The 144179-nt window shown below is 40.1% G+C and overlaps 1 protein-coding gene and 1 pseudogene across 1 annotated transcript; both read right to left on the reverse strand.

Annotated features, from left to right (window-relative positions):
* Positions 1–40375: 40375 nt before the first annotated feature.
* Positions 40376–81469, reverse strand: LOC130844454 (cGMP-specific 3',5'-cyclic phosphodiesterase-like). The gene is given in 4 exon segments (XM_057720698.1): positions 40376–40937; positions 41734–41789; positions 59311–59899; positions 81348–81469. Coding segments are annotated over 4 exon segments (1329 nt in total).
* A 37684-nt stretch (positions 81470–119153) lies between these two features.
* Positions 119154–130395, reverse strand: LOC130844455 (NUT family member 2G-like; annotated as a pseudogene).
* Between the last annotated feature and the right edge of the window lie 13784 nt (positions 130396–144179).

Below are 144179 nucleotides of genomic sequence, written 5' to 3' on the forward strand. Positions count from 1 at the left end.
TGAATGATGAACTAAGAGAGGCTTCAGCTTCATATATCACTGGAAGCATTGCCACCAAACAGAGTTAGCCTATCCTTTGCTGCTGTATAGCCCGGCATCAGCTTTTCCTCCTTACTGATGTAACTGTGGTCTGGATTCTCTTCCAGGACAGACGTCTCTCATCCACATCAAAAACCTACTCAGGTAAATATGTGCCTTCATCAATAATTTCTCAAAGCATTTCAGGAAATTCTTGGGCAACTACAGTATCTGCACTTGCTGCCTCACCACCTACTTTTACATTGGGAAGTTTGGCTGTAGCCTTGAACCAATGAAACCAGCCATGGCTGGCATCAAAAGATGCGCCCTCTGATTCTTCGCCGTGTTTCTTCTTCGAGTCTTCATAAAGCCTTTTAGCTTTCTCTTGAATGAGCATTAAGCTGAGCTGGACTCGATGCTGATGCTGAACCTGCATCCACACAGTGAGAAGTGTCTCCATCTCCTCCATCACTTTTCCACACTTCTTTGGTATTATTGCCGACATCATCGGCACAGCAGACTTCACATGTTCCATGATCTTGTCTTTGTTCTTTGGAATTGTGCCGCTAGTCGAACGATTCATGTTATAAAAATGAGCGACGTCTACCATCTTTTCATCTCACTCCACTCAATTTTTTTCACTTTTGTTTCCATTGTTATGTATTGGCGCTTCTTAGCAGTACCAGCTACATCACCATCGCTTTTACACTTGCTTCTGGACATCCTGGGCTTGAAATAAAGATACTGTACTACTGTACTCTATATAGTACTGTATGGTAAGGTACACAAAAGTACAACCACTTGTAGAGGATGCCCGCACCTGAAAATGTACGCCAGACACGTGAACTAACGTACGTGATTGGACGTGTGAACGCATGTTTGCATCTTTGAAAGTTCGCACTTGAAGGTTTGTATGTAGGGGACTTACTGTACCTAGCCTTTGGAGGAATTGGGACAAGGGGATATTGGTCTGGAGTGTAAGAGCCCAATAAAGGAAGTCATTGGGGATGTGGGCTCTGGATTGTTTGGTTTACATTTGAAAGGTGCATGCAAGGGAGAGGTTTTTTTTGGTTTTTGTTTTTGGTTTCCTAAGAATTGGCTAACACTGGGAGGGGCAGTTCTTTCAAGCTAGCAAGGTGTCAGATGTCAAAGCATCAGAATGCAAAAAAGAAAGACGTGATTAATACAGTCATATAATGATGCAAGTGTGCAGTCCAGGAGTTGTGACCACCTAGTCTATAGCTCTGATCTACTAACTAGAGACCAGAAAATCCTAAGTTGTTATAAATAAAGTAGGCCCAAAACACTGAAAAACTGCCTAGGGAACCATTTATAAGGCATGAAATAGACCTAGCCTTGAAGCACTGGGACTGACTCTGATATTCCCAATATTCGTGCTGATGAAGCTCTGTGCTACTGATATAAAAGTCTTTCTTTAGGCTGGTAGCTTCAGGGGGCTAGATAGGGGGCAGCTGAAGAACATGAAATGAGAATGACAAGGGCAGGAAAAGAGCTTTAAAAATGTTTATTCAAGGGGAGCCATCAAACTAAAAATATAGGAGCTATGAAGACAGTAAAAAACTAACCATTCAGAAGATGAATTCATTCCAGATAAAAATGAAAAAAATGAGCAGTCTTAAAATGACTTTGTCTGTTTAAAATGCTGTCTTAGTCTGCTCAGGCTGCCATAATGTAATACCAAAGACTGGGTGGCTTAAACAACAGAAATTTATTTTCTCACAGTTCTGGAGGCTGGGAAGTCCAAGATCAAGGTGCTCGCAAGGTCTGCTTCTGGTGAGGGCTCTCTTCCTAGCTTGCAGAGGGCTACCTTCTCACTTTGTCCTCATATGTCGAGAGGGAGGGGGTGTGGAATCTGATGTCTCCTCTTTCATAGGGACACCAGTTCCAGTGTATCAGATTACCACCCTTCTGACTTCATTTAACCTTAATCATCTTCTTAAAGGCTCTATCTCTAATACAGTCACATAGGGGATTAGGGTTTCAACATATAAAATTGGGGAGGGGACACAATTCAGTTCAAATATGCCTTTAGCCACTCCAAATTCATGTCTTTATCATGTGCAAAATACGTTCATTCTGTCCCAACAACCCCCAAAGCCTTAACTCATTCTAGCATCAACTCTTAAGTCTAAAGTTCACAGTCTAATCTAAATATCATCTAAATGAGATATGGATGAGACTCAAGGTACAGTTTGTCCTGAAACAAAAATTCCTCTCCAGCTGTAAACCTGTGATACCAGACAGTTTATGTGCTTGTGAACTACAGTGGTGGGACAGGCATAGACATTCCCCACTCCAGAAGAAAGAAATGGGAAAGAGGGATGGGGTGACAGGTCCTGGGCAAGTCCAAAACCTAGTAGGCAAATTCCACTAGATTTTAAGGCTTGGGAATAATCCTCTTTGGCTCCATGCCCCACCTTCTGGACCCACTGGGGTGGCAGTCCTGTGGCTCTCTGCTGGGTGGGGGTCTCATCTCCAAGCCTTCAGTTGGAGGTTGGCTGGCCTGTTGAAACCAAGGTGATGGCCCTACCCTTCGAAGCTGAAGAGGCAGCGCCAATGATCTCTGAATGGCCTTTGGAGTAATGCTTCCCTTTTCTTAAAGAATAGTGTACATTTGCACCCAAATAGCTCTGCGGTCCTGTCTTGTAGAATCTAAGGTTGACAGCCTTCTTTCATTTCATCCTGTCTCAGTCTCCTTGACTGGCAGTGTTTCTGCTAGTAGAGTCCCATCTCTATCCCTTGTTTTTGCTGAGGTAGCTGAATAAATTTGTGATTCTAATCCCTGCTAATCTTCCTTTCAAATGGTTGTTTAGCCATACCCTCAGTGTTTTCTTCAGTACAAGCTTTCTCATTTTTTATAAAATGGGTAGACTGAGAATTTTTTAAGTCTTCAAGTTATGGTTCCTTTTTGCTTAACAATTCTTTCTTTAGTTCATCTCCCTCTTCTTGCATTTTACTGTAAGCAGTCAGGAGGAACCACACTGCTCCTTTAACGTTTTTGCTGAGCAAACTCCTCAGCTAAATACCCATTTTTTTAGATTTTATTTTATTTAAAGAAATTATTTTTAATTTATGTTTTATTTTTGTGTTGGATCTTTGTTGCTGTGAAAGGACTTTCTCTACTTGTAGCAAGCAGGGGCTACTCTTCATTGTGGTGCTGGGGCTCCTCAGTGTGGTGGCTTCTCTTGTTGCAGAGTATGGGCTCTAGGCATGCAGGCTTCAGTAGCTGCAGCACGTGGGCTCAGTAGTTGTGGTGCATGGGCTTAGTTGCTCCACAGCATGTGAGATCTTCCTGTCCCAGGGCTCAAACCCATGTCCCCTGCATTGGCAGGTGGATTCTTAACCACTGCAGCACCAGGGAAGTCCCTAAATTTTATTTTTTAATTGAAGCATAGTTGATATATAATATTATAGAAGTTACAGGTATGTGATTTAGTGATTCACAATTTGTAAAGATTATATTCCATTTATAATTATAAAATATTTACCATATTTCCCGTGTTGTACAATATGTTCTTGTAGCTTATTTTATACCTAATAGCTTGTACCTATTAATTCCCTCATGTCCTGTCCCTACTTGTAACCACTAGTTTGTTCTCTGTATCTGTGAGTTTCTTTTTTGTTTTATTCACTAGTCTGTTGTATTTTTTTAGATTCCACATGTAAGTGATACCATGTAGTATTTGTCTTTGTTGACTTATTTCACTTAGCATAATGCCCCCCAAGTCCATCCATGTTGCTGCAAATGGCAAAATTTCATTCTTTTTTATGGCTGAGTAGTATTCCATTGTATATATGTACATTCCGTTCATCTGTTGATGGGCACTTAAGGTGCTTGCATGTCTTGACAATTGTGATTAATGCTGCTATGGACATTGGGGTGCATGTATCTTTTCAAATTAGTTTTTGGTCTTTTCAGATATATACTCAGAAATGAAATTGTTGGGTCATGTGGTAGTTCTGTTTTTGGAGGTTTTGAGAAACTTCCATACTGTTTTCCACAGTATGAATGGATGCACAGAGTGAGAAGTTAGAAGTTTTTAACAAAGAGAAAATATAAAGAATAACCAGCCAGAGAGGAAGAATACAATAACTGAAATGAAAAATACACTAGAAGAAATCAACAGTAGACTAAATGATACAGAGGAATGGATCAGTGATCTGGAAGACAGAGTAGTGGAAATCCTGCCACTGAACTAAATACTCATTTTTACTGCTTGCAAGTTCTGTTTTCCACAAAACACTAGAAGACCAGATCAGCCAAATTTTTTGCCCTTTATAACATGGTTATTTTTTTCTTACAGTTTCCAGTAACATGTTCATTTCCATCTGAGACGTCACCAGAATGACCTTTACCATCTATGTTTCTACTAACATTCTGTTCATGATTATTTATGTATTCTTGAAGAAGATACAGACTGTCTCTAGATTCTAGCAAGGGTTCAGAAAGAAAAGAGGAGAGTTTGAGAATACATAAATAATCATGAACAGAATGTTAGTAGAAATATGGACGTTAAAGATCTTTCTGGTGAGGTTCAGAAGGCAACTGCTTTCACAGCAATTCAGGCTTTTCCTAATATGTATCTCAAAAACTCTAGCCTCTACTCACTACCCAGTTGCAAAGCCCCTTCCACATTTTTAGTTATTTACTACAGAAGCATCCTACTTCTTGGTACCAGGATCAGAGAGGAAAAGGAAGGAATGACCTCTGTTTAAAAAGATAAAATCATATATGTGAATAGGAAAAAGATCCAATTAGTAACCCCAGAAACTATATCAGCATTAAAAAAGTCATAAAACTGAAAGTATAAACTCTGGAATGAACAAAGTTAAAGACTTAATAAACTGGAAGAGAGAACTAAGAATTATACCCAGGATGCAGCATAAAGAAAAAAATTGAAAAAGTTGTTGAGATATGGTGTTCTTCAAGAATCCTTGTTTCGTAAAATTTTAATGGGATTCTAGCAAAATAGAGGAATATTATAGCAGCAAATTCAAAGAGATAATGCCTGAGAAATTTTAATGTGTATAAATAAAAATCAATAGGGAAAACACTAGTCTACAGTTTACCAATCCAAGAAAAGTTAGGAAAGGAGGAGAAATGAAGCCGTGAGAAATTGCTGATGAACGTAAACCATGGAATAAAATGGTGAGTGTAACTCCAAATACATTATAGTGACAGTAAATGTAAATGGAGTACATGATTCTGATTAAATTAAAAATCAAATTATTAGCTTGCATATAAAAAGATCAGTTATATGCTCTTTATAGGAGACACTGACACACACATACACACATTGCCACACCCATGCATACCTACTACCCTAAAACAGAACATTTAAAAAGAAAAAAAGGAAAAGAGATATGCCAGGCTATATGGACCAAAAAAGAGCTGGTATAACAGTATCGCTCAAAATACAAGATGAAGCAAAAGCATTAACATGAATAAAGAATATGTATGAAAAGAGTATAAAAATTATAAATTTATGTATACTTAACGCAGACAAGCTGTAAAACACACACACACACACACAAAACCTACAGAAACTCAGAATTACAAAATAAAGTTGACAAACTCATTATCATAATGGCAGAATTTAACACCTCTCAGAAACTACTTATTTGGAGAATATATAACAGAGGATTTGAATAACACATATAGCATGATTTTGAACGTATATGTCTCTGTATCCAAAAGAGAACCCAACAGAGAATGCATTCAACATTTTAAATGTATAAAATTTACTATATACTTTCAGTCATAAAGAATCACAGTGATTCACATATCATCTGATCACTATGTAATTAAATTAGAAATGAAGTATTATAAATAGTAATGGAAACCCTGAAAAAATAAAAAGCCTAAACAATGAATGGATTAAAAAATAATTCACAAAGAAATTATAAAATGTATTAACTGAATGATTAAAAAAACTAAATTACTAAAAAAATAAAAATAAAAAATTTATGAGATGTAGCTAAAGCAGTACCTAGAAGTTATGAATAGTCTTAAATGTATTTATTATAAGTAAATGAGCTAGCATTTAATCTAAGAATCTAGATGAAGAAATCAAAAGAAGAGTAAGAAGGTTGAAGCAATGAAATTATAAAAACAACACATTAATCTAGGAAAAACATTAATGGAGATAATTTTAAAAATCTATTCCTTTGAAAGCTAGTAAACTAGTCAAGTCTCTAGAAAGTTTGAGCAAGATAGATATATTGGGTTGGTCCAAAAGTAACATCTCATGGGAAAACCTGAATGAAGTTTTTGGCCAGTCCAATACGTACGTAGATTAATGCGTGATTCTTATCATGGAATACTACTTTACAGCAACTAGACTGAGTGAATCGGGCCTGCATGTATCAGTATACAGAAATCACAAAAACATATGTTAAGGAAAAGAATAAAGTTGCTGAATGATAAAAATTTATGTTTTATTTATTCATTGGATAAAGTTTTATGTTATATATAAAAATGTATATATGTGTGTGTGTGTGTGTGCGCGCGTGCATTAGTGTGTTGTGGGTATTTATGTAACAAAATTACCTATTAACATTCTATTTCTTAAAAAAATGGAAGCATACGGCAAAATGTTAGCATTTAAAAACCTTTTAAGCAATAAAATAATATACATATGCTTGAAGTCTCTTTTTCACCTTTCCTATATCCCATTCTCTTCCTTTCATCCACAGAGGTATCCGTTATCCTGAAGTCAGTATCGTTTTGTTTTATTTTACTTTTCCAACTCGTTTTATACCTCTGCATTTCGGAAAAACTCCCACTGTCACAAAGTAGTTTCTCTTTTCCCATTTTAGGAAACTATAACTACTCCTTTGAGAATTTTGTTTTCTAGTAGTTTCTTTTACATGACAAAGGAATGATTTCATTCTTTGGAAAGACTTAGCCAACCAAATGAATACTGACATTTAGACCCAAGGCCAAAAAGAAATCAGTGTCTTCCTAGCACCAGTTATGCTGTGGACATGTAAAGCATAGAAGTGGAAAATACAGTCACCATTCACTACAGATCTTTAGAGTACCTACTGGCTCATTTGGCTAGCATGGGAGGAATGATGGAGAAATATGAAAGGCATTGCCCAATCCTTTCTGAAAAAAGATGGCTTTTTGTACAAATATATACTCCATCCCCCCAAGTCTTACATGTTGCTTTTGTGGAATAAAAGTTGAATATATGTATTATACATATTATATATATTTTTTCCATTCAATATATCATAGTAATTAATTACCATAAAGAGGATTAGTTTTCTCATAAAGGTAGCCTATGAATAGCTTTGTTTCTGAAATAAAATAAGATTTTCATCCTCAGTATCTTTGCTGTACTTTTGAAAATGTTTCATCTTAATTACATCATTAAATGCAGGTTGATTGATGATTATACAGATCTTACCAGCTGGTAAAGACCAATATCAGAAAGTCTTAATTGCCTTTTGTACATTCTGGATCAGACAACTGGGTCCTTTTATAGTTTATCAGTTCCTAAATTTTCTAAAATTTAATAAATTGACTTTCTCAATGATACATTATACTTGAGCATCCTGAGGGGGAAAAACATTTATTGACCATTTCCACATGGCAAGAATCTCCTCTATGAGTTACAATTGACAAATTAGTTATTTTCAGCTTTTCTTTACCTCCTATTATTTCTTCTTTTCAAATTTGAGGGACTTTTGTATATCTTTATTGGCTCAAAAACTCACAGTTGCACTGCCCAACTATGTTTTTTGCCCCTTTTATTATGGAATTGTTGCTATTTAAAAGAAATTTCACACAAGCATGTAATTATTCCCAAATACATCACACCAATATCCCATTTTTTGCAAGATGAATAAAACTAGTATATCCCAGAACCTGTGAATAGTAGACTGTGAAGATATGACTATATCTAAAACACTTTAGTCAAACTGATGTCTTATTGCCACCCACTGAAATTCCATTTGTGCTGTGTTCTACCTCTTCAGGTTTAAAATTTGCAGTCATTACCAATCTATGTAAAATTTCTATATTCTTAGAAAAGCTCACAAATTCAGACTTTTTTTTAGTACACATTTAGCCAGGCGTTAAAAGTAATATAAAACTAACACAAGGTATAACCATTTACCACAGGAATTTGGATTTGTTGAGCTATGTATAAACATACCAGCATAATTCCTGATGTTGCAAAGCAGCATATGAGCCAATGTCTAATGAAATCAAATGCTCGTGCATTATTAAAAAAAAAACAATTAATTTGAGCTGGAATGGTCAAGGACAGCTTTGTGAAATTTCTAGGAGAGTAGAACCCAAGTGGCTACCTAGTCTGTGGATATGTAGAGACCAAGGGTAGTTGATAATTGTACGTAGAAACATGAGTGTATCTTGTTCGGGAAACAGTGGAGTGTCTGACCTAGCTAAAGAAAAGGTTCTACACTGGGAAATAGTGAAGAGAAAACTGATTACTGGAGCAGGTTGCATTGTGGAGGATCTTCTATGACCTAAGAAGATAAATGTAGAGCAAAGTTTATTAATATATTCATTTATTAATTCATTCATTAATAGGGTTCCTCCCAAAGGATCTCCCAGGTCAAATAAATGTGGAAAATACTGTGTTTTCTGTACTGTGGGTCTTCTCTAAGACATTAATATGTTAATGGGCATTTTGATTTCTGAAAAGAAAATACAGCATTTCCCAAACCTATGTGATCATGGAACCCCTTCTAGGAAAACAATGCGTGGATCAAGTATTCAACATGTATTGGTACTAATCTCAGTCTACAAACTGATATATGTAAGATATGTACTGTTCTATACTTTTAAATAACTCATATTTCTAGTTTAATCTTTTGTTCCCAGATTGGCAGAAATTCAAGATCGGTTTTCTCCATGAGTGTGTCCATGTGCTGGAGTCTTCTAGTGCCAAGGAGTTAGGAGGTTATGGAGTGGGGAGACGACATGTAACTTATCCTCTGTGTCATCTGTGTATGCTGGGCATCTGCTGAGATGTCCTAATTCCTATCTGGTCCCAGGGAATTGGTCTGTACAACTGTTGCTGAGACGTGTCATTCAATTCCAGTGGCTTTGTTCCTTCCATACCATTCTCAGATTGATGGGAATAACTTCACTGATGTGTTCCATGTTGAGGTACAAGAAATTCTGCATGAATGTACAACACCCCATCTTTCTTAGACATGTCATTTAGTTGTTCTGTGAGGGCTTCCTGATTCCTCTTGGTTTCTGTTCAGGAAATGGGTCACATGTTCCATACATCGAATGGTTTTGGGCTTTTCCCATGAGGTTTCCACCTAAATCTTTACTCTGTGCCATGAATTGTTTTGTTTTGTTTGAAATAAATTTTCAAAACTGATAAGCAACAAAGAGCTCTTTTCCCCTCATATTCTTCTGTAACTTTTGTTCCCTGAGGAAATGATCTAGCTGTCTCTTAAGACAGCTTAAGACAGGGAGAAGGGTAGAGGCAAGAAATATCTGAGGAAAAAAAATCAATTATTGTTTCAGAGATATTTTCTACCACACTTCCTAACACCCCTTGGGAAGTGCTGTTCTGAAGAACGGAGGGTTGAAAGTGGATGAATAAAGGGAGGTGTGTGGTAGTAATGCTGTCGAGTTATGATTTTCATGTCTGGTAGATTACAGGAATAGCCCTCAGTAAATAATGAATAACTCATTGTCTTTGTGGTCTTTTGTGGAGTCCTCTCCTACACTGACTCTTGAAAAGCCTCTCGTGCTGTTGGGAACTCTTCTTCCACCATGTGAAGAAGACTGGCTAGCTTGTTGAAGACAATGGGGGTCGACCCAGAGCCAACAGCAACCAGCAGACATGTAAGTCAGCTCCAGGTGAGCTGCCAGCTGACTGCAGGGTGCGTAAGTGATCTTAGTTGAGACCCAGACTGCCAGATGAGCCACCACCAGTGTTAATATGAATCATAAGCAAATAAAATGGTTGTCTAACCCACTTTTATTAATATAAAAATGTACAGTAAAATACAAAAAACATAATATGGTAGGAATAGAAGATAGAGGAGATATTTTGTGGGAAGATTTTCTCAAATATGCATACATGGGATCAAGACAAAGAAAACTCAAATGGGATGAGCTGCGACCTTGTAAGGTCTTAACTTTCATTCAGTGATCTACAGTGTTTTCTTGGTTTAAGGTGCCTCATGTATATCCTTCTGCCAGGAAATTCATTTATTTCTGGACAGGATCTGAGGATTTAATCCAGACTGAACAAAATCATGCACATGTTTCGTGAAAAGAGTTCTCAAAGAGATATTTCTTTTAAGCTCTTTATTGGAATATACTTGCTTTACCTTGTTGTGCCAGTTTTTGCTGTACAACAAAGTGAATCAACTGTATTTATACACATGCTCCCATATCCCCTCCCTCCCGTGACTCCTTCCCAACCCTTCCTATCCCAGCCCTCTAAGTTGTCACCCATCATCCAGTTGATCTCCCTGTGCTATGCAGCAGCTTTCCCCTAGCTATCTATTTTACATTTGGTAGTGTATATATGTCAATGCTACTCTCTCACTTCGTCCCAACTTCCCCTTCACCCCCCACCCCGTGTCCTCAAATCCGTTCTCTACATCTGCATCTTTATTCTTTCCCTGTCACTGGGTTCATCAGTACCATTTTTTTAGATTCCGTATATATGAGTTAGCATACAGTATTTGTTTTTCTCTTTCTGGCTTACTTCGCTCTGTATGACAGACTCTAGGTCCATCCACCTCACTACAAATAAATCAGTTTCATTCCTTTTTATGGCTGAGTAATATTTCATTGTATATGTGTGCCACATCTTCTTTATCCATTCATCTGTTGGTGGGCATTTAGGTTGCTTCCATGTCCTGACTATTGTAAATAGTGCTGCAGTGAACACTGTGGTACATGTTTCTTTTTGGATTATGGTTTTCTCAGGGTATATGCCCAAGAGTGGGATTGCTGGCTCATATGGTAGTTCTATTTTTAGTTTTTTAAGGAACCTCCATACTGTTCTCCATAGTGGCTGTACCAACTTACATTCCCACCAACAGTGCAGGAGGGTTCCCTTTTCTCTGTATCCTCTCCATCATTTGCTGTTTTTAGATTTTGTGATGATGGCCATTCTGACCGGTGTGAGGTGATACCTCATTGTGGTTTTGACTTGCATTCCTCTGATGATGAGTGATGTTGAGCATCTTTTCATGTGTTCGTTAGCCATCTGCATGTCTTCTTTGGAGAAATATCTATTTAGGTTTCCTGCCCATTTTTGGATTGGGTTATTTGCTTTTTTTGATATTGAGCTGCATGAGCTGCTGGTATATTTTGGAGATTAATCCTTTGTCCGTTGCTTTGCTGGCAAATATTTTCTCCCATTCTGAGCGCTGTCTTCTTGTCTTGTGTTTGTTTTTAGTTTTTGTTTTTTTGGCGCATGGCCTTAGTTACTCTGCAGCGTGTGGTATCTTCCTGGGGCAGGGATTGAACCCGTGTCCCCTGTGTTGGCAGGCGGATTCTTAACCACTGCGCCACCTAAGAAATCCCTTCTTGTCTTGTTTATGGTTTCTTTTGCTGTGCAAATGGTACCTAAGTTTCATTAGGTCCGATTTGTTTATTTTTTATTTTATTTCCATTATTCTAGGAGGTGGATCAAAAAGGATCTTGCTTTGATTTATGTCATAGAGTGTTCTGCCTGTGTTTTCCTCTAAGAGTTTTATAGTGTCTGGCCTTACATTTAGGTCGTTAATCCATTTTGAGTTTATTTTTGTGTATGGTGTTAGGAAGTGTTCTAATTTCCTTCTTTTACATGTAGCTGTCCAATTTTCCCAGCTCCACTTATTGAAGAGGCTGTCTTTTCTCCATTGTATATTCTTGCCTCCTTTGGTGCTCATATGTGCGTGGGTTTATCTGTGGGCTCTCTATTCTGTTCATTGATCTATGTTTCTATTTTTGTGCCAGTACCATACTGTCTTGATCACTGTAGCCTTTAGTACCGTTTGAAGTCAGGGAGCCTGATTCCTCTGGCTCCATCTTTCCTTCTCAAGATTGCTTTGACTATTTGGGGGCAAGACTGAACCAGGAAGAAATAGAATATATGAACAGACCAATGACAAGCACTGAAATTGAGATGGTGATTAAAAATCTCCCAAGAAACAAAAGTCCAGGGCCAGATGGCTTCACAGGTGAATTCTATCAAACATTTAGAGAAGAGCTAACACCTATGCTTCTCAAACTCTTCCAGAATATGGTAGAAGGAGGAACACTCCCAAACTCATTCTACGAGGCCACCATCGCCCTGATACCAAAACCAGAAAAAGATGTCACCCAAAAAAGAAAATTTCAGGCCAATATCACTGATGAATATAGATGTAAAAATCCTCAAAAAAATACGAGCAAACAGAATCCAAGAGCACATTAAAAAGATCATATACCCTGAATGCAAGTATTCCATGAATACCCTGGAATGCAAGGATTCTTCACTATACGCAAATCAATCAATGTGATACATGTTCACAAACTGAGGGATAAAAACCATATGATCATCTCAATAGATGCAGAAAAAGCCTTTAATAAAATTCAAATGAGGTATTATAGGAAATACACAAAAAGGAAGGGTCAGGTGTGATTATGGGGAATTCTAATCTTCAGTGACTTTGAAAATTGTAGACAGGTCGCTAAAGAGAGGAAAAGGAAGGGTCAAGTGTGATTATGGAGATTATAACCTTCGGGGACTTAGAAAATTGTAGACACGTCGCTGGGTGGACCCATGCTAGGCGGGGTCTTGGCATCATCCTGCAGTTGTGCCTTTTTGTAAATCACTATCTCTCTCACTGGCTTGGATTCAAGAGGTTGTTCTGTTGTCACTGATGAAATGAAAAACAAACAGTTATCTAAGGATAAGCATCTTCTCAGATACTAGGCTCATCTCAATGCCTGATTAAATGGCTTTTCCTAACGGTTTCCTGAAAGCAGTGAGGTAAATGTCATAAAACCAAGAAATGTGAAAAATATGAAGGAACTCATGACACATGTCCTCAGGTTCTGAATCTAAATGCTGCCGCATAAAATGGACTGCTATCAGTTAGCTGTGATTAGCTAGGCTCAGTTAGAACTAGCTCTGATCTCACGGAAACTTCTACTGGCCCCATTAATTGCTTTTTTACAAATTTATTTTACATCCATTGTTGTATTTAATCTTTTCAATAATCCTAAGATTTAGACATTATTTTTATTCACATTTTAGAGACGAAGAAACTGAAACTGAGCTAGAATAACTGGCTGAAGTTAACGCAGCTGGTAAGTAGAGGCACATGAGGTTATAGTCTGGAAAGGCTGTTTGACGTGAAGTCAAGTCCTTTTTCTCTCAGTGATGCTGGTTCTTTTCAACCTATTTCAAAGACACGGGGTACCTGTGGTACGTCAGGAACCACTGACCAGAAAAAGGAGAGAGAGGGGAATAAACCAAGCAGTGCTCTGGGCCTCTCACTCTGGTTTCAACCAGAGCACATGTGATACATATATCAGTCCCATTTAAAGTTTTGTTTGAAAAACCAAATGCTGTATTATACCGTGATGTCTCCTAATGCTGTGCTTGCAACTTCTTGCAGTTAGATCTGTCTCATCCTTTCTTTGCTCTCACAACAGTGTGAAACCTCACCTGACCTGGAGCACATGGAAATCGTTGCCCTTGGGATGTGCTTTAGGCTCCAGGACAGCACAGTCTAAGGATCTGCCGTGACCCCTGGCAGCCTTGCTGTCTTTCTCATCAAGGCCAGTTAAATTATTCACAGTACCTGCAGCCTTCTCACGGCTATCAGTGATATCACTACTATCACAACTCATTGGGCTCTCTTCAAAGAGGGAAGTGATATCTTCTCCAAATATCTTGAGGCAGTTTTCAATGAGAAATTGTACAAAAGAAATCTGTTACACAAAAGGGCAAAAAACAAGGTATTATTTTACCTATGGCATAGTGGTAAATCACACTTCATATATGAATCTTGGCTCTAACAAAAAAGCAAAATAATCCTGAGAGAAATTCAGACTTGATTAAAAAAAAATATATATATATATATATACACACACACATACATATTTATAAACCAGTTTTCTCTAAGAAATAACCAATACTTTCAAGAGGACTTTGGGCACAGATTTTAAAATTCTTTCAATCAGTGGGCTAAAGTTATAATTTGTGGGCTAGTTTAAATAGCGAACATTTTTGTAATGATGGTTACGTCTTTAATACTAGGATAATTTTCAAGTAACCCACATAGAATGTTTGGGGCCAAGGTGTATATTCTCTTATTAAATTTTATTTATTTTTATTTAAAAATTTTTCCAGTTTTATTGAGATATAATTTATATATAACATCTTATTAAAATTTATAAAGTATCCAATACAGAAAAACTTGTGTGGTTTACTTCAGTTAAGAAATATCTGAAATATGGGAAGCAGAGATTTCAGTGGTTTTTTGTGAAAGAAGGAAGCAGCTGGAGAGAAAACATGTCTGCTTGTCTAACTGCATTGCCTTGCCTCATGCTTGCTCTGGGTAAGCTTGGGGGAAGAGCTGTGATCCTATTAGGCATGTTGTGGCTCTGTTAGGATGTTCTGAAATCTTTTACTAGTTTCTTCATCCTGTAGTGGAGGTGAAATAGTAGCCAAGTATTTTTCTGAATGAGCCAGCGGGAGGCCAGCATGTGTGGAGCCACAGGTGCTCACGTTGCCCGAGCCACCTAGGATGTGCCAGCAGTGACCGGAGCCGCAAGGTGTTGGCATCACTATGTAATGATGAAACCATGGCTTGGAAACTTTGCCCAAGTTTACACATCCTTCAGTGATTAGGCTGAGAGTTGAACCTTCGCTCTTAGACTTCAAAGCCCAGATTCTTTTCTATCATATCATCCTACTCTCATCTTTCTATTGTTTGGGACTCCTAGATGGAAAAGGAGAAGTGACTCAACTGCTCTCAGCTTCCCGCTTAATAGCCCACCTTCCCATATCCCACCAGAGAAGGACTCTGCCACTCCAGGGGAGTGTAATTAAAATGTGCACTTTAAAAAACTGGTCCATCAGAGTTAATACCACAAACTTCAGGTTCAAAGCGGGGACTCCTTCCCATAAGGCATAAAAATGAGAGATCTTATTACCTTTTTTCTGAAGTCGTTTTCTAATGCTGAGCTGCCAGAATGAGGTGGGCAAAGAATGCTTGGGGCTATACACACTGATAAATTGTGAGCTGTCATCTGATTGGATGAGGAATTCTGCTCAATGTTGCATAACACTCCAAAAAGGTATTGCAAGAGAACTACATTAGCTCTTGGCAGCTGGCCTAAAAGACTAAAGGCAGAAGAATGCATTTCTAAATAAAACAAGTCATTTTGCTTAGGAAGTGGAAATACAAAGACAGAAAATAGAGGACTTCTTCGTATACTATGTACACATTCCACTCTCACAGAGTTGCAGGCATGAATGCATACAAAAATGTTTCATTGAATTTAATTCCTGATCCAGATAAGAACTCCTCTGGTTAGTTATGTGTTTGACAAAGTTAAAATCATATACCCCTGGCAGACTGGTCCTTTAGCATCTCTTTTTAGACCAGTGGATTTCATCTCCAGCAGTTTCATGTATTTAGAAGGTATAAAATGGTCAAGGATTCCATATTAATAAGATTAGGAGAAAAACACGAATTCAATATCAGCAGTAAGGCATGTGTCTATTTTTTATACTGGCTGCCGTGGTTAGGATCAAGTGGAACCCTTTGACATTGGTCATTATTTTAGTGGACAAAGCTGTAAACTATAAGCTAATATTTTCCTGAGAGTATGTTGGTTGCATTTTTGAGGTGTGAACAGGGTTGAGTAATTATTGCATCATTACCTCTGGGCTGCAGCTATTTTCTCCTCCTCGTTCCCCTGGTCAATAACACCAAGACATTTATCATAGAGACTGGCCGAAAATATACTTCCTTGGATATTTCGAAGAAAATCCTTACATGGATAAATATATATATATATTAATCTTAAGTTAAATATGTTGGAGAAATTACAGAGAAAACATTTAGTTGAAAAATTGAGTTCAATGCCCATTTCCTTCACAACTACACAAACTGTGATCCACACAGAGCTTGGCTCTGATTCTCCATAGACTTGCACATCCAGAAGCATTGCTTGGATTTTCTGCAACTGAAATTAGAAGCATAAAAGTAGAGTCTGGGCTGTAGAGAGAGTGAAGCTAAAGCCCCTTCTATCACCTGGAACTTACTCTTTGTGTACATGTTAGCACAGTAGTACAAACTGACAAGGTCTGGTGATAGCTCATCCTAAATCGTATTAGTTTTTTGAAAAGAAATGCACATACCCATTTTGCTTGTTTACTTTAGACACAGTGCTTGCTCTTAATTCAAGCAAGAGAAGTTCTGAAACAAAAAAATAACCAAAAAACACACTCCCACATGCTCTTGCATCTTAAGAGAGAACTGGGCTTTCTGACTTGAGGTATGTGTGCTCCTTGGGAAAAAACTACTCTAATAATAGTTTCAGTCTTCCTTTTTTTTATAACTATATAAAAGTTTGTTCTGCAGACTTCTAAGCAGCAGGTGTTGAAATATATCAAAATCCCCAGTGGGTAACTACATGTTACCTCTTACACCTCCTTGAATGGAACACATCCTCCTAAAAAAAGGAAATTAAAAATTTAGATATATAGCAGCTTCAGGCCTCTGAGTATCAGGCTAGTGATATGCAAATGTAAGTTTCCCAAGTGGAGGCCTGGAAAATTTGTCCCTTTAGAGGGCTGAGGAACAAGTCTTAATATCATAGAATTGGGCCCATTAAAATTTATGAAGTTGTAATCTTCTGTGCAAGACTGAGGGGAAATTATTGCATTGCCTTGCTAGTTTCAAAGGCACACCTTGCTTCCACTGATCTTAATATATAGCCCGACTTCTCTTAGTAGTAGTTTGTCCAGGAAGTGCTTCTAGGCAACTATCATGATTATAATCCAGTAACTGTCCACTTGTTCTGATACTTATTGAGCTACTCTTTGTGCCAGACACTCTGCTGAGTACTGGGGATAGAGCAGTGAAGACAATGGACAAAGTCTCAGTTCTCTCAAACCTTCACTGTGTTATTGGTATACAATACCCACTCACGGTCTTTAAGTTCTTCACTGTTTCCTATGGAGTGACCCCAGTGTCTTTGGAGAGAAGCAGCACTCCAGCTTTGGCTGGTTCTGGGAGTCTGGGAGGGTGCAGCAGGGCCTTTGCCTCATGTGTACCAAACTGCATGCACTTGGAGTGTGTGTCTCCTCTCTTTCCTGGACCCTGTGCTGCAGAGTCCACTGGTGGGGCTGAGTGTCATTAAGCCAGAACATGACCCATGCAGAATATGCCAAGGGTATCTGCTGTTGGACCTCTGTTTACAGAAAGTTTAATGGCAAGCTCGGTGCGGGACGCATGATTACATTCATTTCTGATTGAGGCCAACTCTCTGGTTAGTTTGACACGTGGTATCATCAAGGTCAAGGTTGCAAAGTCTGATCCTCCACCAAGGTCCGTCAACTTTAGGAAGAGAAAACTTTGGGAATGTCTAAGAACCGTACCCATGAGTAGCCACCCTCTTGCTAGTCTGTGCTTATAACACGGAAATAGGTAAGGGCCTACTAACTCTTGCTAGAAAATCAAGTCAATTCCATGTGTGTACCTTACAGAGGGCAACACTTAGCTTGCTGTTTGCCTACCTAGTGTGTATTATTATGGTGCGAGTGTAGTAGCGGTCAACTCTAAGTCATTTCTAAACTGTCGCTCTTTATCATATAATCGAATTATGACCGAACAGTAATAGGGGACAGGGAAAGACCACATGTTACTGAGTTCCAAAGATAATTTTAATAACCTGTTTACTACATTAACATATTTTTGTTCAGAGCTACTAACAAGTAGAATGTAACTAGACACTTGTAATTCAGCTGTATCATTTCAAACTCAATCTATTTTTGTATGAATCTATTGAATTTTCAGAATTCCAAACTGATTTTGACTGCTGCACCCACTTTAAAAGTCAGATTTATAGGAAAAGGCACGTGGGTAGGAGCTGGTTACCATGTAACTATAACCGCAGGTGGTGGGTTAAACATAACAAGTATTAACAAAGGATGCCAAAGGTGGTACAAGGAGGAAAAAGGAGGAACAAAGGGTGGAGTCATCCCTACACTAACTTTAAAGTAAAAGGCATTGAGAGACAGGGGAAGGAAGATGAAATGGTCAGCGATTTCAGTGGCCTCACTGAGCATTTTTTGATTTATGGTAAGGCAAATGTTTACTTACTGTGGTAAACTTCTGTAACTGTTTCCAAAAGCTTAATATGAATTTTCTTTAATATGAACTTTGCCTTCATTAGTGGCAAGGAAGTCATTACAAGCAGGAGGCTTGTTTTGGTAAACACTCTGTGTGTATAAGTGTGTGTTTTGAAATTTATTATTTTTATTCTTTTGCATAGAGTGTTCAGGAGTAAATGGGGGAGGGTGTTGTGTGATGAAAAAGGAAAGTATATGTAACATGTGGGGCTTTTAACACACAAAGTAGCTTCCTCCAATTCTGACTTGGTGAAGTTTTCTTTTTTTTAAGAACTTTTATTGAGATATAGTTAACATACAATAAACTGCATATATTTAGAGTGTACAATTTGGTATTTTTTTTCTTAGTAATGTATATATGGCAGTCCCAATCTCCCAGTTCATTCCCCCCCAACCCTCCCCACTTGGTGTCCATATGTTTGTTCTCTACATCTGTGTCTCTATTTTTGCCTTGCAAACCGGTTGATTTGTACCATTTTTCTATATTCCGCATATATATGTTAATATACGATATTTGTTTTTTCTTTCTGACTCATTTCACTCTGTATGACAGTCTCTAGGTCCATCCATGTCTCTACAAATGTCCCCGTTTTGTTGCTTTTTACAGCTGCGTAATATTCCATTGTATCTATGTACCACATCTTTTTTTTTATATTCAAATTGTTGTTTTATTTTTTATTTATTTATTTTTTTTATTATTTTTTTGGGGGTACACCAGGTTTAATCATCTGTTTTTATACACATATACCCGTATTCCCTCCCTTCCTTGACTCCCTGTACCACATCTTTTTTATCCATTCATCTGTTGATGGACATTTAGGTTGCTTCCATGTCCTGGCTATTGAAAATAGTGCTGCAGTGAACATTGGAGTGCATGTGTCTTTTTGAATTATGGTGCCCTCTGGGTATATGCCCAGTAGTGGGATTGCTGGGTCATATGGAACTCTATTTTTAGTTTAGCAAGGAACCTCCCAACTGTTCTCCATAGTGGCTGTATCAATTTACATTCCCACCAACAGTTCAAGAGCATTCCCTTCTCTCCACACCCTCTCCACCATCTACTGTTTTTAGATTTTCTGATGATCCCCATTCTAACCGGTGAGGTGAGTGAAGTGTTTTTATATTACGCCTGTTAGGGTTCTTGGGCAGTCATGATGCAGGACCAGTCATATAGCTTCAGAGTTACTCTGTGTGGATAATGCTAGAAATTTCCCTACCTTGAAGACGGATGCTGCCACAAGAACGGATTCCTCATCCAAGTTCACTTTGTCCCCAGAGTTTATCTTCTCCTTTAGGGCTCTGCATGATTTTATACCGCCTGGTTTACTGAAGATGCCTTCTGTGAGTGGCCCTTTTTGATTGATAAAGTAAAGTATATCCTATAGAGAAAAAAAAAGAAAACTGTGCAGCATTTCATATCTACAAGCTCAGAGCACAAGCTTGCCCCCTTTTTGACAGAGCTGAGGTGTATGAGGGTACAGTGCTAGAGCTGCAAGGACTGGAGTCAATTTGAAAGTTTTTTTCAGTGTCTCTAAATATATTTTCTACCCAACAATCCATTTTACATTCATACACTGAAACATTTTACACACTTGCTTAATCAGATTTTCCTTTTTAGTAAATTTACACTGTCAAACTTCTCTGCTTTGAGGTGTTAGTAGAATCATCCTCTCCTCCTCCACTGTTCCTTTCTCAGTATTACCTAATATAGATGCTCCTTCCTAAGTGTAGAAATCTTTTTCCATACTCATTTCCCATTTGTTTTTTCTTTTTTCCGTGACTGTACACCCCATTTCTACTTCCGGTATTTCCTCCCCTCTCTTAAAACAGGCTCAAAACCCTTCTCCTCCTTCTCTGATCACATTCCCTTCCCATCAGTCTTTCATTTCCTTTTGCTGTGTCTTCAGGTCCTGTACTTACAGGGTAGAGAGATAACAGATGTTGGAGTCAGGTAATCCAAGCACTCTGAACTCTGTTATGCTACTCATCTGCTGTGTGACTATGGGCACAGCACATACTTTATTGAGGCTTTTTTATTTTTCATTTATGAAGTGGGGATGGTAATTATCATAGTTAGCCCCAAATTTGCTGTGAAAGGTGCAAGGACTGGGGTAGGAGCTAGCATGTACCTATTAATAGCGTGATAAATTTCTTCATAGATAGCGTAAGAATCCCTGCATCTAGGACAGTGCTTGGAGGGATAGTGGACCGTGAACAGATGTTAACACTGACAATTCAATACACTACTTTGAGATAACAGAGGCCAAACTCTGTGACTTTCATTTGACACATTCTGTCAGGATTAAATGATTCATATTTGCCAGAGGATATCTTTATGCTTAAGCATGTGAATTACAAATGAAATCTCTGTGAGATGTTTTGAGTGGTAAGGTGGAGTAGACTCAGCTGAAGGAGACTTGAGACTTGTATGGAGTTCAAGGAAGGAGATGAGACTATAAGGATGAGGTGGGTTTTCAGAGATTCATATGCACAGAGCCCGTTACAGTTGATCTGACCAGGTGCAGGTGGGTCTTTGCTGAAACCAGTGGAATGGCCAAGAACATCTTTTCCTTGTTGTATTTGCCTTATGACTCTGCGGTACCTAAATCAGATCCTATTCTTTGAAATAGTGTTAACAAAACTTCTCAGTCAGAGCCAGGGGCTGTCTAATGACGTCTCCATTTGAGGGTGGATTTGGATGAGAACACTTGATCTCTCAGAGCTCCCCTCCTCAGGAGGGCTGCAGAAGCCCAAAATGAGACCTACTCGGATTGGGGTGGGCAGGCTGTCATCATCACACACATCCTCCAGAGAAACTCCGAAGAGCGGTTTTGGTTTTGTGGGCGGTGGGGCTGGGCCCTGGCTGTCCCGGCGAGTCCTGAAGCTCCGCCAGAAGGCCCAGTTTTTGGCAGAACTCTTCTTGACTGTCTTTTGGCCTGCATCTAAGGAAGAAGTGAGATTATTACGAATAGCAGTGTAGTTTATTTAACCTGATTTCCACGGTTTACATTTTACAGCATATTCATTGCAGTGGCCGGAAGAGAGAAAAACTGAGTCATTTGTTGTACAGAATTTCCCACATTCTGAAATTGGCTACTTGCATCCTTGTGGTGTTAATGTGTTCTTCTTCAACGTATCCTGCAACCCAGTATTTAAACTTAGAGGCTTGATTAGACTCAGGACTGATTCTCCCAGTGACAGTGTTCCCCAGACAGTGCTATCTACTGCCTCTTAACTGTGTCCTGAGGCACGTAACCTGTATTATACAAATTTCCTGATGTTAAGTGTTATCAGTGGATTCAGGTGTCAGATCTCATTTTAAAAGCTAAAAAGATTTGGTATTCAAATCAAGCAGAGTTTGGTAATCATTTACTTTTGTAGTAGGTTTCTTCCCACTCTTAGATTTCCTGTTTGGCTGAGTACCCAACCATGGTCAACTTTCTCCCGTCAAGAGGATCTGCCTGTCATGACACATCCTGCCTGACCCCACTTCTCAGCCAGCTTCTGGACCTCTCTTCTGGGTGGCCACAACCCTCTGGCAGCTCTATAGATGACTTTCTGCAGTCAGGGTCCTTGGGAAGTAGTCATTAAATGCTGGCTATATGGTAAGATGCCAGGTGGCCATCTTCCTGTAACACCCTACCAGCTACCCAGGCCCCTGTCAAAGGAAAGCTGAAGACAGGCTTTTAAAGAAAAAGTGATCATCAATGAAAAGCTGAGTTCAAAATTTCTACTGCCTAACTATGAGTATTTTCTGGATATTTGCTTAAGTAACCTGTTTAACATTTACTTAAAAAACCTGCTTAAATAACCAACTAAAAAAGTCAACAGAGGTGCCAAGTTGTAGGAAAATAAACAGATGAGCAACATTTTACCAAATATCCTTAAATGCCCATCCACTTGGCTTTCCTGAGACATAGTGAGTGCATCACCATGTCCACTCATGTGGACGGAACACTTCTGGTTCTGGATGAGAGAACCAGAAGGCTCCTGTTCTGCCAGCTAGTTGGATAAGTTACTTTAAACTCTTTGAGCTTTGGTTTGCTCAAATTTAACATAAATGATGCTACCTACACTTCATTGAACTACATAATGTAATGTACTACTCAACACAAGACATGGCTCATAGCAGCCTTAGCAGAGGTAATTTCCCCCCCCTCAGAGAGCCTTAGGCAGCCTAGACATCAGTCTCCTCCCTGCAAAGCAGACCCCACTCCCATTCTTCAGTTGAGTTTGCAGCCTGCAGATGTGCAGTCATGAACGAATGCCACCAGTCCACCTTAGGCTCTTCCTGCCCTGGCATGTATACCTCCATCATTTTAAAAGGAGAGAATGAAGAAAGCAAATACATTCTTAAATCCAGGAGGAGATTTTTCTACCTTAACATGTACAGAAGTTTAAGATACATGTTTAGATAGGTTGAGTTGTTTTATGCAACCTGGTTTCCCTATTCTTAACCTGACTGTATTATTTTTAAAGCTATCCAAATGTACTCATGTATTACAACTGTATTCATTCACTGTTCAGCTTTAATAAGAATACTCCTAAGAAGAGTGCTCTATCCCTTGCTATAAAGCTATATATCCAGCTACTCTATGAGCATAGACAGAAAGCAAAATAGACATTGAGTCCTATACTTTCTCAAAGATACTTTCAGGCTTAGTTGGACCTCTCATAATGTACATTAAAGTTCATGTTGCCTCTGTGACCAATCAAAATATATGCTATAGCCATGAAAAATATGGAGACTAGTAAACAAGCTAACCTTACAACCTCATCTTTCTTACACAGTCTTGACAAGATGTAGTTTAGTGTTTCCTGATGCTCAGATTAGGGTTTGAATATTAAAAAAATATATAATTTTTGAAACTTTTTGCTTACAGAATAACAATCATAACAATAAAAATACTTTAAGTAGGAATTCTATTCTGGCCCCAGTACTTCCCAGATTAATTAAGAACATTTTATTCAGAGAAAGAAATATCAGTGGGACAATATTGGAATGGTAGGGGGAGAAAATTGCAAGAGGGAAGATTTTTAAAAACCCCAGCCATAAACGTTCAGTTCCAATCGCAACCTGGGTCTGAAGCAAACATGGAAATGAGACTGCTGTGGGGGTAGAATTAAGAGTTCAATTCTAACCAGAACCCCCAGAGCCACTTCAGCCTAAGTCCAGAATAGATTTGAAGTCTTTTCTAAGCCATACAGTCATCTAACCACCTCCTGTGAAGGCACGAGATGCTAGACACAACATGGGGAACATGTGTTCCCAGGCCATAAGAAGCTCATACTCTAATAAGACATACAGATGTGTACAGATGTAATTATATGTAGGCAGTGCTCTGGGGATACAGAGAAGGGAGATGTGTACCTGGAGGAATTAAAAAAAAAAAACAAAACCAAAAAACCAAAAGCCAAAACCTTCCTGGAAGTGAGTTGGATCTTGATTTCAGACCTTTGGTGTTTCTCTGAGCTTGATTCTGTGGGTATTGGGGCCTGCCTATACGGTTCCCTTAACCCCACATGGAGAATTGGCTGTATGTCATGAGTTTGTTTACAGCAGGAGAGACAAGAGCCAAGGGAAGACACTTACAGGAAAGGAAGGGGCTCACCTTTCCCCTGCTGATTCCTGGCTTGGTTCCTGGCTGTGTGCTTGGGTTTCAGGATAAACCGGCCTTGGATCTCTTGGGACTCCTGCTGCAGTGGGAAGGCCTCCTGGAGGGCAGAAGGAGAGGTGGAGTCCTCCGATCCCCGCTGCAGGAGCACAGTAGCTGGAAGATGGCTCATTTTAATTCCATAGGGATGTTCATGCCCTATGTGCAGAAAAATCTACATATAGATTCAGGCTGATATGATGGGTACAGTCAGACCTACCTTACCGTGAGCAAGTGCCCCACACTGGTGTGGCTGCTGTTCTTCTGGGGCTTCTGGGTAGAGAAGGCTGTAATTTCTGAGTAGGATGTGCACTGTCATGGGGGACACCCTGCAAAAAGCAGGTGCCCAAGCAAATGAGTTTAAATAGTAAAGAGAAGAATGTTTTGAGACACCTTGCTTGGTTTGGAATGTATATATCCATCCCTGCATTGCACAATGTTGACTTTTGTTGTGTTTCCATCTGAGAATATTGAAGGCCTTCTAGTTTCTGCCTTGACACTCACTAGATTGTACATCTCAGGCAAGCCTTACGTTCTTCCTTTGAAATGCTCACCCTCACATAGACTGATAAGGAGCAAAGTAAATATATGAATAAACATTGGTGCTTAATATTTTTAAAATGATTGGACTATATACGTTAAGAATTGCTATGATCACTGTTCTCTCACACATGTCAGTTTAACACACAGATTTTTCATTTCCTTTTGTCAGTTCAACAGCCAGAGCTATTCCAGAGCAGCGGGGTGGTTTGCCTTTATGTTTCCTTCCCATTGCTGCCTTCCCTCCGTGGGGGGGGTTCCGGCGAGGCAGTGATCAGAGGCAAGGCTGCGTGGTGGTGGAAACCCGGAAGCAAAGTGCAAACCAGTGTTTACAGAGTGGAAAACCGCACCAGAAATCCTCAGGAGTTGCCTGCCAAGTGATTTGTTTTGCTCTTTCATGCTTTACATTGCTTCCTCTCCATAGAATGCCCAAAGACCCTGTGTTGTGACGTGGATTTCATTTTTTAAGAATAGAAGGAAAGTTCCTTTTCCTTTGTTTCTGATTTATTATTGAATGTAACTTGGGGAGCTCTTGCTTTTGCTTTTCATCTAACATAAGTGCAATGTCAGCATTCTGTTCAGAGCAAGAATCACAGTGACTTCCATCCTTTAAAGCAAAAGAAGCTTCCATGACAGCAATAAAATACAACCAAATCACCAGGATAACCAGGAGCTAATCCGTAACTGTGAGTTGAGAGCAGGTTAGGAAATGCATTCAGGGTGACTGCTGAGGTAGCATCATGAAGGCAAGGTTCTTAGGAGTCCTTAGAGCCAGCCACGGTGCGTGAAGCTGTTCTAAGCCTAAAGATTGTCATTTACATGGTTTTGTTTAAATGAATGCATTTCATTAAAATAAATATATTTAAGTATTCGATTTTTTTCACCTTATTGCTGGTGGACTTTTACAAAAATGTCAACATTAAAAAAGAAAAACACATGAAATAGGTGAGGGGAGTTTGTCCTCAGCTTGGTGCTTGGTGACTCCATGTATTTCTGAGACTGGGAATATACATATCACAGAAAAAGCTCAGTTGATTAGATTTTCTAGATCACTTGAAAACGTTCTTCAGGTCACTTGAAAGAGTAAAAGCCTCACAGGATTATTGAACAGATTAAAAAAAGAAAAAAGAGGGAATGCTCTAAGATTTCTAGCAGAAATCATTGTCACCGTTACTGTATTGCAAGTTCTGCTACAGGTTTTGTCCTTTCCTTTGTTTTATTCCCTCCTTTTTTCACTGACCACACTGAACAGACTTGCTGATCTAAGAAAAGCAAGTCTTTCCTAGCTTTAGAAAAGCTAGATTATTTTTAGCTATTATTATATTATTATTATTTCTAACTATTATATAATAACTATTGTAGGAAAGATGGAATCTATGTATCAAAAACCTCAAGAGCAATGCTGGTAAACAGCTTGAGAAACAGCAAAGTACAGGTGGTTTAGTCAGTGAAGACTTGAAGAATCTGAGTGTGATTATCTCATTCTCTTTATGATGCTGAGAAAAGTTTTGGGCACAGAGCAGATTATTAAATAAATGTACTCGGGTACAGAGGCATGGCTGGATTTTAGAAGAGTCTCACAAAATAGAGACTGCTTAGTAGTTAGGAAATGGATCAGAGGACTTCAAGACTGGAATATGAAAAGTATAGGGAAGGTGGGAAGGAGTCGCAGGAGGGAGAGGATATGGGGATATATGTATAAATACAGCTGATTCACTTTGTTGTACAGCAAAAACTGGCACAACAGTGTGAAGCAATTATATTCCAATAAAGAGCTTAAGAAAAGAAAAGTAATGTATGAGAAAAAGAAATTCCAGTTTGTGTTGCTTTCATACCTAAGTAAGTAAGTACGTGGGGAGGTAAATCAATGTTTTCAAGACAAGTCTGTTTGTCAAGTGAAAAAAGTAAAGAAGAAAAATTCCCATTTCTCTCCCCAGCTAGACCGTAAGTTGCTGAATGAAGAGATGTTAGTGCTCAGGATAGAGTAAGTGCTTGGAATTAGTTAATAAATGTATGAATAAATATTGCATGAGATTTTCATTTTTAAGGGTATTTAAGTTCAAGACTGATCAGCTATTACTTTGAGACTTTAGAGTTACAGTTTTGAACCCAATCAACCCCATCTTAGGTTTTCCCTGACACTTACCGATGAGTGGGTATGAGGCCTCTTTCTTACCAGAACGGGCCCACAGCTGGTAATCTTTCTCAGAGCCCTTGGAGACAAAAAGAACTGTGTGTCACAGCAAATCTTCCCAGTAGGTACTTGAAGAACCCATTTCCTTAGCACTTTTATACTTCCAAAGAGAAAGAATTTGGGCCAGTATAAATGCTATGTGGTGCATGGGGGTGGCTACAATTTTTGAGTTAACAATGCTGATTTCAGTATCTCCTGTCTCTTTCGCAGCCTCCAGTGGACCTTCTGAGATTCTTGTCCTTTTTGGTAAAGGGTGGGGATCTATGGTACCACAGTGCAATTAGCCCCTCACTTTGTGGGCGGCCCATGGCATAAAAAAAATCGCAGTAATGCCCCTTCGCTGTGGAGGAGAAGTCTAATCTCAGGAGTCCTGCTTTCTGCTGTCTCTAGATTCCTTGGAGAATGTTGGCTTTTGGCTTCGAATATCCCAGCCCAGACAAGCATGTTGTCCAGAGAGCCACACACTCTGCCATGACCATTCCTGAGCAAAGTACAACTTGAAAGGCATCATAAGCTCAGCAACCATGAGCAAAAGGAGACAGATGCCCAAGAGGCTTTGAGTAGATGGCAGAATCAAGTCAGCCCACTGGCTCTGATGTAGATGAGTGCCATTCAAGGGAGAGAAGGGACAAGGACTGTAGCCTAGAGAGTGTCAGATGCAGAAAACAATCACTGCCTAGGAATATTGGATATCCCATTTGAAACAAGCCTAAATTATAAAAAATGCTGAATTAAAGAGTCCTCCAGGAGAGGATAAAGCAAAAAAATGTTTGAAATAGAGTTGCTGGTGATAGGTACTATGCTTGCCCTTGACTTCTGATTAAAAACCATGGCCTTGCCATGAAGGAGGCAAGGTCCCAGGTAGTGGAAGCAGTCACACACACACACACACACACACACACACAGAGCTAAACCTGCTCAAAATTGTATTGCAAATAAGAAGTGAAAGCTAATAAAAAATCTTTTCTTTTAAGGTAAAGATTGAAAAAACTGTGTTGGAATCCCTTAAATCAGGCATACACATATAATAACAAATAACCCCAATTCTTCATTAAAATAGAAATTTTTTCTTGTCTAGTGAGATTGATCACTTTAAGCAAAGGAAAATTACAAAAATGAAATAAAATGAGCTCTAACATTAATCAGTCTCCCCAGCCTTATCCCTAAAACCACTCTCTTGTAAGATTTAATTCTTATTCAGGACATACGTATCAAATAGGTTAGAAATCAATGCAGAGGGGTACTTCACCCAGTGCATATAAATTCAATTTTATTTATAATGTATTATTAAATTCCATTTTTACAGAATCAACGCTTTCTTATATCAAATTCTGGCTGCCCTGAGTTTTTAAGGGGCTTTATTACACCACTGAGTCAGACAAAACTTAAATACAAACATTTTAATTATGTCATTTCACAATAGCAAGACATTTTCGCATTTATGTATATATATATAAATATATATTCATATTTGTATATATAAATTTTATATAAGGAGCCGTGCTTTACAAGTGCTTTTTTCAATTCTATCCATCTGAATGTCCCTCTCCCTCTCTTTTCCCCTATGCACCCTCATCCCCATAGCCATCTCTTTCACCAAAAAATTCTTACAAGCCATAACAGTCCTATCAAAACATAAAGGAGAGGGAGTCGCGGGAGGGAGGGAATATGGGGATATGTGTATAAATACAGCTGGTTGACTTTGGTGTACCTCAAAAACTGGTACAAGAGTGTAAAGCAATTATATTCCAATAAAGAGCTTTAACAAATAAAATAATCAAAATATCAAAAAAAAAAAAAAAAAGGAACAGACACTTGAAAGCAAAACAAGATGAAAGTGATGTGTACACAGATGCCCCCAGATCCATGGTCTTACTCAGAACTTATCTTCTTTACCAGTTCACAGGTGGCATTAGCCATCTAGTTCTCAGGACCTGCATCAAGGGGATGTAGTGTCTAGCCAGGTGGTCTTTATGTCAAATTTACAACAAAACATATCATTTAGGATTTCTGATGCTGAGATTGAGTCCTCAGGTGGCAATCAGGATAAATAGGGATGGGACTAGAGGAATCAGGAATGAAGATACAGAAAGAACAGTCCTAGAGAGGAGGAGATGTTTAGAATCTTATAATATTTTATTGTCTATATATATAATATAGACAATAAAACGCACATGTTTTCATTAGCACTCTAAAATTATAGCCCGATTTCATTATGCTGTGACTTTCAACTCACACAAAATTTAAAATGAGAATACAAGAATAACATGCATAGGCTAATAATATAGCTTTGCTGCCTTCAACTTCTAAATTTAGGGGACAAAATATGACTTACATATCTGTAATAATCAGCTGTCTTATGATGGTAGGTACATTACACACACACACACACACACACGAATCTCAAAAATCAAAGTTGGTTTTTAACTAAAAATAACTTTCAGGTACTTACAGTTATTCCTAGCTTTGAAAGTGACATGTTGATAACATCATTCACTGTGTCTGAATTTGTTACTGTTATAGTTACAGACTGCAAGAAGCAAGAAAAATTGCTATAAATAAGTTTTAAACAGGTGAGTAAATAACTATTGTCAAATTATTATCCATATTCTAAAGGCAAAGCTTGTTTTCAGGTAATGACAATGTAAAGCGCATGTAGAACACAAACCCCTAATTATAGTTGATTTCCATTTCTTTATATAACATGAAGCTAGCTAGGAGAAAGCATTTCAGTAAAACAGATATTTCTCTTAAAGGATTTGTGGCACACAAAATATAGAAGCTTAAGTAAGAAAGAGAAAGACAGAATTCTGAGAGGGCACATGGGCTGGTCTTCAGCACCTTAAGGCTGTGTCTATAATAGAGGAAGGATAGTTTAAAAAGAAGGATCTGGACCCTCTTCTCTCTTCCTGAGTTGTGTTTTTATAGTATGGTTTTATTGCTTTGCAATTACATAGTAAAGTAAATTAGTAAAATTAGAATAAGAGCTGGCTGTAAAATATATTTCTAAAAAAACTACTATTTATTGAGTACTTTCTCTGTGTCAGGTATCATGGTTACTAAGATTTTCATGATTGAAATCTGTTGAGGACTTCCCTGGTGGCACAGTGGTTAAGAATCCAGCTGACAATGCAGGGGACGCAGGTTCAATCCCTGGTCAGGGAAGATCCCTCATTCCGAGGAGCAACCAAGCCCGTGTGCCACAACTACTGAGGCTGCGCTCTCGAGCCCGAAAGTGACAACTGCTCCACCCGTGTGCCACAGCTACTGAAGCCTGCACGCCTAGAGCCTGTGCTCTGCAGCAAGAGAAGCCACCGCAATGAGAAGCCTGCGCACTGCAATGAAGAGTAGTCTCCTCTCGCTGCAACTAGAGAACGCCCTCGTGCACAGCAACAAAGACCCAATGCAGCCAAAAATAAATAAATTAATTAATTAATTAAAAAAAGAAATCTGTTGAGTCAATTAAATAAAATCAATGAATCTAGGAAATGAGATTGAAAATTTTAAAGATTCCAGTTCCATTCCAAACTCTGCCAGTGAATAGGGTATTTATAATAGCTCTACCACACATCACATTAAGACACTGCTCCAAAAAAATAGGAAGACAATTTATAGAAAATTAATATGAGGTAATAATGATTAAAATTTTGCAAACTTGGTGAAAGACATAAATGTACAAATTCAAGAAGTTCAGAAAATGCTAAACAGGCAGATTCAAAAAAGACCATGCTTTGAAACTTCATCGCCACGCTGCTAAAAATGAAAAATAAAGAAAAAAATCTTGAAAGCAGCCAAAGAAAAATGACAAATCACATACAGGGGATTAATGTTTGAGCACAGAATACTCATCAGAAAACACAGAGACTAAAAGACAATGGAACATCTTTAAAGTGCTGAAAGGAAAACATTTGCAAACAAAATTCTATAGCCAGCAAAAATAGCCTTCAAGAGTTAAGGTGAGATAGACTTTTTAAAAAGTCTTTATTGACTTTATTACGATATTGCTTCTGTCTTATGTTTTTTGTTTTTTTTTGACCCTGAGGCACGTGGGATCTTATCTCCCTGACCAGGGATTGAACCTGCACCCCTTGCATTGGAAGGCAACGTCTTAACCACTTGGCTGCCAGGGAAGTCTCCCAAAGTAAAGACATTTTTAGATAAAAGAAACTAAGAAAATCTGTTAGCACCAGATCTGTACAAGAAAAGCTAAGGACAGTTTCCTCAGGATGAAATGAGGTAGTACCAGAGGGAAACTTGGATCTTCAGGAATGAAAAACATCAGAAATGTTTATTTTGTGTAAATTATATATAAAGTTGATTTTTTAAAATTTCAAGGTGATTTTCTGTGAAAAATTCTGAGTGTAACCCGCTGCCACAAATCAAAGCTGGCAGAGATAAAGAGTGGGCTTTGCTACAGGAGAACTCTCTAGTCTCATCTCCCTCAACCATTGCATTTATCTGGTGCTCAGAAACAGATCAGAATATTTGCATGGCTTTTGCTGTTGGCCAGGAAATAACTGTCTTAAACTACCTCTTCTTCTGTCTGCAAATACTATTTTGTGTGATCTAGAGCTACTGTAAACTAGAGCAGAACAGAATGTCATAAAAAATACCCAGACTATCTTGTCACTGTAAATGTTTTGGCTACTACAGTACACGTTCAGAAATTAAATTATATACAGATAACTGGGGCTAATGGTGTGACTTTTTTTTTTCTCCAACAGCGTAAAGAAAATCAGGTAGAAATATGCTGGTAATTTCAGAGTGTCATCCCTTTCAGCTCAATTCGATCCTGACATTCTTCAGAATGAAAGACCTTTCAGAAGACTTCTGCATTTGACATGACTAAAAGCAACACCATCCCCTTGATCCTGTACTGGAAAGGGGACAGCACTGAGGTCAGCTGACAAAATGGGAACATGAATGGTTGATTAAAGTATTACATCAATGTTAAATTTAGTAAAGGTCATAACTGTGTGGTGGTTATATGAGAGAAGATCCTCATTCTTAGGAGATACCTCAGTATTTAAGCATAAAGGGCCATGGTGTATGTATGACCCTCAAAAATAGTTAGACACATACACCTACAGAGAGAGAGAGAGGGAGGGAGAAATGATAAAGCAAATGGAACAAAGTGTTCATAAATAGATGAATCTAGGTCAAGGGTATGTGGAGTATTCTTTGCACTATTTTTATTTTTGTAGCTTTTTTGTAAGTTTGCAATTATTCCAAATAAAAACATCACAGGAAAAAAAAAAAAAAACTGTGGAAACAATCCAAACCACAATGTATGTAAGTAGCAACAATTAGAAGAAAAAATGTTTAATTTCAATAGGAAATACCTGCTTATGAAAATTACTTTATTACAGGGAACCACTAAAGTCGTTATTAGAAGAATCCAGAGAAATATTATGGACACTTAACGGTCAGTATTCTTTCCATGCTTAAACAGTGTAGCTATCGTGGATTCCTCTTGCTTCATATTGCCTAGGATTCACTTTTTATGAGGGAGAGTCAAAAATTATCCGCACTCCGGTTATATTAAAACTTCTGTTGGCTGTACTGTCTTATCAGCGCTTTCTGTTCAAGGCTACTGTCTCCCCAGTCACTGGTGTGGAGGTGTGAACGTGTTACATCAGTTCATTTGTAACTGCAGTGCAAGCAAAAATGGATGCCCCACTTGTGATCTGCACAAAAGAAGAGCAGCGTGCAGTGATTTGTTTTTTGTGCTCTGAGGGTGTACCCGGTGCCGATATTTATCGAAGACTTTGTGCGCAGTATGGAGAAAGTGTTTTGTTGTGACGAAGTGTGTATGAATGGATAGAGGAGTTCAAGGAAGGTCACACAAGTGTTAGCCATCAAGAAGGAGCCAGATTCACTTCTGATGAAGAAGTGAAGACAGCAGTGCATTTGAACATTTTTAATGAGGGAATACGAAAGCTTGTTGACAGATGGACAAAGTGTGTTGAAAAGTGAGGAGATTACATCGAAAAATGATGTATTTGTCTTTTCTGAAAGTTAAATTCTACAGCCAGAGTGCAGATCATTTCTGACTCACCCTTGTGTGTGTGTGTGTGTGTGTGTGTGTGTGTGTAGACACACATTTTTATAGGAAAATACATGTTCCCACAGAGTACTTTCTAAATACTCCCTCTCTCTTTCCACTCTCTTTCATTCTCCCTCCCTCCCACCCATCCCATCTCTCTCTCTCTCTCTTGCTCTCTCCTGTATATGTCTATCAGTTTCATTTTGCTAAGCCAAGAACTTGGAATTTCATGTTTGATCTTAAAAACACTTACACAGGCACAGTTCTTGATGTCCTCAGTGAAGATTTTGAGGGGAATGCTTTTTGGCTGGTCCTTCTCTTTGGCTAACTTGATGTACCTAATAAAATTCAGTAATAACCCAAAACAGAGTAGACAAATTAGCTATTAGCTTATTTTCAAATCAATCTGTGTTGCTAACATTTTAAATAGTCTTTTTTATTCTCAAAGCATATAGATAGACTCAACAAAATCAAATTAGGGGTTGGAAGAAAATATGCAAAAATGTTTCAGGAAAATAAGATATGACCCAGAAAATAACAGGTCTCCTTTGTCATGTGAGATGTGGGCAGCAGATCCAGTCCTCAAAGCTTTCCTGCCTAGATTGGCAGGCCCAGTGCCTTCCTGGGTTCAAGGGTAGGAAGTAGCAGTTGCTTTGAGAATCATTCAGTACAGTCAGTAACCTGCACTTATGGAAATTTAATATATGTTTTGAGAATAATGGTAGCTCCGGCCATCAGGATGGAGAAAAGGGAAAGATGAGAGTGATAATCAGAACTTCCTCAAAAATAAGCAGAACATACATGTAAATGAGAGAACAGTATTTGCAGTAGGAGCCATGATAAATCTACACAAGAGGGTAGTCTAACAATTCCTACCAAAGAGAGGGAGAAAAGTTTGGGGGCACTGCCTTGAAGAGATTTGTATTCTTCTATCATGGATTAAAGATTTAAGATACGTATACAAAATACCTTTGAAGGAAAGAGTGCCATTTTTCCTTTAGTTTGGAAGAACTGTAATATTAAAAAATGGGAGAAAAAATTACATGAAATACTTACACTAACATATTAAGACTTGTACTAACATATCAAGTGCCATTCCAGATAAAAATATCAGCAGCCAGTTGTTAACCGATGTGTATGCATGTGTAAGTTGTACCTTCCTCATAACTGGGCTTTTGATGGATGGACTCTGCTCTTTTTCAAGCAGTATTACAGCGATCGCAAGTAGATCTTAAGAGAAATTGGTTTGGAATCTAAACACTTGATTGCAGCTGTGTGATGCAAGCTGTGTCATCACGGGCAAGTCGCTTAACCACTCTGAGCTTCAGTTTTCAGAACTGAAGAAGGGTTAATTATACCTCAGAGTGTTCTTGCAGCTGGAAGTGCGATTCAGGTATAAAGAACATTATTATTCAGATTACATCATACTTAGGAACTGGCATTTGGATGGAACTGTCTTGTCCCAGAAACAAGAGTATCTTTTTAGGGAAAAAACCCTACAGTATTTTATTCCTTTATGTGTATAGCGTATAGCAGATTGTAATACATTAAATTAGTTTCTAGAAAACACGTTTTTCAGTACTGTGATCCTCTGATCGAGATCAATCTACCTACTGCTAAGTTATTAAAGAGTAGTAGTTTGTCTGCTAAACTTTGTGCAGCATTTACTATCCAAAGCTGAAAATGTTTTAAGTCTCATTCATGTGTGGACTTATCACTTACTAGCTTTTATTTATTGTAGTAAATTTCACATAACATAAAATTGACCATGAGTGACCTTCAGTACATTAACAGTATTGTGCAACCCTCACCACTATCTGGTTCTGGAGCATTTTCGTCACCCAAAAGCAAACCCAGTGTCCATTAAGCAGTCACTCCCCATCCCCCCACCCTCAGGCCCTGTACCACATTTTGTTTATACATTCATCAGCTGATAAACACTTAGGCTTGTTTATTTGGCTATTGTGGATAATGCTTCTGTGAGCATGTGTGTATAAATTTTTGTGTGGATGTGTGTTTTCATTTCCTTTGGGTATATACCCAGAATATATATGTTCTCCAGGGGCTGCCACATTTTATTTTCCTGTCCGCAACGCTGCTCCTGCCCCCTCCATCACCATTTCAGGACGTGTTTTAATCAGGAAGTGGAAATGCCCACTTATCTCCGCAACCGACATGTGTACATGACACAGCTTCTAATTACTCATGGCAGTCTGCGGGAGAGCAAAACAGCCAATGGCAAAAGCGCTAGGTGCCAGGCATTGTCATACATGCCGTATATGTTCTTACACAGATTTTTAGCCAGTATGACACGTGTGAACCTGCCTTTCGCATTCCCCCCTCACTAGAAAACAAGAATCTTGGACCCTCCCTTATCATAATCTTTGAATATTCCCAGTTGAAACTGCTTCCTTTCACTTGCAACATGGAAAAGATGTTAAGCCATAGGAGCTGATAATCTTTCGAGAAGTAAGTCATGGAAAGTAGACATGTAGAAAATGACACAAATCATGTTTCTTCCCAAAAAGCTTTGAAAACGTTCCTGAAGTCAACAGCTGCATTCTAGAATAGAGTATAAATTAACAACTTGGCAACATTTTCGTTGTCCCGTCTTTGTGATGGTGCCAGAGATTTTGGTGGAGTGGGGCGGGGGGGACAAGAAAGAGGAGTGTTGAGTGCCTGTGATGAACACTCAGTGTGCATAAGAATGAGACTTGAGGTGTGGTTGTTCCCGAAGGGCAGGCATAAGTGTTGCGTGACCCCTGGGAACCCAGCAGTGTCGACCTAGGATGTCCACATTCCCCATCCTCACTCCAGCCTAAGGATGCATCTTGGAAAACTGACCTGTACTCCATGAAATCATACCTTTGTTTTAGACTGTCACCCCTCTGCAGACACCAAATAAGATAACCTGTACACAGCAATTTAGGCGACCTAGTATTTGATGAAATGATGAATGTTATGTGTCTAATTAAATCCTGTTTTTAAGGGAATTAATTTGGGAATATAAAGTCAGTTTTTCAAATGTAATTGTACTTGCTCAAGAAAGATATTCTAGTGATTTAAAGACACAGATACTCCCTTGAGATTAGGGGGCAGGAAGTTGGAGCGGGTTCCTAGGGTCTTGCTCTCATGCTCCTCCTTCCCGATACACGAACACCATGAACACATGAAGATGCAACTTCCCAAGCTCACATGGCCCATTGAAAAACCGCTGGTCAAAACCAAAGGAAGTTATTCCAGTAGTTCCCACTATTTATGATCAATATGCACGTATTTGCACATAAAAACCGTTTTTGGGGAAAGTACAAGGCATACAGGTGTCATGGGCTATCAAAAGGTGAGTCACTGGCGTGATATACGATCAGATTTAAGTGTTTTCCTTTTTTAACCCTTACAAATACAGGACCAAGCTGTAGGTCTTACCTGAAGGTGGCCACAAAGTTCACCGTGGGCCAGCCTAGGACAAAGGACTTCCTGGCACCAATGTTGGCTTCACCAACTTTGTCTGTACAGTTGGCAGTCCACATGGTGCTCAGTGGTATTTCATTTTTTACCTTAAAGTTCTTTTTATACCTGGAAAGAACCAAACAACACTTCTGTTAGTCTGTTTCTTAAATGTAATGGGAGAAGCTGTGTTCATGCTAAGGATGCTAGTTCTCACTGCTCCAGGGCAAAGCATGTCTCCTTCATCTCTGTTACTCTGTGTGCACAGCATAGCGAGTAGTTTGATAGACCTTTTCAAAGTGTGTGCTGAGCAGAGGCTGGTCCAGGAAGGCCCTGAAAACACTTCCTCGATGGCAGGAAATAGGCATTTTCTGAATGTTGAGTGTTGAGTATGGACCATCGTTTATATTTTAGAGCTTTTTTTAGAGAACCATTAACTCATTCTTATATTTGTTATTTATGACACTATATATTATATATGTATCTTTGTAATTATAATTTATTATACATTCACGTCTTGCCTACTTCAAAAAGTATTGAGGGGCTGAACAAAGATGCATGGTACATGGTTTGTAAAAATAATTATACAGTCTTTTTCCTAGCAGAGACAGGCAAAATAAAAGCTGGGATTAGAGAGATTTAAAATACATTTTCAACCTTAATTTTTAAAAAGATTTTTTAGTATAGGTTATTTTAAGTTTCCTTTCTTAAGATTTTGTTCATACAATTTTCTCTTTGATTATAGCTAAAACTGAAAAACTGTTAGCATACAGGCTGAACCCCAACTGAAAAATCAGTCAGTCAATCTCAGACCAGTGGCTAGGGTGTCTCATGTGTAAGTGATAGACATACTTCCCATTTATCTCTGGGGAGTCAGAAGGTGATTGTCACCAGTGAAACTGCTTTCTGACAGTTTCTGCTGATTCTCTTTTGACTTCTGATATGGAAACTACCATATCTTTTGGTTAATTCACAAATTTAACACTTAGGTGGGCCTAGGATTTAGATCTTTACAAGTCCTATGAAAGATGCCTAGGGGACTTGGGCACACTGCTCTGGAACTCCCCACTAGCCAGAACCACATGTAGAAACACTAAAGGTAGAATGAGATCAAAGACGCCGCATGTGCAGAAATCCCTGTGACTCTACTGATTCATGGAACAGTTAAAGCTACAACTCTTCAGTGGGATTTATGAAATGAAAATAATTTTGCAGGAAGCCCACTTGAAGGATAATCTAGATTCAGTGGGCACTATGAATATATATATATATATATATATATATATATATATATATATATATATATATATATGGAAACATACCTTATAATTCAAGGTGGCTTTTTTCTACACTTAATTTCAACAGTTTTACCCTATGTCTGTGCATTTTAAGATTTCTATGAAACACAATTATCAGATAAAATTCTTTTTCTACATAGTAATTCTAAAGACATTATGAAGCTAAAAATATATGGCCAATGGGGAAGATAGACACATATCTGCTGGATTTTATAGATTTTTTTTTTCTGATGTAGATATCCATGTGTATTGACACCCAAAGTACTGTGCAGAAACTTCCCAATACACTGACCTTGCAAAAGTCATTTCAGTAATTCTCTTCTTAGTGAAATGAAGTGCCAAAATTATCCACTCCCTTGAAACCAAACCTAGGAGTTATCCAAAAGTCCAGAGCATGGTTTCCACTCTCCTATAACATTGAGCACTTACCATATGCCAAGCACTGTTGTAAATATTTTATAAACACTATTTCCTTTAATTGTCAAACAACCACACCAGGCACTCTTTTTTAGCCCCATTTTACAGAGGAGGAAACTCACAGAGAGGTTAAGTGAATTGCCAAAAGCAGCAGAAACAGGGTTTGAACTCAGACAACCTGACTCATGAGCCTGTGCTCGTAACCACTTGGCCTCCATGGGTGTTGACCTGTAGGTCCCTGAAGAAGCCTCCTCCTCTTGCCTGTCCTCAGCCCCACCTCTTCCCACAGAGCCACCAGGCCTTCTGATGGGATTGTTCTTTTATTTGTGGAGTGAGATAATATATCTCATGATATTATACCAACAGAGCTAGATGCTAGCTTGGAAATGTTTAAACTGTATCACAACAAAGCTTTATACTACAGTGATTCTCCTAGGGTCTCATTGTGTTTCTTCACACTCAGTCACAACTCAGTGAGATTTTCTCAGTAGAAGTCAGAAAGAACAAAGCTAATGTAAACTAACTCGAGAAGAAGGGAGAGGAGGGCTGCAGTTTTCATTTCTATCGTGTGTCCCTTACTATGGATACCCCTCTCCTTTCCTTTACCTCAACCTTTATACCAGGGAGTAAGCCCCAATGGTTTGTGGAATTTATAGGAGTCTAGGGAGATTTCTCTTTACACAGGGGTGTCCCCTTAGATGCTTAGGAGAAGGGATTGTGGTGTATTCTGTAAGTATCTGTCATTTCACTGGTAAATTAATAGTAATCGTCATCTTTTGACCTAAATAAAATTCATTTTTCATTGTTTCTGTATTCTTCAATAACTAAACATGAGGATAGTGATGTCTAAAGACAGTGTGAGCTACGTACAGTCCCTTCCCATTTGTAAATTCTTCATGGACCTCTACTAGTATTAATATCTTAGTATTTACAAAGCAGATCCTGTTCTAAACAACAGAGGTAATAATTTTATTTGAAAAATAACTTATTAAGCATTCTAATGAATATCAAAAGTGATATTGAAGGTTTCATCTGAGTTTAATTCTTGAGAACAGAATTTTCTAGTGTATGTAGTATGAAAAAGAAAGGACAAAAACCTCAAAACAATTTTCACTGAATATTAACATCCCACACAACTGGAGAAATATAATTTCTTTGTGAAGAAATAAACATTTTAATCCCCCTTATTATTACATACAAGCTAAATTTTACTTATTCTGACCAACTACATAGGTAGCAATCAGCTGTTTATTCCATTTGTGTTGATTTCTGTAGCATCAGTCTAAAGATGAGTGAGTTTTCACCTGAAGTCTGAAGGTGAGCTGAGGTAAAAGGAAACTTCATTCATTCCCTCCACCCCTTCTTACGGCAAGTGGAAAAACTGGGTGCTAAACTCAGATTATTAATTGGAACAGACTGATTCAGGGCATAACACGGTCCTCCATCTAAAAAGATGAGGCACGACAGGGAAGAAGTACGTTTGTTATCACAGAAGGCTATTTCTTGTTTGTTGTTTCTTTCTGGAATAAAAAAAAACAATTTTTCTTTCATGTTAATAATGATCATGACTATACCTAAATGTATTATGGGAATGATCTTGTAGGTAGTTTTCTAAAAATTGTGGAGAAAATTTGTGCAAGGTTGGCGGCACTCAGTCCTGCTAGTTATTGCAATGGAAGAATTGTGTTCCCCCCGCTCCCTGCCAACACCTTCACACCCTGACGCCCTCACTGCCAACACGACTATATTTGGAGATGGAGCTTTTAGGATGTAATTAAGGCTTATGAGGTCATAAGGCTAAGATTCTAATCCAGTAGGGTTGGTGGGCTTGTTAGAGGAGGGAGAGAGCTTTCTTCCACTCTCCCCGCATCCATGCACTGAGGAAATGCCATGTGAACACACAGTGAGAGGACAGCCATCTGCAAGCCAGGAAGAGAGCTCTCATTAGAACTTCCCTACGCTGGTGCCTGATCTTGGACCTCCAGCCTCCAGAACTATCAGAAAATAAGTTTCTGTTGTTTAAGCCACCAAGTCTATGGTATTCGTTGCATTTGTATTCAGGGTTGAGAGCAGAGTGCACCCAGTTGGTTCTGTCTCCAACATGTATTCCAGATCTGTCTGGCCTCATTTTTCATTTTCACTGTCAACCCCACGATGGAGCCTTTGTTCCTGTTCATCAGGACTGTTGCCTCCTCTAACTAGTCTCCCTGCTTCCACTCTTGCTTACCCAAAAGTCCATCATCTTCCAATAGTTAGAAAATTCTGCTAAAAATATATACTAGATATGGCTCCTATCCTAGTTAAACGCCCTTCAGCATAGTATTTCAACCCCTTCCAGGCCTGTGGAGACCCTCTGTGACCTGACTACCATATCACATCTAATGTCACGCCCCCTGCTTTAGGCTCCAGTCACACTGGCCTTCCCTGAACTCCTCCCTCCAGGGGACTGAGCCGCACCCACTTGGGCCTAGACGCCTAGGAGACTCATGCACCTTGGCTGGGGATGGTGGCTGCTGCTCACCCCGCAGGTCTAGTTTAGAGGCTGCCGCCTTGAGAGGTTCTCCTGCACAGCCCCTCTCTAAGATGGTCCCATCTTCTACACGGTACCCTATCTCCCTTGTATCAGAAGCACTCATCACAATCTGTAATTTCCCCCTCTTATTTTTATCATCTGTCTGCAAGCCCCAGGCAAGAGAGACACTGTCATATTTTCCTACAATAAGGGTTAGCGAATGTGCAATTTTATGATCCTCGGGAGAGCATGTCATGTATACGCACTTGGTATTAGATATAAGCAACAAATCGCTGTATAAGAAGAGGTGCTGCTTCTGCCTCCTCCAGCCTCTTTTGAGTTCTACGGGGCTGTGGATCAGCAGGGTATGATTGGCTCCCTCAGAGAATGTAGTATTTTGGCTGTGGGTGTCCACCTCAACGGAAGGGCTTCTCCTGCAAAACACAAACACCATAGAACAGCTAGTCGCTGGTCAGATGTGTGATGGAGTTTATGTTAAATGTCAAGCTCGACACACCTCTAAAAATTAGACTCAATCTCCCAAACAGGGCTTCATAGCTCAAACTCAGGAGTCAGTAAGTTATAGAAAGTTACTGAAAGAAATGAGGTCACCTAGGGAGTTGATATGGACAGAGAACAGTTTCAGGAACAAAACCCTGGGGCATGTGGACTCTTAAAGGTGGGGAAAAGAAGAAAGCAGCAAAGCTGGTCAGGAACTGTTAGGAAGAGGAGAACCAAGAGGCCAAAGGTAGAGAGTATGACAAGAAGGTAAAAACCACCACCACCAACAAACCAACAACAACCACCCAAAATAGGACAATTTGTGGCCTCATATAGATAAAATAAAAGGATATGGAGATTTGCAAAGAAGTAATTACAATTCAGTTTCACGTGAACATAAAAATGTAGATAACTGAGGATTCTGGAAGATTGACCCCAATCTTATCTAAGTATTCAAATTTGGGGGAAAATTCTCAAAGATCAGCAAATAATGCTGGAAACATCAAAAAGTTTCTAAGTATGGTAGTGCTTAGCTATTATTTGGTTGAGCTATGACTACGCTCTAACATAACTCTCAGGTCATGATAGGTAAAACAACTAAGTTGAACAGAAAATACTCTTTGATAAATAGAACAGACATTTTCATAGATCTACAGAAAGTTCTCCCCCGTGGAGCCAAAAAAGTGTCTCCTACTCCCCACTCCACCCCAGGAATGTAAAGCTGCTCACTTGTGTTCAGCAGCACTGAATCCTATGAACACCAGTAGCTTTTCATGAAACCAGTGCTGAAGTTAAAAATTAGTTCATATGTCTTTGAGGAAATAAAACAAAACACTCCCTGTGACCACCATCTGTTTTGATGATCAAAAATAGTATATTAAAAGACTACCTGAGGCGGCGAAACCTTGACTGACCACCAAAAAGCTCAAAGTGCTTTCTGATTGACGCGAACATCGTTTTTTCTCCAATTCTTGGCACTGAAACCAGAGTATGTCTACAGCACTTGGCAGAGTACTGTGGACAAATCCACGAAAGCTCAGGATTCTGTAGTCGTCAAGATCACTGGCCATTATGATGTCAGAGTTTTGAGGCTTATGCTATAACTGACAAACGCCATACTTGTTTCGCTGACTTTGCTTCCACCTTTTCATATTTTAAAATTCCTCTTTTTATTTTGAAATAACTGTAGATTCCCATGTAGCTATAGGAAATAATACAGAGTCTATAACCTTTTACTCAGTTTCTCCCAATGGTAACATGTCTCTAAGCTATAATACAATATCATAACTAGGATATTAACATTGAAACAGTGAAGATACAGCACATTTCCATCACCTCCGCAATCCTTTAAATTACCCTTCTACAGCTATGTAGACTTCCCTCCAACTTTTACCACCTCTTTAATCCCTGGCAACCACTAATCTTTCTCCATTTCTTTACTTTTTGCCATTTTCAAGAATGTTATACCAATGGGATCACACAGTATGTAACATTTTGGGATTTGCTCTTGTCCACTCAGCATAACTGGAGATTCATCCAGATTGTTGCAGGTATAATAGTTTGTTTCTTTGTAACTCTTGGTAGTAGTCCAGGATAATGATGTATCACAGTTTGCTTAACCAACTGGGTTGTCTTCAGTTTTGGCCTGTTACAAATAAAGCCGCAACAAAAACTTGTGTACACATTTTTGTGTCAACATAGGTTTCCCTTTCTCTAGGCTAAATGCCCAGGAGTGCAAATGTCTGGTTGTATGGTAGTTGTATCTTTTGTTTTTAAAGAAACGGTCAAATCGTTTTCCAGAGTGGCTGTACCATTTCACATTCTCACCAGTACTGTATGTGTTTGTTTCCCCAAATCCACACAAACATTTGGTGGTGTCATTTTTTATTTTAGGCATTCTGATAGCTGGGTTGCTCCATCTCATTGTGGATTTAATTTGCATTCCCCTAATAGTTAATGACACTGAACATCTTTTCATGTGCTTATTTGCCATCTGTATATCTTCTTCAGTTTTATGAACCTACGGTAATCTGCTAAAAACATTTCCTGTAAAGACACCTTTCTCTTTCCACTAGAAAACTGACCATTGTGCAGTTGAGGAGGCTGCTGCACAGATAGTTTAGGTACCATGAACCCAAGCAGCCACAGTGTAACGGAAGGATTCAAATCCCGCTGACTCTGGAGGTCACACAGCCTCTGGGCAGTGAGGCCCCTAATCTTTTCTCACAGGGATGGTCTCTTTGCTCTGACAACAGTGAAGGACTGAAATTTGATTATGTAAGAAAGTTTGTGGTTTCCCTGGCAGGCTCCTGTAATAGTTATCTGAATACATGTCTTTTATTCCCCACTAGACTCTAAGGACCTCAAGGAATGAGTCTATTTTTTGATGTATCATTAAATTCTCACAGGCATTGGCACATTGGAGGAATTCAAAACATTTTATTGAGTAAATCAATGATATAGCTTTCTGCCCTGGATGAAGGAAAAAAAGAGAGAATCTAAAAGTCTCTCTTCCTTTTACTTCATTCATTTAACAGAGAGTATTTGAACCCGTACTGAAGGAAAGGCACTTGGTTAGGTCTGGGCAGCAGGGAGCAAAAGGGACTCTGGCCCAGCTCTCTCACAAAACCTAGATTGAAATGGGGGAGACAGAAATTAAACAGAATCTCACCAATAACTCTTATGTCAGACTCTGGTAGGTACTACAAAGAAAAATTAAAGAGTGAGATGAGCAATTACAAGACGGACCAGACACCTGACTTTGTGGAGAGGGCAGGCAAGGAAGGCTTCTTTGAACAGCTCCTGTGAAATGAGCTTTACAAGATAATTTGGGGGACTTCCCTGGTGGTCCAGTGGGTAAAACTCTGTGCTCCCAATGAAGAGGGCCCAGGTTTGATCCCTGGTCAGGGAACTATATCCCACATGCATACCACAACTAAGACTCCACATGCCACAACTAAAGACCCCACATGCCACAACTAAGACCCGGCATAGCCAAAATAAATAATAGATTTTTTAAAAAGATAATTTGGAATTAATTAGGAGGGTGGAGAGGAAAGGAGAGAGGTAAAGAGGGTTGGAGGGAAGGAGCGGAAAGAGAGAGAGGGAAAGAGGGAGAAGAAGAGAAGAGAAGAGAAAAATGTGTGTTGGGAGAGGATGTTTCATATTTCTTGCTGAAGGGATAGAATCTGAATATATGAAATTTCAGAGACGTGAAAGAGTTTGGTAGATTGGAGACACTAACAGAAGGTACGGGAAGGTGAAGTAAGTCAGGAAAGGTGGGTGGAGGCCAGAAGCACAGGTCTTTTTAGTCCTTTGTGACTTTGTTAAGGTCTTCACTCTTAAAATGAACTAGCATAGAAGCGGCATATAGACAGTGGCCTCCAGAGACTATTCAGCACTTTTAAAGGGACAGTGCTGGTCTGGACATGCTTGACTGTGATTAGAACCGTGGAGGCTCATTGGGCAACACTTTCTGGCCTCTCATCAAGCATTTGGCAGAATCTATTTAAGGCAAGAAATGTAGGCAGACATATCTCTGCACCTTGCCCAGTTCCCAAATTATCTCCATTCTCTGCCTCTCCCTTTTGGAGAGGTTAGGGGCCAGGAAGACGTCTCCCCTTCTAGAATCTAGTCACTGGTAATCAGTTCTGATATTCGTCGAGGAGCTTTTTAGGCTGTCCTCTCCCAGAAATTTTGAGTTACCAGATCCAGAAAACCTGTATTTATAAAAAGTGTTTTGTGTGATCCTTACATAGGACCAGGACTGTGATTGTTTTTTTAGGCATCAGTTGAGGAAGAAGTATTCTTACACCATCTTCCCTTTCTAGTGAAGCAAAAGAGAGAACACTTCTCAGAAAGATCAAGGAAGTGTTCCTTAGTCATGTAATAGTAATCTTTAAATGTAATAGCTAAAGCTGAATTTCTTCCAAAATACCATTGTTAGTTCTTTTAATTTTATGAAAGAATTCTAAATGGAAAAACAGTGACGTGTGTTTTCTTTTTTTTTAAATTTTATTTAATTTTTTTATTGGGGTATAGTTGCCTTACAATGTTGTATTAGTTTCTGCTGTACAATGAAGTGGATCAGCTATATGTATACATATATCCCCTCCCTCTTGGATCTCCCTACACCCCCACCCCCAATCCCACCCATCTAGGTCATTACAGAGCACCGAGCTGAGCTCCCTGTGCTATACAGCAGGTTCCCACCAGCTATCTGTTTTACCCATGGTAGTGTATATATGTCAATCATAATCTCCCAATTTGTCCCACCCTCTCCATCTCCCTCCGTGTCCACATGTCCATTCTCTGTGTCTGCGACAAGGCGCGTTTTCATTTATTTCATTGAACACTGAACTTTTGCCCTAAGTATCAAATAGAAGAGGTGATCCTGTGACAATAGTACCAACATTTAAACACGTTGCAAAGACGAGACTATTCTGTTTTTTCCTTTAGATTTTTAACTCTTTGATTAAATGTCTGTATTGGAAAACAGATTGGGTATTGTCAAGAGCATGAGTTCTGGAATCCAGTTACCTAGTTTTGAATCCTTCCTTGTTCTTTACCATGTGGAAAGACTAGGAAAATCGGTGTGCAATGTCCTTATTTGTAAAATAGAGATGATGATAAAAGTACATCATGAAAATTAAGTGAGATTATACTTCAGAAAACTTACTGTGGTACCTAACACAGTAATCCCTCAGTTAATGTTAGTCATACTTTTAGGAGACTGAAACTTTGTATTCAAAGATAGCAAGCAGTATGGTGGATATTCTTCCAAGACAAAGACAGGGAGATAGAACAGCTACCAATGTTGACTGACTGACTACAAGTTGCCAAGCTCTTTGCCATGCAGTTTATGTACATCATCTCATTTCTTTGCAGCAGATTTGTGAGGTGAGAATCATTATTTCTAGTTTTAGAGATGGAGAAACTGAGGCTCAGGAAGGTTAAGTAACTGAGAACCATATACCGAACAGTTTAGAGTCACGTTTGTCTCATTTCAAAGTCAAAATGTTTGCACAACTGAACAATGTTTCCCCTCTGGAGGAGGGAAGAAAATATATTTAAGCCACATCAGGTTTAGGTTGGCTCCCAAATTATTTAATTGGAATGTATCTAAGTGTTTTCATTAACTGTCAGCATTTGCATTTGGTGCCCATACCCTACTCTGTCCTCCTTAAAATGGCTGGTTGTGGAACCCTTGGCTGGCAGCATGGACTAGCTCTCAGACAGGAAGTTTATATCAGCTCCCAAGGTGGATCGTCGACTCCTGTTACTTTAAGGAGCCAGACCTTGGGCTTTGGGCAGGCTGGGAGTAGCAGTCAGGACTGTGAAAGTGCTCTGATGATTCACCTCCTGATGTCTGGTTGTCCACGTCTCTGTGACACAGACCAGGCTGTGAATGGTGGCTAAACCTTTCCCCTGCCTCCTCAGCCTACTCGCCATTCTGGGTCACTGTCTCTGTGAGTAATTTCTCTCCTGATTCTGGCACTCTGGACCGTCTACTACCTACTAATTGATTTTTACCTCCGCAGAAAGGGGAAAGAGAGGGATGCCCAGGCCTTGGCAGTGAGTACTTGTTCCACTACCCTTTTCTGCCCCCTGCTGACCATACATGGGAATTATGTTTAACCCCCAGGCCCTTGGTCCAAGCCAGATTCGTAATAGAGTGAGTGAATCCTGGCACACACAAAAAAACTAAGTAAATAAAATAAGTGATATTTTCATGCATTATTTTTAAAAGGCAAATTTCAAAAAAATACTTTAAAATATATTTCAAATTTAAAAAAAAATACATGATTAACAAAATATCTCAATGTATCCTTAAAGAATACAGTCATCCCTCAGTATCTGTGGGGGATTAGTTCCAGGATTCCTTGTGGATACTACAATCCACGGATGTTTGAGTCTGTTATGTAAAATGGCATAGTATTTGCATATAACCTATGCACATCCTTCTGTATGCTTTACATCATCTACAGAGTACTTATAATAGCTAATACAATGTAAATTCTAGGTACACAGTTGCCAGTGTGCAGCAAATTTAAGTATCGCTTTCTGGAAATTTCTGGAATTTTTTTGGAATATTTTGGACCTTAAGTTGGTTGAATCCGTGGAACTTATGGATGCATAGGGCTGACTGTACCATCTTATATGTACATAGACCCTACCATCCATCTTTTCACTCAAGGGACAGGTCTGATAGCAGAGTTGAGAATCATGCTAACAGTATTGATCAGTCTTTTTCATCATGCATATGTATGAGAAAAAAAACCCAGAAAGTGTAGTAGAAACCAGCAGCAAAAATGATAGGGTCCAAGTGGAACCGATATAACAGTTGACTCCTGAAGAAAACAGTTAATTAAGAGAACTGAAGAAAAACTTGATTAAAAAAAAAAAAAAACCCAAACCCTAACATCTTCAGAGTCAAGAAGCCAAAGAATAGGTGGCTGGGAAATTAGAATAATCAAAGAAGAAAGATTTCTTGGAAATTAAAGGTATCATTGGCTAAATGAATAATTTAGTAGGAAGTCTTGAAGATTGGGTTTAAGGAATCCCATTTGAGCTTGACACTTGGAACATTCATCTTTCCATTTTAATGATATAGATTACCTTTTTTTCCTCAATAGGTAGAGCTATTCAGTCTTTCAAGAAGGAGTAATTTAATAATCGGAATAATGTAAATGCTATTTCAGTTTGTAGAATCAACATATAAACAAAACTTGGAAGCCAATAGTAGCTATAAAAGATAATCTAATATTAATAACATTGATAATGTATAAAAATGGAAGTCTGACTTTTAAGGCAGCAGAGAGATGTGGAAGGTAATATCAGACAGATTTTTCTCACGTTATCTAGTAATGAATCAGATATACTATCTAAAATTGATGTAACGAAATATGGGGTTTAAGCATATTCTTTAAAATTATAGATAACCACCAGAAGAACCAAAGCACTATAACTAGAAAAACTTAGTAATGGATAAGGAAATATGAACTAAGTTTATCGTCTTTCAATAGATACTATCTAAAGTTGATGAATGAGAAGTGGAGGAATTAGCATAAGTTCCAGAGGTATGGTAATAACCAGCAACAGAATAAAAGATGTTTAAAAATAGGGAGTAAGGGGTGGTGGGATGAATTGGGACTTTGGGATTGACATATATACACTACTAAGTATAAAATAGATAACTAATGAAAACCTACTGTATAGTATAGGGAACTCTACTCAGTGCTCTGTGGTGACCTAAGTGGAAAGGAAATCCAAAAAGGAGGGGATATGTGTATACATATAGCTGATTCACTTGGCTCTACAGCAGAAACTAACACAACATTGTAAAGCAACTATACTCCAATAAAAATTAATTAAAAAAGTAGGAAGCTGGGTTAGAAATGGGCCGTGGGAGAACGAGGTCAGGTAGAGAACTTACATTTTTTAGTACCACTCTGTACTGTTTTATTTTTTTTAACTTGTGCATGTATTAATTTTACAGGTTAAAGTAAAAAGTGGAAAAAAAAACACACAGAAAAAACAAACAAAAAAAATTCTGCAGCTGCAGCTCTTGGCACCATTTTCCTCCACAGCTGCAGTCTCTCTCCTTACACTGATGGTCAGATCCTACTGAGACAGGAATGCGTAAGAACAGAAAAGTTTCTACCCTGAAGCTTAGGTTTAGGTATTTTTTGTTTGTCTGTGCTTGTGCTCTGTCTTTTCAGTGGCCCAACCTTTTGGAATACTAACTTTTGACTACTTACATCTGTGATATCTAGAATCTCCTTAAAGTTTTGCTAAACTTTGGTATCCTCCTGTTACTTTTTCTTCTTTTTTTTGTTTTTTCAATCAAGGTAAAATTGGTATATAACATTTATACAAATTTCAGGTATGCAACATTATAAATCAATATTTGTATACACTACAAAATAATCAGCACTGTACGTCTAGCTACCATCCATCACCATACAATTGCTCTCCTTCACTCACTTCACCCTTCCTCCAACCCTCTTCCTTCTGGTAAACACCAATCTGTTCTCTGAATCTGTGAGTTTGCTTTTGTTTTGTTTGTTTTGGTTTTTATATTGCACATAAAAGAGAAATTATATGGTATTTGTCTTTCTTCTTCTGACTTATTTCACTTAGCATAATGCCCTCAAGGTCCATCCATGTTGTCGCAAATGGCAAGATTTCCTTTTTTTATGGCTACACGGTATTCTGTTGTGTCTATATACATTGCATCTTCTTTATCCATTCACCCATCCTTGGACGTTTGGGTTGTTTCCATATCTTGGCTGTTGTAATAATGCTGCAGTAAACATAAGGGTGCATATATCTTTTCAAATTAGCGTTTTTGTTTTCTTCAGGTAAATACCCAGAAGTAGAACTGCTGGGTCATTTAGAAGTTCTAGTAAATTTCTGAGGCGTTTCCATACTGTTTTCCACAGTGGCTGAACCAGTTTACATTCCTACCAACAGTGCACAAGAGTAATCCTGACTCACTGGCCTCTATTGTGATCCTGGTGTTTTTTTGTTTGTTTCTGTTTTTTGTTCTTTAATACTTATTTGGGCTGCTCCAGGTCATAGGTGCAGCATGCGAACGTAGTTATGGCATGCAGACGTCTTAGCTGCAGCACGCAGGTGGGACCAAGTTCCCCCGTCAGGCACTGAACCCCAGCCCCCTGCATTGGGAGTGCAGAGTCGTACCCACTGGACCACCAGGGAAGTCCTGATCCTAGTGTTTTAATTTTTTTTTTTTAATTTTGACTCTAGTTACCTACGGCCCACCTGGGTCCAACTCAGCCTGCCTAGGTAGGAAGGAAACGTTTATGGAAAAGTGACGACAATTACTAGTATCAGAGTAAATAAAACAGTGTACATTATTAAGTTAAAACATAGTGCTAAGGAAGTAGGGTGATGGTCTCTACTCCATTCCTCACGTTTTCATGGAGAATAGTGTACTTCACCCCTACAGAGAACACACTTGGAAGGATCTGGGAGTAGAGGTTTTCTCTAGACCACAGTCTTGCATGAGACAATAGACAGGAGGAAATGAAGAAACCAGAATATCTAAATAAGAAGGCAATAATGTCTCACATGTCACTCTCTGAGAGAAAGTAGGCAACATATACGGGGGGAATCCCCACAAGCATCTCCCAAACAAAACAAAACAAGAAGAAACACAGAAATACATATATTATACACGTAGAAATACAACTGCTGGGCAGTTTCTGGTCAGTACACACAGATGCCCAGGCTGTGGACTCAACACTGGTGCAGCTGGCTGGCCTGCCATGGGACTGAAACCAGGTGTTCTCAGGTTCTCACTGTCTCCCACACAGCTACCACTAAGTTACCTGCCATGCTCTTTGGCTGAGAATAGCAACATCGAACGACATTCCACCATTCATTTAATTTGGGGATCATAATTTTGTTTGTGATAACTTCTGCAGTGGAGCTGCAGTTTCCTTTGTGGCTACTGACCCCTTGGAGAGTAAAACTAACCAGAGATTTGAATTTAAAGAGGCTGAAGAAGCTACATACCTATGAAAGACAGCTTGGGACACAGCTGCAGATGTGGGAACCCAGACAAGTACGTAAGACCCTCTGGCTGAGACGGAGCCAGTCGTATAAAATTGGGAATGAAGGCATTTGGACTTTAATTTCTGTGGGCTTTTATTTGCAAGGGGATTTAGTTTTGAGGACGTTGAATAATAAGAGTTTCCTATTGTTCAAATTTGGGACATGTTTATGTTGTTGATCCAGTCTTTATATTCATTTCATAAAATCTGGTGGATCTATTCTGGACAACATGACAGGAGATAATTACTGATAAGAATAGAATAGGGAGTGAATTTTGAGCTTAGGGTGCCACATGGAATCCTGGCTGACTCATGATGCTAGAGTCTTTTGTGGGCAAAAGGTGAAATGCCCATCAGCAGTTCCAGAGGGGAACGTTGTGTAGAAAGGAGCAGAGTGTACCATGGTGAGAGCACAGCAGCACTGTGAGCAGCTGCCTGCCCTGCTGAGAGGACGGCAGCCCTGGCTGACTTCTAACTCGCTTAAGAACAATGCCTTATGACATCCTTTCCCAGCCTTCCTTCATATACGCGCTGCTTTGGGATTTTTATTTATTTGCGCATCACCCATGCTAATACTGATACATTTTTAAAAATATTGTGTGTACTTTAAAATTCTTGAGCTCATGATATGTTAAAATATATTTTTTTCTGAATACAGATTAAAATGCATAATTACTAAAATTAAAAAAATGCCTGTCACCATCACCCTGCTACCTGAAATCAACTGACATAATGCCAGTGGGACACACACTGTAATATGCTAAAAGATGAGAAACCTGGCAGAGAAGGGGAGGGATGCGTGTTGCTTCACTCTTCAGGTTTCTGTTCTAATCCTGATGATGGAAAGTGGTACTGGATAAATATTTGGGGCCCCTCTCTACACCTTCTCTCTCGCACCTTCCCAGGCAACAAAGAAGAACTCAGTTTCTAAGACTTGCAGGAGCTCCGGTACAGCGTTTTCTAATTCTGCCCTTGGCGTTCAGGGAGCAGTACTTCTTACTCCCACGCTGGAGCTGGGCTTGAGTGAGGAAGACTGAAGTTCATTTGTGGAGAACTGGAGCAAACCTATTTCTGCTTTAGGCCTAAGCCTCATCTCCTACTCAGCTTTACTAGGGAACCCCATAATTTAGATGATAAGACATACATTTCAATCTCTGCTTCCTGGGTCTATTTCTCAACCTGGCTAAAGTCCATAAAGCAGAAGCCCAAATTCCAACACAGCATTTAGTTACAAAAACAAGTGAAAGAAATGAGAGAAGAAAATGTTGACTGAAGAAAACGAATGCTCCTGTTACACAACAAAATGTTTTGTGTTAATAAACATTTAGTGATAGCTTATTATGCAAAAGAGTTTTTTAAAAAGTTAATGTTCCTTGACACTCAAATATTGTGGCTGTGAGTTTTCACTTCTCCAGCTTGGGGTTAGAGTCGTGTGGTATTGTAGTCTCCTTGGCTGAGTCTGCACATGGAAACAGGGGAACCCTTCTTTGTTCCCCAGTCTCTGAGAAGCAATGAGATACAGTAGAAAGAATATGGGCTTTGGAGTCAGGTCTGGGGATGTATTCTGGATGTTTCAAGTTGGGCAAATTACTTAACCTTCCTGAATCTCACTGTTTACAGGTATAAAATGGGGATAGTAACTCTCATTGGGTTGTTGTGAGGACTGAGATAACGCATGTGTAATGCACTAACTTGATGCCGGATCCCCTCCCTGCCCACAAATTGAGCTAAAGATACTCTAGGAAGGATTCTTTCTCCCTACTCAGTGTTCCTTCACGGTTATCCTCTGGGACTTACTGGGGATCAGCAGTTATAAAACCTTCATTCTGGATCCAGTCCTTCTCTTTCCACACTCTTCTCCCCTCACAGACCTGAAGTTTTGGAGCTATTCCTTACTCTGGAGGACTTGTCATTTGGAACTCAGACTTCATCATTTTCTTTGCTTCGTGGCTCTGCCTATGTCCCATCACCAGTTTCCAAGACCACAGGCTGTAGCCCAAGTCTCCCACTTCCCCACCTACAAGGAACCAGGCTGAACAGGTGTAAAGCACCGAATTGGTATTTGGCACACAGTAGATGCTCATTACCTATAAATTTCTTTTCTTAGATCTGGAAGCTTTGAACTGTTTTCTACAGAGCTGTATTGACTATTATGATTGAGTACAGTGATCCAAGAACTGTATTTTAGAAATGAAATATTTTGGATATCACTGACTCAATCTTTAAAACCACTAACTTCTGCATTTAGTCAGACTGCCATTCAAATAGAAATCATATCCATGTCTAGGCATCCGCTCAATATGTCCATATCTAGATAGTTTTTAAAGACATTTTGAGATCTTTCCCTTGCATAGAAAGAGTATGGTTTGCCTCCTTATGCTCAGCGGCCTTTTCCAGCACAGATAAAATTCCAAGATAATAAAGATTTTGATCTCATGCAAGTTCCTTGGTGCAAACAGGCTTGCATAGCAAAATGATGCAGATAAACGTGGATGAAAATGGACTTTACACAAATAAATGAAACTATATTATGTTTCTCTAGTATAAAAATAGATCAAATGGCAGGAGGACAAAAATAGGTGAAGTGGTAACATAAACTGACTTGTGAAAAAAAGCAGTCAATAGAAAATGACCTCAAGATGATTCAGAGGTTGGAATTAACAAACAGGGACTTTAAAGCAGCTATTATAAGTGTGTTTAAGGACTGAATAGAAAATATGGTAATAATGAACAGATGGACATCTCTGTAGAAAGAAAGAAGTATTTTAAAAAAGCCAAATGGAAATTCTAGAACTGAAAAATACAAAAGTTCATTGATGGATTTAACAACAGACTGGAAACAACAGAAGGGTCAGTGAACTTGAAGATAGATCAACAGAAAATATCTAGTCAAAAGGACTGAGAGGACAAAAAAAAAATCTATAAAAAAGTTAACAGAGCCTCAGTGTTCTCTGAGTCCAACATCAAATGGTCTAACATATATACAATTGGAGTTCAAAGAGAAGTGAATGGGGCAGAAAAAATATTTAAACACATGACCAAAAATTTCCCAACATTAGTGAAAACCTTAAACATACACACATAGTGTGAAAATGACATATATTGTGAAACTCATAAGGTGAAAAATGAAGGCTGGCTGACTTCTCATGAGAAAAATTAAAACCAGAAAAAAGTGGGAGAACATTTGAAGTGTTGAAAGGAAACTACTATTAACTAAGAATTGTCTAGGCAGTGAAAATATCTTTTAGGATTACAGTCAAAATAAAGGCATTTTCAGATAAACGAAATCAGAGAATTTGTCACCACCACACGGGTACTAAAGAAGAGTTAATGAAAGCTCTTCAGCTTGAAGAGAAAGATAAGAGATTCTACAGAGAGGAGTAAAGAGCTTGGAACATGGCTTGAGCACATGCACACATATATAAAGAATAAGGAAATGAATCCAGAAAGATATTGCTATGATTTATGTTAAGGAGTTTTATAGTGTTTTCTGCTTTCCTCTAGGAGTTTTATAGTGTCTGGTCTTACATTTAGGTCTTTAATCCATTTTGAGTTTATTTTTGTGTATGGTGTTAGAGAATGTTCTAATTTCATTCTTTTACATGTGGCTGTTCAGTTTTCCCAGCGCCATTTGCTGAAGAGACTGTCTTTTATCCATTGTATATTCTTGCCCCGTTTGTCAGAGATTTGGGTTATGACGGCATCTGTGTGCTGGGATGGTGATGCACTGCCCCTCCTCCCACTCGAGAGGGCATGGAAGTTTTGTGTCCCCCACCTCGTTCCTTGCCCTATGCATCTCTTCTGTTTGGCTATTTCTGAATTGTATCCTTTATAATAAAACTGTAATGTTAATTATAGTGCTTTCCTGAGTTCTGAGTCATTTTAAGAAATCATTAAATCTGAGCAGGGAACTCCTGAATCTGTAGCTAGCCAGACATGGATGTGGGGATCCTATTTATGGCTGGCATCTGAAGCGGGGACAATACTGTGGCACTGAGTCCTTAACCTGTGGGGTCTGCACTAACTCCAGGTAGCTAGTGTCTGAATTGAGCTGGAATGTAGCTCAAAGCTGGTGCAGGAGAAGTGAAGAACTGACTGTTGTTTGTAAAACCAAACAAGGTCTCAAGGTCAACATCTGTGGTATTCCTGCCAAAAGTGCCTAACTTGTATCTATTCAAGGAAAACATTCTACAAGATAACTGCCCTGTATTCTTCCAAAATACATGTTAAGAAAGATAAACACTGAGAAACTATTCCAGATTTAATGGAGACTAAAGAGATAGAACAAGTATATGCAATATGCAGTCCTGAATTAGAGCCTTGATCAGAGGGAAAAAAACAACTATAAAGGACATCATGGAACAACTGACCAAATTTGACTATAGAATGTCAGATAAGAGTACTGTATCATAAAATTTCCAGATTTTGATTAATGTATCAAAATTGTGTAAGAGAATATTCTTGTTAGAAAATATATACTCATAAAAAAGTCTCCAAATGGTTCAGAAAAAAATAATATGCATATATTACTTACATGCATTATATATAGAAAAAGAAAATAATAAAGCAAATGGCACAAAATATAAACAATTGGAGAATCTGGGTAAAGGGTATACACAAGTTTGTGATGCTGGTCTTGCAACCTTTCTGTAAGCTTGAAATAATATAAAAATAAAAGATAAAAGAAAACGAAAACGGAAATAACACAGTAGACTTGCCAAATTATATGTCGGTTTTCTTCCGCAAAGTGGAATACCTAAAGATTATTAGAACATTGAACAAAGATAGAGCAGTTCCCGAACTGTGTTTCCTGGAGTACAATTATGCCATGACAAATTTATCAAATTTATCAAAATTAATAATTTTGATAAATTAAAGACTTATCAAAATTAAAACAGTTGCTGTTGTTCTTTCTTTCCTCTGAAAATTCATTTTAGAAATAATTTCATTCATCAGAAATTCACTTGAGTAGCAAGTGAGACCTGTAGGATGAGAGCTGGTGAAGATTTGTTTATCTGGAGAAGGACTGAAAAGGGAGGAATAAAGTAGGGGTGGGTGAAGGCCACATGAGTGGCAATGTGACCCTTCCCTAAGACCTTCCAAGTTTCCTCCCTAGAAATCATGGTATCCATGGAGAGGCTGTCTCCAGGAAACAAGAGAAGAGTACAAGTTTTGCATTCCAGTTGACTTAGGAAAAAGGGTTGTTTAGACAATGTAAATCCTTTGACATAGGAAATCTTGGGGAGGCTTATGGCTTCCACAGGACATGGAACCAGGGGTTCAAAGCAATTTGTGATGGTTAATTTTCTGTGTCACCTTGACTAGGCGAAGGGATACCCAAGTGCCTATAAAATGTAATTTCTAGGTGTGTCTATGAGGACATCTCCAGAAGAGATGAACATTTGAATCAGGAGAATGAGTAAAGAAGATGTTCATCAACGCAGTGGGCATCACCCAATCCCTTGAGTACCTGAACAGAACAAAAAGGGAGAGGGAGGACGAATTTGCTTTCGGAGCTAAGACATCCATCTTCTCTTGCCCTCCTGCTGTCCATCAGAGCTCTTGGAACTAAAGCTTTTGGACTCAAACCAGAGTTACACAATTGACCCCTCCCTGATTCTTAGGCCTTCAGTTGATTATACCATCAATTTATCTGGTTCTCCAGATTGTGCAGATGGTGGGCAGATTGTGGAACTTCTAGGCCTCCATATCCAAGTGAGCTAATCCCTACAATAAATCACTTATTTATCTCTGGATATCCTACTGGTTCTGTTTCTCTGAAGAACACTGACTAATACACAATTCAATCTAGATATTAGATGATATCTAGTTTTCACATATGAGGATAATGCCAACACATTTATATAGTTGTTCTGATATTTATGTGTTAATATCTTATTATTAATAAACACTGTGCCACATTCAAGAAATTTGCACGAATGATGGGGCTGATGAAGGAGGAGATGATGTGTGACTGAACACCATTGGTATTTGTGGTCTAATTGAAACTCACTGGTCTAAACTGTGGACCTTGTCTTCTATTTTAAACATATGAATGTGTTATTTTATTAATAATAAAATAGTTGAATCCCTAAATTTATATCATTCTGTTACAAAGTTTTAAAAAGCGAATCAAAAGTTGACCATTTCTTACAATTAATCTATCTAGCAGACTATTTTTTTACTCTTAGCTTCAATCTGAGCACTACTTTGTTTCACGGCCACTTCTTGGATTTCTACTGCTACATTATTAATTTTTAAGTGTTCTGTGGTCTCATAAGCTGAAGAAATGTGTCATTTTCACAGACACGTATTTAAAGCAGTAGGACTCAGAAAACATAGAACGTACTTTCATATTCTGACTATTTTCATAAACGGCTATGAGACAGTATTTTGACTCTTCAAATTATGAGTGGGCTAAGTGATGAATTACCCACTAGCCAACTGATTTCCACTGTTAATACCAATGTAAATTATGGCCCAGATCAATCCCACAACTTCTAATGAAATTCCTGGGATGGGAATAACTTCGGCAAGGCCTCTATAAACACAGATCAAGGGTGTCAAGGGTGAAGCAGCAACATGAGAAATCCACAGACTAAGAGGCTTCAGTCTGGGGTCACTGCAAATCAAGGACACTGAGCCTATTTTAGATGGCAGTACAAGAATTAAATCATTACTAACTGCAAAACAAAGATTACACCATGAAAACTCTAAGTATGGTAAATAGATTAAATAACGTGCATATAAGTGAAGAAATTCTCAGGGCTGGAGAAATTTAGGACCATGCAAACAGATGAAGGCTTTCTCAGCAAAGCTGTAGCATATTTATGGTCCTACTGTACTTGGGACTATAGTGCCATTGAAAAGAGGAAACCCAGCTGTCACCTAAGACAGGACGGGAATTCTGCAAATTTGGCAGCGATCCTTCAGCTGTGTCCTTAATACCCCTCTTGGAGTCTGCTATGCTGTGACATTACTTACAGAGCTCAAAGAGGTCATGGAGATAGCTCCGTGAAGAATCAAAATTGAAAAGACTGCTGGTATAGAGTGGATTCTGAAAGCTATCTCAGGATTTAGCCAATCTGAACTATCACATCTTTCCCCAGATACCTGCCCTCAGTATTTCTCACCAGTTACTATTACTTATTCACCCAACTTCAAAACCTGAGTCTTCTCCAACTCCTCTTTTCTCCTCACTTCCACCTCCTGTTAGCTGCCAAGTCTAGCAGATTCAGCTTCTTCATCTTTAATCCATTCCCTCCTTTTGGTCTCAAAGGCCAGTGCTCTGGTTCAGGTGCTTACTCCCTCAGGCTATTTAACCTGTCCTCCCAGTTTCCAGTATTTTTCCCTCTAATTCATTTTATGGCCACCATAATATTCATCTTTCTAAAGCACAGTCTGAATCATGCCAGTCCCCCTTTCAAACCATCTTTAATTAGTCCTCATGGCTCTGAATCAAATAAATACTCCTCAGCTTGGCATTTAAGACCCCAGTAATCTCCAGTAGCTCCTCAACGTCTATACTATCACCCACACATTTCCTTACAAGCACCACATGGTCCAACTTCCTGTTTCTTCCTCAAACTTCTTTTTGCAACTGGATCTCAATATGCACACGACTCAATCTACTGAAATCTTATCCATCTTCCAGGGTCCATATCAATCATTGCTTCCTCAAAGAAACCTCTCTCCATCTCCCCAATTATATGTGATCTCCTGCTTCCCTGAACCTAACACATTTTCCCTGGATCAATTATGACCTGCTATCTAGTCTACTTATTTATCTCATCTACTATAATTTTCTCCCAATCAATATTTATTAACACTTATCTATGTTCCAGGCACTGTATTAGGCATCAGGAGTACAGGAATGAATAAAACATCTATGACCCCTCAAATTACACAGAGGAGCCTCAAGCTGGTATTATTATGGAATCTTCAAAGTGTACCACATGATAAGTAACTAGCATAATTGTTCTATCATGATGCCAGAACATAATTCATAAACATACTAAGTGTCATTCAATTAAGATGATTTGTTTAAAACCTCTAATTCAATTAATAAAAGAATCATTTTAAATGGGAAATTTGAAAAATCATACAGTGTAAACTTTAAGTCCATAATAAAGATCTGTTCATAATGGAAGCAAAAGTGGAAGAAATATCAAATCTTTCCATTGAAATATTGTAGGGCAAAAATGTCCATTTTCTAGAGCTATCCACACATTTATTTGTTTAATGAAACGAAAGAGTGGAAAGAAAGAAACTCAGACTTTGGTGTCAAGGGGACTTCAAATGAATGAATATGATGAATTGAATGAATGAATTTAAAAAGACTATGGGTTTGGTTTTCTGACACTTTTTGGACCTATCATTTTAGAATCTTAGTAAAGTCCCCAGAAGTTCACGTGGAGATAACATAGATAGGGGATATGTATAGTGATCAGGTAAAAAGATGAAAGAATACAACTGTGAGATGAGCTATGTTAAATTATCATTAAGCAGGAAAACAAGACAATATTTCCCTCAGGCCTCTATCCTTGATTCAGCCCCCAGTGAAGAAACTCTGGCATTTAAAAGATGGGGAGGTCCTTACCAGACAGTCCCATTTTTAACAAGTATGCACATTTTTACATCTCAGTTTCAAATATCCCCACAATTCACAGTAGTTGTCCAAGGCCCCACCCACGCTCCACCTCCCACCCCGCCTCTGTTTCTTATTTACCTCATATGCATCTTTGATGTTCAAGGGCTCACCAAGAGCAGCCACATGTCCCAGGATGCCTTTGTTCCACTCTAAGCGGATACAGTTATTTGAAGCTTCTTCCAGTGTTGAACCTTCTGCAACATCAAAGAGGCGGCTGATAAGAAACTTGTCGTTGGAGCTGTCCTCACAGACAAGGAACAGGGAATAGCGGTCAGTGGAGATGAGTCCATGGATGTGCAAGAAAATTTTGTGACATAAGGCTGTGACATCCAAGTGACTAGAAATATCTTTCACTAATTCCAAGAGTCTTGAGCACTGGTCCCCTTCATCATTATCAAACCTTGGGGGGGTTAGAGGCATCTGTTCCTTCTTTTCTGAGTCAGAGAGGAAGCTCACAGTTCCCTCAGAATCCTTGACGACAGTGGGTCTAAGAGGCCGATCAAATTCGGAGGTGGAGATTTTCCTGGTTGGTGTTCCAGGGACGCTGCTCTCTGCACGGGGACTCTGCTGCGAGGGGCAAGAGCAAGCTTCCGTGTGGCCTCTGACGCCTTCCTTGCACACAGGGATGGTGTGAACTCTCTCAGCAAACCATGCATTGACCATTTCTCTGCAGAACAGAACATGTAGACACAGTAAATGTTTGAGGAATACCCCTTCTTAAATATTGCTACCCCCGAAAGCTTCTAAAAATCCGCTCGTGGTAAACTGATGTGGTAATGATTGATTTGTCATAGAAAATAAAAACAAGATGGTTTATTTAAGACGGTTTTATTTTGAAAAACTCTAGAGGACAATTGCTTCAGTGAACATTTTAATAAAGCCTGACTCCTATAACGTGTATTTTCAGATATCTGATTTATAACACATTGTCAAGTCTGCTCCTCTCAAATCAGTTTGTGTTAAAGTAAAAGACACTAAATTTGACAAGAGTCTTAGGAAAATATAAATATGGAAATTTATCTGCTATTTAAAACATACAACTTTTTCTGAAGTTAAATATTTAAAAATTTTTAAAAATTTATATAAAATTGGCTAGCTAATATGCTTAATTTTAGATAGTTGTTTTAATCTATATCACTACATATAGATTAGATTTAGAAAGGGAAATGGAAAATATAAACCATTTGATCTGGTATGTGGTAGAAAGATTATAGATTTCCATTAAAATCATCCTAATAAGATTTGTTCAATTAATGGTAAAGATGATCTTTTCTTCTAGAGTATCTACCCCTTGTATAAAGGAGAAAACAAAAAAGGTAGGTAATAACATATAGAAAATTCAGTCCAAGAAAACTTAAGTTATTTATGTTATTAATGTGCCATCCCATGAAAAAAACCCATTTGGGCTAAAGCCTTCACAGCGGGTGATTTTTTTAAACAAATATGCCAGATCATACACATCCAAATGATTGTTGTTCAGGTCAAATAATTCCTCTTGGGAAGCTGCATTCTCATGCCAACTGATGGTGCCATTACTTTAGACATTTTTGGAACTCTTCTTTTGAAACTAACTTCTAAAAATTTTCAAGAGCCACATAAGAATATTAGTTTTTTAAATTAATTTTTTTTGGAGTACAGTTGATTTACAATGTTGTGTGAGTTTCTGCTGTACAGCAAAGTGAATCAGTTATACATATATCCACTCTTTTTTTGATTCTTTCCCCATGTAAGCCATTACAGAGTATTGAGTAGAAAGAATATTTGTTTTATCTTAAAGTTAGATCTTGTTTTTCACTAAGCCTTCCTCTCAAAACAAGCAAGTAAAACCACAAAAACCTAGAGTAAAAGCTAACTTAATGTATATCTTATGCATTAGACTTGACTTTTTCTGAAATTCAAATTCACTTTCAAGAGACAGAAACTTGCTACCACTGAGGATACTTAAAAGAACTGGCCTATAAAAGCAATGCAATCTCCACTTGACAATGACTTACTGATTATCTTCACCAAGGAGCCAGGATAAAAAAGTTTGACAGTGTATCATTTTGGAGAGTGCAGGGAAACAGGCACTCTCTAATCCTTCTGAATGCAATAGAAATTGATAACACCTCTTCAGAGGGCAAGTAGGCAATAGCTAACAAGTTTTAAAATGCATTTATCCTTTGTTCCACAGATTTTACGCATGTGGGAAAAGAAGTACCAGGGTATTTATTTACTGTGGTACTTTTTGTTACAGCGAAGATAAGAAGCAACCTAATACCACAAACAGAAGCCTGGCAAAAACACATCATGGTGGACTTCCTAGGTGGCGCAGTGGTTAAGAATCCGCCTGACAATGCAGAGGTCACGGGTTCAATCCCAGCTCCAGGAAGATCCCACATGCCATGGAGCAACTAAGCCCGTGTGCCAAAAAAAAAAAAAAAAAAAAAAAAAAAAACACATCATGGCACATTTATAAAGGGAACACTAGGCAGACATTTAAAAATGGTCATAGGTACTGATGTGAATAGTTATCACAATTTATTAAGTGAAAAAAGAAGATCCAGAAGGGAGAAAGAAGAGTTAGCCTTTTTTCTGAGTCTCTACTAAGTCTTTCACTTATAGAATGTTCCCTTAATTATTTTATTTTGAACAGCAACTATTGTTTGGTAAATACTGTACTACCCTGAAATGACACCAGTCTAGAATGAAATGGGTCAAAAAAAAGATAACACAGATATGATCAGGATTACCCCATAATTCCAAGTGTTAGATACAGTTATAAATTTTAAAGTTCTCTTTAAAAAGCAATGTAGGGACTTCCCCCGTGGTCCAGCGGTTAAGACTGCATGCCCTCAAGTGCAGGGGGCACAGGTTTGATCCCTGATTGGGGAACTAAGATCCTGCATGTGATGCAGCATGGGCCAAAATAGTAATAATAATAATAATAACAATTAGTTTTTTAAAAAGCAATGTAGGGCTTCCTGGTGGTGCAGTGGTTAAGAATCCGCCCGCCATTGCACAGTGAAAGAAACCATAAACAGGACTAGAAGACAACCCTCAGAATGGGAGAAAATATTTGCCAATGAAGCAACGGACAAAGGATTAATCTTCAAAATATACAAGCAGCTCATGCAGCTTAATACCAAAAAAGCAAATAACCCAATCCACAAATGGGCAGAAGACCTAAATAGACATTTCTCCAAAGAAGACCTGCAGATGGCCAACAAACACATGAAAAGATGCTCAACATCACTAATCATTAGAGAAATGCAAGTCAAAGCCACAGTGAGGTATCACCTCACACCAATCAGAATGGCCATCATCAAAACAACTAAAAACAATAAATGCTGGAGAGGGTGTGGAGAAAAGGGAACTCTCCTGCACTGCTGGTGGGAATGTAAGTTGGGGTACAGCCACTATGGAAAACAGTTTGGAGGTTCCTTAAAAAACTAAAAATGGAACTAACATATGACCCAGCAATTCCAATACTAGGCATATACCCAAAGCAAACCATAATCCCAAAAGAAACATGTACCATAATGTTCATTGCAGCACTGCTTACAACAGCCAAGACGTGGAAGCAACCTAAATGCCCATCAGCAGATGAATAAAGAAGTTGTGGCACATATATACAATGGAATATTACTCAGCCATAAAAAAGAATGAAATTGAGTTATTTGTAATGAGGTGGATAGACCTAGAGTCGGTCATGCAGAGCGAAGTAAGCCAGAAAGAGAAAAACAAATACTGTATGCTAACTCATATATATGGAATCTAAAAAAAAAAAAAAATGGTACTGATGAACCCAGTGACAGGGAAAGAATAAAGATGCAGATGTAGAGTATGGACTTGAGCACACAGGGTTGGGGGAGGGGGAAGGAATGGGGAAGCTGGGACGAAGTGAGAGAGTAGCTTTGAAATATATACACAACCAAATGTAAAATATATAGCTCATGAGAAGTTCCTGCATAACGTAAGGAGACAAACTCGATGATGGGTGATGACTTAGAGGGCCGGGATAGGGAGGGTTGGAGGGAGTCACGGGAGGTTGGGGATATGTGTATAAATACAGCTGATTCATTTTGGTGTACCTTAAAAATTGGCACAGCACTGTAAAGCAATTATATTCCAAAAAAGAGCTTAAATTTTAAAAAATGACACAAAGATAACTAAAAAATTAAAAAAAAAAAAAAAAAAGAATCCGCCTGCTAGTGCAGGGAACACAGATGGGTTCAATTCCTGGTCTGGGAAGATCCCACATGCCATGGAGCAACTAAGCCTGTGAACCACAACTACTGAAGCCTATGTACCTAGAGCCCATGCTCTGCAACAAGAGAAGCCACTGTACTGAAAAGCCCAAGCACCACAACGAAGAGTAGCCTCTGCTTTCCGCAACTAGAGAAAGCCCGCACGTAGCAATGAAGACCTAACGCAGCCAATAAATAAATAAATAAATAAATAAATAAATAAATAAATAAATAAATAAATTTATTTTTAGAAAAGCAATGTAGTAAGTATACTGTACAGATCCCCGGTGTATACCTACAGCACAGAATCTTTTAAAATATAATTGCCTAATGTTTTATAAATTCATGACAAGGCTTAGGACAAAATTTTCAGCAATGAGAACATACGCTGATAATAAAATAATGCTGTATCTCAAAAACTTCGGCAGAAATGAGGGGGACATACTTTGGGAAATGCTTGCATTACCTCCAGAATCACAGCAGTAGTGCCAAAGACACTGATGTCAGACATGTATGTGAAAAATGCACAGGAAGCATTTGAATATAAGCTGTTTCATAAAATGTAAGACAGAAAAAAGCAATACATTTAACTTAACGTCTCATGTGATTTAAAAGTGTGTACATGTAACTTAAATTCTCAAATGTATACAAAAATAGGCATTTTAACTATTTCAGCTACAAACCTGAAACACAGCCTCAACTTATTTCTTATCCTCTCATTGAAAAATGGTGATCGACTTTTAAATTTTTTAATCAAGCCACCTACTTGACAACTTCATGTGAACATCTAAACAGACATCTTAAAATCGTGAAATCAGAATTCCTAATGGCCCATCCTTCATCTTGCTTCAACCTCACTCCTTGACAGTTTTCTTCATATTAATAAGTAGCACCATGATCTCCCTAGCTACTCAACCAAACATCTAGGAGTTACTCTGAATTTCTGTTTCTTTCAACTCACACGTCCAATCCAGCAGCCAAGTCTTGTCTACATGACTTTCAAAACCCTATATTCTAGTCTGTTCATTTCTATCTCCTGTACTACCTCCCTGATCCAAGCCCACCACCTCTCACCTGGGACTGTGGCCACAGCCCCTTAACTGGTCTCTCTGATATTATACTAGCCTCCCTTCAATCCATTCTCCACACAGCAGCCAGAGTCATCTTTGAACAAAGAAAACCTTAACATCTTAACTACCCTACTTGGCTTCTCACTGAATTGAGACTAAAACTCAAACTCTTTCTATCCCCTACCATAGCCCCTCTCGCCCATGCCGGCCCCTTGATACTCCTCATCACATCAAACTCTAACTGCCCCCAGTCTGGACCACTCTATTCACCTGCACCCGGCTGACTGCAGCTCCTCATCCCCTGCGCAGACAGGTCTTCCCTGATCACTCCACCTCAAGTGGCCTCGACACACTATGTTCTCCCCCCACGCTATCTGAATTCTTACTATCGTCTATTTTTCTTGTTTACCAATCTGTTGGTTTATTGTCTGCCTCCTCCGAGGAGATGTAAATGTCATACTTGTCTGTCTTGTTCACGGCTGCATGTCTGTACTTAGAAAATGCCTTGCACATACTAAGTCCTTGATAACTATTTGTGTGAATGAATAAATAAATGAAGCCTCCTAAATTAACTGCATTAAAAGGGACAATAGTCCTTTGAAAATGTGAATGCTGGTATATTTGTTACAGAAAATCAACATTGTGTTTTAGCTATTAATGTTCATCTTCCTTTGGATGTGAGTCTCATAACTGACCATGGCTAATTTACCCTATAGGATATCCTATAGGGCCTAATATATGTCTTAAACTAAGCCAGTTTCCAAAAATTCTTTGTTAGGTGTTTTGTGTTATATTTGTATTGTGTCACAAGTGTTTTACTTCTAGATATTTTCTTGGAGAGATGAACTCAGTATTAAATGACACAGGAAAAATAGATCTGGTATATTCAGTGACTCAATCAACAATTTTTATTAACTACCAGTCATGGAGGGAAGGGTTTTCTCACGACCACATTATTGATTATCTGAGTCCCTGTAGATATGTCCCTGCGTAGGAAAACATATGTTATCATAACATCAAAACAATCACTTATAAACCAAGCATAAATGAAATTAAATCCTCTCTCCCACCTCTCTCCCTTTAGGCATCCCTTGAGGTTTGGCAGTGCATGACCTATGTGGCTGTATGAAGTGGGCCTTCCTTCCTAAGACTAATATCTATCATCTCCTGTTGATTGTTTTTTAATACTTTAATCTCTGCAAATACAAATCACCTGCAGACTGAAATTTTACACTCTTATGTAAGATACAGAATTTCTAGAAGTAAACCAAGGTGATATTGGAGAACTATTCTAATATTACATAAAGCCACTGATAATTAAGGGTTAAGTCCAATTAAAAAACAGCTAACAACTGGAAAAAAATCAACAAGGATCATGATATAACAAACACGTGAAAAGAGAATTCTATTCAAAGAACTGCATTCTAGATTAAGAAAGGCTGCTGGAAAAACGTCAAATATTAATTTTAAAAAACTATATTTGAGGAAAAAAGACTCTCTTTAGGATCCTGCTGCGAATGCCAAATAAGAAGTAAAGATACTTGTGTTTACGATACAGCCTTGCCAGAAAATTGTTTATTTTAATAGCTTGGAGTTTTCATTATAATCTAAATCTTCTTAAATCTAAAATAAGGTAAATTTACTCTTATAACCCACGGTTCCATTTTTCAAGATAAAGTTCCAATCAAAGCCTTTTCACTGATATTTTCCCATTTTAATTGGATTCACTTCTGTGTCCTTTTTTTTCTAGAATAAATTATTCTCATGAAGGTCCTTGAGTGTGTCAGGCACTAGGGATACAGGAGTGAGCAAGCCCAGACCTCTCCTCCCCAAACTGAAGCTTATATTGTGTCCAGCAGCTAATTTACACACACACTGAATTTGCTGTCATATGAAGTTATATGTAACTGCATATGAATGAAAAAAGATGGAAAGATGAACATGTCAAATATGAGGGTAATATACCAGATGGGATTCAAGAAACCTGGTTGGTAGCTCTGATGGGGCAAATCACTTCTTTGGCCTGAGATAGGATCTCTGTTTTCCCTTCTTTCTCTTCCTTGAGTCTCTGAGATTTTGAAAAGTATTTACATTAGTGATATTGGAAGGGAAAAAAAAGCACCATTTTATTTAAACCTCGTGAAGCAGGCATGCACAATCCCAGTTTCTAAATTATGAAGCTAAATTAAATGGCTGAACCAAACACATTCTGCAAGCTGGTAACAAAACCTGGAATCAAATCTGGGTCTCCTAATCCAAGTCTTACGGCCTACAAGAACCTAAAAGTTCCCAGAACATCAATGTTTGTCACGAAGACACTTCATAATGTCTAGCTGCATCTGAAAGAGTCAAAGATCAAATTTAAACACACAAGGCATAGAGAAAATAAAATCACCTATAATACACATCCTCTAACTAAATTCTTTCCATCCAGATCATAAAAGGACAGCACACTTAACCACTGAGGTAAAAACACTGCCTCAAGGGATTCAGAGAACAAAGATTCTTAAGGATAGTGTCCTGAAAAAAAATCTGACTGAATCCCATGCCTATGTTTCTCTGAAAGCATAAAATGTTTTACAAACCAAAAATGATTCACTGAAAAGAATATATAATAAATGTATTCAAGAGAAGAATAATTCTCAGGGCTGCTAGATTTAGCAAATAAAAATCCTGGATAATCCAGTTAAAACTCAGTTTCAGGTAAACAATGAATAATTTTTTAATATAAGCAGTATCTAAAATTCAAATTTTACTGGGTGTCCTATATTTTAGCTGGCCACACTAGTCACTCGATATTCTATTTTTCCCAAGTGAAACTGTTGGCAGGTAGACAACAAAGAAAAAAGCAGGTTCTATGCAGCATGCTAATGAGCTCCAGGCTATCAAATCACTAATACTAATTTTATCATTGAAAGAGCACAAAGGATCCTGTGTAAGATAACTGAACCTTTTGAAAGCTCTTGGATTAATAATTTGTGGCATAAAAGTCTTCCTTAAATCAAGCTTTTTCATTTTACTGTCCAAACTATACCATATATTTAATAGAGAAAAAACAAACTGCAATCTACTTATAAAAGGGAGGCTAAGTGCTAAAAACTCTTGGGACTTACAACCACACCCCGAGAAGCTGTGTTTTTCAGCCATAAATCCTAAATTCCAATCTGTATCTTAGCTTTTGCTACCAATGGGATTTGTGACCAGTGGCAAACAATTTTCTTCTTCTGAGTTTCGATTTCATCCTCTGTATAATAGGGGAAATACTGCCTATTCTAACTTCTTCATGAAGCGCAAGGTGCTGACTTTCTTCAGCAGAGTATGAAGTCAAGAATACCAAACTGGCCATCAGGAGAGAACTCTAGTTCCAACTATAAGAATACACAGACGTGAGGCTGAACCAATCACAACTTCTCTGGAGTTCATTTTCTCCAGAGTACAAGTTCTTCATTGTACACACGGTCAGCCATATGAACAGGTCATGAAGCCTGCTTACATGATGAACGGGCCAGTAGGTGATGATGATTAGGTTGGTCAACTCTTGTCATCTCCTTTTGCCCCTCAGCTTCCTCATTTTTAAACAGGCAAAAGACTTCTTCCTCCTTCACTCACCGCACAGGGTTGGTGTGCGCGTCAAGTTAGAAAACGCACGTGGAAGCATTTCAAAATCTCTTCCATATATTGAAGATGTTGCTATCTCCTAGACCCTTAGGATTCATTCCAGTGGAGACGTAGGGCTGGGGTAAGGAGCCATGGCTGTTCACTCCCTCCTCAAGTCCAGCCAAGAGAATCAGAGAAAGTGAGGGAGAAAAAGGTTGTATTCCTGGTGGTACAGGCCCACAGGCTGAGTGGGCCTAAGAGGGTTTGGAAACAGGCTGACTACCTGCATCCTGAGCATCCAGAGTACTTGTCCAAAGCAGATACTGCAGATTGTCACTCATTATAGAATCCCACTGAGTTCTCCCTCTAAAAAGAAGAGTTACATCATAACTCTACATAAGTTACATCCTCGCCATTTGAAGGAAAAGAACAAAATGGATGCACGTTCCACAAAGGTATTCTACCCTCTCCTACAAGCACTGATAACTTAGTGACTCTGCTTTCAGGTATCAGCAAGTCCTTGCTAACTGCCCTGCAATCGAAAGCAGAACAGACCTCTTGAAGTCTTTGAGTTGATTTAACTTTTACAAGGCTGTTAATGAAAGACAACAGGCCCTGGTTAATGAAGGACAACAGGCCCTGGACCCTTGAAAAAAACCCACAGCCAAGGGAAATGCAATAAAAATTAACGCCAAGAATTTATAATCGATGACAAGATCCCGATGTTTAACACCCCATCTAAGTCATTCCTTCTCTCCTCACCGAAATCTGTTTTATTATTCTCCAGTCACTTATTTCCTTCCACATTTTATTACACACAAAATTTCTCACCTCATAAATGAGTTGCGTTATACACCTTTTTAAAATGGGTAAATTCGACGTAGTTTTGTTTTTAAACTTCTACAATATGTCTTAAAATAACTGGAGAAACCCTGGAGGGTGCCAAAATCAATGTTGGGAGTTACTTCACTCAGGTAACATGAATGTGAATACCATCTGTGCTTTCAAACTTACAGGTACCAGAGATGCTGCTCAGGGCTCACGAAGCGATCCTTTCCCTTCCTGAGCAAGTAAAGAACCCAAAAGATTGAAATTAATTAGAGAGCCGGAAATACAGCCACTGGAAGCTGATCAAAACGTGCCATGAGTTATCATAAATGTGACTTGGATTTTAAACCCCGAATCTCTTAAAACAATGAATCCAATCAGAAGTCTACTATCTTAGTATTCTACTTTACTGAAGACGCTTGCAGCTCAAGAGTCCCACCCGTGCAATGATGATTTAATACAAAAATCAGTGTCATGAGGAATAACGTTTAACATATTTTGATTTCAGGAGGCTTCTGTAAAGCCCCAACGGCACTGCACCCTTCAAGACAATGTTCATTGTGGCTGGAGCACCCTACAAAACTAAATGAGTTCATGCACTCAAAAGGCCAGGCGGCCAGGTTCTAGCAGCTGCTGCAGGAAAAGGCTGAGCTTGACATTTCCAGTGTCGGGCATTTGGGATCTTTGGTAATACACAGAGAAATGGAAAGAATAAATTCATTCGTGAATGATAAGAAAAAAGCATGGAAGAAATTCTGGGGGGTAGAAAGCCTAGGAGGTGAATTGTCATTTTTTACAATGGTTGTAACAAAGAGTTATCTCATCAAAATTACACACATGGTAGAAACAAAGTGCTACATATTTCATTCCTACACATCCTGGGTGCTCATATTTTTAAAGAAGATGAAAAGTGTATCATTCTTAAAATGATAGATTCAATTAAGTTAATGATTAAATTTAATGGTACCAAGCTAAGAATATCTTTTTACGGGATATTTAAATAGGTTTAAGTTTTAGATATGAGCTATGCTTCATCTCATATTCTACAAAAATTTTATAAACTGATTAGTAATATCCATTGAAAAAAATGGAATGTCACCAGATGATGGCACATACTCTGTTACGAATGACAACTTCCCCCCTTTTGCAATTTCTAATTTTCACTCAATATTATTACCTATCACAGGGAGGAAAACTACAGTTTATAATTTCTGTTCTAGAAATTTCCCACTAATCTAAACAAGTCATAGCTTCTTCCAAATGCTTACTATCTAGAAGTATTAAATAGAATATGCAAAACTTACTGCATAGTGGGATGCAAATTCTCACATACCATTTCAAACACGTTTAGCAAAAGGGAGACACACACACACACACACACCAACACACATGCACTCGCAACTGTGTACAAAGGGGCTCCACGAAGCAATAACTTTTACTGTGCTCACTCAAAAAGACAGAAATACCTTAAAGTACATATTCAGTATTCCAGATGCCTTGAAAGGGAAAAATAATTTAAATATTTTGTCTAGGTTTTATAGACTATTTCCTGGCATCTAGAAAAGTAAGGAAAAGAAAAATTTACAAAGCAGTGTAAAATTCTGATGTAAACATAATTCTCACGGGTTAAAAATATAGATGAAAAAATTAGATGAAATCTACTTGTAGAGCAACTAGTTTAATGTGTTTCGTACTCTTGCCTAAAATAATGTATCAGAGGATAAAAATTCTTTGAAAATATACTGTACTTAGGGTATTTGTGTTCTAATACTAAAAATACGATGGTAACAGTCTAGTACCCAAGTTTTCAGCCATTCTATTTTAAAATGTCATTGGCGAGGTCCCACTTTTCATACTCTAAAATTATATATGGAAACGAAACCCACTTGGGCAAAGTCTTTAGGCACCTCATTTAGTAACGTGCTTGCACATTAAGAGGCCCTAGGAGAAACTTTAGCCTCTTCCTGAGTTAAATTCCTCACGACATTAAATCTATGAGTCTTTGCTTTGCTTCTGTTAATATTGAATATTGAACTTCAGTAGAGATTGGTGGGTAAGGGCTCTTGGTGGGACAGACTGAGGCTTCAACCCCAGAGCTGCTTCTGAGATAAGACCTCAGGTGCATTATTCACTCTCTATAAAATAGAGATAATGGCATTAACCCTCATAGCGTTCTTCAGAAAATTAAGGGAAATGATGCCTATAAAGTAATAGCATAGAGTCTAGTACACAGTGTTTAATATGTGGTCATTACTGTTTTTAAGTTAACTGAATTTTTTTTTTTCTGGCCACGCCATGCAGCCTGTGGGATCTTAGTTCCCTGACCAAGGATCGAACCCGGGCCATTGGCACTGAAAGCACTGAGTCCTAAACACTGGACCACCAGGAAATTCCCAAGTTAATTGAACATTAACTGAAATATATTTTCAAAATTTATTTTGTAAAAATAAAAACAATTTATTCATGGGTTTCTACAGAATAATGAGATGTTACCCATTTGTTTCTTTTTAAGCTCCTAGTTTAAAAGCACTAATTTCTCTATAGAAACACTTGTGCAAAAAAAAAAACTTGTTTCAATGTTGGTATTTTCTCAAATTAGAACTGAAAAAACATAGACTCCCTAGACCAATAACTACACTTACATATGACATAATTTCCTGAATAATGCACAAAGATTAAGAGCTGAACAGTGTTGTGTTTTGTTTCTTGAGAAAAATCACTGTCTTTCTATTACTACTCAGAATTTAATTTTTAAAAATAAGTTATAGAATTTCGGTGATGAGTTTTTCAAAACATCACAGATATAATAAAACTGTTTGACAACAAATGTGATAAAATATACAACTAATTACTTATGATAAAAACCATAGCAATATTTCATAACAACCATACCTCTAAACTGGAGAATGGTTTTAAATATCAACACTTGATAAAAACAATGCTTTAACACTCTGCTACAGGAGATTTGGGGATTAAAATTGGTCCACTTTAGTTCCCACCCAAGGGGGCTTACTTGGGGGAATTCTATAGGTAGGCTGATATCTGGGCCTCAAGGATGTTACCCTTGAGTAACATTACAGAGATCTGCAGGGTGCCTCAAACAAAACAAAGGAAAAAGTTACAGGCCCTGAATGATCCACAAACACAGTGCACAATCATGTTTTTAAGTCCGCTATTAAAACATGACCCCTTTCTCTTTCTCTCCAGTGCCTTTCTCCATCACTGATGGGAATTAACCACTTAAAACCAGAATTACAAAGAGTACACTAATTTCCTGTCTAAAAAGGGATGGTTGATAACATAGGGAAATGTGATAAAATTATCTGTAGGAAAAACATAAAAATAACTCACATAAAATATAATGTTAGATATTTCTTCTGCTCTTGGATCCTAATTTTACACAGTTTTAGTTGTGTTGTTTGCATAATTGACCTAGATCCACCACTCATACTTGGAAAATACTTAAAGAAGGAAACTATTCAATCTGAGAAGTTGATATTCTGCTCTCCTGGTGAGAATCAAGAATGCTTAGAGCTGAAAGAGATTGTTAAACTCATTTATGAATTTCTCTGTTTTGATTTCTCACCCCCTCCTATCTCCCATTTTAAAGCCAAGATTTATTAACCTGGGCCAGTCACAAAGCTGGGAACACAGGCAGGAGGTCTGGACTCCCATTTCAATTCCCTTTCCAGTACCTTACACAATCCACAAAAGGTTCTGTTCCAACCATTAATAAAAACTCATCTAAAAAATGAGAAGGACACAGTCTATTAAGTCCCTGTTCTGTTGCTCTAATTCCCACTTATCAGAATAAGGGGGTGACTCTCAAAGTTTGCAATTATAATTAAGGCACTGATGATTCTCAGTAAAATAAATAGTAACCTACTGAAAATCAGTCTAAAAAAAGATAAGGAAATATGTATTAGTTCCTTTAAATTCCTTAAGAACACTAGAAGTCAATGCTATTATTCCCATTTTGCAGAGAAAGCAAATAAAGTACCTAAAGGTACTTTTAAGAAAGCGGTAGTTCTGGGGTTGAAGCTTAAATCTATCTTATCTGGGGCCCTTAACCACCATAAATAGAAGTAAATTTTAAAGGGTTCAGAACAGTGGCTCCTAACCAAGTAGTGGTGCCAGCTTTTGGGGGTCATGTGGAAATGTGTGCCACAATAATCGGGGTGCTCCTGACATTTAGTTTCTGGGGCCCAGGGATGTTAAACATCCTGCAACACGCTGAACAGTTTCTCACAACAACAAAAAGTATCACTACCGAATGCCAAACAGCATCCCCTTTAAGAAGCAATGGTTTACTACAATGAAAAAGAATCTGAAAAAGATGAATCACTTCGCTGTAAACCTGAAACTAACACAACACTGTAAATCAACTATACTTCAATTAAAAAAAAAAGGAAAGAAAAAAAAGCAATGGTTTGGATGAATAAAAGATTAACATACTATAACAGGGTATTAAATGAAACAGGGGTGATCTGGGACACCTCCAAGTGATTCCTCCAATAATCTCTACTCTGATGTTACAGTAAGTAGTTCCTTTGCTTCTGGCATGGTTTAGAAACAAATGCTGCCTAAAGTTATTTGATGTTCCCAAGTGTTCTCCAGCTATGAAAACATCTGAGATGCTTACTGGGACCAAATATAAATAAAATGCACAACTGCTTCATATTTTTACATTCAAATTTGACCAAGAGTTGGAAGAGACATGTTTTATAATTTTCCATGCATTCACAATCACATATATGAAAAATGTTCTTTCATGGAAAACCTGCTTACATCTGAAAGAAAACCTAATAAGCAAAATCTATACTGTAAATATGTAAACCAATTTGTTTTGCAGCTTAGATATGGGAAAGACTGGACTAGATTGGCATGTCTCAATCTAAGGTACGAGAAGCTGGGACAGTCCAAAGCAAGTATGTTTTGAAGATCTGTAGTTTTTCTGTGGAAATGCTTCAGTTTTGCGTTTTCACACTAATGACAATTAAAACCTAAAAAAAAAAAAAGTAAAAGACATATACTTTAAATGATTGGGATGACCACCTTATAACCAAATACTATCCTGCAATTTTAGCAGTCAAGTTTATATTTCTGTTTACAATCACACTGCAGCCCAATGGTTCTGGGGTAAAGAGAAAAAAAAGTAGATTTAATATGCTAATATGCTTTCAAGCCAAATAAAACCCCAAAGCTGGTGTACTGTGCTATGGGACTAAAAGTTTCATGACTGTTAAGAGGGCCCCATTGGAAGAAACAATCATCAGGAGGCAACTGCAGCCAATGCAAGCGGACCTCACCAGACCCCCGCAGGGGAATCAGGGCCACAGTCACCCTTACGAGGATGATTTAATGAAGCCTGTCAATTTACATTTGGCTAGAGTTTTATCATTTAATTCATAATTAACTTATACACTTTTTTTGGTATTAGCTGTATAATTGCTATAACTAGGATTAACTTATACCTACTCTTAAGAATTCCACATTTAACTAACATTAAAATAAGAGAAAGTCAGTACTAGGTATGGCAGATCTCTGGAACCTCTGGAGGTGCTGACATCACTTTCTTTTGGGAATTTCTCCTCCCCCACTGACATATCACACTATGGGCGACCTGCCCCAGCAAAGTAGTGAGACACCCCTATTCTTCCTGACACAGTGACAGGTCCAGAGCAGGCAAGTCATGCAAGCAAGGCCAAGTAATCTTGAGATGACTGATATGGATAAGAAGGTACTTCTCAAACATCAGAAGTTTAAGACCCACATAAACTTGCCAAGGAGAAACTTTTCCAGTGCACAAAGAAAGCCTGCCTGAGAATAAAGCCAAAGCTGCATAGGGCCAAAGGGATGGAGGGAAGCAGGGATGGAGGGAGGGAGGGAGAGAGGGAGGGAGGGAGGGAAGGAGAGAAGGAATGAAGGAAGGAAGATTGATTACATAGATATACAGACAAAAAGAATGTTGACAAGATTATTTCATCAGGTGAATTTCACACCCAAACCAAACTCCAGGAATGTCAATTGTCAGTTAATTTTGTATGAGTTTAAGATGAGTTTCTGTCACTTGTGACCAAAAGCTTTTTAACGAAGATACTGGGGATCAATAAGAATGTCTTTCTTACAAGGTAAACATTACTTAAATTTGAGAAACACTGGACATAATCTCCTCTAACTCTACAGTTCAAAGATCCTGTGTGTTTTAATTATTTCATCAGCTTAAAAAATCAGGGTTTTTTCTCTTCTTATAACCTCAGTATCCTTATTCAACAGAAAGTAGAAATGATGACTTTTTAAAAAATAATTATTACCAGGGATTTGAGATCAGATAGGGATCTTTTCTTTCTCAAGTTTAGATATAATAAAATTATTCTGAGAAGACAATTTGCAAAAAGTTAATTTTACTTTACAATTCAGAAATAAGGGAAAGGTCTCAAAGAATACAGAAGCTAACAATGGCACTTAAGACTTTAAAAAGCATGTTCACTACAAACTACAAATGGGGTATGTGTATATATACATCTACGTATACATCCATATACAGAAGGCTTTTTATAAAGCTTTTTAGACTATTCATCAGGATGATTCTTATGAACTTAACACTTAGTTTACCTTACCTGCCTTAAATATTTAGTTGGCAATAAGTAGAAATTCCTACCAGTTAGAGAAAATGAATAAAGCACTCACACCATGAAAAAAAATATGATTCAAAATAAAGTGAGAATACCAAGTCAGTAAATAAGATTACAGAGCTAAATATCAAACGAATGACTCATGTGGAAAGAGTTTCTTCAATTTTTATTCTTAGGTTGTAATTCATAGGCACTTTTTTTTTTTTTTTTTTTTTTTTTACTGAGAATCTGATTTAACAGATATTTCCAAGGCCACATCAATCAGCTGTAACATTGATCAACTGAATCAACATCTGTCCAGCTAAAGTAATCTCATAGGAAGTCCTGCAAAGTCAGTAGCTAGTGTGCAGTCTAAATTCAAAAATTAGTCATTTTTCAACCGTCCACTATCAATCAACTCAGTGATTTATTTAATTGCCCTGAAGCCCTTACCAAAGCAAGAGTTTTTATCCTACAATTAGCCCTGAGAACAAAGAAAAAATCTAACTTAACGCAACAGTTAGGGGTTTAATAAATTGTTAGTTTGAAAAATATTTGAGGGACAAACTAATAAATACCAAGCAGTTTTTTTAAAGACTTTTCTCGTATGAAAGAACTCTTTCCCAAGCATTATTAAAAAGTATTAGGAAGTTCAAGCATGTTTAGGTTAATTCGTGTTTTCAAATCTAGAAGAAGGGAAGCATGCATCTTAGTAAGACATACTCTCTGTAATCAGATAAGGGTGAAGGTACAAACTTTACCCATACAACTTGAAAGCATTTTCATATATTTTAAAAGAAATCGTATCAGAAACCAGACTCAAGTCATTTCTTCAGGTGGAACTATTTAGAAAGGAAATTTGGTTGCACAACATAATCAAAATGCTAAACACTGCTCATCTTTAGGTACTGAAAACAATATTAAGAAAATACTGGCCATCTCTATAGATCTTCAGATCAAAAACAAAAAAAAGCTACTGAATTGTACTACAAGCCTATTTAAGTGTTACACTAAGCAAATAGATTTGAATGACTAATTGCCACTGATTAGTTCTGCCACAGTTTTAGGAATCATGATCTTGTATTGGGGGCTTTCAAAATGGAACTGAATATGAAACCCTGAGAACACTGGTGATAGAAGAGCAATGAGAAACATTTCAGGGGCTCCTATGGATTCTTCCAGATTCAATCCTATGCAAATTCAATCCACATGAGTATTTTTAGGGCACTAAAAGGTGTCTTAGAGCTGGCTATAAGGACCCTGGTCATAAGCAATACACGGATAAAAGGACATTATTACACCAGAATTACCATAATGAAAATAGAAATAATATCAAAGCCAGACTGAGTCAATGCCCACAGGACTTTATTATCTTCAGTATTAGTGACTGCTTAACAAAATATGCTTAGCAACTCGTTTGAAAATTGTGAAAAGTTTATATTCCTATATGATCACAGAAACAATCATTTTTAAGATCGAATAGCAAGATTTATTTTACACCCATCATCTGACTTTAAGATAAATATCATGCAAATAAAAGGTTATAGCTTTTAGAGACACACACACAGAGAGAGACAGACACAGGAAGGAAGGAAGGAAGGAAGGAAGAAAGAGAGAGAGAGAGAGAAGGAGAGATAGAGAGGAAGAGAGAGAGAAAGAGAGAAAGGAAGAAAGGAAGGAAGGAAGAGAAAGAAAAAGAAAGAAAGAGAGAGAGAAAGGAAGGAAGGAAGAAAAAGAGAAAGAGAAAGAAAGAAAGAAAGAAAGAAAGAAAGAAAGAAAGAAAGAAAGAAAGAAAGAAAGAAAGAAAGAAAGAAAAAAGAAAAAGAAAGAAAGAGAAAAAGAAAATCCCAAACACAGGACCTGAAACATCAACTAATTCACCACAGCTTTGCAATGTCAAATAAAAAGTCTATCATAGAAAACTACATGGGAGTGTAAAACTTCTGTTTCTGGACTTTGATCCAAGTAGTCATAAAAAGTTGTCCTCACTTAATATCTCCTATTTCCAGTATATGCCAAATATTCTCAAGCTTTTGCCTAGTGCAAAACAAAGCAATAAAAGTCAATCATATTACCCCTACAATACTAAAGGATCAAAAACATCGCCCACAATCACAGAGCTGATTAGTAACTAATGAAAGATAAATTATTCTAATATGCTGTCAAGAATAACAACAGCTGTTAAAGTGGCATTAGCACCAAAAAGGCTCCATCTGTGAATGTACAAGCATTAAAGCCCTTAATGCACACAGCATCCCAAACCTGCAGGACTGCAAAGTTTTCTATAATAGCGAGGGTGGAAGTTTTCCATAGGTTTTAGTTACTAGTCTCAAGTTAATTTTTATGCCAATAGATTATATTATGAAATGTTCAACTGACACTCTCAAAATTCACTGAAACAGGTTTTGATTGCTAAAAAGCATCTATTTGTGTGCTACAAGCTATAGCTTTTAAGGAAAGATAATTATAGGAAATAATGTAAAATATAGCAGCGATAATTGCTTTCAAGGTCAACCAAAATTCACAGGTGTTTACATGAGAGTTAAGGAGGGCCAGAACCTGCCTTCTATTCAATGACTTACTATTGAGTGCAGACCATTCCGTTTGGGGAGAGAACAGAGAAGCATGCATGAATGTCAAACAACAATTAAATCAAATAAGGTAGAAATAATTCTACCAAGGAGCCTGTTTACAGGCACAGGTGGCCATTCTAAGTGAATGCAAATTTATTTTAAATCTTAAAACACACCAAATGCCTCTACAGAACTATTCTCTTTCAAGGGTTTCCCAAATCACATACAGTGTTCATTTTATACATAGTCTAACAAAAGGGGAAAAAGCAAAGTAATGTGAGCTTTTCGTTAAAAACCAAAAACCAAAAACCACAACAAAAAACAGCTGTAAACAAAGTGTCTCCAATAAGCTTTTACCACAACCATGTGAATCACACTGTGTTCAGCAGGTTGGCATTTTTATAATTTGCTAATGTTCAACCTCTCATTCTGTGTCTCCAGGTCATGCCATCAAATAGAAGCCCAAACTGGAGTTCTGTTCCGTGAAAAATCTCTGGCTACAGACAAGACAGATTATATTCTTCACACTGACTACTTTCAGCGCTTTATCTATAACTCCTAAAATTGAGGGCCTACACTACTCTTGATTATCTTACACTTTCGTTTTTCAACTTGAACTCAACATAAACTCTTCTCCCAAGATTACATACACACACATAGATACCACAGAAAGCGTTTCAGCGTATTGTCCACATCAACTATGATATAAAAACCCTAACTGAAGAGAAAACCTTTAACAAAGTCTCAGATGATCTACATTTTACGCTAAGCAGTGTAATTTTGAGAACTGGGATTTTAATCCTGTGCTATTTGGGAGAAAAAAGTAATGTGAAAAGAAATGTAACAACTCATTCAATTTATTTTCCGGAAAAAAACCAACAAAAAAAAAACAAAAAAAAAACGTTACTCTCAAACTTTTGGCGGGCTCTCAAAGTGAAGTGTTGTTATGTATGAGTTAAAAGCTACCACCAAACAATCCCAAGTTTATGTCTTTAAAGGGAGAGGGGAGAAAAAAAGAAAAAGGATATTTACGCTGAGTTTAAAATAAATAATTTTGTTCTTTCTTAATAATCTGCCTAAAGAACATCCCTCTACACATTTAAAATATCAGCCCCGTTCTCCTGCCCACTCCGCATTATACTATGCGCTATAATTCATTAAGGGCGGAAGGGTGGAAGTATGCAAGGGTGAAAGGAAAACGGGGACAGATGGCCTCGGAGGAGGAGACCTCTCAAAACTGCTGGCTCCCAGCAATCGATAATTCCAGACCTAGATGGTCTTAGTGCCTCACCCCAAACCCGCAGAAAAGTGCCCTTCGAAAGGGAACCACTTTCCATTCAGGATTTATCCCCTGGGTCGCTCCAGATTTAGTATTTTGATAGAAGGCGAAAGCGGGAAGAGGATTTTAAAAGGAAGGCTGAGTAATTAACCAGAGGAGATAAGATCTGTCCTGAAGCCATCGCCTCTGTTAAAACCCCCCAAAAGTGATCAAATCGACACCCACTGAACATTCGTTAGGAGCAACGGAGTTAAAAAGCGTCCCATCTAAGACCTCAGAGTATTACATCTGCAGGAAGGTAGAGGAAGACAGAAATGTCACAGAGCACATTTTCAACGAAGCATCGCCCCGCCGGTGTGACCTGGGTGCAAGCACCCTGCACCCGGCCCCCACCGCGCCCCCGGGGAAAGTGGGGAAAGAGGGGGAGGATGCTTAAGGAAGTACCTTGTTTTGTCTCCAAAAGGCAACATAGCAAACGTGGCGAGTTGGAGATGCAGATGAGGCGGCGTCGGCGGACCCTGGACTCGAGGAGGCGCCGTGGGGGTGGGGGCTGGGGGCCGACCACGTGCCCAGGTGAGGCCAGCGACTCCAAGCCGGCTCCCCTACCGCCCCCGCCGTCGCGCCGCCGCCCGCCGCCGCCCGCTCGCCCCGCGCTGCGCCGCCCCCTGGCGGGGAGCGCCCGGCCGAGTCGCGGCGGTGCACCGGCGGGTGGGAGCCCAGCGTCCAGCCCCAGCCGGCCCCTTCACCATCACCACCCCGCTCGCGTCTCCCTCCCGGAGAGGCGGCCAGCGCCAGCTGCCCGAGGGCCGCTGCCGGGAGCCGGCGACGCCGAGATCCCGGCCCCTCCTTCAAAGGGGTGCGTCTGGAGTCAGCCCCGCGCCGCGCGCAGCGGCCGGCCGGGCTTCGCACCAACTCCCCCGGCTTCGGGGCACCCGGCCGCCGGGCACTCTGCGTTTCGCCCTCCTAGCCCCTCGGCTTCAGCCGCGATTCCTCTCCAAGTCTCCCGCGAGCGTTTCCCACGCGCGCCCCGACTGCCCGCTGAGCAGCCGCCTCCCGAAGGATAGTCTCTCTCTCCTCCCCGCCCTCCGCAGCAGCCGCCCTGGCGCTTGGCTCCGGACCAGGAAGAGCTGGACTTTGGGGTTGTCCCGGGCCGCGGGACCTGTCACCCCCCCCCCCCCCCAGGGTCCGCTCCCCGCCGCGCCTCCGCGCCGTCCTTTGTGTGCGCGCCGCGAACCCCTCCACGGAGCCCGTTCGGCGGCGCCGCCTTGCGCGCAAAAGCGGCCGAGAGGAGGAGCGCGGGACAACCAGGGGACTGGAAGGGGGCAAAAAAACGACAGCACTCACTCTGGGAAGGTTCTGGCATGTTGCTGCCCTTGGGGCTTCTTCGTGGTCTCATGCCCTACCCGGGCTTCCCCGCCCCGCCAGGGCCGGGGCGAAGGGGGACGGGGGAGGAGCGGAGCCACAGGGACCGCATTGGAAATGGTGCTTCCGGAGCGGCAGGGAAGGGGCTCAAAAACTGTTTTTGGTTTCGCTAAGGAGATTTAGGGGAACCAGGAGGCTAGAGCAGGGCTAGAGGAAGGCCCGTGAGCGCAGGCATAGGAAAATAGTCTTGCTCCCAGGGAATACCAGGGCTGCCAGCGTGTTGGGGGGAGGGAGGGAGGGAGAGGGGGGTCCGGCACGTTCATTTTTGGATTTGAACTTTGTGCAAGTTGGATCGAATCCGACGCTTGGGGTTTTCGGCTGTACTCGCCTTAAAGTCGAGGTCTCTACACCGTAACAGGATCACGGCCCTACTTCAAAGGCAAAGGGCCTGAGAGTGGAGACTGTTTAATGGTTAACGAAGGGGAAAATTCAATAAGGGACAGAGATCAGCCCCAGGTTACGCTCCATGCCCCGGCCGGGTCTTCCACGGGACCTCTTCTTACCTGGTGCCTTTCCTAACAAAGTAAGAGAAGGTAAAGTCCCAGTGATCGTCCAGCCACGCTTCGACCGATTCCTGGTCCTACTGCTGCTGCGGCCGCGCGGAGCCGGGGCCAGCCCACTCCATGATCAGCGCGGCGCGTCTCTGCGGCTCCCCCGTGCAGGTTTTCCACCCCAGCTGGGGTCCCTCCCTTGGAGGAGCTGGACTCGGCCTCGAGACTCTCCCCCTTCGCCCCGCTCCAGTCCGGCCGGCTTTCGGCGGCGCTGCTCAGGCACCGGGGCAGCCTCCTGCCGCGCCCCGCCTCTCCCGGTCCTCACCGCTCCCAGGTGTGGCGGGCGGGGCGGGGTGCCGCAGCCCTGCGCTCTCCCTGGGGTCTGGCTGAGACTGGCTCTCGCAGGCTCTCGAGTCCCCAGATTCCGAGGCGCGCGCGGCGGCGACTGGCGAGCTCTGCGGGAGCCTAGTGGCCAGGACTAGAAGGCAGCCACGCGGCCGCTGGGGTGCGCTGTGTGCCGGCCGGCTCCGGACGAGCGCGCAAAGGTGACTGTGGGTGTGTGTGTTCGCTGAGCGTCCCACTCCAGGACAGGGAAGGGCGCGCTGTGGAGACCCATCCCAAGCCCAGAGAGCGGCAGCCGGGGGAAGTTTCTCCCGAAAGTGAGAGGTGCTGGTAGCCCGGGCCAGGGAGAGCAATGACTGTCCCGCCTCGCTTTCTCCCAGCCCAGCGCGTGGTTTCGGGAGGAGCGGGGACCACCTCCTTCGGAGCTCATCCAGCGCAGTGGCTCAGAGCGCGCCAGCCAAGCACCACGCCTCGGTGAGGAGAGTTGGGGCGTGTGTCACCGAAATAGATTTGCGGGTCCTGGTGGGTAACTTCCAACAAAGCCATTCCCGCGATTTAATGTTAATAATAACAATCATGATTATAAATTATGTGCCTTCGCATCAAAGGCTTAATTTGCATTAAGCCCCCTTTCTTGACTGGAAAAAGAAAAAAGTAAATTGAGATACAATAATCACGATGGTTTCTGTATGAAGTCAGAAAACAAGGGCATCTCCGTACCATTAGGTGAACTTGAAGGTACGGGAACTACCCAGGTACAGTGCAGAACAGCCAGTTAGCCCAATTTTAAATTAATTCATCATCTGTACTCAACTGGAATTAACACACACACACACACACACACACACACACACACACACACACACACCACGGAAAAAAGTATCTGTTTAAAAGGGCTCAGCCTTCCTACCCGGTTTTGTCCTATCCCTATTATGCTTTACAAAAAAGAATTGGTGTCTTCCTTTGCTTTATCCTCATCCCTGTCTCCCTGCAGTTTTCATATGGTATTTTGCAATGACCTAATTTTTTTGGCAGAATTAAACTGGAGCTGTGTGTTTCACAACGTGTGAACGACACCATTAGCAGTGATATCCTAAAAGTGATTTAGCTGACATACTTTTAACAAACTTCTTTCAAAACACTGTTGGCAAGAATGTAAGACATTACTCACTGTGTAGAAACACATAATTCAACAGATAATATGAGAACTTTAAAAAATGTCTTCCAGTCCCCCAATGCAATGGTTTATACTTCCTGCATTAAATAATTGTCCTTTTGTAACTTCAGTTTCTTTGAAACTTCATTATTGTATGCAAGTAGCCACAAACCAATAACAAGCAAAGGAGTATAGCATGAAGTAATGCATGATAAATTATATCCGATTTTAAAATGAAAGTTCTCTTCTAATTTGTTACTATGATAGTGATTATGGTGCTCATGGAATAAAGACTTTCTCCTCAGTGCTCAGTTTTTCCCTGTGGAAAGCCATGCATTTCTCCTCTCAAGAGGTCAATTATAATTTAAAATTCTATGTCCTACTAAAGATGGAGTGAATTTTTGGCTTGAATCTCTTGCCTTGGTTGGCTACCATGATTAACTAAACAGGCATTATCCAAATGTCCATTTTCTTTCCTAACCTCAAAGGGTTAAATTATCAGCAACCAGGAAGGCTTCCGAAAAATTTGTGCAAGAAAAACAATCCATGGACTCTCCCATCAGTGAGTCTCAATTCTGCGTGGCATAGATGCTGGGTTGAGGGTTACTGTGAAGGCCTGTTACCTGAGTGAGTATATCTCAAGGGATGGGGGATGAGGCATTTCAAACTGTTCTAGTCTCTAGAAAACTCAGAGAAAACAGTACGTCTTGTAACTTTAAAGTACTTAAAGTTAAGCATATTTTGAACTGGCCTCACCCTGGCCTTTTGTTCTCCAGCTCCATTAATTCTTTATCCCATTTATTTGCTCCATTATTTTATGTATTTTCTAACTTTTTGGTATGGATTGCTCTAAGCATGTCTATCTTGTTGTAGAGTAAGCTGAAGAATGAGTAAGTGATAAACATTACTAGGAAATAACTTGGAAAACGATATTAATACTACTTACAACAAACAAACATGCAACAACTTAACAGAAAGCCCTCCAATGCATTCCCATTGAATAAAACCCAAACTCTCTACCATGGCTTAAAAGGTTCTGCATGATTTTTACCGACTTCTGCTGCTAAAGGTTTTATTCATACAACTAGAAAAAACGAACAAAACCATGGATAATCAAATTCCTTTTCCAAAAAAGAGAACACAAATTATAAAAGTCATGACATCTTTCCTGCCTTTTGTTTTGTTTTGTTCAAATACCACATAGCAGCTTCTGTGTCCTTGCAGCGAACCTATATACTCTAGGCTTGAGAAAACTGAGTAAACACATTTGCACATATAATGCAATCTAGGTTTCTCATTGTTGAAGGGGAAGCCTAGAAGGTACATTGTGGTGTTGAAATGGAATTGGAGGTTAAAAAGTAAATGTGTGTGTGTGTGCATGTGTCATGTGGGGAAATCCCACATGACAAGGAAATGCAGGCAGTTTCTAAGAGCTGTGGACAGCCTCCAGCTGACAGCCTACACGGAGCTACATCCAGCAACAAAATGAATTCCTCAGTCTTATAACTGCAAGGAACTGAATTCCACCAACAACTGGAGTGAGTGCAGAAGCAGATATTTCCCCAGTCAAGCCTAGATAAGACCACAATGCCAGCCAATAAACTGGTTGCAGCCTTCTGAGATGCTAAGCAGAAGACAGCTTCATAATTGGCATCTTAATAACACTGGGTCCTAGAATCTAGTAACATAGTATATTTATTCATTTATTCCAATCTTTTAAATTTCTCCCAGCAATGTCTTGTAGTTTTTAGTGCACGTCTTACATGTATTTTGTTAAACTTATCTAAGTATATACTTCACCGTCACTGAGAGATACTAGAAGCAATGACATTCATGTGGCAATGAGTACACTTCGTCCCAGATTTGGTTTCTAAATACCATTATTCACTTTAAAAGAAACCAGGAGTCTTTGGAGAAAAGATTCCAGGTTTGTGTCAGGAAAAGTACAAAATGTGCCTGGAAAATCTTGTTTGGACAGAAAATAAGAAAATAAAAATGATGCCAACATATCAGAACAGAGAACATATCTGAAAGGGGCTTCCAATGTACATATCTAAAGCAATTGGAATATCAAAATATATATTGATTGCAACAAATTTTAAACCATTGACTAACATAAGAAACTGTGATTCCATACTGATATAAATAAATAACTAGATAACCAAATAAACAGAAGAGAAAGGGATGTTTCTTACAGTAGAACACCAACAAATAAATATAAAAAGAATCACGTAATTAGAAAAATATTAATGGTTACTAAAACTAATTATTGAGACTGATGATGGATGGGATATTTTCATAGCTTACAGCATCTCCTCACATAAGAATCAATATTGTCAAAGTGACTACAAAATGACTACAAAATGACTACCCAAAATGACTACAAAATGACTACCCAAAGCAATCTACAGATTCAATGCAATCCCTATCAAATTACCAATAGCATTTTTCACAGAATCAGAACAAAAAATTTTACACTTTATATCGAAACACAAAAGGCCCCAAATAGCCAAAGCAATCTTGAGAAAGAAAAATGGAACTGGAGGAATCAGACACCCTGACTTCAGACTATACAACAAAGCTACAGTAATCAAAACAGTATGATACAGGCATAAAAACAGAAATATAGATCAATGGAACAGGATAGAAAGTCCAGTGATAAACCCACACACCTATGGTCACCTAATCTATGACAAAGGAGGCAAGAATATACAATTGAGAAAAGACAGTCACTTCAAAAAGTGGTGCTAGGACTATTTACAATAGCCAGGACATGGAAGCAACCTAAATGTCCATCAACAGATGAATGGATAAAGAAGATGTGGTACATACATACAATGGAATATTACTCAGCTGTAAAAAGCAATGAAACTGCGACATTTTTAGAGACATGGATGAACCTAGAGACTGTCATACAGAGTGAAGTGAGTTAGAAAGAGAAAAACAAATATAGTATATTAACACATATATGTGGACTACAGAAAAATGGTACAAATCAACCAGTTTGCAAGGCAGAAACAGAGACACAGATGTAGAGAACAAACATATGGACACCAAGTGGGGAAAGTGGGGAGGGTTGGGGGGGGATGAATTGGGAGATTGGGATAACAAATTGTACACTCTATATGCAGTTTATTGTAAAAAATAAAAAAATTAAAAATTAAAAAAAAGTGGTGCTAGGAAAACTGGACAACTACATGTAAAAGAATGAAAGTAGGACACTGTAATACCATACACAAAAATAAACTCAAAATGGAGTAAAGATCTAAATGTAAGGCCAGATACTATAAAACTCTTAGAGAAAAACATAGGCAGAACACTCTCTGACATAACTTGCAGGAAGATCTTTTTTCATCCACCTCCTAGAGCAATGCAAATAAAAACAAAAATAAACAAATGGGACCTCATGAAACTTAAAAGCTTTTGCACAGCAAAGGAAACCACAAACAAAACAAAAAGACAGCCCACAGATTGGGAGAAAATATTTGCAAACAAAGTGACTGACAAGAGATTGATCTCTAAAATATATAAACAGCTCATCAGCTCAATAGCAAACAAACAACCCAATCAAAAAATGGGAAAAAGATCTAAATAGACATTTCTCCAAAGAAGACATACAGATGGCCAACAGGCACACGAAAAGATGCTCAACATCACTAATTATTAGAGGAATGCAAATCAAAATGACAATGAGGTATCACCTCACACACTAGTCAGAATGACCATCATCAAAAACTCTACAAACCATTGCTGGAGAGGGTGTAGAGAAAAGGGAACCCTCTTACACTCTTACACTGTAGGTGAGAATGTAAATTGGTCCAACCAGTATGGAGGTTCCTTAAAAAACTAAAAACAGAGCTACCATATGATCCAGCAATCCCACTCCTGGGCATATATCTGGAGAAAACTATAATTCAAAAAAATACATGCACCCCAATGTTCACTGCAGCACTATTTAGCCAGGATGTGGAAGCAACCTAAATGTCCTTTGACAGAGGAATGGATAAGAAGATGTGGGGTGTGTGTGTGTGTGTGTGTGTATACACACATACATACAGTGGAATATTACTCAACCATAAAAAAGAATAAAATAATGCCATCTGCAGCAACATGGATGGACCTAGAGACTATCATACTGAGTGAAGTAAGTCAGACAGAAAAAGACAAATATCATATGATATCACATATGTGGAATCTAAAAAAGGTACAAATGAACTTATCTACAAGTCACAGATATATAAAGCAAACTTATAATTACCAGGGGGTAAGGGGGGGAGGGATAAATTGGGTGGTTGGGGTTGATATATACACACTACTATATATAAAATAGATAACTAATAAGAACCTACTATATAGCACAGGGAACTCTAATACTCTGTAATGACCTATATGAGAACAGAATCTAAAAAGGAGTGGATATATGTATACATATAACTGATTCACTTTGCTGTACAGCAGAAATTAACACAACATTGTAAATCAATTATACTCCAAATAAAAATTGTAAATCAATTACACTCCAAATAAAAATTAAAATAAAAGTATCTCTTCACAGGTTGCTTATTATTTATCGTGGGAAAATAGTATCTTTACAACAAAGAGACCTGTTGGATACCTCTCTAACCAAGTGATTTGATTTAGTATCACTTATACTGGGACAGACTAACAGTATACACCTTTTAATAGAATATACTGAGAAGAACACAACATTACTTCTATGTCATTACTGCCAAAAGCATGAATCTAATCACGAGGATGAGATGGAGGGATTTATATAAAACACACCTAGACTGAGAGACATTCTACAAAATAACTGGCCTCTATGCTTCAAAGATTTCAAGGTCAAGAAAGACAAAGACCGAGGAGCTCCTTATTATTTATTGCTATGCAATGATATTACCACAATATTAGTGGCTTAAAGCAACACACATTTGTTACCTCCGTTTCTGTGAATTGGAAGTTTGGGTTGGTTGAGCTGGGTCCTCTGCTCAGAGGTGTCTCACAAGGCATTAAGGTGTTAGCCAGAGCTTCAGTCTCATCTGAGGCTCAACTGGAGAAGGATCCTCTTCTAAGATTACTCAGGCTGTTGGCAGAATTCAATTTCTTGTGATTGTAGAACTGAGAAATTCTTTTTCTTGCTGGGTGCTTCCTGAAGGCCTTTTTAGATTATTGGCTGGAGGCCCCTCTCTGCTTCTCAAAACCACTGTCAGTGCCTTGCCACATGGAGTTTCCCAACATGTCCAGTTGCTTCCTCAAAGCCAGCAAGGGAGAGAGCCTCCAGCAAGATGAGCAGTATAAACTTATAATAATATAATCAAACAGTCACATATACACAATCACATACTTACATGCATACGTACCTTTGCCATATTATATTTGTGGAAGTGTGGACAGAAAAAAGTTGCCTGCCATTTCAGTAAACAATGAATGTTGCCTGCCATCAAGCCATGAGCCACTGCAGCTGCCCCAACAGTGTGCTCAGAGGGGAATACAGCATGGAGAAAAGCAGAATACTGGCCCTAGATATTGATAGTTAAGATGCATAACAAAGGAATAATTTCTATAAGCCCAGACTCTTGCATCTTCCCATATATAGCAAAGCACTAAAAATCATTAAGTTGAAATGTCTGGGGTTTTTGTTTGTTTTTTTTTTTTTTGGGGGGGGGTGTGATTAGCAGTAGTCTTTTGATGTTTGACTGCATGGTTTTGTTTTGTTTTGTTTTCCCAGCAGAAAATCCTCTATGTCCTGGCTCCTCCCTTACCTCTATGGAATAGTTCCTCAGAGCTGTTTGAGAGGATGTATCCTATAGTCCTCCATAAGGCCACTGATTAAAACATAATTGTCAACTTTTAGGTTGAACATTTTTTTTCAGTTGAAAGAAGCAAGTCAAGGTTTTGCCCTCACATAAGGGGAAGGGATCATACCTGAGTGTAAACAGCAGGATGAGGGGATCATGGAGACCACCTCAGGAATCCATTTAGAATAATATTGTATAATAAAGCACAGTGATTGGGACATAGCATGGGTTCAGTAGATATTTGTTGGGTCATTTTAAAAAGAAATGTGGGCTTTTTCTTTTTTTTAATTTATTTTTGGTTGGTTGGGTCTTCGTTGCTGTGCACGGACTTTCTCTAGTTGTGGCAAGCGGGGGGTGCCCTTCGTTGCAGTGTGCAGGCTTCTCAGTGGGGTGGCTTCTCTTGTTGCAGAGCACAGCTCTAGGCATGCGGGCTCAATAGTTGTGGCTTGTGGGCTCTAGAGTGCAGGCTCAGTAGTTGTGGCACATGGGCTTAGTTGCTCCACAGCATGTGGGATCTTCCCGGACCAGGGATCAAACCCATGTCCCCTGCATTGGCAGGTGGATTCTTACCCACTGCGCCACCAGGGAAGTCCTGGGCTTTTCCTTAGAGTACTTTGGAAATACTTTTGCTCATTGTATGTATGTAAATATGTCAGCAACTGATCTCTGGGGAAGGGTTATTTCTTTTAGTAGTCTTTGGAAGTCATATCACACTTAACATCACCGTTTATTCTTAGCAGCACTAAGTTCATGTGACATAGCAGTTTTCTGAGGACAGTGTTGGAGTACATGTTTCAAGTTGTCACACAGTAGAGATCAGCCTAATATCTTAAATGTGTGAATTTAAATCAGATCATAAGTCTAAGTTTCAAAGACAGAGCCAAACTATGAATAATAAAACTATGTTATAGTGCAGTGCAATGATTCCAATCAGTACACAGCATTTTCCCCTCAAATCAAACCTAGGGTTTTCTACCTAAGTCCCTTGAAGCAGCCAAGAATTCAGTTTGATATACAAAGGCTGATCCATGTGAAAGGATACTACACAGAGGATGGCAAGCAGCTGTTCTCTGTATCAAGGAAGGTCACACGTAGAGGAAATGGACTTACATTAAAACAGGAGAGATTCCGGACAGATACTAGACACACTTTCCTGACAGAAGGGTGCAACACAGATGGACTCGTGATGAAAACCAACTGTGGAATTTTTCCCTAGAGACTTTTACAAATGAGGTGGACAACCATCTTCTGATAATGCTTTGAAGTCCTGTCTCAGGGCAGATCAACCTCAGGAACTCTCGAGGCTCCTCACTGCCCTTTCACCTGCATATGGAGAATATGTTAAACAGAGGAGTGATGTCATTTTAATTGATAAATAATATTAACCATTCACAGAAGCGTAAAATAACCTAAAACACCTATATCCAGAACAAATCTGTACTCTTTTCATCCACTTTCATATTACAGAAAAGATTTCATTCTCTAGAGAAGATATCCTGCGCTAGTCAGAGTGACTAAAAATAAAATAATTAGTTTAGAAAGAAATAGCAAGGAGTGAAACACTTTTAAGTTAACTGCATCCAGGTGTGACACACTTAACTGAAAACCAGTCTAAAAGTAAGTCATTTAAAATAGACTCTTTAAAGGTTAAAGGAACAAAATGTGTATTAAAAAAAAGAGATAGGTTTGTTGATCTTGAGTCTAGCCTACAGAATCATTTGTTCTTCCTTTATAAGTTACAGATGAAAATTTTTTACTTGATGCTCAGTCTCATTTAGAAAACCTCGGATGGCTGCATAGACACCGTTGTGAAGCCTGCCTCTTTCCAAATGTGTAAGGAAAGGTGTGGTTTAATTATTATGCCAGAGAAAAAGAAAGAACCTCATGACTGGAGATAACTTTCATCTTTTAGGAGTAGCTTTTGGATAAACTTCTTTGACTCAATTCTTTGAAAACAAAAATCAACATTTTACAATTTAACAAAATCAATTAAAACTCAAACAAGACCCCCAAATTAGGGATAATAAGTGTGCAAAATTTTTCACTCAACTTTGATAGATGCCTTGAAAATACTCCATTTTTTAAGTAAACAAAGGCTGTATGAAGATCTAGATGAAGCCAGAAGTTCATTCTTTATATTAATAGATATAGTCACAGTGACTGAATTTTCCCATTCCTTTCTTACAGGGAAATGAATAATATATTGACAGGAGATGATGTGCAGCCGTTCCAATCTGGAAGTTCTAGGATAAAATTTCCAGCTATGCTTACATAAAATGTTCTCTTTAAATAATAGCACTTCCAAGAAGAGTCATCAATAAATCAGTTGAAAGAAGGAAATACTCCACAGAACAGGCCCCAATTCCTTCAGTTCATTTGTTTTCATTCTTCCCTGTCCATGAAATCACTGAGGTGGTGCATATATTAGAAGTATTGTGCAAGCTATTCTAGCATGAGAGTAAAACCTGCAAAATTTCTTTCATATTAGGTCTGCGAAACCGAAAAACATTTCAATAATGTCTTAAAACTCTAGAATTGATCAATGCAAGTGATTTTCTCTCTGCAATAGTTACCTTGGAAGGCCATATGATTTTATGAATGGTATTGCCATTGCTCAAAACATTTTGGGAAATTCTTCTTTGAATGCTTTCAGAGTCTGCAGCAGACTTTTTGCATCTCTTCAGTAGTAACAATATTCTGGTTTGTTTATTTTATGCTGAGAGTGAATTTGGTTTTTTGTATATCTTAAACAGTCAAAAGTTACTTCACCTATGGTCTGGTGGGAAATACATTTTTTTTTTTTGGTAAAATAAGAAATGGTTATAAAATAATGGCTCTGGTTTTTATAGTCTAGATTGGAAGTTTGTATCATCCTGTTTTCCAGCTGGGTGACTGCCCAGTGCCTCAGCTTCCTTCTCTGTAACAGGAATAACAATGGCTCACATAGACTTGTTCTGACTACTATGTGATATAATAAATATACCTTAGTAGTCAGAGTGCCCAGCACTCAGTTAGAGCTCAGTAGTTCTTACCTGGAAATTAACTACATGAAGGGACTTCTAGCCCTCTCCCTTCTATTAAACTCCTTACTCCATCTATTCAAATCCAGCATATGGTTCAAAACTGACTCCAAATCCATTCTCTGAAGCCACCTTTTTGGTGTAAATAATTTATTTTGTAATTTTCTCTTTTTCCAGCCAATCATGGAGTCCTAAAGACTGATCTTATATCACAGCTCTTAAATCCATCCCCTTTCTCCAACCCACTTCCTGTCCTCAATCCTGAAGCCATGCGTTCTCTATGTCGCAGGCAGAGTGATCTTTGCAAAGTGTAAGCCTGCTGGAGTCACTTCCGTCTTAAAACATTTTGGTGTTTCCCCGTTATCCCCTCTAACCAGAGGACAATCTTCTCAGTGGGACATATAAAGCCATGTGTGGCCTGAACCGGGTTCACACTGGCAGAAGCATCAGTGCCACAGTTCTTTAAATGTAGCATATTCTCAGTTTCCCAGGACTTTGCACAAGGCTGAAATGTGCTCTCTTTGGCTTCTTGCTAACTCCTACTGTTTCCTCTGAATTTCATTTAGAGATTAAGTTCTCCAGCAAACTCATACTCCCAGGCCTTAACAGGCCCCACTTCTCACCCAAGGCTCATTTAGTATACCTCTTAAGAAATCTCATAGCACATGCCCAACCTTTGCACTGTACTGTAATCCTCTACTTGAAATTTATTTCCACATCAGGATAGGAGCTCCTGGAGGGCAGGCCCTGTGTCTTATTCATGCTAGTCTTAGTCACACCCTTCTAAGACCTTGTGTTCATATCTGTATCCCTAGGAACATAACTGAATGAATGAATGAGTAAGGTTTCTTATGTCTTATATACTATTCTTGTGACTCATTAACAGTTTTTATTGTTATTAAGATTAAAAAAAATCTCCCAAATTGGGGAGATTGCTCACTCTGACTTAAAAAAAAAAAAAACCCAAATAGTTGCATAGCTCCACATCTCAATTAATGTGGATCTTTGCTCACGTATCATCTCAGAAGGGTCTTCTGAGTAAGTAAATAGGACACACAATCAGACCACTGCCAAACACAGCTGTATTTTTCTTGATACACTTATCTACTCTGGACATTATAGTCTATATTATTTGTTTGTTTATTCCAGATGTCTGTAAGCTCCATAAAGTTGAGTTTGTTTTATTCACCACTGGGTCGCCAGCTCCCACAATACTCTCTGGTACATGCTAGGTGCTAAATGTTAAGCATTGAATACCAGATTATAAGGTCCTTGAGAACAGTAAATTGTGTATATCCACATCATAACCTAAAATGTTATAGCATATAATTGATAAATATATGTACATGTATTTGTTTTAGTCACCTAAAAAAAGTAACAGGGTGCCTCTTGAGGCAGACAATACCTGTAGATAGCCTTTGGGGGGGGCGGGGGAATTAAAAATTCAGTGAGCACTTCCAACCTGTAAGAAAGGAGACAGACAGTTTCTTTGAATCAGATCGGCTGCTACAAATCACGTGACATTTTCCCTTTAGTTATGTACATGGGGTATAGGAAGGGTTCCCTTGTTTGAAGGGGGAATGACAGTTGAAACAAAAGGCTGCCATTCCCTGGGACCCCTTCATCACAAACAAGGTCCCTAGGATGGAGTTAGATTAATTTTCATAAGGAATTTGGAGCTTCTGGAAGAGAGGAAGGAAACCACGTCTCTTTATGAGCTGTAATCCATCACTGGGAGGCAGCGGAGGTGGCGGGGGCTGGGGTGTACTGTGTGCCAAGCTGACTCAGGATGTCCCTGATCTAGATACAGAGGCAGAGAAGAGCAACGGCTCCTCCTGAGGAAACATCATCTGCAAAAAAGGGCAGAGGTGGATGTACCCCAACGTTACAGAAGCTTCCGGATCATTCCTTTATAGGGCCCCTTCTGAATCTCTGAGTGGGTTTCTAGCAACATGGCCACATCGTTGCAATTATTTAACTGCTGACTGTTTAAGACAACGGACTCTTTACACCCAAAATTTCCTCCTCAGACGTCAGCAATATCACTGGAGTGGCTGAAGGCATTTTGGGGATTCAGCGAAGAGGACGTTCAGTTAGGAATACATTTAGTTTGGTTTAAGGGAGATATCTTTATCTGGTTCAAAGTCAATTCTTTTCATTGTTAAGTTTCTGCTCGCTGCCCTGGTGTGGGAGAGACTTATATGAATATTCCTACCACACATTCTTCCGAATCACCTAATTCCAGGATGAAAAGGGTCAGACATCGTGTTGCGAAATGAATATGCCTTACATTACTTGTTACTGGAAGTGTGTGGATAGTTCAGGAGGAAAAAGCTCTTTCTGACTTGGGGAATCTGGAAAACTGTGATAAGACTTAGTTTAAAAGGAAACTATAATATATTTAAAAATTACTGGACAGCAAAAAATTCTGGAAGGTATAGAAGGAGAATGCTCCTTTACTAGTCTTTGCTGAAAAAGGAAGTAACTATTTGATTCTGAAGATAAACCAAACAGAAAATGATGTACAGTATGAGTTTAAGGCCTTCACCTGATACTCTACCGTTCCCTGCCTTCCATCCAAAAAAAATTTTTTTAAATAGAACCTCACGATGGAAGGGGACACAGTATCTAATGTTGCTAGACTCCTGAGGCACAAATGTACTGCATCCCAAGCCTCAGCATGCTAGCACACACAGACTAACATGTTGCTACCCACCCTGTGTAAGAATGATTTGCAAGAATATTCCAATGGTGGGATTCCAGTTGGAGGTAAGTCTATTTTTTCCCTGTAGATGGGAAACTGCAGTACCATAATTGACGGTATGTAGGGAATGAAATTCTAGCCCACACCAAAGAACACTTCTATATGAACACAGATTAAGACTGGAAGAATGAAAGGTACAATAATAGGAAATACAAATGCAATGAAGGGCTTATAGGATTCTCTCCTCTTGGTCATTCCCATGTTCTCAAGAACAAACTCCTATATAACTCTAGCACAGCGCTTGAAAGCCTTTTTGAGGGTTTGGAGAGTCATTGGATATGCTGGATATCTTCTGTTTGTTCCTTCAGGTCCTACTCTGTTCCCAGAAGGCTGACCTATAAAGACTACATAAACAAGCTCCTCTGGAGCTAAGAATATACACTGGAGAACAGACAGTCTCTTCAATAAGTGGTGTTGGGAAAACTGGACAGTTACATGTAAAAGAATGAAATTAGAACATTCTCTAACACCATATACAAAAAATAAACTCAAAATGGACCAAAGACCTAAATGTCAGACCGGATACTATAAAACTCCTAGAGAAAAACACAGGCAGGACACTCTGACATAAATTGCAGCAATATCTTTTTGGATCTGTCTCCTAGAGTAATGGAGATAACAATAATAAACAAATAGGACCTAATTAAACTTAAAAGCTTTTGCACAGCAAAGAAAACCATAAACAAAACAAAAAGACAACCCACAGAATGAGAGAAAATATTTGCAAATAATGAGACCAACAAGAAACTAATTTCCAAAATACACAAACAGCTCATACAGCTCAATATCAAAAAAACAAACAACCCAATCAAAAAATGGGCAGAAGGCCTAAATAGAAATTTCTCCAAAGAAGACATACAGATGGCCAACAGGCACATGAAAAGATGCTCAGCATCTTTGCTAATTATTAGAGAAATGCAAATGAAAACTACAATGAGGTACCACTTCACTCCGGTCAGAATGGCCATCATCAAAAAGTCTACAAACAATAAATGCTGGAGAGAATGTGGAGAAAAAGGAACCCTCCTACACTGTTCATGGGAATGTAAATTGGTACAGTCACTATGGAGAACAGTATGGAAGTTCCTTAAAAAACTAAAAACAGAGCTACCATATGATCCTGCAATCCCACTCCTGAGCATATATCTGGAGAAAACTGTAATCCAAAAAGATACATGCACCCCAATGTTCATTGCAGCACTATTTACAATAGCCAAGACATGGAAACTACCTAAATGTCCATCGACAGATGAATGGATAAAGAAGATGTGGTACATATATACAATGGAATATTAGCCATAAAATAGAATGAAATACTACCATTTGAAGCAACATGGATGGACCTAGAGATGATCATACTAAGTGAACTAAGTCAGACAAAGATGAATATATGCTATTACTTATATGTGGAATCTAAAAAAATGGTACAAAGGAATTTATTGACAAAACAGAAATAGACCCACAGACATAGAAAGCAAACTGATGGTTACCAAAGTGGAAAGGGGGGAGGGTGGGATAAATTAGGAATCTGGGATTAACATATACACACTGCTATATATAAAATAGATAACCAACAAGGACCTACTGTGTAGCACAGGGAACTATACTCAGTATTTTGTAATAACCTATAAGGGAAAAGAATCTGAAAAAAGAATATATGTGTGTGTGTGTGTTTGTATACACACACATATATAAAACTGAATCACTTTGCTGTACACCCGAAACTAACACAACATTGTCAATTAACTGTATTTCAATTAAGAAAATAATATGAATATAAGAATGTATTGTGTTGGCCAAAAAGTTCATTTGGTTTTAAGTAAAACTAAAAGACATTTTTCATTTTCACAAAGCACTTTATTGAACAACATATTCACTAACCGAATGAATGTTTTGACCAACCCAATATTAACAAACAATAAATATATGACATGTGATTATAAAAGTATAATATAAATTTGTATATTTATAAATTTGTAAATTTTCTCAAATTTTTAAATTTTAGTAGGATTAAAAAAAACAAGCTCCTTTGCCCTCTGGGTATTGGTTGTTTTGGTTTATAGAGAGCATCAGCAAGAGATGGCAGGCCAGGAGGAAATGAGCTCAGAATCTTTAATAACCGGACATGCTAAACTAAACATGCTGTCAAGGGTTTTTGTGCTATTTCTCCAGTTGAAGATTTGACGAGTGGAGTCTAATTCCCCTCTCCCCTTTAATCAGAGCTGGCCTAAGTAACTTGCTTGAACAATCGCATGTAGTGGAAGTAACATTTTGAGACTTCTAAGGCTAGGGCATCACAAGAAGCCTTGCAGCCCCTACTACCTAGGTCTCCTGGAGCCCTCACTCTTGGAGCTCTGAGCTGTCTTGTCAGAAGTCAACTACCCTGAGACTTCCCTGCTGGAGGAAGCCATAGGGAGAGATCATGGAGAGAGAGCGATGCTGGCCATCCCCTAGCTGTTCCAGCCTTCCAAGGCAGATACGTGAGTGAAGACAACATCTTGGAGGACGTTGCAATCCCAGCAGATATATCATAGAGAAGAATGAAGGAACTCAGCCAACAACCGTACTGAGGCCCCAGATATATGACCCTTGTTGAGCTGTCTCAAACATCTCCAGCTGTTCAAACCACCCCAGCTGAGACTCCAGGCTTTTGTGAAGCAAAAATAATCCATTTCTGCTGTGCCCTGCCAGAGTTAGTGACCCACAATATTGTGCATACAATACATGATTATTGTTTCACAGCAATAAATAACCAAACACCTGGTAACCTCCCAACTGGGTCAGCCCTGGTTGGCTGTGTCCCTCTGCCAAAATCTCTTCAAGACAGCCCTCTCCATAGAACTACTCTTGCCTTACAGCCTATGGGAGGTACTGGCTCCCTGCCATTTCTAACTGTACTATCTTTTGTTATTGACTTTTAGAAATCTTGTCCACCTTTCAAAAATGTCCCTTAATTAAATTCTCCTGAATTACCCAGTTTGAGCATGTCATCTGTTTCCTGTCAGGATCTTGGCTTATATACCAGACCTGATGTACATATCTCAAGGTTTATTAAAGAACAGAGGAGAAAGCTAACAGTCTATGTTAAGGACGTCCAAAATTATGCTTTAGAAAGCCAGAGACAAATTAGCACAAGCATATGTGTGTGTATTCATATCAGGTAATTAGCATGTTACCCTTAACAAAATACCTTAGAATATTTTAGAAGAGACCAGGTTTTTCAGGCCATCCTTTATTTAGGTTTTCTGGATTCAGTGAGTCTTCCCATTGTTGCTTTGTGGGGAAATTGGTCATTTTCTGGCATGCTGTCTTATTTTATATTCTTTTATTTATATTATATATATTATATATCTTTAATATATAATTATAGATATAATTATATCTATATATAGATTCTATCAATATAATCTATAGATTAGATATATATATTAGATATATCTAATTAGATAGATATTATATAGTCTATATAGACTACGTATCTATATAATATTATATTGATAGAATCTATATATGTATGTAATCTATATATAGATATAATTATATCTATAACATATTTATATTATATAGTATATATGTTTTATATTATTTTATATTCTATAAAATATACACTTTCTATATTCCAGGCACTCTGGAACAATATACAAATAATAATTTGTTTAATCCTAATAACCTTATCAACCATGTGCTATTATTATCGCCATTTTACAGATGCAGACACTGGGGTATGTAGAGGTTATATTATTGGTTCAAGGGCTTACTGCTAGTAAGTGGCAGAGCTCATACTTGAAGGCACACAGTTCAGCTAGAGGGTGTGTACTCTTTACCACTGTGTTATGCTGTGAAGTCTTGTCAGGAAAGGCTTAGAGAACAGGAGAAATGAGTCACCCTGGTCTGCTGTGTCATTAGGGTCAGTGAGCACTGGTGCTGCCTATTCTCACAGGTGTCAGAGATGATGGACAGTGAAAAAGAGGAAGAGGTTGGGAGCTCCTCAGAGGACAGACGCTGGAGAGGACAAGCGTAGTAGTTATCTGTTGCTGTGTAACAGGGTGCTTCGAAGTGCAGTGGCTTAAAGCAACAATAATAAGTTTTTCTGTCTCATGGTTTCTGTGGGTCAGGAATTCAGATGGGGTACAGCAGGGTCTCTAATCCACTACACCTGGAGTCCCAGGTGGACGACGTGGAGGCCGGGGTGGGAACCACGTGAAGGCTCGTTCACTCCTATGCGGGCCTAGTGGGTCTGTAGCCTGGAATACCCTTCACAGCTCCCTATCCTCCTTCTGATTCCAGGGGTGCTTAGAGGAAATGCTTACCCACAAAATGAAATGTGGTTTCACCTGTAGGAGTTCCTATTTTGGAGAACCTGGCTTGCGTCCTTATTTAATTGTTTCAGTCAGGATCTCTGAAGAAAATAGAGGGTAAACTCCAACTGATTCAAAGGATTATTTTTAAAACTGTGGGAGTGTTTAAAGAAACCAAAAATAAGGATTATGTAGAACTTCAGAACTAGCAACAGCGGAGAACCATTACCTGTTCCCGGTCTGAAGGAAAGGGAGAAGTGACCAGAACTCTGAGGGTGGCTATTTGTAGAGGGTGTCTGACAAGAGCTGTGGCATTTAGGGAGGGATGCAGGTAACCAAAGACGACCCAGTGGATTAACAGGAACCAAATAAGAGATATGCATAATTTTTTTTCCCTCTGGGTTTGTGGAGTAGGCCATAGTAGATACACGTTTGTGTTCTGTTAGAAAAAAGTTTTAAAGATGTCTACCTTTCTCTTTATGTATTTTTGGGAATTTGAAACTATACCAATTTAGATATTCTTTACTCTTGCCCGTCACTAAAACAAACAAATAATCTTGCAATACTATAAGATTAAAGGATTTGTATTTATACGCTTCATTTCCTTTGAAGGTTAACTTCTTTAATTGGGACACTCCAGCAACAGGCCTTTTCCAGAAGTTGCTTAACCTTTATGGAGGGCCTACTTTATGTCAAACATTGCTCCATGATTTTACACAGTTCATCTCATTTAAATCTTCCCACAATTCAGTGAGGTAGTTTTTCTTTCTTTTTTATAAATGAGGAGATAGCTTTACAAGGCTCAGGAATTTTTCCTAGCTGGTTATAAGTGATGAGTCTCTAACATATTATTGGGTTTATAAGCATCAATTATGATCACATTTGAATCAAATGGCAAGTGAAGCAAGAATATTAGTCAGATGCTTGAACATCTAGGAACATAGTCAAGATTTAATATAAATGGAAAATGTAATATAACAAGGGTTTGCATAGCTCCTATTTTGTTCTAATTAATCCCTCACTCCAAACAAATCGTTTTATCAGATAGCCCAGCATATTCGCCTTAAACTCTATCTCCTCCACCAAATTCATGAACTACATATGTGCCAATAATATATGAAAGATGTGTAAAAAGTACCTTGAGTAAGGATAGTGCTTGTTAAAGTCTGGCTGAATAACACATTAGAAAAAAACATAATCTGAAATGAACAGTAACAAATGCGGGAGGCAAATAAAATATCGGATACTATTTCCAAAGTTATAGCCTGACTTAAAAAATAGCAGCCACAGAGTGACCAAGCTGGTATATAATTCTTTTTTGCAAAGAGGCTGAAAACACACCATGAATTTGAAAGACAGGATTGCAAAAATCTCCTGACCGAAAAATTCTAAAGCTGCAGAATAAAAATTCTGTATATATGGAAGAGTATTGCTCCCTCAATTTTTTTATTTGCTTTTGATTTTTGGAGGGCTATATTTCATACATGATCACCAACCACTACTTGAAACAGACATTTCTGCTGCCTACAAGCATTCATTTCTCTCTTCCTTCCGATAATACCTAAACTGTACTCAAGTATCTGCCCCTTCGCCATACCTTTCATGGGCCTCAGGAGAACCTGACTTCAATCACTCCAAGTCAGCTCTATTGGGTGGTTCTGGTGCATCTAAAGCTAACCCCATCTCTAGAGCAAGTCATGGATGCAGGAGATGCCATGTGACCCAGCTAATGTGAAAGGGGTTTTCAAGGGGCATCTGAGAAAGACATCATCACAATGAGAGAGATTCTCAGAGCAACCTTCTCTCTAGACATTGTCATGATTCTTCTGCAACTCTTTTGCTACTACCCTGAAAATGAAGCTTCTATTTAGAGTAGGAAAAAGAACTCTGGCAGGTGACAGGATTGTCACCTCTAACACCTCTCTGCCTTCTCTTTTTCTAGCTAAGTAAGCCAATAAATATGTGATTATTTAAGCTAGCTTGAGTTGGGTTTCCTGTCACTTGCTGCTGAAAGTATTCGAATCTATGCACTATCAACATTTTATTCTGGTGCTGAGTCAATAAAACAAGTAAAAAAGATAGTCCTTGCTCATGGTATCAAAATGTTAAAACTCATTGCTAACTCAGAAGTCTGTACTTAGAGGCCTGCAAAATCAAATAAACACTTTCTAGAGACTACGTTAGTTTAAAACTTGCCAATTCAAATATACCCACTCATCTGAAGTCACCAAGTTTCAGTTCCCTAACATTGTACATTGCGTGTTTTGTGAAATTACAAGTTTCCTATGATAGCAAGAAGCTCAAGTAATAATTTACCTGGCAAAGAAACGTGAAGAGTGAAGATGGGTATATAACTTGTGTATGAATTGCTGTAGAACCTTTGCATATTTTTATCACCACATGACATGATTAAAATTTTAAAAATTAACTGATTTTAAAATCCAACAAATTAAGAAAAGGCCATGAGTTACTTTTCAGGTACAGTTAAAGAGAATCGCTACAATCAGAGCCATCAGAATGTGTTTCAAGTTGTAATGGTACCTTAAAAAGAATATTTGACCTTTGAGTAGGTGACAACGATATATATAATTTTTAGCAAACATTCTGAATTGAAATGATCACAGAACTATTGATATGGGATTTCAAAGTGAGACTATCTCAAGCAATTAACCTAAAATAATGTGTCCATTTTATTTAAAGGTATAGCAGAGAAGTCTAGTTGGCACTTATGAAATACCATTTCACTTACACTCAAATTTAAAACTACACTCGTGACTTGAACAATGCTCTTGAGTATAAAATAGGACTCAGATTTACTTTTAAAATTTAAATGATTTTATTTGTTAAGTGACTATTTATGGCCTACAATCAAATTATTAACTTTTTTTAAAAAAGCATTTACTTTTTATGTAAAAAAGATTATTTATTAAGTTTTCTTGCTTTCCTTCCCAACTAGCATTTATGGTACATTTATTTGGTATAAAGGGATAAAAACAATCCAGCTTTTATGTGAGCTAGAGAACTGACTTTTGGAATCCCAAAGAGATTTCTTCTTTGTATTTGACATATACTTTTTATTTATGTATTTTGGGAAAAGCAATAATTCTATTCTTTTTTTTTTTTAGGTAGCGAGATATGTGTTCTGTTGGTCAGAATTTGTTCACGTGTAATCACACTCTTGTCCCCAACTGATCTTATAGTAACTATTTTCCAACCTTTTCTTGGACTGATGGTTTATTATGTTAAACATTTATTACTTCACGTAAAATAGGTATAATCTTTAAATCAAATTAACAAATATTTATTGAATATAACTATATGCAAAATGTTATATTTAAATATTATTATTTCCCCTGTTGGACATAAAAATTCATGTTGTTTAAGTCACATTATCACCCGATAAGGTGCAGACAGTATCCCAACTGCTTTATTTACAGAAAATAATCACTAGCTGTAAAGAAACGCTAGTTGCAAAACAAGTTAGTGAAAACATGAATAGTGATCATTATAATCATATCCAACATTCATTGTGTTGAATTTAGAAAATAAATGTTTCCTAGTGCCTTCTGAAATCTCTATCACCTTGTCTGCTCAAGACTTTCGCCACTGTCTAATAAAAATATGACTCTATTCAGATAAATGTATCCCTTATATTATCTGTTCTACAAAAGCTAATTGACTTAGAGCTTGTAATACTTTTTTCTTTTGCTCTAGGATCCAACAGGCAATGTTCTATTGCCTCTAAGGGAAGGTAACTCATGTTTTGAAGAATAATTCGACTATTCACAGGATCCAGAAAGCTCCTCAATGTTTCTTCAAAGTTTATTCATCCATCTGTGTATTCATTAAAAAGGGTTTTTCTGAATGCCTCCTATGTAAAATAAATTCTAATTATTTACAAGTGTTTTGTGAAAATACACTGTTACTGGGAAGACAGCTATTAGGGCATTTATTTTCTGTTTATTTTACAAGGAAATGTACCCCTCAGAGTTTGATTTGGACATGTATTCCTAAAGTACATATTGCTATTGATGGCTTCCTGTTTAATGTCAGGCTAGTTAAGTGACCCTAGAAATCTTCCAGTTGTGTTTAAGTTTTCTTTACATGGATTCCAATGTACTTGCTGTCATATTACAAGTGAGTCAAAAATTATCTGCACTCCAGTTATATTAAAACTTCTGTTGCCCGCACTGTCTTATCAACGCTTTCCATTCAAGGCTACTGTCTCCCCAGTCACTGCTGTGCAGGTGTGAATGTGTTACATCCGTTCATTGGTAACTGAGGTGCGAGCAAAAATGGATGCCCCACTTGTGATCTGCACGAAAGAAGAGCAGCATGCAGTGATTCATTTTTTGTGCTCTGAGGGTGCACCCGGTGCCGTTATTTATCAAAGGCTTTGTGCACTGTATGGAGAAGGTGTTTTGTCGCAAAGAAGCGTATATGAATGGATAGAGAAGTTCAAGGAAGTTTGCACAAGTGTTAGCCGTCAAGAGGGAGCCGGACGCCTGTCCATGACCACGGCTGATGACAACATTGAGTGTACATGTGAAATGACTCTGTCGAATAGATGAGTGACAGTGGATTGTGTGGCAAATCGTTTGCAAATCAGCCACGGCTCTGCCTATGAAATAATCCATGATAGACTTAGGTTTCAAAAAGTTTGTGCTGAAGCCTAAACTTTGGATTAAACGCAGAGGACTACTATCCAAGGGCTTTGTGATCTGGTGTGACAATGCACATCTGCACACTTCTGCCCACACTGTTGACACTCTGCAAAAACTTCGCTTTGAGGTGTTAAAGCATCCTCCCTGTAGTCCTGATCTTGCTCCATCGGACTTTCACCTGTTTGGTCCCCTGAAAGCAGCCCTACAAGTACAAAGATTCGCTTCTGATGAAGAAGTGAAGGAGGCAGTGCATTTGTGGCTCGCAGCTCAGCCTAAAACATTTTTTAATGAGGGAATACGAAAGCTCATTGACAGATGGACAAAGTGTATTGAAAAGAAGGGAGATTATGTTGAAAAATGATGTATTTGTCTTTTCTAAAAGTTAATGAAAATAAATTCTAAGGCCAGAGTGCAGATAATTTTTGACTCACTCTCATATTTGATATGTAAAACCCAGCTGCCTTCTATATTCAAACTTTTATAGCATTTTATTCTTACACTTACTAAGAGACAAATTACTTTATGAAAATAATAGTATCATTTTTAAGGAAAAATACTATGTCCCATTTGGGCCAACATTTAACATGTCACAATTTTTAGACAGAAATTAAATTAACTATCCTGGCTTCCTGGTTCTTGGGAAGTTATGTACTACCATTTTTATCTTATCTGCAAAATTAAATTCTACCAAATCTAATGAGTTTCCTACATCTGGACCCACATCCTCTGCTGTTCCTGCAGTAGCATTCTCCAACCAACTCCCTCCCCCTACCCCCAATTTGTGTTCTGGGTCCTGCTCCTCCTTAACTTCTCTGAGGCTGGGCTGATCCCATTTCTCTTCTGCATCATCCTTTCTTTCTGCACTGAATTATTCCCATCAGTTAAAAGCATGTGGAATATCTCCCATCTCATTACAAAGAATCCCTCTCTCGACTCCTCATCCCACACTAGCTCTGCCCATTTCTCTACTCCCTTTTATGCTAGAACTCCATACTTGTTTCTATTTTCTTCACCTCCTCATTCTCTGCCTGGATCTTTTATTTGAACCGACATATCTGACTCCTCCACAGCACTGTCTCTTACACCCACTGCAGTTAGGTTTTCTCCCATTTTGGCTTCATAGAAGAGCACTTGTTAAAGTCACTCATGACCTTTACCTTGCCATATCCAATATAAAATCCTCAGTCCTCATCTAATTTGACTTATAGGCAGCATTGGGAGCAATGACTACCCTTTCTCCCTTTTCTTCACTTGGTCTCCAAGACATCACTCCCACCTCCCTTTACCCCCATCTCACTGGCTGCTTGTCTCTCTTAGTTGCTGGATCTACCTCCTCTTCCTGATTAGAACTTAGTCTTCAGCCTTCTTCTCTACTCAGCGATCTCATCTCTGTGCTTAAAATTACCAAAATTATATGCTCAGCCAATGTAGAGGACTGATTTTTATTTTTCATTGTGATCTACTAACAATTAGGTAAGAAGCATCCTTCTTTCTTGATTCCATATTCAACCCTTCATCTTACTTGCTCTCCTTGGGAGCAAATATGAAGTTCACTTGTCCACTCATTTGACAAATACTTATTGAGCAATATGTGCTGGGCTCTAAGCTCCCTTATTCAAAATCTAGGCTTCTAATGGTTTCTGGCCTTTGCCCTCTTTCCTTATTTCTATCAGTTCCTCTTGCTCAATCTTATCCATTCCCATCAGTCCAGGAATGTTCTAATGACCCCTCAAATATATATCTCCGACCCAGACATTCTCCCCCTTGCTGAAAATGCAAAATTCTACCAACTAGATTTCTAATTTGCAACAAACGCTTCAAATTCAACATTACAATTTAAATATAATTTTGTTAGAAATAGAAACAACATAAACAAATGTCTCCCTGCCTAAGCCAGAGATGAGTCATTCTCAATTCCTCCTCTTCCCTAAGTATGTCCGTACCTGGTTAATTTATTTCTATTTATGCTAATACTGCTTCATCATTTAGTTGCCTTAACCATTTACTCTCTAAGAATCTCTCGGCGACTAGTCTTGTCGTCTTCCGATGCTTGACCCCCATTGCTGCCAGCATGATCTGCTTAAAATGAAATCTGAATAATTCACTTCCTTGAGTATTATCTTTGATGGCTCTCCATCTCCTATGGAATAAAGCTCATTGTCTCATTCCTTGTTAAAAACAAAACCTTGTGAGCCTCATCAGCTCTTCTTCTGCAAAAACTCTGCAAGTTCTGGCCCAACAGAGTGACTTGCAGACCCATGAAACCAACGTGCTCTTTGTATCTGCATGTGTTTCCACACCCTGTGTATCTGTGGAAGATGCACTCTTCCATAAAGACTCAGATCAATGTATACTAACTTTGAAGCTCCTTAAGCACTGATGCCACCCAGAGATAGACCGTCTCTCTTCTGTGTTATATTACCTTGTATAGATCTCTCATTTTTTCCCATGTATTTCATGTAGTGTAATTATTTATCTGCATGTCGTCTATTCCACTGTACAGGGAAGTCTCTGTAGGCAGAGACCTTGTATAATTAATCCTATCATTGCTGTCCATTATTTTTATTTCATCTGTTCTAAAGAAGAAGGAACAGCTGATGTGCATTGTCCTTTTAATGAATATTTTTAAATTGCAGAAGTTTACTTTAGATAAAACATTTTTTTTTCTAAAATACAATAACTATTTCCCTAATATTAGCTACTCACTTATATAGTTTTTAAATTGACATATAATTCACCTATCATAAAACTCACCCTTCTAAAGTATACAATTCACTGGGTTTAACTATATTCTCAAAGTTGTACAACCATCACCACTACGTGATTCCAAAACATTTCTAATCCTAGAACACATTCATTACCAAAGAAACTCTGACCCCATTCCCTGTCACTCCCCAACCCCATCCCCTCTCCAGACCAACTAATCTATTTTCCACCTCTACAGGTGCCTACTCTGACCATTCAATATAAGTGGAATTATATAAAATATGGCCTTTTCTGTCTGGGTTCTTTCAATTAGCATAATGTTTTCAAGGTTCATCCAGGTTGTAGCATGAATCATTCCTTTTTATTAGTGAATAATATTCCACTGTATGGATATACCATGTCTTGTTTACCCCTTCTTTGATAGATGGACTTTTGGATTTTTCTACTTTTAGCTATCGTGAATAATGCTTCTGTGAATATTATTGTATGTTTTGTGTGGACCTATGTTTTGTGTGGACGTATGTTTTCAATTCTCTTCTGTTTAACTTTTTAAGGCACTGACAAATTGTCTTCCAAAGTGATTGCACAATTTTACATTCCCATGATCTATGCATGAGGGTTCCAATTTCCCTACATCCTCATTAATATGTATTGTTGTCCATCTTTTTTTATTACAGCCTTCTTAGTGGGTATGAAGTGATAGCTCATTGTGGTTATAAGGGTTTGATATCACCCTCCTGTAAAAGAGTTACAAAGAGTTCCTTCTATCTAAAATCAGTAAACATATATTTTGTTTTATACTACTCTGAAACAAATGTGAGGTAAGATTCTCAGAAGACAGCTATTCTTTTTTTCTTATCTAAACATCTTTAACATTTCATAGCACTTAGCATATTTTAAATTATTTATTATTCCTAAGATTCGTCCAAGACTCTCTCCTGTTTCCTAAACTTGGGGGCAACATAAGGCCCCAAAATACAAAGCTCTTAATTCAGATTTGACATATATTAACTTTGAGAGAAAAGCCTTTCTATCTCTCATTTTCCTGTTTGTCCTATATGTAAGCATTATATGACAGTGTAGGGATAAGGATTGAGATAACACGTTTAATTTGTTGTCCTTTGTGACTCTAGATTTTTTTCCTTACTAGTCCTTAATCAGTCTTTCCCAGTAATTTACTAGTTATTACCTTGTTTTTGTCTGTAATGAACCCACCTGTCTTAGTATTACTTGAAAACTTTCATAAACATACTATAAATTCCTTTCTGTTGCCTAACATGGTATTCAATATAGACAGTGGGTTTTAGAAATTGGATGATTTATTTGAACATGTGGTAGGGTGAAGTGACATTTGTTAGAGTGGCTGTTTGTATCTTTACACACACATTCCCTTGGTTGAGTCTTTCAAATGAGGTGACTGTGATTGTGGCCAGGACTCTAATATCTAGCTGAGGAGAGGATTATTTTAGTTTACACAAAAAAATGGTGACAATGATTTGCCCAGATGGATTTTCCAAGCTGATAAGATAGGGCCAAATGCTGCAAGCCATTTTCTACAGTGTTAGGGCTTTTGAGAGACTTCTGTTGACATGTCCAAATATATTCTGTTGGGGTGATTGCTCTCTTTTTCCCATGCTTATATAAATATTCATCCAATGATCCTGTGTTCATACAATTTAAGCATTTCTCAGCTTTGTTTGTAGGCTTTTAGTTCAATCATTGACTAAATGTTTCATTCATTCACAATTTATTCACCCAGGATTCATAGTGGTGTGCCTATGATTTTTATTATTATTATTAAAACATTATGTCCTCAAAGACCTCCCTGACCTTTCCTTCAAGCTATCATACGTTTATTCAGTTGTACAGAGGCCAATCCACACATTCTATACAACCTTACCTTAGATATCCTAGCTTAAATATTACAACTTTACCGTCATGTGAGTGCATGTTGGAACATTCAGCTTAGTGTCCCTTCATCCTTGCAAATGTGCACAACTAAACGTTAATCACCATATAACCCATCTTACCAATTACACACAATTATTTCATTTTGTCCTAGAAGTCTATACTAATAAGCATTCATGTTTCTGTGTCAATATACAGTGAGTTTTAAAAAGAAAGTAAAGCAAATTATGTACATATTTTGTGTCTTGCAATTTCTTTGTTATACTGACTCTTCCTAAGAGGGTTAATATTCTTAGTTGATTCTCAAGTTCAGATTGATACTGGCAAGAATCCAACTTCCCCAGTTCAAGTATATCTTTCTCACCAGTCAACCTTCTTGCTTTTGCTGTTTACATCTTTAACAAAATTACATTTAATTTGAGCTAGTGGGAGCTTTGATAATTAACCATATAAAATTGTTCTCTCTCCCTCCTCCCCCAAGGATATCATACTTATCTATCCAAAAATTTGAGGCATATTCTATTTCCTCAAATATATGAAAAGGAAGAATAGACAAGGCTATGTATTCTAGCTACTGGAATTAAAAGATATGATCATCAGCAGATATTCCATTTATCATGCAGTTTATATCATGAGGGGATCTGTCACTGCTGTAATTAGCATGTATACCTGTGTAGTCTGGGACCTACGGTTAGGTCTATAAATGAAAGGTTGTATCCAGAGTTCTCTTTGGTACTGCACCATTTGTTTCAATTTGAATGTGCAATGAATCACATGGTCACAGTCCATAAACTTGAGTAGAATGTAGCACTGGGCTTGGATGACATGGTTTTATAGTTACAGATGTTCTCTGATCTTTCAGATTTGCTTTGTACTAAATGATCCACCAAATACCATCTTTTTAGAAAATTTTTCTCTCAGTACCAGCTGCATTCACTTTCTCTAAGGAATCTTGACCCCTAAATAATAAATTCAGTGAGTTCCCCAAGTCCTATTCTACGTCTTACATCATCATATTACTTTCAACAACTTTAGAAGTCAGGAATTTGACGTTCCTCTGTCTCATTTTGTTGGCTTCATTGGTCAAATTCTTATTGTTAGAAATGATTTTAGAATCCTAATTTTAGTACCAATACTCTGTAAGACTAAGACTTGATCTTGCAGAATGGATGCCGGCTCTGATCTTAGCCAACTAAGAGAGCCATATAAAGCCTCAGTTTTCCTATATATAAAATGGGTAAGAGCCAGATCAAGATGGCAGAATACAAGGACACAGAGGTCACCTCCCTCCACGAATACATCAAAAATACATCTACATGTGGAAGCGTTCTCACAGAATACCTGCTGAATGCTGGCGCAAGATATCATACAAGCAAAAGTGCAAGAAAGATCACCACATAACCAGGTAGGATGAAAGAAAGGGGGAAAAAAAGGAATCAGGACAGGACCTACACCCCTAGGAGGGAGCTGTGAAAGAGGAAAGATTCCCTCACTCTGAGAGGCCCCTTCACCAGCTGTGAGATCAGCTGGGACAGAAAGGGAGCTTCAGAAGCTCAGAGGAGAGTGCAACAGCTGGGTTGTAGCAGGCAGAACAGAGAGAAACCTGCACAGAAGGTCCTGACCATCTTGCTGCAGTCCCCAGCCTGAGGACTCATGTTGGCTGGTGGGTGCAAGGCCTAGGTGCTGAAACTCAGGCTTCAAAGGACAGACCTGGGGAGAGGACTGGAGCTGGCTGCATGGAGACAGCCTGAAGGGGCTGGAGTGTGGTCCAAGCCACAAGTGGGGATGTGAGCAGGGAGGGGCCTGGCTCTGCCATTAAAGCCCCATTGTTAAGGTGTGCGCTCAAAGGGAGGGGCAGGGACCGCCACAGCAGCCTCGTTCTTGGGGTGCAACAGTGGGCACAGCTCCACCTCTACAAGTTCTGGGAGCACCCAAGTACCAGCAGGTTGCCCACAGACAGAGGCAAGGCTGAAATCCTAGCCAATTCTCAGGGGCTGCATGACTTCATAAGCAGGGCTGAAATCTGAGTGTCTCAGCAGCTGTGCGATCTGTGGATTTATGTACCACAGGCGGCTTTGTAAACTCAGTGCCTGTGGACATCTAAGTGGATTACTGCAGGCAAGCATGCAGGGGCAGGGCTGGGATCTGGATAGACTTAGTAGCTCCCAAGGCAGGTCTAAGTGTGTAACTATGGCAGTCTTTGTGCCGGACCTCAGTGGTTCTGTTCCAGAAGATCTGTGCTAGTTGCTTTGTGAGCACAGTGCCTAGGGGACTGAATTCCCACAGTTGATGCAGGGCTGAGGGCAGTGCCATTTACAGTGTACTTTATGAGCCTGCACAACGGGTAACAGGTGGCACCACAGAGCACACTTTCTGGTGGACAGCTCCTGCAGAGGAATACTCAGTGAGGCCTGTCCCAGTAGGAGTGTTCCAGTCCTGCTTATCCCACTCTGCGGTTCAGAAATAGATCTGGGAGTGTCTACTCCAACAACCAGGGAGCAGACCTGCCCTTAACAGGGCTGTGACAACCACAGAGAAAAGATGAGGCTCTGCACAATATCCAGTGCAGGCTCTGGTCACCACAACAGCAATCCTACCCCCTATCAAGGAGATAATGGCCAACACACACTGAGGAAAGACAAGGCAATACTCCTACGTAAAAATAGCCCTTCAAGACCACAGTAGTAACTGTTTCTCCTAAACTCATAGATTCGGAGTAACATAAGTAAAATAAAGATGCAGAGGAACCACTCCCAATTAAAAGAAAGAGAGAATTCCCCTGAAAGAACAAACAATGAAACAAACATCTCTAGTCTACCAGGTCCCAAGTTCAAAAAGGACATAATGAAAATATTGAAGGAATTAAGAAAGGATATTGATAGAAATGCAGATTACTGTAAAAAGGAACTTAAGCCAATTAAAATAAGAAAGCTCATTTGCTCAGACAAACTCATTTACTGAGCTAAAAGTAATCAGGAGAAAACTGGATGATGCAGAAGAGCGAATAAGTGATCTGGAAGTGAGAATAATGGAAATCATCTAATCAGAACAGCAGACAGAAAGACAAGTGAAAAAAATGATAGCAATATACAAGACCTATGGGATAATACAAAGCACCACAATCTATACATAACAGGGATCCCAGAAGGAAAGATAGAGAAAAGGGGATCAAAAAATGTATTTTAAGAAATTATGGCTGAAAACTTCCCAAACCTAAAGGAGTAAACAGATAACCAAGTATAAGAAGCACAGAGGGTCCCAAACAAGATGAACCCAAACAGACCTTCACCAAAGACATACTATAATATAAGTGGCAAAAATTAAACATAAGGAGGCTTCTAAAGGCAGCAAGAGAAATATAATTACAAGGGAACCCCCATAAGGCTATAAGCTGATTTCTCTACAGAAATGTTGAAGGCCAGAAGGGAGTGGCAAGATATATTCAAAGTCCTGAAAGGAAAAAACTTGCAACCTAGGATGCTCTAGCAGCAAGATTATCATTTAGAATATAAGGAGAGATAAAAAATTTTTCTAAGACAAGCAAAACCTAAAAGAACACAGCAATACTAAACTTATCCTAAAGGAAACAGGGAAAGGTCCTCTCTTAACAGAAAAGAAGTAAGAATCTATAGGAAAGAGAAAATCACAATTGGAAAGTAAATCACTTAAATAAGCCAGTACACAGATTAAAAAAAATCAAAAATTTTTTGTGAAACTGATGACAACCACAATGAACAGCAAACGGATGAACATAAAAGATGTAAAAGAGGATGTCAAAATCATAAAATATAGGGGAGGAGAGTAAGAAAATGTAGATTTTTTTCTCTAGAATGCATTTTAGCCTATAGGACTACAAGTCTAAGGCAAGTAGAGATAGGAAGGGGTTAACATACTTGAAAAACAGGGTAACCACAAAACAAAAACATGCAATAAATTCACAAAAACCAAAAAGAAGAGAACATAAGTATAATAGAAAAGAAAATCATCAAACCACAAAAGGAAAAACAAAAAGAAAAAGAAAGGGACAAAGAAGAAATATAAAATCAATGGGAAAACAAGGCTTAAAATGGCAATAAATACGTATTTATCAATAATTACCTTAAATGGCAACGGACTAAATGGTCCAATCAAAAGGCACAGAGTGGCAGATTGGATAAGAAAATAAGAGCCTACAATATACTGCCTATAAGAGACCCACTTTAGGGCAAAGGACACAAATAGATCAAAAGTGATGGATGGAAAAGATATTTCATGCAAATGGGAATGACAAGAAAGTGGGGGTAGCAATACTCATATTAGACAAAATAGACTTTAAAAACAAAGAAGACTTTAAAATCAAGAAAGATAAAGAAGGACACTATATAATGATAAAAGGATCAATACAAGAAGAAGATATTATACTTGTTAACATATATGCACCTAATATAGGAGCACCTAAATACAGAAAACAAATATTAACAGACATAAAGGGAGAAATTGACAAGAATGCAATAATAGTAGACTTTACCACTTCACATCAATAGACAGATCTCCTGGACAGAAAATCAATAAGGCAATAGAGATCCTAAATGATATAGTGGAACAGTTAGACTTCATTGATATTTTCAGAACATTACATCTAAAAACACCCCACAAAAAAACAGAATACACATTTTTTTCAAGAGTGCAAGATATTGTCTCTAGGACTGACCACACAGTAGGACACACAAAAAACTTCAACAAATTTAAGGAGATAGAATTTATTTAAAGCATCTTTTCTGACCACAATGGCATGAAACTAGAAATCAAACACAGAGAGAGAAATGAGGGAAAAAAGCTATTACATGGAGACTACACAACATGCTACAAAAAACAAACAAACCAACCAACCAATGGATCAACATTGAGATCAAAGAGGAAATTAAAAAATACCTTGAGACAAATGACAATTAAAACACAACCATACAAAATCTATGTGATGCAGCAAAAGAAGTTCTTAGAGGGAAGTTCATAGCAATACAGGCCTTCCTCAAAAAACAACAAAAATCTCAAATAAACAACCTAAACCTCCCACTTAAAAGAATTAGAAAAAGAAGAACAAACAAAACCTAAAGTCAGCAGAAGAAGGAGATAATAAAGATCAGAGAAAATAAATGAAACAGAGACTTAAAAAAATTAGAACAAATCAATAACACCAAGAGCTGGTTCTTTGAAAAGGTCAACAAAATCAGCAAACCTCTGGTCAGGCTCACCAAGAAGAAAAGACAGAGCACCCAAAGAAACATAACAAGAAATGAAAGAGGAGAACTAACAACTGATACCACAGAAATACAAAAAACTGTAAGACAATACTATGAACAATGATATGCCCACAAATTGGACAAGCTAGAAGAAACAGGCAAGTTTCTAGAAACATACAGCCCACCAAAACTGAATCAAGAAGAAATTGAAAACTTAAACAGACCAATGACTAGAAGTGAAATAGAATGTGAAAAAAAAAAAAAACTAAAAACAAAAAACAAATAAACAAAAAACTCCCTGCAAACAAAAGTCTAGGCTTTACTGGAGAATTCTCCCAAACATATGAAGAAGAACCCATACTGATCCTTCTCAAACTCTTTCAAAAGATTGAAGAGGAGGGAACATTCCCCAAGTCATGCTAGAAAGCCACCATCACCCTGATACTAAAAGCAGACAAAGACAATACCAAAAAAGAAAACTACAAGCCAAATCTTTGATAAATATAGATGCAAAAGTTCTCAACAAAATATTAGCAATCAGAATCCAACAACACATAAAAAAGATCATACACCACAATCAAGCTGGATTCATCCCAGGGTCACAATGATAGTTCAAAAAAATTAATAAATAAAAAAATTAAAAAAAATACAAGTGCCAGTCTCAGTTAACAGTGTTTTGTATTAAACAGTAAACATTATTTATGTTAGTAAATTTTGACCATTGAAATTGAATATTTTATAGTGTATTATGAAACTGAACATACAAACATCACACATCTATATGTCAAAGAGAATGGGGAAAAGCTAGATCAGATACTGATGAAGAGGAAGCATATGACATGGATGACAGATGTGAAAAAATGGCTAAAATGTAGCACAGAAAAGAAAGAGAATGTATGAAAGAGAAATTTATGGCGGTAGAGTCTACTGATGCCTTGATTGTGAACTTTGCAACCTCCAGAACAGGGAGAAATCAATGTCTGTGGTTTAAGCCACCCAGTCTGTGGTAGTTTGTTACATCACCTTGAGCTAAGACATATTTTGGTACCAAGAAGTAGCAAATACCTAAATATGTGGAAGTTGCCTTGAAATTGGATAGTTTGTAAAGACTGAAACAGTTTTGAGGTGTATGCTAAAAAAAAAAAAAGCTGAGATCGCCATAAAGTCCTTTCAGCCTTTTCCTATTAAAAGTGATTCTGGTGAGGGCTCAGAAAAGAAGCACACTGGAGAGAAAGTCTCTATCTCTGTAGAGAATACGTAAATAATCATAAATAGATAGAAATGTGAACATTAAAGGCTCTTCTGGTGAGGTCTCAAAGAGAAATGAGGAACATGTTATTAGAAATTGGAGGAAAGGCGATTCTTATCATCAAGTGATAAAGAACTTGACTGAACTGTGTTCTAGTGTTTTTTGGGAGGTAGAACTTGTGAGCGATGAAACAATATCATGTGAGGAGATCTCTGAACAAAGTGTTGAAGACGTGGCTTGGGTCCTCATGATTGCTTTATAGTAAAACACATCAGAAGAAAGATAAATTGGAGACAGAATTGTTAAGCAGAAAGAAATCAGAACTTAGAGATTTGGAAAATTCTTAGCCTATCCATCTTTCAAAATGAGAAAGCTTGTTCTGAACACAACTCTAAGGGTGTAGCTGAGCAACCATTTGAAGAAGAGATTGTGGATGTGACTCGTTAATGTAACCAGTCACCTCCGCAGAGACTAGGAATAGAGAGGGATTAAACCAGCAGAGACACTGCCAGTTTGAACCAAAGGGGACAGAGAAAGCCAGGCAGAATGAGGGAAGGCTGTCAGAATTCTTGGATTCTACAGGATGGGAGAATAGAGCAATTTGGGTGTGAACGTGTACTTCCCCTCATGAAAAGGGAAGAAGGACCCCAAAGGTGATTCAGAGATCATCGGGGCTCTCAGTCCCACCACAGGCCCAGGGGGCCTCAGTTTCAAAGTATGAGATTGTCACTCTTCCACCTACAGACAGCTGCAGTGTGGGTGGCACCCCACCAAGCTGAAGGAGTGGGGCTGCCCATCGAGCTGTGAGGGTGATGTTGGCACCCCAGTGGGCCTGGAGGGCAAAGCATCAAATCAAAGAAGATTATTCTCATACCTTAAGATCTAATGGGATTTGCCTTGCTAGATTTTGGATTGCTTGGAAACTGTCACCCCTTCCTTCTTTCCTGTTTCTTCCTTTTGAGTAGGAATGTCTATTATCTGCCTGTCCCACCATCGTAGTTGAAAACATTTAACTTGTTTGGGTCACAGATTTACAGCTGCAGAGGAATTTTGCCTCAGGATGAACAGTACTTCCAGTCTCACCCATATGTGATTTAGATGTTGCTTAGATCAGACTTTGGACTTTAAACCTTGGAGTTGATGCTGGAATGACTTAAGGCTTTTGAGGCTGTTGGGATAGAATGAATGTATTCTGCATGCAATAAGGACATGAATTTTGGGTACCAGGGGCAGAACACTATGGACTTATACCCCACCCCCCAAAAAAATTCATATGCTGGAGCTTTAACCTTCAATGTATTTGGGGATAGGGCCTTTGGGAGGTAATTAGGTCATGAGAATGGAGCTTTCATAATGGCATTAGTGCCTTTATAAGAAAAGACACAAGAGCGATCCCTCTTTCCTTCTGCCATGTGAGGACATAGTAAAAAAACAACCATCTGAAAGCTAGGAAGAGAGCTCTCAGCAGGAACTGAAACTAGCCCCTTGATCTTGGACTTACAACCTTCAGAACTCTGAGAAATTAATGTCTGTTTTTTAAGCCACGCAGTCTGTGGTATTTTGTGATAGCAGTCCAAGCTGATGAAGACAGAGAGAACATATGAGATGGTCTAATATACATCTATCCAGCGTTCTGCAAGTAGAGACAGGAGAGAATGTGGAGAAGAAACATTTGAAAAACATAATATTATGTTCTCGAGTTGATGAAAAATGTGTATTATCAGTTAATGAAGCAAAATAGGTTACGTGGAGGATAAATTTAACCCGAAACTAGTCACACATCAAGAAACCGTAGATCTCAAAAGACAAAAGACAATCTTAAAAACAATTAGCAAGGAAGATGATCGTCCACTATGAGAGGATTTATTGATGGCATAATGTTAAAAAATAATAAAAAGCATATTGGATGGAATAAAGTTTCAAAGTTCTGAAAGGAAAACCTTTTTTTCTGGAATTGATTACCCTGTAACATTGTATTTTATAAAAGTTCACCAACATGAGAACTGAGAAATGATTTTTAATGTATCCATACAATGCAAAATTGTAAATAATTTAAAAATTAAAGAACATTTGTCAACTTTTCTTACTTTAAAGTAAGAATGTTGAAATAAGAAGCCAAAGGCAATATGATATACATATGACAGCTTATATAAGCAAAAATAGTATTGTATATAATTTTGATTACCTATAGGTGTGCTAAAAGCATAAATATTTTTAGAAGATGGATATACACCAAGTTCTTGATGGTGGCTCTCTTTCTCATTGTTGGTGAGAGTGTAAAATGGTACAACCCTTAGAAAAAACAAGATGAGGTTTCCTGCAAAAGTTAAACATGTAACTACCATGTAATCCTGCAGCCCCACTTCTGGACACGTAACCCAAAGAATTCAAAGCAGGATCTCGAAGAGATAGTTGCACACTCATATTCATTGCAGCATTATCCAAAAATCCAAGAGGTGAAAAAACCCAAATGTCCAACGCAGATGAACGGATACTGTGGTCTATACACACAATGAAATATTATTTCCTTCCTTAAAAAGGAAGGGAACCGGACTTCCTAGATGGCGCAGTGGTAAAGAATCCACCTGCCAATGCAGGGGACACGGGTTCGAGCCCTGCCCTGGGAAGATTCCACATGTCATGGAGCAACTAAGCCCGTGTGCCACAACTATCGAGCCTGTGCTCTGGAGCCCGTGAGCCACAACTACTGAGCCCATGTGCCACAACTATTGAAGCCCATGCACCTAGGGTCCGTGCTCCACAACAAGAGAAGCCACTACAATGAGGAGCCTGTGCACCACAATGAAGAGTAGCCCCCGCTCTCAGCAACTAGAGAAAGCCCGTGTGCAGCGACGAAGACCCAGCACAGCCAATAAATAAATAAATAAATTTATTAAAACAACAACAACAACAAAAACCAAAAAACAACAACAACAAAAAAGGACGGGAACCACAAGACATGCTACCACATGGATAAATCTCTAAGACAATATGCTAAGTGAAATAAGCCAGTCATAAAAGGATATATCATAGCCACTCATATGAAGTATATACAGTAGTCAAAACCATAGAAACACAGAAAGGCGATTGTCAAGGTCTGGGAGGGAGGAGGGAGAATGAAGGAGTCTCTGCTGTCCCAACCCTGCCTGGGTTCTGGGGAAGGAATCAGAAGTCAGAACCTGGAGAAGAGGCTTTGGCCAGGAGGGAAGAGGGGTGAGGCCCAGGGTGGGTCCACAAAAGATCAGAACGTTTAAGTGGTTAGGAGGAAGGGGCTTCAGAGGCGGGCCAGCACGGCGCATGATGGGGGCTAAGCAGACTGGGAGGGGCCGGGGGAGTTCTGGGACACAGCAAGGGTCTGCTCCCTGTTCAGCGGGTCCTTTACCCTGCTCTGACGATGTGAGGTCCCCTGCCAGCACCCACAGGAGGGTGACGGAGGTCTCCACACTCCTCAGCACGGATCCCAGCTCCCACCCAGATGTGGGCCACAGACACCTCTACCCTGCTGCCCTGCTGGGTGAGCTGTTCTTGTGACGCGTGGTCATAGTTTGTGAGGAGGAAGTGTTTTATATGTGACTACAAATCAGTGTTGACACCAGTACACACACATGTCCAGCCATGGGTGGCAAAGGAAGGGACAGTAGTTGCGGGATGTCTTTGCAGACCCATAGGTCTCTAGGGCCAGGCCCCACAGCCACAGTAAGATGGGTCCTCCTCCCTCAGTTAAACAAGATGCTCCTGCACAGAAATCCCACAAGTTCCACGAAAGGGCCCACCTGTCCTTTCCCTTATACATACCTTTAATGGGCGCCCCGGGAATTTCCTCTCACCATTCCCCTTGTTCCGTTCTCACTGGGATTAAGAGGTAGCTGCCGCCACCACTCTCCACATGGCAATACTCCCACTGAGATGAGAGGATGCTCCCCCGACAAGGAGGCAGAGAGGCAGACGGTCCTGTCCCTGGGGCCGAGACGTTCCCTCTCTGGTCAGACCACCCACACAGGAAACCCTGGATGAGCAGAGGATCATCCCAGCGTCCTCTGGCCGCTTCCGGGAAGCAGAGAGAAGCTCCCTAGAGACAAGGGCTGTCTCTGGGCTCCATCCCAGAAATGGGTTAGTGTCCAGAGGACTGAGACGCACAAAAGCAGCTCCCCTTCCCTAGATGGTTCAGGGATGCAGAAGGTGGTACAGTTGCCCCAGAAGGCACCTAGCCAGGCAGACTTGAGCGAGGGGGATGACAAGGGGTCTTTGGGGAGAGTGAGAGCTGGGTGCTCCCAGGAGCAGCCTGAGGGGTCCTGGTCTATGTGGAAGGAAGACTTGGCCCCCTGTAGATCCACAGCTCCTGTGACCTCCCTCATCCTTCCTTCCTCCCAGGATCCCTCTCTGTGGACCAGCTCAAACACAAACAAGATGACGGTGGCCTGAGAGCATCTCCCAACAAAACTATCTTTATTCACAAATTACATACCTCACTGCAAAGGTCCTGCTCCCACCCACACCCACCCAGACCGCACCCCCCCCCACCTTCCTCACCCTCCATAACCCCACTTCCCCCTCTCCCCACCCTGGTGGTCCTGCCCTCCCTCCCTTTCCCCACATCAGCCAGGATCAGCACTGGGATGAGACCACAGGGAGCCCCTAGGGTCCCCTGCAGGCCGCCCCAAGGGGCTGGCACTGGAGAGCTGGCCCATGGTTCCCTACTGGCTGCAGTGCCGCTTCCTCCTGCCCCCTGAGGCAAAGGGGTCACACCTTCTCTTTCTCGGCTGTGTGGGGCGATCCAGCCCCAGAGCCAAGGCTGGCCTCCCAGAGACCCCTAGGTCAGCCCCGGGGACAGGCAGCTTCTCACCAGCAGCTGGGCCTCCACACGGAGCCCGCGTCCTAGACTTGGCGGCGGCTGGAGGAGCTGGGCTGAGGCCTGTTCCCTGAGGGGAGGGGCCCTGGGGAGCTCTCTGGGTCCCCCAACCTCCAGGGCCGACCAGCCCCGAGGCAGGGGCAGGACTCAGGCACAGGCCCCGGGGCAGGAGGTTGTGCTCAGAGGCCAAGAGGAAGGCCAGGCTGGGGAGGTCCCCCTCGTCCTCACTGGACCCGTCCCTGGGCCCTCGGGCCTCCTCAACAGGAGAGGCTCCTCTGAGAACAGAGGTATCCCTGGGGCCCAGTCGAGGGCCAGGGCGCCTTTGACCCTGGGGAGGGGACGGCCGTGCAGCCCGGAATGGAGGCAACTCCTGATGTCTGGGAGAGGGAACAAAGCCTTTGGGCCTGGACAGGCCAGTGTCTGTCTGGCTGAGCCTATGAAGGGCCTTGAAATCCATCTCTGGTGGGCAGGCGTCATCGCAGACCCCGAGCTGGGGGCCTCGGTCGTGCCTCTGGGCACCTTGCCCGGCGCTGGACTCAGAATGACTTGAGTCCATTTGGGGTGCGCTGTGACTGGGGGGTGCTCGCGCACCCTTGTCCTCCTTCAAGGCCAGGAGTCGTTTCTGCACCAGCTGGTAGGAGGGAGGAGGACAGTGACTGCTCCACACACACGTGTGAGAGGAGAAGCACTGGGCAGTGGGACAATGGCCCTCAGGGGTAGGAGGAGATGGGTGACCCCGGGACTTGAGTCCACACGCAGACACTGTGTGTTCCTGCCGTCCTCCTGCACCTGATTCCCAGCTGTGTGTCCTAGGTCCCCTCGCGGCTCCCCATCCCTCCTTCCTGTTGCCCTGCACTGCACCCACCCCAGGCCTCCCAGGCAAGGGAGGGATGGACACAGCCACGTGGGCCTCCTGTCCTGGGGTCCTATCTCTCCCCTGCTCACCAGAGTCCCTCCCTCCCCTGTCTTACCTGGGTGTCCCTTGTCACCCCTTTTCTACCTGGGGTCCCTGGCTCCCCTGGCTCCCTGGGGTCCCTGAGTGTCCCTCTCCCTCCCCTGGCTCACCTCTTCAAGGGTGAGTCCTTCCTCCTGCTCCAGCTCCTCAGCTAGGGCCAAGAGATCCAGCTGTGCTTCTGGGGAAAGCAATTCCTCCAGGAATCGAGAGTGAATGACCACCTCAACTGGGACAGAAGGAAGAGGCTGTGAGCATCCTTGGCCAGGAGTGGCCTGTGAGCCAAGGCCTGGAGGGAAAGTGAAAAGCTGAGACCCGCACCTCCTCCCCTCCACGAGGTGGGGATGGTTATCTGACACACACACACACACACACACACACACACACACACACACACACCCCTCCCTACACACAAAGCCCCCCCCCCCACTACAGCTCAAGAACAAGGAGCTGAGCTTAAGTCCCATTGGCCTGGGAGGAACCCAGATCTTGGGTGCTGAGAGTTCCACGCCCTGGAATCTAGCAGACCCCAGGCTCCAGGCCAGCCCACCTGGGTTATGAAGTCTTCCTGGGAACACAGCTGGTCAATGTAGCTCAGGAGATCTGGGTCCGGGTAGGTCCCGTCCTCCTCCTGCTTCAGCTCACTTCCGTCCTCTCCACATTCTGCATCTGACTCGCCCGTGGCTGAGTGGACAGGCCCCACCAATACCTCCATGATGTCCACATACTCTCTCACAGCCCCAGGGGGAATCTCCTTGGGTGCCTTGGGCTCCAGGGGCCGCTGGGATCTGTGTGGCTTCGGGCGGGTAGGCTGGGCCCTGCGGCTGGCCTTCCTGGGAGCGCAGGCTGAGGCAGAGCAGGAAGGAGGGAAATAAGGTGAGGGGCTCCCAGTCCACCTCCTGACCACCGAGCACACGGTGGTGACTGCAGTGTTGGGGTGACATTGACGTGAGTGGGGGCGGGGTCAGGACCGCCTGAAGCCGTATGCACAGTGGGAGGGGCAGGTAAGGGGGGCATCTAAGAGAGTCCCATGTGAAGGAGTGTGGGACCTCTGATTTTCCTGGGGTCTCCCCATCAAGCCCACACTTTAGGCAGACTTTGTGTGGGGTCCTTTGATAGGGAGCTGGGAGAGGAGTTTCAAAACGGACCGAGTCAGAACCCCATTGTGACCAAGGGCTGCTGAGACCTGCCCCTCCCCCCCCGCCCCGCCTTTGGTAGCTGTTCTGGTTGAAAGACCAATGCCCTCTTGAAGGAAAAGGACCCATGCGGGGACAGTGGCCATCCCGAGGCCCTTGTTACCTTTGCCATCAACGCCAGTGGGAATGTGGGTGCCTGGCTGAAGGCCCACGTTCGGGACTGGGGGCCCCCGAGGATCCAGCTTCAGTGGGGCTGGGGGAGGCAGGCCCTGTACCCCCTGTAGCCATTGCAACTTCTGAATCTGCATCTCCTCCTCTGCCTCAAATTCCATGAACCTAGGGGGTGACAGAGGCATAGGCCACCCTGAGATAAAGGCCTGGGCTCTGGAGCCCAACAAAGGTGGCAGAGAACGAGGGATCGGGAGAGGATGTGCCTTGGGGCTGTCAAGGCCCTGAGATGCTGTCCACAGCAGAGAGCTGTGGAACCAATCCAAGATCTGGGACACTTCCTGCCTCACCAGCACTGGAGGGCATTGAACAGCATAGACCCACATCACTGAACTGGGCCAGGTCAACAGGACCCACAGCAGACCCACGGGACACCCTCCTCATGCCCCCGTCCTTATCTAGAACCACGCGAACAGCCAGAGGCTGGATCAGACATGTGTTCCCCACAGGGGTCCTTGCCCGAATCCAGGATCCTGGGCTGGGACTGAGAGTCCTGGGACATAAACCTGCAGACAGGGCTCAGGAGAGGCTGGAGGACGTGGACGCTGAGCATAGAGGGGAGCTTTCCTTTCCTCTGAGAGGCGCTTGTTTGATTTTGTTTTTTGAACCAAGGGGATTGCTGTGGAGAAAACCCTGGAAGGGCTGACAACAGGCTGTCTTCCCCGGCCTCTTCAGGGATGCCAGGGTACCCAGGCAGGCCACTCTTCATGAGGAGCGGGGGTCCCAAATTCTATGTCAGTGGCCGCCAGCCACCCATCACTACGGAGGCAGCAGGCTGGTGGGTGGAGCGCATTCCCCTGCAGGGCCCTATGGCTGGAGCTGGACCCCTACCAGACTCACAGCTTTACCCCACCCCATCCTGAGACCTCCATGTCAACACAAGGGTGGGTGAGCATCAGGGGAGGGCAGAGCCCCGGTGGAGGAAGGACAGAAGACTCAGGCTCTGCAGGTGAAGGAGGGGCTCCTGGAGGGCAAAAGGGCCCCTGGGATGCAGGGACCCTGTGCTGGGTGACAGTCCTCCTCCTTTGTCCTCTCTGGTGGGCACCCCTACAGCCAGACCCTGCCCTGGGTCTGGCCCTCAGCCACCGCTCTCACCCACCCTGCAGCCCTTGAGCCCAGGACGCTGACTCACTTTTCCGCCATCTCGTAGTAGATCATGCGGTCAAAGTTGCTGGTGCGCTGCCACTCCTGCACGGCCAGCTGCTCTCTCTCCTCCAGTGCCATGGTGGGCTTCAGGTGGGCCAGGGATCGCAGCACTGGGCTGTAAGCCGTCGGGGTCCGTCTCCGTGACCAGCCCAGCCCCCACCTGCCCGACCCCACCCAGCCATGCAGACCACATGTCACTCAACGAACATAAGGACGGGGAGAGGCAGGTGTCTGGGAGAGCAAGACAAGGCTGCCCGGCTACCACTGTCACCGCCTCACACTCCCTGGAGGATGACCACCCACTCCCAGGCTAGAGCTGGGACCTTGTGCTTGGGGAGCGCTCTTCCTCCTCAAGATTGCCTTTTCATAATCAAAATCACTCTCAGTAATGAGGCATGGCAGGTGCCAGGCAATCTGCTAACACATCATAGATTAGCCCAAGGAGTCTCCTGCACACTCCTCTGAGGTAGGTGTAACTGTCCCCTTTTGACGAGGGACCTGCGGTTTAGGATGGAAAAGCCTGCCAGGCTCACAGCTCTCATAGGAGAGCACCCTCGCCCTTAGGAGAGCTCTACCACGGCCCTGTTCCTATTGGGATTCTCCCGAACAATGAGAGCCAGGTGTGCATGAAGCTCTCTCCTGGGCCCCGCACCCCTACCCTCCTCTGAAGTCACAGCCCTGGCCATGCACACTCCAGTCCTGAATGAGGGGAAACAGCACCGCAGGAGAGCGGGGCATCCACCCCGTGGCTCCTCACCTTACACCACAGCCCTCTGACTGCACGTCTCCAGTCAATATGACCGTGAGAATCCTAAGACATCGAGTTGGTGGGGCTCACAAGGTGGTGGGGTCAGTTGACATAAGGCCCTGAAGGGATGTCATGAACGGGCAGAGTGACGTGTATGACTGACTGTGTGCCTTCTCAGAGCATGGACATCGCCCTCAGACCTTCCTGCCATATCCCTAGAATCCTAACCTGTGAGTCCACCCACAGTTCCTCTTTATCTAAAATCTCCGATAAGCTCATGACCCCCTGCGAGTTCACTCACATGAGAAAGCAGGAAAGAGCTTCTGCATCAGGACTCTGCGGAAGGTGCCTCCGGGCCAGGGGCTTGAAGCGCTGCCAACGTCGGAAGTTCTCGCACACGCTCTTGGGGTTACAGGAGTCATCCTGCGTGGCCTTGGACTGGTTGGTGGCCAAGTTGCCCTCCCTGGAGGTGCCATGTGGCCGTGGCCCAGAGTTCGCTGGGGGGATGATGGGCGCCAGCTGGGCAGCTGGTGGTGGCGCTCGAGGAAGAAAGCTGGGGGTCCAGCCTCCCATGCCAGCCTGAGTCACTCCAACATCTGGAGCAGTCACAATGGTCTCCATCGCAGGACTTGCTAGGAATATGGATGCAGGACAAACAGCACTCCCACTGAGGGCCCCTGGGATGCGCCAGTTGAAGGGGGCCTGAGTAAGGACAAAGGTCTGAGTCTGGGGGGGGCTCTACTGGCCTCCCTTCTGAGCTGACTTGGAAAATGACGTTGCAAGCCCCAGGGGCACTGGGGCCATGGCCACCATGAGCCAGCAAAGGTGTTGTGGGGAAAGCTGGCAGCAGCAGGGTGCTGCCAGGAGGGAAAGATGGGGTCATGGGGGGTGGCGGGTGCTGCTCCCGGGGTGGCCAGTGTTGGGGGCCAGGAACAGGTGGAGCAAAGGGCACTGCCGTGAAAGGAGACAAGGAGGCACCAGGGTTCATGGTCACATCCGTTCCCAGCACTGCAGATGCTGTTGAGGCAAAGGAAAGGGGTGAGTGCCGGAGGAGAATGGGCACCGGGGACTGAGGCTCTCTGGGGAACCAGTGTGTAAATCTCCACAGGGGAGGGGCCTTTGGACAGGGGAGACTGTGCAGTGTGCAAATGTCCTGGAGGGATTTTCCTGCTCTGACCTCCAGTTGAGAAGTATTCCACTGGTGACCTCGCTCTATCCACCTGGTTCCCTGACCCTTGTCTGCCAAGAATAAACAGTCTCAGCAAGCACTGACTCGGAGAGCCTCCCTAAGGCGCCCCTGGCACCTAAGCCTCACAGGCTGTCTCCCAAGACCTGGAACTGGGTGGACATCTGCTCTGTGAGAAAGGCCCCTCAGCAGGTGCACCAGCAGTTTGGGAGCTTCTCCAAGGTAAGTTCTCGGCACCCAGATGCCCTTTGTGGACAGGCACTATTTAAAATCTTAGGGCCCCACCTCCTCCTCAGTCTTCCATTTCCTGATGCTCAGTATAAATCTTCTGTTTCTTTCCTAGCCTCACAAAACAAAACAAAGATGCTGGAAAAATCTCTCTCCGGTGGAATCCTGATACAAACCTATTACACCCCGGCCCAGCATGCAGCTGCATCTCAGAACCACCCACAGCAGACCCTTAACGTGAGCCAGGTCCTGCCACCCCCTCCCCAGTGCCCAGAGTCACTGTCATCACTCAGGGGTCTGTTCTGAGGAGGGGGGATCTGAGAATTAGGTGTGTGTCCCTTAGATTCTGTCATTTCACAGCCAGTGATGGTTGCAGAGGATCAAACAGGGGCCAGGGAATTATCATGTTACATTGGTTGTGGGAGTAAGACTGCCTGTGGTCTTTCCCCTTCCAGCTCCCTCTAACGGAAAGTGAGACGAACTGAGAAGCGGGCATGAGCCAGGTGCCATTGTGATCAAGTTGTCTGAAGCACCTGTCCAGGAGAACAAGGTACACAGCACGGTGCACCTGGTTAATCAGAACAGGTGTCATAGGACGTCTAATAACACAGAAGATGTCTTCCTGCCTCTGGGTGACACTGCTTCCCCCTTTGTAAAGGGAATCAGCCTTCACACACATTCCACCCCAACCAACCGCACTCCACATCGGTTCCCTGTCCATGAAGGAGTGACACCAAATATGAACAAACTCTTCCTCTCAAGGCAGGCCTGAGGGTCCGCCATGAGATACTGGACAAGATGACATAGGTCTGAAGAACTGCATTTCCACAAAAGGAAGAGCCATTCCCAACAACCTGGGACCCCCAGCACTCTCTTGGCTGAAGTTACATGGTTGCCCATCCCCTGTTGGATCCAAGGCAACAGTTAGCTGAACGGAGAAGTGAGCTCTGGGCTGGAAGGAGTGGAGGAGGTCTGGGCTGCGGCAGTTAGAGGAACTTCCTGCCTAGCTCTGGGAGAGGACACTTCACTGCAGGTGTGGCCACACACAGCCCCACTGAATAGTTTTCTGACTAAGACCATCTGTCCCCCTGGCCCCATTAGACACATTAGCTCCAGTTCACATCCCTTAGAAACATATGGTGGGGCAAGCTTCAGCTGCCTGAGGAACCCAACACAGGGCTAGGCTTTCCTCGTGACCCTCCCTGTGTCACGACCAGGACATCACCCACATCCCTACACACACGTTTCAAAGAGGTTTGTCTCCCTTCTAGAAAGAATCAACCTCCCTACTGCCATCCTTTCTCCATACTCAGGCCAGTTCCCCTTCAGCCACCTCCAATGACCTCCTCCTGCCCCGTACAGTCTCAGAGTGCTTCAGGCTCCCCAGTCTCCCCAGGAGAGAGGGCCCAGAGCTCTCTCCTTCCTCTACTCCAGTCCAGCTATGTGCCCACATGTCAACTGTCACCTGTGAACCCCAAGGGTTTGATGGATGGCAGGGTCTCTGAGAACACACCCCCAGCCTACAGGCTTACCTCCTTCTAAAACCATCCCGCAGGCTTGGGCACGGACGATCGCTGCCTCAGCCGCGATGAGAAAAGTCAAAACCAGGATCCAGAGAGTGACCTGCTCCAGCAGATGCTCAACATCCAAGTAAAGGAGGGAGAAGTTTGAATCTAAACTATAGAATGTGGGACGGAAACATTCTGCAGCGGGGGAGGGGCAGAGGGCAGGTGGGCCTGGGTGGGATGGGGAGACATTCCATGAGGGCTCTGGCAGGTAGGCAAGAACTGAAGTTCCTTCCACATTACACGGTGGCAATGCAATTTGTATGTGCCTCTGTGGGCGATTTATAAATTGCTTTTTAGAGTCATAGCAGCAAGCTTGGATTTGATGTTCTCTTTATTTCGCTTCTTTCTCCATCAACCTACTTTTGTGTCCCTCAACCCACTCTGCTTCCTACCTGGCTGTTGACTTACTTCAACAGAGACTACACTTTCGGAACAAAATTCAGAACTTTTAGTCTGATAAACACTTGGGTATTTACGGCCACATGGAACCAAGTGTTTGAAATTAGGATTGTCTCAACAGATGCAGCATGGTTGATTGCTGTATGTACATTATTCCCAAGGAAGTGGTCCTTGTGCTCCAACCAACATCCACCAAGAGCAGCCTTACTAATGCTCCTTTGTGCGGGAAAGCCCCCCTCCATCAAAAAATCATCATGCAGCCCACATGTCTAAGAGCAGAATTCACTAAATGTGTTTCTCATAGTATTACATTGTTGTTAAATATTTTGTACCTTTTTAAAATTTTCATATAATAGTTTAACAAATAGTACCTTTGCATGGTTCCAGTTCAAATTGTGCAGAATGGAATTTGCACTCACGCCTCCTCCTCCCACCTCTTTCCCCTGTCAACCCAATCTCTTTCCCAGAGGAAACCATTATTATGTTTCATTAAAATCTTTCCAGAGATACATTGTGCAACTAAAAGTGAATGCAATCTATTTTCATTTTTGAAAATGTCTGCAGTTGTTTTCTGGTTGAAAATTCATATGTGTTCCAACATATCTGAGGATATTTCCGATGATTGTCTTTGTGTTGGTATCATGGCTCTTCTGTTTTTGCACCAGATCCCTAGAACAAGAATTTCTACACTCGCTTAAATTTCAAAGTACCTGAAAGAATAGGGTGGCCAGATCTAGCAAATAAAAATAACAAATGCCTAACTGAATTTGATTTTTGTATTTCGCAAAAACAATGAATTAGTTTTTAATATGTGTGTCTTATGCAATATTTTGGACATAGTTTTACTTGCAAATTCTTTCCCTGTTTTTCTGAAATTTGCATTTAACTGGAAAGCTGTATTTTATCTGGCAACACTACCAAAAATGTATCATATATTAAGCTATTATTAGTTACTCATCCTTGTGAGAAAGTGAACTCGGAGTAAAGAGACTGAAGTGTGCATCTTGGCTTCAACACAAAACCCAGTTGCAAATACACACAAAATCTGCAGGCTCTTTGAATGAAATGGATTTGGAAGAGCCATCATATAGCGTTGAATGTCTAGGCTTAGGAGGGGGAGGGACAGAAGTAAGGAACAAGAAGGCAGAAAATCTTCTTCTCTTTCTTTATGTTAAGGGACTAAACATCGTAGAGCGCTGGTTTTTCTAGGTGTTAAAAATCCACTACCCATGAAATGGATGTGCACCTTGAGACAATGCCAAGACTTTATCCACCAATGTTCAATCCCCATTCATACAAACCCACTTCCATCTAAATCCTATCCTGCAAGCCCAGCTTATAAGCTTGTGCATTTCCTGCCTCCATTACTTACCCTGACTCTTTAGAATCTAGGCTCATCAGTGCATACGGTCTCATATGCATGGGAATCATGGTAGCAATGCTTTTTTAAAAACATGTTTGAGTCTTATTTTCATACTGAGAATCAATGTCACTTTATCACTATCAAGATGATATGAAAGAGTATTCATGTCTTGTGTTGTGAGAAGAGAGGATTGTTAAGAAACTTGTCAAGGAAGATGAAGAGTGAAAACCTCAGAAGATTGAAACCCAATCTTTTGGGAGACAAGATTCCCTCACAGCTGTAGCAGCAGAATTCTTACTGATTGTAGGGTGTTGGGGAAGGAAAGAGAGGTTTAGAAGGACTTTTCTACACTGTGAAAAAGACTCCTGTTGGTGCTTAAGACATTCCTTGCCCCTTGTCAGGAAAAATTGCCTCACAAGAAGATGAGAAGATGAGGTGAGAGTATTTCAAACAATATCTTGGTGAACTTTATATAAAGAAACTCCTGTTGGGGACTGAAAAAAAATAAACAACTTGGAAATATCGCTGAGTACTTGAGCTTTTATCATGAAGGAAAACTGAAATGATTTTCAACCAATAACTTCATTCTAGAGGGATGGTGAGGCAAAATATTGTACCCAGGCACTCAAGAAAGCCAGGCTTCCTTGTTGCTTCCCCGTCTTTTCAACCAGTTATTTACAAGATTCTCACTCATAACTCTGACACAGTATCTGAATGAGTCTTCTCAGGGCCACTGATACAAAAATTACATTGTGGAAAAATTATCCAGTCCCAATACTGTGATCATTTTTGTACTGCTTCAAAATCCTACACCCCAGAGACAGATAATCAAATTAGCCCGAATGGAATTTGGAAAGACCTGTCACGGAAGGGAGCATCTAAAAGTCCTTTGGATCATGATCTCTGACCATTCCTGCAGAGACGTTGGGAGCAGGCATTGGCTACTGAGAAAAAAACATCTCTGGACACAGATCACAAGCCTCAGAAGACAGTTCATCTTCCACTCAATCACGGAACAATAGAGAAACGAAGAGATACCATGTTCGTGTCTCGTGGGGTTTTCAAATCTGTGCACTTGGAGGCTCTTAGTGCTGTTAGATGTGAGGGGTCTTCAGAAACATCCTGTTGAGTGAGAAATGCTCTAACCTTGCAACTGACCAGAAAGAGGATCTGGTGATTGAAGTTTCTTTGGGAAGCATTATAAAGGTCAATAAGCTGATCCCACTATTTATTATTTTTATTGCCAACTGCAATTCTGCAATATATTACCAAAAAGGAGAAAGGCAGAGTAAAATTCTTCCCATACTACCTGCTGTGTTGATATTGACTCATTGTCACAGCTCGCTCAAAGCTGTAACAAAAACTTGACCAAGGAAACACCTGTGAATCAACATTTATTGAAAAACCTCCATGTATTGAATACACTAAGAATAAATATTCTTGTAGAGTAAATGCGTTTGGAAAACCTCTTGGAATGGAGTCAGGAGACAGTATCTCGGAGTGTTTCCCAGGTCTGAAATTCTTTGCTAGGTTGTTCTTTAAGGGAAACTGCAGGCTTGCTGGGAAAAAGGACCTACTGTTTTGAAAGGTACAGACAAGAACCAGGGAACTGCAGTCCACAGGGCTAGAAAGCACTTGCCCCAATTTGAGGATATTGTGCTTGAGCTCTTGAAACTCTGTGTATGTAAGTGTGTGGATTTCACGTGTGCAATTTAAAAATCACGAGTGCTCATCTCACAAGAGCTGGTTTTGAGAAGAGACCGCCACGAAGGTTGCCGGTGAGGAGACACCACCAGAAAGGGTCGCTGATGCCCCCCAACCCTCCCTTTCTCTCCTCTCCTGCAGGGACCTTGTGGCCCCGCGCCTGCACACATGCGCACGCCCACTGGGGGCGGGGCTCTCGGGCACGCGGACAGCCAACCTCCAACGGGCGTCTGTGGAGCACGCTGCTGGGGAAGACAGGGGCGCATGCGCGCAAGTGCTAGGGGCGGGCCGCAACGGCCTTCCTGGCTGGGGGCGGGGCCTCTGATGGCGGCCTATAGCCTCAGTAATATGAACCCTGAGGTAAGGGATACTGGGAGTCTTCACCCCTAGGTGTGACTGCTCCGCGCTGCTGTTCACCCTGTGGGTCATGTGTGCCCTTGTCCTTGCAGGGAGACTCCCCGCATTGGGGATTCACGCCCCCATAGAGCCCGAGACCCCGAGGGGTTTACACCAGGAGTATTGGCTCCGCTGGGGAGCAGGCTGCGTGGCCGGTGCGGGGAGGGCGGGGCCTGCAGTGGGGGGTGGACGGTGTGTGTGAGGTTACACAGGCGCCTCTGGTCTGCGCCTTCTGAGGAGAGCAGGCGCTGGAGGGAAGCGCTTCCCATTGGAAACCGTCATCTGGTTCAGGTCACTGGAAAATGAGGGAAGAGCTAATGAACAGCGTCATAGTTTCACTAGTAAATTTTTTTTTTAAGGATTCTCTGGTTTTTAGTAAATTTGCCAAGTTGTACAGTCATCACCAGAATCCAATTTTAGAACATTTCCATCATCCCAGAAAGATCCTGGTGCCAATTAACAGTCACTCCCCGTCCCCCGCAGCCCTAGGTAACCAGTCATCTACTTTCTGTTCCTATACTATAGGTTGACCTTTTCTGGATTTCATATCAGTGGGATAAAATAATATGTGGTTTTATGCGTTTGCCTTCTTTCACTGAGCTTAATGTTTTTGAAGTTCATCCATGTTGTAGCGTGTATCAGCAGTTTGTTCCTTTTTGTTCCTGAGTGGTGTTACAGTGTGTGGAGGCACCACATTTCTGTCTCTCTGTTCACAGCTGATGGACATTGGGATTGTTTCTGGTTTGGGGCCGTCTTTAAAGACTCACACAAGTTTTTGTGTGGACCTATGTAGAGGTTTTTTATTTTTCATATTTACCCCCCCTTTTTTTTAATCTTTATTGGAGTATAATTGCTTCACAGTGCTGTGCTAGTTTCTGCTATACAACAAAGTGAAGCAGCCATATGTACACACATATCCCTGTATTTCCTCCCTCCCAAGCCCCACTCCCAACCGCCCCATCCCACCCTTCCAGGTCCTCAGGAAGCATCAAGCTGATCTCCCCACGCCCTGCAGCAGCTTCCCACCAGCCATCCACTTCACACCCCGCAGTGAGCATATATCAATGCTACTCTCTCACTATGTCCCAGCTTCCCCTCCCGCCTTCCCCCAGTGTCCTCAAGCCCGTTCTCTATGTCTGCATCTCTGTTCCTGCCCTGCCACTAGGTTCATCAGTACTGTTTTTCTAGATTCCATATGCATGTGTTAGCACACGGTATTTGATTTTTTCTTTCTGCTTTACTTCACTCTGTATGACAGACTCTAGGTCCAAGCCACCTCACTACAAATAGCTCAATTTCATTCCTTTTTATGGCTGAGTAATATTCCATTGTATATATGTGCCACATCTTCTGTATCCATTCATCTGTCCACGGACATTTAGGTTGCTTCCATGTCCTGGCTATTGTAAATAATGCTGCAATGAACATTGTGGTACATGTATATTTTTGGAACATGATTTTCTCAGGCTATATGCCCAGGAGTGGGATTACTGGGTCATATGGTAGCTCTATTTTTAGTTTCTTAAGGAACCTCCATAGCCTTCTCCATAGTGGCTGCACCAATTTACATTTCCACCAACAATGCAGGAAGGTTCCCTTTTTTACATACCCTCTCCAGCATTTATTGTTTCTAGACTTTTTGATGATGGCCATTCTGACTGGTGTGAGGTGATACTTCATTGTGGTTTTGATTTGCATTTTTCTAATGATTAGTGATGTTGAACATCTTTTCATGTGTTTGTTGGCAGTCTGTATGTAATCCTTGGAGAAATGTCTATTTAGGTCTTGTGCCCATTTTTGGATTGGGTGGTTTTTTTTTTTGATATTGAGCTGCATGAGCTGCTTGTGTATTTTGGAGATTAATCCTTTGTCAGGTGCTTCATTTACAAATATTTTCTCCCATTCTGAGGATTGTCTTTTTGTCTTGTTTATGGTTTCCTTTGCTGTGCAAAAGCTTTGAAGTGTCATTGAGTCCCACTTGTTTAATTTTGTTTTTCTTTCTATCATTCTGGGAGGTGGATCAAAAAGGATCTTGCTATGGTTTATGTCATAGAGTGTTCTGCTTATGTTTTCCTCTAAGAGTTTTATAGTGTCTGCTTTTACATTTAGCTCTTTAATCCATTTTGAGTTGATTTTTGTGTATGGTAGTAGGGACTGTTCTAATTTCATTCTTTTACACCACTTATTGAAGAGCTGTCTTTTCTCCATTGTATGTTCTTGCCTCCTTTGTCATAAATTAGGTGACCATGTGTGTGTGGTTTATCTCTGGACTTTCTGTCCTGTACCAGTGATCTATATTTCTGTTTTTGTGTCAGTCCCTTACTGTCTCGATTACTGTAGCCTTGTAGTATAGTCTGAAATGAGGAAGCCTGATTCCTCTGGCTCTGTTTTTCTTTCTCAAGATTGCTTTGGCTATTCTGGGTCTTTTGTGTTTCCATACAGATTGTAAATTTTTTTATTCTAATTCTGTGAAGAATGCCATTGATTATCTGATAGGAATTGCATTGAATCTGTAGATTACCTTGGGTAGTATAGTCATTTTCACAATATTGATTCTTCTGGTCCAAGAACCTGGTATATTCCTCCATCTTTTCATGGCATCTTTGATTTCTTTCATCACTGTTTTATAGTTTTCTGAATACAAGTTTTTTTGTATCCTTAGGTAGGTTTATGCCTAGGCATTTTATTCTTTTTGTTGCAGTGGTAAATGGGATTGTTTCCTTAATTTCTCTTTCTGATCTTTCATTGTTAGCATATAGGAATGCAAGAGATTTCCATGCATTAATTTTGTATCCATCAACTTTTCCAAATTCATTGATGAGCTCTAGTAGTTTTCTGGTGGCATCTTTAGGATTTTCTATGTATAGTGTCATATCATCTGCAAACAATGACAGTTTCACTTCCTCTTTTCCAGTTTGGATTCCTTTTCTTTCTTTTTCTTCTCTGATTGCTGTGGCTAGGACTTACAAAACTGTGTTGAATAAGAGTGGCGAGAGTGGACATCCTTGTCTTGTTCCTGACCTTAGAGGAAATGCTTTCAGTTTGTCATCATTGAGAATAATGTTTGTTGTGGGTTTGTCCTATATGGCCTTTATTATGTTGAGGTGTTCCCTCTGTGCCCACTTTCTGGAGAGTTTTTATCGTAAATGTGTGTTGAATGTTGTCAAAAGCTTTTTCTGCATCTTTTGAGATGATCATGTGGTTTTTATTCCTTAATTTGTGAATATGGTGTATCACATTGATTGATTTTCATATATTGAAGAATGCTTGCATTCCTGGGATAAATCCCACTTAATCATGATGTATGATCCTTTTAATGTGTTGTTGGATTCTGTTGGCTAGTATTTTGTTGAGGACATCTATGTTCCTCAGTGATATTGGTGTATAATTTTCTATTGTTGTGATATCTTTGTCTGGTTTTGGTATCAGGGTGATGGTGGACTCATAGAACTTGGGAATGTTCCTCCCTCTGCAATTTTTTGGAAGAGTTTGAGAAGGATAGGTGTTAGCTCTTCTCTAAATGTTTGGTAGAATTCACCTGTGAAGCCAACTGGTCCTGGATTTTTGTTTGTTGGAAGATTTTTGTATTACAGTTTCAATTTCATTACTTGTGATAGATCTGTTTATATTTTCTAATTCTTCCTTATTCAGTCTTGGAAAATTGCACCTTTCCAAGAATTTGTCCATTTCTTCGAGGCTGTCCATTTTATTGGCATAAAGTTGTTTATAGTAGTATCTTTTAATCCCATGTACTTCTGCAGTGTCAGTTGTGATTTCTCCTTTTTCATTTCTCATAGTATTGATTTGTGTCCTCTCCTTTTTTTTTCTTGATGAGTCTGATTAAGGGCTTATCAATTTTATCTTCTCAAAGAACCTACTTTTAGTTTTATTGATCTTTGCTATTGTTTTCTTTATTTCTATTTCATTTACATGTGCTCTAGTCTTTATGATTTCTTTCCTTCTTTCTTTAGTTGTTTTAGGGGTATGGCTAGATTGTTTATTTGAGACTTTTCTTGTTTTTTGTGGTGAGGCTGAATTGCTATAAACTTCCCTCTTAGAACTGCTTTTGCCGCATCCCATAGATTTTGGGTCGTTGTGTTTTCATTGTCATTTATTTCTACGTATTTTTAAATTTCTTCTTTGATTTCTTCAGCAATGCTTGGTTATTGAGTAGTGCACTGTTTAGCCTCCATGTATTTGTGTTTTTTACAGTTTTTTCCCTGTAATGGATTTCTAATCTCATAGTGTTGTGATCAGAGAAGATGTTTGATGTGATTTGTCTTCTTAAATTTTCTGAGTCTTAATTTGGACCCAAGATGTGATCTATCCTGGAGAAAGTTCCATGTGCACTTGACAAGAAAGTGTATTCTGCCACTTTCAGGTGGAATGTCCTATAAATATCAATTAAATGTATCTGGTCTATTGTGCCATTTAAAGCTTGTGTTTCCTCGTTTATTTTCTGTTTGGATGATCTGTCCTTTGGTGTAAGTGGGGTATTAAAGTCCCCTACTATTATTGTGTTACTGTTGATTTCTAATTTTATGGCTGTTAGCATTTGCCTTATGTATTGAGGTGCTCCCACGTTGGGTGCATAAATATTTACAATTGTTATATCTTCTTCTTGGATTGATCTTTTGATCATTATGTAGTGTCCCTCCTTGTCTCTTGCAACATTTTTTATTTTAAAGTCTATTTTACGTGATATGAGTATCGCTGCTCCAGCTTTCTTTTAATTTCCATTTGCATGAAATATCTTTTTTGCATCCCGTCACTTTCAATCTGTATGTGTCCCTGGGTCTGAAGTGGGTCTCTTGTAGACAACATATATGTGGGTCTTGTTTTTGTATCCATTCAGCCAGTCTGTGTCTTTTGGTTGGTGCATTTAGGCCATTTACATTCAAGGTAATTATTGATATGTATATTCCTATTACCATTTCCTTAGTTGTTTTGGGTTTGTTTTTGTGGGTCTTTTTCTTCTCTTGTGTTTCCCTCATAGAGAATTTCCTTTAGCACTTGTTGTAAAGCTGGTTTGGTGGTGCTGAATTGCCTTAGCTTTTGCTTGTCTGTAAAGCTTTTGATTTCTCCATCAAATCTGAATGAGATCCTTTCTGGGTAGAGCAATCTTGGTTGTAGGTTTTTCTCTTTCATCACTTAAGTATATCCTTCCCCTCCCTTCTGGCCTGTAGAGTTTCTGCAGAGAAATCAGCTGATAACCTTATAGTGTTCCCTTTGTATGTTGTTTTTTGCTTTTCCTTGCTGCTTTTAATATTTTTTCTTTGAATTTAATTTTTGTTATTTGATTAATATGTGCCTTGGTGTGTTTCTCTTAGGGTTAATCCTGTATGGGATTCTCTGTGCTTTCTGGACTTGGGAGACTATTTCTTTTCCCATGTTAGGGAAGCTTTCCACTATAACCTCTTTGAATATTTTCTCAGACCTTTCTTTTTCTCTTCTTCTTCTGGGACCCCTAATTCAAGTGTTGGTGCATTTAGTGTTGTCCCTGAACCTGTCCTCAATTGTTTTCATTCTTTTTTCTTTATTTTCTTCCTTGGCATTTATTTCCACCATTCTATCCTCTATCTCACTTATTTGTTCTTCTGCAGGGGTGGAGTCAAGATAGGGGCATGGGAGGATGTGGAGTTCACATATCCCCATAACTAGGTCAGTTGCCGGAAGTTAGTGGGGGAACTCGAGGTCCAAGAAGACCAGAGGAATCCTTGAATGACCAGTTAGGACATGGGGGAAGTCAGGGCGGTAGAGAAGTGGAGGCTGGAAAGGACCGGCACCCCTGAGGGTTAGCTGGGGGAGGGGGGAGATTCCCACCTGGAGGGACACTGCGGGCCTTGGAGGATGAGAGGGGAGAGCCTCTAGTTTTCCCCTGACCAATTGGCTGGGAGGCCTGCTGGGCTCCCTGGCCGAGCCCTCTACCCTCCGAGGCCCCCTCTGTTGCTTGGGTCCTAGGGGTGTAGGAGGGAGGCAGGAGGGGGGAAAAGGTGGAGAGGCAGACTAGTAACTTTTTAAACATAAAATTATCAATCAACACTTATGTTCAAAGTGTACTCTTTTGTCAGTGATGGGAGTAAGTTTGCTGACTCTACAATATGCATTTATTTATAGTCTGATACTGTCAAATCATGATGGAATTGCAAGCATAGATTGGCTGATGATGTAAGAGTTCAGCAGAAATCAATGAAAGCATTAGGTAAGAATCAATTTGGTATATAGAATTTACAGTGAAGAGTACTGTACATTTTAAATTATTTGCAAATTATGTGCACACATCCATTATATCATTAAAATTTATTGCATGGTATATATCTCCACACTTCTTTAGGGAGTGCTGATTAGGCTGTTGAGGCTTTGCTTGATAACACACCACTGCAAGTGCGTGTGTCTGGGGCTTAAGGTAGTTTATATTTGTTTTCTGGGGTAGTGAAATTACTGTGTGGGTGTGTTTGTAGTGTGAGTTACATATGTGTGTGTTTGTGGCTTGTTGGAATTCAGTGTTTTGTTAAGGATGTTAAGATGTCATGTGCTTGTTTTTGGCAATTGGGAAGTAGTGGGTGTTTGTGTGTATCTGGAAGTGTGATGTGGTATATGTGTATTTGTAGGTCTCCCAGGGACTGTAGGGCTTCATGGGCAGTGGGTGGTTTTATGTATATCATTATTTGTGAGTCTGCTGGGAATGTGTTTCCATGAGCTTCTGGCTTGAGGTTTATTTGTACATTTATGGAGCTGGTGGGAGTCTGATTAGTGTATTTGTATTTGTGGGTTGGTGATGTCTGTGTGGATATTTGGGGTTAAGTGGAAGACATGAGTGTGTTTTTGTGAGAGTGGATGTAGTTGAGTTTATGTAGAGGGTTTGAGATGTAATTTGGTTATACTCAGGGTGTTCGGGTTATGTATTTGTAGTGTAAGACTTTGGGAATGTGCATGTGTGTGTGTGTGTTTTCCCCCAGCACGTTAGAAATGTGTGTCTAATGGTGGGTTTGGAAGGGTTAGGTGCATGTGCATATTGGCAAAGTTGGAAAAAGTGCTTGTGTCTATTATTTTTGGTGTAGGGTCATGTATTTTGCCTATTTTTGAAAAGTAGAGGAATCATTTGTAGGTATTCAGGGCATGCTGTATTACTACATGTGTTTCTTTGGTGGTTTTCAGGAATTATGTGTTTTGAGGTGTGTGAGGGCAAGTGTATGACTGTTTTATGGGGCTGGTGGTATATTGTATATGTGCAGATGACTGGGTTGTGTGGTGTGGGATTTATAGGAAGCTGTATTCTAGAAGCACGTGGAGTTATTTCAGTGAGTATTTGGGACTGTGGGTTTATGTATATGCAGATAATGTGAAACTTTATGTTTATATTTGGGTATAGGGTGGTATGTTTCCATACATATAGCATGCTTAGTAATTGTGGGTATATTTGGGGCTTGTGGTGAGAAACATGTAGGTTGAGTTTGTGCATGTATTCAAGGAACGTAGCAGATTGCATGAATATTTTCTAGAGTATGTGTTTGCGTTTTTCATTAGGGGGTTATTTGTATCTGAAAGTGAGTATTTTTGTGTTGATAGTGTAATGGAGTTATGTGTATAGTGAGAGAATTTATTTGTACTGAAGGTATGTGATATGATTCTAGGTGAGTAGGGGTCTGGAGGTTTCAGATGTGTAATTTGGGACTTGGAAGGGGTTTTATGTGTATTTATATATGATATGCTGGAGATGTGTCCTTGTGTCTTCGGAGTGTGTACTGGTTTGTGTGTATATCCATCAGCACATGGGTGAATTCATAGGGTTTGGGTTTGTCAGAAATGGACACAGTGGTTTCGCAGAATGCTGGGATTTTTGTGTTTGGAAATGTTTGGGGATTGTGGTGGTAACGCTGGATTCTGGAAATGTAATGATGATATATAGTGTTTTGCAGGATATATATATTTAGAGAGTGGGAATATTTGCTGGTGTGTGTATCCATGAGTATGTGGGGGTTGTGAGTGTATAGTAGCTACAGTTAAGGGATTGTTGGTGTTTTTGTGTTTTGTGTGCATCTATTAGAGCATGGGGGCTGTATGTTCATGGTTAGTTTATGAGTGTGTGCATAGGGGCTTTGTGTGTGTATTAAAGCCCTCAGGGGTCCTCTTTGTGTCACTTCTGGAATGTAATGGTTGAAGAACTTGGTGGAGTTGCTTGTATGTGTGTTTTGAGTGTTTGTGGGATAGTCCTCCATATATTTGGTAAGTTTGCTTGTTTTGTGGCTGTGTGTGTGTTTAGGTTCATGGGGCTTATGGGGTGTGTATTCTGAGATGCGGGAGAGGTTCAGTGTGCGTATTTGGAGACAGGCTGTGTAGGTTGTGTGTTCAGGAATTGTGGAGTATATGTATTTTAGGACTGTGGGATTGTGTGTGGGTATTTTTTGGGTGGCTCATGAAACAGCTATATACTTGGTGGTTTTTTGAGAGGTTATTTGTTGTGAATATAGGGGTTGTATGTTGGTTGCATATGTTTGTATTTGAGCACATTCAAGGTGAGTGGTTTTGTGTAAAAATCAGGTAGTGAAAGGTGTTTTGTATGTATATTCAGGTTTCAGGTAGCGGTTGTATGGGTGTGTTTAGTGTATATGAAAGATTGTATGTTTTTAGGTATATTCTGGAGATATGTAGTGTGGTTTTGTTTGTATATTTGTGGTGAGAGTTCAGGGCGTTACTTAGGGGGCAGTCAGATGTGTGCACATATGTGTAGGAAAGGGGATGGGGTGCACTGGAACTGGCTCGTAGTAGCTTGGTATAGTCAATGGTGCATATCTCTTCCCAGCTCTGTGACATCAGGTTGAAAGTAGTCATGTTGAGAACAGTTACACCAGGTAAGTGGTGAAGCTCCATAAATCAAAGCTTTCCTACCTACTCTGGAAAGCATTTTATTACGCATTCATCAGCATTTATCACTGGTGTGTGTGTGTGTGTGTGTGTGTGTGTGTGTGAAGCAAAAATATTCAGGCATCAATGGGTATGTGTATGGGAGACTCTATAAGAATTTCGAGTAAGGCATTCAGAGGCTGTGGGCCTTTGTATGTGTGCCTTGACCCTGGTGAATCAAGTTGGTGCATTGTTTTTTTTTTCTTTGCCCATGTACTTTTAATGTTACGAGTATATTTTGTTTCAATTCTGACAGTATTTTATGCTATAATTGATATGTTTTATTTACAAAAAATATAACAAAATTTTCTTTTACTTCATTTGGTTTTTAGAAAGACTGTTTTGTTCCAAGGAATCTTTATATGTATACCTGTTACAGTGCCCTTAATTTTACTTTTTCTTAAAAAATCCTTTGCTATCTAGTCTGTGAGTTTTCAATGGTACTCGTTGGCACTCATATATACAACAGTCAGTTACCTTTTTTCAAATTTCAATCTTCTCTCGCTCTTCTCCTTCCATTTTTAATGGAATTCTTACCACATAGTCAGAACATAGAACAATTAAACACTATTCTCTCACCCATTACCCTACTCTTGTGTTATTGTTTGATTTACAATTAAATATATTAATCACCAGCAATCATTTACCAAAGTTTCCTCACTCTGTGCTGTTTACATGAACTCACCCTATAGTAGATTCCTCATGAATGCCTCACCTGTACAATAGTCCCTGGGTTCTTGCACAGTTGAAATGATTTACCTATAGACTTGATATGTTAGAGGCAGCTTGGCTGAATATAAAAACGTCGGTTAACTTTTCTTCTATGGAATATTTTGAAAATGCTGTCCCACTGTTGCTTTGCATTGTATGTTGCTCTTGAGAGGCTGGTGCTAGACTAATATTCTCATTATAGGTAATTTGATTATTTTGTTTAGAGGATCTGATGATTTTTTTCCTTGGAGACGTTTTACTAACATATTTCTCAAAATTATTTGTTTTGAATCATTTTCCCAGGTACAAGGTAGGACCTCTCCACATGTAAATTTATCTTTTATTTCCAGATAGTTTTCTTGCCTTACAGATGTAAATATCAATATTTATTTCTGTTGCATTTCTTTTTCTTTTCTAGTAATTCTAATTATATAAAGAGCAGATTTGTTTTTCCTTGCCTGCCTGGCACTTCATCCACTTTTGCCTTAAACATTTTTACTCTTTTAAAACATTCTCAGATGTACTCTCTTGGTTCTTTTCCTGCCTTTCCTCAAAGTCCCTTATTGAAATTTTATTCCAGTCTCTACTCACTTGGGCACCCTCTAATTTGTTCTCCATTTCCTGGTTGACTTTGTTTTTTCTCCAATTCCTTTTCTGAGCTTGATTGACTTTCTTTGCATTTTTTTAATGTGTTTTGTCCTTTTTTTTGTCATTAGTTTTTAAAATTTCTGTTTCAGTGCCTTTTTAAATTATTGTTTTAAAACTAATTGCTTGTTTATGAATATTTAATTCAGTTTGCAAGTTTGTTACAGTATTCTTCTCTTCCCTTATTAATTTTTGGAAAGACTATCACAGGAAGTATTTGAATTTGAATTTTCTGTTTACTTATTGTAGTACTTTATGTTGAATTGAGTTAATTTTTTTTTGATCCTAGGCCTTTGTTGATAATTTTCCTGGCTTAAGAGTGCCCTTTGACCAGTATTTTAAAATGCATTTAAAGTTTTTGATTATGTTGGTAAGAGTAGGGATGGTGGCAGAAAGAGAAGTGAGACATGTTTGTCTTTGGTTTCTGTAGGATCCTTAACTTTTACTTCTTCCTTTTGCTTCCTTCTTTCTTTTCACTGCCACTTCTTCTCCATATGGCAGATTCTCCACCTAGAAGAATGCTTCCCAAAGGCTAATACCTATAGTTTTGCTTACTTTCAAGCCCAGTTCTTAATAGCTGATGCTGGGAATTGCCAATTCTTTGAATTGTGTTTGTCACTTACTGTTGTAATTTCACTTTCTGGAAGTGATTTTGTCTATCTTTATCTGCATCTTCTGTTCCACTTTTCTTTTTCACAGAATCTCTTAAGTTCACCTTCCCTCATTCTTCATTCCTGTAGACTTTTACCAGGCATGGTGATACCCACCAGCGTTCTTGGCCCTCCCGAATCAACAGAAATTGACTAGGCCACACAAGAAATTCAGGCAAAGCTTTATTGGGGCTCCTGATGCAGCAGCGGAGAATGAGAACATTTAACAGTTTTGCTTGTTCACTTGCTCCCTGAGCAGGGGTGAGCTTGTTCCTTATATGGGGTAAGGGTAGGGGTGTGTCCAGGGGCGGCTGGAGGGGTGGCTTAGGTGTCTTGCCCATTCCCTCTGGTGGTGTTGAGTTCAGGGTGCATGCTCAGTACCCTGCTTTTGCTCCAGACACCCTGTTTTTGCTTCCAGGTCTTCAGAAGTGGCAGTAAGAGTTTTGTTTTTTTTTTTTTTTTTTGGTCTTTTTGTATATTTTGTCCCTAATTTGCTCCAACTGTGCAGGCACACAGTTATTTTTAGTCCCTTAAAGTTTCTTTGTATTTTGTTGCTCTAGGAGAGGTTTGTCCAGGTACAAGCACTGCAGCAAAGAGTCCCAGGCCTGTCTCAATGAGAGCTTGTTGAAATTTGCTTTTCATCTCTCTAGTTGTAAATAATTAAAAGTTCGTGGTATTCTCTGTCCCCTAGTATATCTAAAGCATGGCCAATGGTAATTTTATTAATGTTCTTTACTTGTGTTGTTTTCTCTGTCATTGTTGATTTGATCTGCTGGTTTTTGGACGGTTAAAGAGATTCAGATTCAGGTGGTCACCATTACACTTTGTAGCTGGACACTTTCCCAGGCAAGGTTATAGACAAGATAATAGCAGTTTTAGAAGCTGAATGGAGGCACTACTGCAGGATGGAAAGAGTGGAATTGGGGATCAGCAGTAATTGTTCTGGTTGGTGAAGTGACTCACAATAAGAAGGTGGCAGTGGAATGTAGAAGTGAGGATGGATTCAACTTGCCCTCAAAATGATAAGGCCTAATTGTCAATTTCTTAAATAAATTGTCTTGAGACTTCTCTGTTGGTCCAGTGGTTAAGACTCTGTGCTCCCAATGCAGGGGGCCCAGGTTCGATCCCTGGTCAGGGAACTAGATCCCGCATGCTGCCATGAAGATCCAGCATGTGCCAAGTAAAACCCAGCTCAGCCAAATAAATAAATAAATAAATAAATAATTTTTTAAAAATAAAAAAAATAAATTGTCTCTTTTTAAAAAAGTCATTGTGTATGGACTAAATTTTCTATTCATCAACAGCAAAATAATCAGTTCATGGGTTAAAATAGCCTCCTATCAACTCACAGTAATGATGCACACTGGTCATTGACCTTCAGGAACATTCCAAAGGAAGCACTATTTTTTGATTGAAGTATAGTTGATTTACAATGTTGTATTCGTTTCAGGTGTATTTCTGTTTTGTAAATGAGTTAATTTGTATCATTTTTTTTTTAGATTCCACATATAAGTGATATTATGTGACATTTATCTTTGACTTTTCATTTTGTATGATAATCTCTCGGTTCATCCATGTTGCTGCAAGTGGCATTATTTCATTGTTTTTTATGATGAATATTTTATTGCATATAAATAGCACATCTTCTTTATCCATTCATCTGCCAATGGACTCTTAGGTTGTTTCCATGTCTTCGCTCTTGTTAATAGTGCTACTGTGAACATTGGAGTGCATGTATCTTTTCAAATTAGAGTTTTCTCTGGATATATGCCCAGGAGTGGGATTGCAGGATCACATGGTAACTCTGTTTTTAGAGTTGGTCCATTTTCTAGGGCCAAAGAACCCCACAAATGTTTCTGGCCCCTCTTCATGCAGATGCGTTCAGCATGTCTGTACCTAGGCAGGCTCACACTCCTTCAGCATTTATGTGGTCCTGGCAGCTGGGTCTTGAGATAAATGGGCCTGGTGCACAAATGGCCAGGTAGAGCAGCAGCAGTGTATTAATCATGTTTTCATTTTCTATATTTTGTGATGTTTTGACATCTTAAAAAGCTGTCTGGCCAGGGAGAGACTGTCCCACACTGGACTAGCAAAGGTCTCTCTGGGAGCTTGTCTTTCGTATGTAAATCACCAGCCAATCTGGAGTCTATAGCCCCAACTACCCTGTTTATCTAACTCACACACTAAACCAATATTTCCCCTGACCTAAAATGTCCCAAAGTCAGGTACCAGGCAACTAGAGACCACCCCTAGAGCCTAAAACCCAGAATTATTCAAACTAAGCAATCCTAAATTGTTTACTCTGCCCTCATATTTTCTGTCAAAATTCCAATAAAGGCTCTGGCATAGGCTTTCTCCTTATTCCTGCTTCTGCCTCCTGACCAAACCTGGTACTTACCCTGTGGCCCTGTGTGGTGGTGTAGATCCCCTCCTCTCAGGAAATGTAAGTAATGAGCTTCAGGGGCATTGGCCTATCTGTATCACTTGGTCACCTCCATAAATTAAACCCCAGACATAATTGTAGGACAGTTGGCACAGTGAGCAACGTGACTCAGGTGTTCCGTGGAGGGGGCTTACCTCTGGGCTGCTCTTGGCTTTCTTTTTTGTTTGTTTTGGTTTGGTTTTTTGTCTAACTGATTCTACCACACAGCAATTCCTGCCTAAGAAAGGCACTGTTATCTCTTGGTGGATTTGCACTTTGGCTGCTACCAGTTTGTGCTGTGTCTACCATATGCTGTATTACAACTTAAATTGTTATAAGCTCTTGGAGGAGTCCTTAAGGTCCTTCACAGGTCCTTCTGTAGCTTAAAGGTGCTGTAGTGTAGGTCTGCAAGGGCTATAATTCACTAGTTGGCACTTTAGCCAGGACAGATTCATCTCATCAGTCTCTTTTATTCTGAGATCAAC

The sequence above is a fragment of the Hippopotamus amphibius genome, chromosome 2 (assembly GCF_030028045.1).
Source record: "Hippopotamus amphibius kiboko isolate mHipAmp2 chromosome 2, mHipAmp2.hap2, whole genome shotgun sequence".
In the NCBI taxonomy this organism is placed as follows: domain Eukaryota; kingdom Metazoa; phylum Chordata; class Mammalia; order Artiodactyla; family Hippopotamidae; genus Hippopotamus; species Hippopotamus amphibius.